Below are 144,179 nucleotides of genomic sequence, written 5' to 3' on the forward strand. Positions count from 1 at the left end.
TTCATTAGACGAGGAAATGGGTTGTATTAGTTATACTTGTATTGCACTTTTCTACCTTCAAGGTACTCAAAGCGCTTTGACACTATTTCCACATTATCACACACACACACACACACACACACACACACTGATGGGAGGAGCTGACATGCAAGGCCCTAACCCCGACCCATCAGGAAGTGTCTTGCTCAAGGACACAGCGGACGTGACTTGGATGGTGGTAGCCGGGGATAGAACCAGGAACCCCTAAAACATACACAGTTAAACATTCAGTGCTCTTTTTCAGCCCAGTGAATTTGCTGCCTAGACGGTTTGCTGTAAAAACAAAAGAAAATGTCACCAGTGAGCATATAGTCACTTTTTTCAACAAGAATCATTGTTGGGTTACTTTTATTTTGTAGTAGTTAAAAGGGTTTGAACTCTGAGCTTCATGTTCTCCTCTTTAGTTTAAACTGAGCTTTTGTTTGAACTTATATTTATTGGGCTCTAACTTATTAAATCTAAGACCGAATACACAAAAACACTTCTTCTTTTGTGCCATTGAAACGCTGTCGTTGTGGTCTTTAGGTGTTCCCTTGGTTACAGCTTTAAAGGCCTACTGAAATGCGATTTTCTTATTTAAACGGGGATAGCAGGTCCATTCTATGTGTCATACTTGATCATTTCGCGATATTACCATATTTTTGCTGAAAGGATTTAGTAGAGAACATCGACGATAAAGTTCGCAACTTTTGGTCGCTGATAAAAAAGCCTTGCCTGTACCGGAAGTAGCAGACGAGTAGCGTGACGTCACAAGTTGTGGAGCTCCTCACATCCGCACATTGTTTACAATCATGGCCACCAGCAGCGAGAGCGATTCGGACCGAGAAAGCGACGATTTCCCCATTAATTTGAGCGAGGATGAAAGATTCGGGGATGAGGAAAGTGAGACTGAAGGACTAGAGGGCAGTGGGAGCAATTCAGATAGGGAAGATGCTGTAAGAGGCGGGTGGGACCTGATATTCAGCTGGGAATGACTAAAACAGTAAATAAACACAAGACATATATATACTCTATTAGCCACAACACAACCAGGCTTATATTTAATATGCCACAAATGAATCCCGCATAACAAAAACCTCCCCCCTCCCGTCCATTTAACCCGCCAATACAACTCAAACACCTGCACAACACACAGCCCAAAGTACCGTTCACCTCCCCAAAGTTCATCCAGCACATATATTTCCCCAAAGTCCCCAAAGTTACGTACGTGACATGCACATAGCGGCACGCACGTACGGGCAAGCGATCAAATGTTTGGAAGCCGCAGCTGCATGCGTACTCACGGTACCGCGTCTGTGCATCCAACTCAAAGTCCTCCTGGTAAGAGTCTCTGTTGTCCCAGTTCTCCACAGGCCAATGGTAAAGCTTGACTGTCATCTTCCGGGAATGTAAACAATGAAACACCGGCTGTGTTTGTGTTGCTACAGCCGCCCGCAATACACCGCTTCCCACCTACAGCTTTGCTGTCTCCATTGTTCATTGAACAAATTGCAAAAGATTCACCAACACAGATGTCCAGAATACTGTGGAATTTTGCGATGAAAACAGATGACTTAATAGCTGGCCACCATGCTGTACCAAAATGTCCTCTACAATCCGTGACGTCACGCGCCGGCGGCGTCATACAGAGACGTTTTCAGCAGGATATTTCGCGCAAAATTTAAAATTGCACTTTAGTAAGCTAACCCGTATTGGCATGTGTTGCAATGTTAATATTTCATCATTGATATATAAACTATCAGACTGCGTGGTCGGTAGTAGTGGGTTTCAGTAGGCCTTTAAACCCAAAACCAAGAAGGGATGTTGGATAAAATCCAGCTAAAACCCCATTTACTTACTCTCAGGTGCAGGCAGTGAACGCAACACAAGGAACAAGTAGTCTGTACTTTGAATGTTACTTGATTACATGCTTGAAACTAGCAAGCTGTTCATTTCACAGTCCACTCTCTTAAAGGGCAACACACCAATGATGTATACTTCACATAAATGACTTTGTATCAAACTAAATGCCCATCGCTAATGGCGACACAACATAATACTTGAGTTATTTGTGTGTGTGTGCGATCCATCATGTTGTGTATGCATGCATGTAGTGTGACTCTGACTGTGCGTTCGCTATCATACAATGTGTAGTACGCCCCGGACGATTACAGCAGCGTGGTTCAGATGAGCGAACAGGCCAGGAGTCTGATTCAGCCCAAAGAATGGCTCTGTTTGTAGGGACTCTCCCACAAGGTAAGAGGCCACCATCTTCTTCCTCAGTGGACTTACCTGATTGGTTGGGCCGTGGTGGTTCTGAGCTCTTTGATTGGGCGCGTCAGCCTGCATGTTTCCCAACTAAACCCTAACTTCCTGTTAGTGGAGTGCTGACTCCTAATTAGAAAATGGATTGATGGATGGATGGATGAGCTGCCGCAGTCTCTCTGCGCCCCCTGCTGGACATTTAAGAATGCAGATGTCTTTGCACCAATGCTTTGCTCTGATCATGCGGGAAGTAAATGTTCTAAAACTATGTGGATGACAAGCATGCTTTCTGTTGTGATCATTTTGACATCTTTTATTCATGTGTGCCCATGTTTTTATAACCGCTTCATACACAGATAATGACCATCTTTCTCAATAGTCTCATCTTCTCTAATAGGCGCCAGGCCTCACACAATCGGTGGGCCCTTGTAGACAAAAAGGCCAGTTTTTTGCATGTTAGGGAGAAAAAATATGTGTGTATATATATATATATATATATGTATATATATATAACATACACTTGATGTATTAATAAATACTGCATAGTATTTATATATATATATAATGGAGTCTTTAATACAAGTGTATGCATATAATATATACATTTGATGTATTAATATATACTGCATTATTATTACTAATAGATTATTATAATTATTACTGATACATGTCATAATACAATCAAACTAGAATAAATCCCTTAAAATATTATACTACTACTAATAATAATAATTATAATAATTTCATGATCAACATTATTCTATTCTTATGTAATGTTATTAACAATACCACCCATTTTATAATGTATTTATATTGTATTTTGGGATATAGATATACGTTAGGTCAGGAAAAAACACAGGCTATATCATCCCTACAAGCCTGTCTCGCAGGTTTCCCTGCTCGTCAGGGGATTTTATCATTTTTATTTTAATAAAGTATAACTGATAAACCACAGAAAGAAAAAAAATACAATATAAATATTAACAATTATATTGTACCTTTGTACAATACAATGTGCCGGCATAATAAATACATCTGAGGGTGATGTTATGGTAAATAAGACATCATTTAATGAAATATGATTGCTGTATAACTTACAGTAAGGCCTCCTCCAATACACAAAGCTGACAACAAGTGCGCCTGTGACTCTCTGCTGTTGAGTCCTGACTCAGCATTCCTACCTAACTGGAGTTATCCTGCATCAGCGTGCATCTTCAGGCTTCCATCTCTGCTTTGACAGATGCGTGTTTATTTCTCTGATGTTGCATGCAAACTAACTATTCTCACTTGGCACCAAATGCTCCTCCGTGGCTCGCCTGTATTTCTCTCTCCAGCCAGCACGCACTTCCCTGCTCCCTCTGCTCTCTGCCGCCTTTTCAAGCGTCTTCTTCTTCTTTTCACGGCCGCGCAGCTCCAGCCAGACGCCGTCCTCATCTTGTACAACTTCAGCGGTCAGTGCAGCGGCGAGGCCTTGATCACCTTCCCCAGCGAGGAGACGGCACGGCGGGCGGTGGCTGAGCGCTCTAACCATGCCTTCTACGGCCAGCAGGTGCACCTGCTCTTCTGTCACTGACACACCTGCCGCCTTCTCTTTCACTTTATCAAGGAGGAAACGTCACCTGCAGACGGACTTGATCGAGGCGGCTTCCGCCAAACCAAAGCATTTGCCCGCACTTGAGCCTTTTTTGTTGCTGTCAGAATTGAATAACTAAGCATTGAGTTTATAGAAAGCATGGACGTGCACAGCGTCCACCACTTGAAGGCTGCAGCTTCACAGCAGACGTCACAAGAACACAATGCCATACAATTATTGAAAGCGTTCATTTTACAGTTTACAGATAAACAATTCTTCCATTTGGACTTAAGCAATCTTCAAAGAGTGGCGACTTTCTGGCCTCACACTGACGGGTATCTTTTTCTTTGTGCCATCATTGATGTGTGCACGCCACACTACCCAGAGTGCAACACTGGCCCTCGTATTATTATTATTATTATTAGTAGTAGTATTATTAATAATAACTCTCTGGTAGCAGAGATGTGTATTTAGTTACTTATTTGTCAACTGTGATATATATATGTGAATTTAGATTTGTGAATAAGAATGTCAACCATAAAAATAAAAAAATGCTAACCAGGATGTTGGAATCATGTGTTTTTGTGGCAATTTTTAATCTAATTTTACCATTTAGTTTTGTTTGACTTTTTATAATTATTGCTTGAATTTGTCCGCGGTAAAGATGTCATCGCTCTTAATTTGGGACACTTTTGTTCGTCGTGACAAAAAAAATATCCTGCTTAAAATGACATTCTTGATCAGAGTTCAGTTCCATTTTTTGTCCATCAGATGGCAGTCTTTTCCCCATGACTGCTTTAAACTGACATGATGGTGACGTCCAGCTGAGTGCATAACATTTTAATGAAATAAAAGTACTAGGTTTGTTAAAAAGTTTTGACTTTCATATGTATATATGAAGGTTTTAAAGACTAATTTGAAATGGGGGAAAAATATGAATATCCTGTGTAATATATTTTTATTGTTCCTTTTTTTGGGAAGCTATGACACTTAAATCTGACACTGGAAAAAAAAAACAATCAATGTTGCCGCCAAATAAATTGACCAATCACAGGGCCCAATATTTGTTTTGCAATATGTATATTTTTTATATTTATAATAAATACAATAAAAATACTGGCCTTTTTTTTTTAAAGGTTTAAATTTGTTTTATGTAATATTTAAATGTGTTAGGAATATTTTTGCAGTAGGAAGCTGCATAAAATGTGTTGTTTGTTGTCAAATGAGTTTAAAAAAATAAAAGAGAGGACGAGACCAGGTCGACTTTTGCATTTTATTAATAGTCACTACTTTGGAAATTACAGCATGATGCAAGTTTATTATTCCCTTTGAAGAAATGTCCAAAAGCACTGCAGTCTTTAAAAATTACAAAAAAAAGCAAATGTACAACAGATGTGAAAACAATACAAGGTTTGGTAAACGTCAACAACTAAACCTGCATTTCCCTTTGAGTTCTTTACAAAAGAGTTGATATACAGACGAGAAACACATGAAAGGAAAACAGAGAAAGGCCATCGACATTTCCTCTATGTGTCATTTGGGTTCTTGTCGTAACGTTTATTTCTATCATTTTCACTCTTGCACTTTACATTTTATTAGGAATGACATCCATTTGAAAAAGTATCAAAAATAGAATTGACTTTTTATTTCGTCATACATGACAATACGCTGGATTTATTGTTTGCTCTTTGGTTGATGTCAGAAGACGACGCTGGTGTTCTCTTTTTACAGTTGACCCTTAAGCTCAAGAAAAAGCAACGGCCAAAACTTTGTCCTGCCCAAAAACAGCACACAACTGTCGAGTTAAGGCATCTTAAATTTTGTTTTATTCAACTTCTTTTGTCATGTTGTGAGTTTGCATAGCCTGAATGAATGTGCTTCAAAGGAGTGTGTCTACATTTGGTGTACACACACACACACACACACACACTTAAGTGAGGGAGTGTACTAGAACCCGCTTAAGTGTGTGTTCCACTACAGCGTGTAAAGTGTGTCAAGGCGTTAGGCTGAAGGTGAATGCATAGAAGCTTCATCATCTTAAGGCAGGAAAAAGGAGGACGGTAAAATATGTATTGCAGTTTTGTTGGCGTTAAAAAGCCTCAATTGTCACATGAAATAAACTTAAATCATAGAAGACACTTTTATTAATACAGTCAGTCTATCATCTTTTTAATACTTATATATCACCACTCCAGTGACAAAAGTGGCGAAGTCAAGAAAAATCGTCAAAATTTAATGTTTAAAATTTTTTTGTTTTATAAAAAATTTAAAAATACCTTTTTTTTCTCTTCTAAAATGGTAATTTTCTTTTTTCAAATGTATTCACGCAATTAAAAATGTTTTCCTTGTTCAAATATCCCAACTTTGAACGTATGAGGACATCATTAAGTGAGAATAAGTGATTTTGCATGAATAAAATACTGTGGTCGTCAGTGAATGAAGTGGAAATATGACAACAGATTTAAGGGGGAATTCTTTTTAAATTATTACATAATTTAAATTATAATCATATAATTAAATTTATGAGGATAACATCCTTTTACAAGAATAAAATCTTAATGTTATGTACATTAGGATTTTTGGAATAAAACTTTATGAGAATAAAGAGATATAGAATAAAGAATAAAGATTTTTTGAAGAATATTTTTTTTAAATATATTTCATAAAATAGGTTAACATTTTTCGACAATAAAAACTTACAACTTGTGAAAAGTAAAGTATATATTTTTTGGTTTTCCCCAAAAAAATATTGTCATATTTCAACCAATCAACTATTTTCACGTAATACTTACATTTTATTTTTAGAAAATTAAAACATTTTCTCGTAAAAGACTGAATGATTTTTTTTTTCGTTTCTTTCAAACATGTTAACGTTATATTTAAACTTTATTTATGGAATATTAAGATTTTATTCTGTTAAAATATTTCATCCTCATAACTTTATAACTATTTTCTAAAAATAATATATCCAAATTTCAAATGTGTTATTTGAACTTTAATCACGAAATATAACTATAGAGTATTTTATTATTGGAAGATCACAACTTATTCTCAAAACTTTATGACTTATTTAAAATCAAAATTCCAAAGTTGTACAAATATTGCAACATTTTCACTCTCCTCACATAATTGTGCCTTTTCTCATAATTGGCCTTTTTGTCCACATGTACTTACCGTACATGTGGACAAAAAGGCCAATTATTCACAGATTATTATTCTTGTAAATTTTTTATTTTATGCTCATCATTTTGCAATTTTTCTTTCATGATCTCACTTTTGTCCCTTCAGAATATTAACCAATATTGCAAATTTGAGCTAAAATGATGACTTTGTTGTAATATTTCAACTCTATTCACGTTATATTCAAACGTTTCCCTCATGTTACACCACCATGATATTCCAAGTCAAAATGATCAAATATCTAATGCCAAATTATTAATTTATTCTAACTTTTTTCAATAATTTCTCATATTGACTTGGATGGATGACTTGGTCACACAAAATATTACACTTTTGCTAAATTATTTTATTTTCATTATACTTTAGTTGTTTTTATGTGTATGCAAAATGACAACTTTAAAACAATATTAACTCTTTATATTTTGTAATATTCTTACAAATATGAAGACTTTAATCTTTTAACATTTTGATTTTATTTTCATATTTTATTAAAATATATTTTGTTATATTCTTACTATATATTTATAAATTCCTCAAGTAACATTTAACTTATTTGACATGATATTCCTAATTGTTTGTAGAATGTTGATCATGTATATTCCCACTAAATATTTTATTCCTTATGATGTAATGTGTGTAGATATTTTATTTAATATACATATATTTTTCAAACATTTTATAATCCGAAACAAAACAAATAAAATGTATAACATTTTAAATTAATTCTGGCAAAATGTTTAATCTTGTAGTATTGGGACTGCATTTTATTCTTGCAAAATGAAAATTGTATTCTCATTTCATACTGTAACTTATATTCATATTTGTGAATAAGAAATGCATAAATATGAATCTGACATTTCTATAGAGGACAGTGTCTTCTACCAAATAAGTCAAAGTCGTGTCAACACTGAAGAATACTTTTTAAAAGGTTGTTTTATTTTTGATGAAGATTCTGTCACATCCTTCATGTTGTCTGTTTTATTATTATTAATATTTTTGGAGTAGCTTATGAAAAGGTATAAAAATACTTGGACAAAGTTAATATCGATAAGGCACAGCAGGCAGGGATGTTTGGGGATTCCTGCAATATTGCACGGAGAAGAGAAGCCATTTAGGAGAAAGGGGGGTGGGGGGGGGGCTGCTACATGCTCATAATAATAATAATAATAATAGTAATAAGGCAGTTATTATGGGGTGTAATGAAGGGACATGAAATCCAGAGACTTACGTTAGTTGTGGAATGTTGCAGGTTGGGCGTCGATAATTCCAGCAGTAAAAAAATTTCCAAAAGAGAGGATGTTGATTTCTTTTTTTTTTTTAAATGAGTGTAAATTTCACAGGAGTTTGTGATGAAAGCAGGACGGTTCAGATTTTGGTGAGAAGTCTTATCTTGCTGATGTTTGCCTTGCATTGTGGGAAATGAAGTCCGCCGATCTTGTTGGACTTCTCATCAGTCCGGCTGACTGGCGCACCTTGAAGCCGCTTCATGACCTCATGACCCTTCGCGTCCACCAGCGGGACCTGGCTGGTCCACGGCTAGGACTGGCTGTGTGCGGTCTGGGCGGGGCCGTGAGTGCTGGGGGTCTGCGACATGTCCCGGCCGATGATCTCGTTCACTGTCGGGAAGAAGACACACAAGCGTTACTAAGCATGGGAGTCAGGAGCACAGCTGCAGTACACGTGTGGGACCAGCAGAGGGTGGTCTGGAGTCACTTTGTTTCTTGTAGCTGTTCTGCACAAATAATTGATCTCTGTCATTATTTTTAATATTAGATTAGATATACCCAAGTTGAGCTTTTCTGCACAAATAATTAGACTTTATGTGATTTTATTCCACATAAAGAGATATAACAAAGCTGTAAATAAACATCATTTAGAATACAAGAATGTGATTAAATGTGGTTCAGAGGAAACTGGATATTAGTTTAAGTAACTATGTGAAAAAGGGGGGGATTCAAAAAGTGTATACCCTTTTGAGGTATGTTTTATGAAATTTTCTTAATTACATTTTTTTTTTCCCGTGAAATATATTGCCATTGAGCACAAGACTGCTCTCTGGAGATATGTATGTACTACATGTATGATGTGGAACTGACTGTGACATACTCAATAAACAACTCTAACTCACTTCATGGAAAAATTATATTTTTATGATCAATTATCACGTGTCTTATCCTAAAATTTCTTGTAAATTCATCGACCTCAACGACTGTTTGAGCAACATGAAGAAAGGAAAGGAGAAAAAAAAACTACAAGGAAAAAATATCCAAATGATGAGAATGAAGTGAGAATTGTTCAAGCAAAAAGTTATGTCAAGTTAATGTTCTCTCATAACTTGACAACTCTTTTAAATGTTAATATTGTGATGTATTCTCTGCAAGAGTACAATTATATTATCATGTTTTCTTGTTTAATTATTTTAAAAATATGATTTATTGTAATATTGTAGTATATAATTTTTTACATATAATTAGGAGCTCGATTTTTTTTTTTTTATCCCAGCTTTAATCACGTAATATTACACATGTATTGTGGCAAATTACTTTAATTATTCAAAGGAGATGTTTTCAACTTACTCAAAGTTACATTTTTAAACCAAAAATAAAACACCATTAGTGGTTTGAAAAAAAAAAAAAACACATTTATTTTCTAAAGTGTCTATATTTTTCACAAGTACCAAGTATTAGAAATGATATTTTAGTTTGGCGTTCATGCTTGTCTTGTCCACGCCAGCACACGCCCACAAAGTCAGTCCAAGAGAAGCAACTAACAATTAGAAGTCATGAAGTTATGACAGAATAAACATTCAATCATAACCAACATTAGCATCTGGTCATCATTAGCTAACAACACACCAAGCTAATGCATGTGTGTTATGTAAGACCGTGTTTACGTCATTACCTGCTAAAATCCATAACGCGGCAGGATATAATGTGTACAAAACTTTGTGAAAATTATTTTTCTTGTCAAGTAATGTTTTTTTCCCCTCGTTATGATTGATCCTACCTTGTAAAAGTCTGATATTTTTTTTTTTTTTCTTGGTTTTCCCAACGTTACTATTGATAATCCCAACTGTGATCAGCTTTGATTTGCTGTCGTTTTTTTTACATTCTTTTTGCACTACAAGATCACAATCTATTATATTCTATTTATAATCTATTCTTATAAAACTATGCTATTTCTAAAGATATTCTATTGAAATGATGACATTGTGTTACTCACTGGACTACATTTGGGAGATCAGGTATTAAATTTGGTTCCATGTCATGTGTGCTGCTATGACAACTTAGTGAATAACTTTTCTATCTATGACTTTATGTTGTAATATTCAAGAGGTTCTACTTGATTTTTATGACTTTATTCTAATATTTCAACTAAATTCTCACTTCTTCCTGTCGTTACATTTTTAAATGTGCTCTCACAAAACGACTTCATTCTTGATTTTTTTTTCTAGTCATATTTTTCCCCTCATTATGATTTATCCTTGTAATATTCTGATATTCCTCTCTCATAAAATGTAACTTTATATATGATTCTCAGAACTTAACTGCTTAAAGTCCCAAATATGCAAAAGTGAGCTTTTATTTGCAGTCATTGTTTTCACATCCTAGATCACAATCTTTTTTATTGTACACTTTTCAAATGTTCATTGTAAATTCACAGCAAATTACTGACTAATAACTGCATTGCTCTCACAGTAACATTTACTGTGAAATATCTGGACAGCAGTTTACTGTAACTGCAGAACTGTGATTTTACGGTTAATTACAATAAAGTAAATGCTTTAACTTCACAATTATAATTTGATAGTTCAATAAAATAAAATTACAACTATATATTGTAATTTTAGACTTGTATTACTCTCTTGGCTGCGAAGAGGTGGTGACTTGTCCAGAGTGTATCCCGCCTTCCGCTCGAGTGCACCCGCTGGTCAATCCAAGTCTAAGACTAAATCTGACTAATCTAAGTCTATAAGCATGAACTGAAGCCTACTGAGGTTTTGGCACCATGCGCTAGGCTAGATCGGGCCAATCTAAGTCTAAGACTAGATCTGGACAATCTATGTCGAAGACTTGATCTGGCCAATCTAAGTCTAAGACTAGATCTGACCAATCTAAGTCTAAGACTAGATCTGGACAATTTAAGTCTAAGACTTGATCTGGACAATCTAAGTCTAAGACTCGATCTGGACAATCTAAGGCTAAGACTAGATCTGGACAATTTAAGTCTAAGACTCGATCTGGACAATCTAAGTCTAAGACTCGATCTGGACAATCTAAGTCTGAGACTAGATCTGGACAATTTAAGTCTAAGACTCGATCTGGACAATCTAAGTCTAAGACTATATCTGGCCAATCTAAGTCTAAGACTGGGTATGACCAATCTAAGTCTAAGACTAGGTATGACCAATCTAAGTCTAAGACTAGATCTAGCCAATCTAAGTCTAAAACTAGATCTGGCTAATCTAAGTCTAAGACTAGATCTGACCAATCTAAGTCTATGAGTACCGGTAATAACTGATGAAGCCTACTGAGGTTTTGGCACCAGGCGCGAGACTAGATCTGGACAATCTAAGTCTAAGAATAGATCTGGCCAATCTAAGTCTAAGACTAGATCTGATCAATCTAAGTCTAAAACTAGATCTGGACAATCTAAGTCTAAGACTAGATCTGGCCAATCGAAGTCTAAGACCAGATCTGACCAATTTAAGTCTAAGACTAGATCTGGACAATCTAAGTCTAAAACTAGATCTGACCAATCTAAGTCTAAAACTAGATCTGGACAATTTAAGTCTAAGACTAGATCTGGACAATCTAAGTCTAAAACTAGATTTGACCAATCTAAGTCTAAAACTAGATCTGGACAATTTAAGTCTAAGACAAGATCTGGACAATCTAAGTCTAAGACTAGATCTGAAAAATGTAAGTCTAAGACTAGATCTGACCAATCTAAGTCTAAGACAAGATCTGGATGATCTAAGTCTAAGACTAGATCCGACCAATCTATCCTAAATGCTAACAGGAATACAATAATATAGTTTTATTTTAAAACTGAAAGGTACAGTGAGTTTCATGAAAATGTTTCATTTGGTGTAATGTTACAGTACATTTGGCTTACAGTATATTGTGTAAAAAATACTGTGAAATGCTAGTAAATATGTACTACTGTCTACTCATAATGTATTCCTATTAACCTATGCTATTATATATCTAGACTACTGTAGTTATATCTTATTCTATTGAAATCATCATGTACTGTACATAATATTGTTCTTGTGGTACTCTTTGAGCGAATTCTGGGACCTTGGCTACTAAATGTTGTACCATCTTGCGTGTATTGCTGTGACAAAGTTCCAGGAATCCTTCTTCAACTAATATTTCAACAATTTTAGTTGGGAAAAAAAAAAAAAAATGTTGTCCAAATGACAACAGTTGTCCACAGAACACTGTTAAAGTCCCTCATCAATATAGTTCATTCGAATGTTGAACTTCATTGACTGGCTGAGAGAAGTCACGTGGTTGCACTGCTCAGTAGTTGAAGTAAAACACGGGTGTCCAAACTGCGGCCCGCCAGCGTCTTCAATTTGGCCCGTGAGTTGCATGAGTTCAACAAAGCATCGCAGAGTGCTTTCAAATTCATCTTAAATACCAGATGGTCTCTGAATGCTACATATTTGCTGCCTGTGGACAATCTGAGTAAATCAGATCACTAACCCTTGAAAATTACTTTGAAATAAAAGCACAGCGTTTATTTAAATGACACAATCCAAACAACCTTCCCTAGTCATGGTGCAAAAAAACCCCAAACATGGTCACACATCAATCAATCAAACAATCAAAGTTTACTTATATAGCCCTAAATCACAAGTGTCTCGAAGGGCTGCACAAGCCACAATGACATCCTCGGCTCAGATCCCACATCAAGGCAAGAAAAAACACAACCCAATGGGTTGAATTTTTTTACAACTACCCCGGGCGACCGATGCAATGGACGTCGAGTGGATCTAGCATAATAGTGTGAGAGTCCAGTCCATAGTGGATCTAACATAATAGTGTGAGAGTCCAGTCCAGTGGATCTAACATAATAGTCTGAGAGTCCAGTCCATAGTGGATCTAACATAATATTGTGAGAGTCCAGTCCATAGTGGATCTAACATAATATTCTGAGAGTCCAGTCCATAGTGGATCTAACATAATATTGTGAGAGTCCAGTCCATAGTGGATCTAACATAATAGTGTGAGAGTCCAGTCCATAGTGGATTTAACATAATAGTATGAGAGTCCAGTCCATAGTGGATCTAACATAATATTGTGAGAGTCCAGTCCATAGTGGATCTAACATAATAGTGTGAGAGTCCAGTTCATAGTGCATCTAACATAATAGTGTGAGAGTCCAGTTCATAGTGGATCTAACATAATATTGTGAGAGTCCAGTCCATAGTGGATCTAACATAATAGTGTGAGAGTCCAGTCCAGTGGATCTAACATAATAGTCTGAGAGTCCAGTCCATAGTGGATCTAACATAATATTGTGAGAGTCCAGTCCATAGTGGATCTAACATAATATTCTGAGAGTCCAGTCCATAGTGGATCTAACATAATATTGTGAGAGTCCAGTCCATAGTGGATCTAACATAATAGTGTGAGAGTCCAGTCCATAGTGGATTTAACATAATAGTATGAGAGTCCAGTCCATAGTGGATCTAACATAATATTGTGAGAGTCCAGTCCATAGTGGATCTAACATAATAGTGTGAGAGTCCAGTTCATAGTGCATCTAACATAATAGTGTGAGAGTCCAGTTCATAGTGGATCTAACATAATATTGTGAGAGTCCAGTCCATAGTGGATCTAACATAATAGTGTGAGAGTCCAGTTCATAGTGGATCTAACATAATATTGTGAGAGTCCAGTCCATAGTGGATCTAACATAATAGTGTGAGAGTCCAGTCCATAGTGGATCTAACATAATAGTGTGAGAGTCCAGTTCATAGTGCATCTAACATAACAGTGTGAGAGTCCAGTCCATCGTGGATCTAACATAATAGTGTGAGAGTCCAGTCCATAGTGGATCTAACATAATAGTGTGAGAGTCCAGTCCATAGTGGATCTAACATAATAGTGTGAGAGTCCAGTCCATAGTGGATCTAACATAATAGTATGAGAGTCCAGTCCATAGTGGATCTAACATAATAGTGTGAGAGTCCAGTCCATAGTGGATCTAACATAATAGTGTGAGAGTCCAGTCCATAGTGGATCTAACATAATAGTGTGAGAGTCCAGTCCATAGTGGATCTAACATAATAGTGTGAGAGTCCAGTCCATAGTGGATCTAACATAATAGTGTGAGAGTCCAGTCCATAGTGGATCTAACATAATAGTGTGAGAGTCCAGTCCATAGTGGATCTAACATAATAGTGTGAGAGTCCAGTCCATAGTGGATCTAACATAATAGTGTGAGAGTCCAGTCCATAGTGGATCTAACATAATAGTGTGAGAGTCCAGTCCATAGTGGATCTAACATAATAGTGTGAGAGTCCAGTCCATAGTGGATCTAACATAATAGTGTGAGAGTCCAGTCCATAGTGGATCAAACATAATAGTGTGAGAGTCCAGTCCATAGTGGATCTAACATAATAGTGTGAGAGTCCAGTCCATAGTGGATCTAACATAATAGTGTGAGAGTCCAGTCCATAGTGGATCTAACATAATAGTGTGAGAGTCCAGTCCATAGTGGATCTAACATAATAGTATGAGAGTCCAGTCCATAGTGGATCTAACATAATAGTGTGAGAGTCCAGTCCATAGTGGATCTAACATAATAGTGTGAGAGTCCAGTCCATAGTGGATCTAACATAATAGTGTGAGAGTCCAGTCCATAGTGGATCTAACATAATAGTGTGAGAGTCCAGTCTACATAACACAACCTGCTCACTGAACATTGTGGATATAATGAAAGACGTCCAAACGCCATCAAAAATGTCTAAATTACACCCATTTAAATCCAATGGAGTGGATGATGTAAAACACTCCACACTTAACCATGTTTGGCGCATTTTAGCTGCTTGATATTTCTGATTGATTACAAAAAAACTTTAAGAAGGTCGTTGCGGATGTAAACAAGGTCAGAGTCAAACTTTCACATACTCTTAATATCCAATTATATATCCATTATATTGATTATATATCCATCATAGTAATAACATTTATTTATAATTTTTTTTTTTAGCCCAATGCGGCCCCCAAGAAAAAAATAAATTTGGACACCCCTGAAGTAAAACAAACATGATCCCTCACCTGCTCACAATCAAACTGTCATATTTGCGTTTCCTGCTGCATACGTTGAGTGTTTGTCTATTTCACACGTTGTGCGTTTCTCACGTCTGCTGTCACGCCAGACCGACTGGTTTGGTAAGCGGACACGTGCCGGGTCCACAGAGCAAACCTGACTCCTGTCGCCTGTCCACTTGTGCAACCCTGGGAGGAACGCACACGTTCTTCTGGCCTTCCTTCACTCTAACGTCACTCGAAAAAAATCCAAGTGTGTGTTTCTGCGGCGTGGAGAAAACAAGCCCACACACGCCTGCACATCACACGTGCATGTGACATATGTAACAGTACAATGGACTTCTTCCCTTTACCCTTTAGCACACAAGGAACCATATTTACTCATTTGGCTGGAATTCCAAACACTTCATTCCTCAAAGACAAGCTGCAGGCTGGAAGTAATGTTTAACCCTTTAGTGCAGACATCATTAGATAGCAGTTAAGTAGCCCAACAACCAGAAGGTCCTCAAGGATAAGAGGAGTGTTTACTCATTTTTGGATTCATATTTTTCCTACTTTTTTTTCTTTTTTCTCAAATCTCTCAATGAACTTCAGTTCTTTTTTAACCCTTTGAATGCCCATTTGACCTAATTATATCCGTTTTTTTAATTTAAAAAAAAATTGGCATCAAATTGGTTATCCATTTAATAAATGTAAAAAGGCTGGGGCATTAGATAAAACATAGTTAACATGTACAGTAATTTTCAGGGATGTTAGCACTTTATGAGAAAAAAAGAGGAACATTTCTATCAGCACAAAGTGCTGCCATGCAAACTCCAAAAGAAAATGTTGAAAATCAAGACTAAAGTAAATTCCGGACTATAAGCCGCTACTTTTTTCCTACACTTTGAACCCTGCGACTTGTAAAACAGTGCAGCTAGTTTATGGATTTATTTTTTTCTAATTGCCGTAATGTTTTGCATTCAATAGTTTTCATTAAACCCTAGCAGGGAACTGAAATGGTGTGTAATTGTTTGTGCAACAGCACCATCTCTTGGACGAGTTCGCTCATTCCAGGTGCTGCCAGTTGAAAATGTACTTCCTGTTTTGCCTTAAACCGAAAGTAAAATGGTCCATTGCATTTCTACTCGTAAGTATTCTTTATTCATCAATCCAAGCAACGTTTGTAAGTTTCACAATTTGACTAAAACAATGTATACTTCCTACAGTGATGTCTGTAAGAGTGTTTTCATGCATAATTGTGCATGCTATTGTAATGTAAGGAAGCTAGCGCCATTAGCATTAGCTAATATGCTAACATGTCTACGAGTGTCTGTGTTGGTATTATTAATTTACAATGGCATTCTTTTTGCATTGTTTCAGTTTCACAAAATTTACCAAAATGTAACCATGGAGTTATTGAGTCTGTTTAGCTGATTGGAGAGCGAGCGGGTCCATGAAGATGACTTATGTTTTATTTGATCAACCGTTTTACTGCTGTGTTACAGACACTGTTTGGAAATAATTAAGGTATGTAAATAAACATTTACAACATATCTCTATGTAAATAACTCATTTCACCACATATACATCCACAACTTATAGTCCAGTGCGGCTAATATATGGGGGAAAAATATTTATTCTAAAATTTAATGGGTGCGGCTTATATTCCAGTGCGGTCTATAGTCAAGAATGGTACATTTACTGCTATTGAGCGCATTTCTACATATTCTATATTTTTGACATTTGTACCACAACATTTTTAGGATTTTTTTAGTAGATAATTTACTAACATTATTATCATTGAAAATACAATGTAAAATTCTATAACATGCATGCAAAGAACATTTCCCATTTGGCAACTATCCTGTAGCCATTCCCCCTCAGATAATATGCTTCTGGTGTTGAGAACTCAGTTTACATCCGTCACGTCAAAAACATATCTTCTTGCTGGCTACTAATAAATACTCCAGAACTCCATCTGGTTCGTAACTAGCAGTTTTTGGATTGTAAATCATCCAAATATGATTAGCAGCAAAGTAGACAGCCGTCAACGTTGTGGCTCGCAGAGCAAATGGAGGCAACAACAAGTAAGCTAGCTTCCTTGTTTCGGTGCCCCTGATCTTCTCCCAATAATGCAACTCAGTATGGCGTTTAGGCACACTGAGTGGCTGAGGCGAGCGTTCAACACATTTTGTTTGGATCGTATTTGTATTGATATTTCATTTAAAAAAAAGCGAAAGTAATATTTTGACGCGAAAATTAATCTTTAAAAATGCGGATTTCACATGCCTTTGACTCTATTCTTAAAACAGTGACAACGCATATTGATGAACACACAAATATAAGTATGCAAGATTGTAACCAGTAGCTAATTTCCATCTTTTGTCCCTGCAGCAGTTAATGCCAAACACATAAGAACAGGACTGCAACAATTTAATTTTTTTTAATGTATTTTGTATGTAACCCTTTCGATGCCCATTTGATCAAATTAGATTTTTACTAATAAAACATATAAAAATATGAATCCTAAATATTGTATACACTCTTAACTCCCTGAGGACTTTTTTTGCCCATGCGCTCTGAACTGGGCTAAATAATTTCCCAGTGTATTATTATATATGAAAGAATCTGAAATAAAAATAATACAGTTTTCCATTTGAAAAAATGTTCAATTCAGAGTAACACAACTAACGTTATGGCAAAAAATAGAGCATATATATACCTGAAAAGATAAAAAAGTCCCTGATATACTCTCGGGTTAAAAAAATATGACGACAATAACGGTTGTTCGCCGTTGGTATTTCTTACAAAACACTTTTAATCGAAACATTTCATTTAATACATATTGAATAAATGAATACATTAACAATGTTAATGTCTACATAGAAACTAGTAATACAATTATTAATTATAATTGAACAATTATACTAGATATATACATGTATGAATAATTATACAAACGCAATTAAATTGATAAATTACAAATGCATTATTGCAAAGAAATACAATAATTATGCAATTGACTATAATTCATTAATTATATTGTAATTATAATATGTACTTATGTATCAATAAGTATATCAACTAATATTGTAACTAAAAATCTTATTTAAAAAGTAAAAATACAAAAAACAAAGGATTTCGTCCAATAATATATTAAAACTTCCAAGACATTTCCAGCAAGTGTCAAAAAGTCACAATTGAATTGTGCTGTAAAATGCTAAAACTATAAAATGTGATTAATCACACGATTAAATTAGAAATGTAAAGACTAACAGCACATTTGTATTGTTTAACCCAAAGTGTTCCAAAATTAATAAACACGTGACCTTATATTTAAACTTTTAGGGAATCCCACAAATAAAGCCTTGTTATTATTATTATGGTAAAAGAAATGAGGCGCCGATTAGGTTTTGCGATGCTGCAAATAACATCAATAATTTGCCTTGCGTCTTTTTCACCTCCTCATTTCCTTCTTGGCATGCATATGCTTGTTGTGCGTGGCCACCATCAGTCACGTCATCCTGTTGGCGTGGGAGGCTCTTCCTTCCCCGTGTCAACACAACCACACTCTCACACTTCTCCAGCTCGCGACCCTTTTCTTATATTAAACACGACTTCATTGCCTCAAGTGAATTAAACATGCAACGAAGCGCTCATCAACAGGGCACCAACTTTGCTACAAACAAACTGCATCGATCAACAGGCCGAGTATTTTCAGTGACCCTATCGTATATTAACATTAAAGCGTTACAGGCCTAAGAAACAAGTGGGCGTCTGCAATGCAGCATCACCAAAACAGTTTAACCAAGTGATCAAAAAGGTCATAAGGGTCAGACACCTAGAGGCGTGAGCCATTACAAAGATTTATGATTCACCTTGCGTGCTGGTAAAAACACTCTGTGACAGGTTTTCCCCTGAACTGATGACATTTACATGTTTAAATGAAGTCCAGTGCTTCTCATACATTCATGTACTTATGTAAAAAAAAAAAAAAAAAAATTTAGAAAGGTAACACTTTACACCCAGGTGATGTATGGGCTGCCATCTTTTGCGAGTTATGTTCCACAAAACATTGACTACGTTATTTGTTTTGAAATTAGAGTTTGAGGTTTGAAAAAGTCTTCCATAGCTTTTGTATCGCATGTACGATAATTTGCATAATTGGCTATGACACATGTCTTTTGTTTTCAAAAAATGCTAGTCAGACGAATGTGTTATTAGTATCAACATATACTTTTCTTTGCTGTGTTTTGTCAATTTTTGCTTCTTATTTTATTACTTTCTACAGCTCTGGTTTATTATTTATGTTATTCTGCCGTCCCGGAATTTTGGATTTAGTTTGTGCACAATCGTACAGTATGTGCGCTACATATATTAGTTACTGTTATTTTTGTTTTGTTTTTAGTTGTTTTACTTTTGCAGCTGTATGTAGAAATAGCGCCTCGGAAGTGGCAGCTTGTTGTATCAGCTCTGTGCTCTTTTAATGTATTTTATGTCCTTGTGTTTGCAGAAGGCCGCCACGGTACAGCGCCCTCTCGTCGTCGTTGCGTTTTTTACTTGTGTCTTGCATTGTACAAAGGCAGCACAGCACTAAGACAAATTCCTTTATGTGTTACATACTTGGCCAGTAAAGATGATTCTGATATAATTATGGCATTTTGACGTCGCCCCGTCCACACCCCCTCTAAACCCTAGACAAGCCCCCTCCGCCACAAATTGATTGCCGGTCTGTGGAAAACACTGAAGTCTATTCATTTTAAACTACCGTTGAACACGCTTAAGTCGCTCCTGCTTATGTCGACCAACCCATATTTTGATACTATAAAAAGTGCCCGACACATGTTCAGAGCTGCCAATATTTGATGTTTGCAATCCGGGAGATTACCCATTCTTATTTTATAACAGGACATGAAGTACTTGACTTAAAGGAGTTGGTTTTTGTGTAGTGGTTGTTGGGCGTTGCATTTTTACGCACGGGTGATGAAATCATGTTTCCTGGACTCTGTGCAAAATATTTTAATATATATAATATATTTTAATAATTTAATATCTGACTACAACCTCCTGAGAACCGGCACCTTCTATATACACTCTATATACACAGTCAGTATATATTATATATTATTTGGTATGTAAATAACAATAGTACCATTTCAGAATAGGTTGCAAAGGAACCTAATTTCCGGTTGTATTTATTCGTTGACATGCTAATATACTGTCATTATCTGGTTACTTTCTGTTGTAAGATTCTTCTGTCTACACTTCTGTTAAAATTGTCATAAGCACTTACTCTTCTGCTGTTTTGGTACTTAACATTAGTTTTGAGTAATACTACAAATTTGAGTATCAATCTAATACCAAGTAGTTACAGGGACAGTATTGGTCATACCGATGTTGATCTGAGACTTAAAATTTTCAACATCATTGAAAGATTACATTTAAATCCTTTGGTTTTTGCCCTTATAGCCCTCCTGTGCTCAGAGACACATTTCCTGTGTTTGTAAACAATAAATAAAACAATTTGGTGATGATAAAAAAATATTGATCTAATCACTGTAGTATCGACAATATGCTGAAACTATACTTGGTATCATCTGCTTACATGCTAACTTGGTGGTTAGCATGACTAATTGTATCCTCTTACGGTGTGTAGCGTAGAAAGTTGAGCTATTCTTTGACCTCCAGTGTAAAAAAAAAAAACAGTTTATTTTCCGCAATGGAGGCGAGGATTTCTGACTTGGAAGTGGCTTTGCACTGTGGAGAGACGTTAGCCAGCAAGGACGTTACATTGCGCTACATGTCACATGGACACAGCTAATGTGTCACCATCAAAATGTATTATCACTATATAACAGAATTAAAAGCTCTGTCACCAGCAAAATTGAAATAATGTATATTGTTTATGGTTTATATCGCGCAACCCTACTTCAAAATAATAGCAACATCAAGGGGCTATGGCGGCACATGAATTTGCTAGCTTAGTTATTTGCCGATGATGTTTAACACCACCAACAGAAATTTGAGATGAAAAACCACAAGTGTGAGCGAGAGCTGAGTTTCATTTTACTGTTGCTTTGCTGTCTCATATTTACTGGTACATTGCACACAAAGATGGTTCCCCGTGTCTCATTATGCCTCAGCCGAAGGGAGATCCTTTACAGATGACTGACAGAGGGGGCCTCCCTGCTTGTAAAAATACTCTCAGAAAATACAGACTTCCAATTGTCACTAAGGTCAGCTACACCCAGACTTAGATCAATCTCAGCAACAATCACGATTCCTGCATGACACATTCCAAAAAGTATGAGGCAGAAAAACAGTATGATGGCACAGGAAATCAAAGACCACAATGGAAAACCTTTGAACAACCGAGGCTTGATTTGTCTGCAAAAATAGAAGGAAATATCTCAGAAGACTTTCCACCTGCAAGACTCTGCATTGACGTACTTTGGTGACGGCCAACAAAGAGGGGAAAACGTGAAGCAAAATGCCAACAACGTTGGGAGAAAAAAAGATCTTAAAAGTCAGTTTGACGAGTTCTCAGCAGAAGTTGCTCATCTTTGTGAATCACCAGAAGTTAAGCTAGTTTCACGCTGATAAATTGGGCCTCCTGCCATTTTAAGCAAAGATCTTTTCATTCAGTGTTTACCAAGCTTTTACTTTGCAACAGATTAGCTACTGTACACTGCGACTAAAATACTGCTGTTTTTGGTTGGAGCTGCAGGTTTAGTTTTAACCAAAAAGTCTGTGGGGAAACTGGACCATATAATTGTACTATAATTTCATATTTTTTCAATGTTATTGTCGTATTTAAATGATTCTGTACAACTTGCGCGTCACAAAATTCTGTAAAAATATTTATTTATTTATTTTTTAAACCAACATTCAAACAAGAATGCTTATCTGAAATCTACCTCCTTTCGCTTATCCGAGGTCGGTTGTGGGGGCAGCAGCTTAAGCATTTCTTCCCGGCTACTCTGTCCAGCTCCTCCCGAGGGATCCTGAGGCGTTCCCAGGCTAGCTGAGAGACACTGACTACGTTTCCATGCACTAAATTAGCCTTTTTTCTCAAATAGTTTGGCTCTAAAGAAGTATCCGACAACCCATGGAAACACCATAACCTGATCATGTTTGGCTTTTGAGAATGCACTAACACACCTGGATTATGCAAACGGAAACCAGATCTCTCGAGTGGGTGTGTGCTGCTGGATGGGACCCTTCGTATGGCGCATGAGACAGTCTCAAGGCGCAGGATATCAACCAAGAGCAGATACCATTTAATCAAAACAGGCAACAACTGAAATTAAGATGATACTTTATTTGCTTCACAAATTAAAATAATGGAACATTTTGAACTGCACCAATGGGGGAAAAATAGAAACGAGATTGACTTAAAAAGGTAGCGAAGGCAAGGAAAATGCAGCTTTGTTCAGACTCCCGGACAAAAACGAGTGCAATGGAAGAGAAGCAGGTATATTAAAGGCAAAAAAGAAAGCGTACGCAAACCTCTTCATGGTGCATTTGTGCACTCGAAACTGATAAGCAACAACTCTGTATTACACAAATGGAGAGCTTGTCCAGAACAATAGCAACCCACCAACCCTCTGGAGCGGTATCGAGACTCAAACAGTCTTTTCCTTCGGATTTAAAACTCCTTTCGTGAATCCACAAAGCCTTTTTGAAAGTTTTGTTTCCATGATTCTCCGTCCGAAAATTCCTTCGGAACAACTCTCTCACGCCAGTCTTTCTTCACTTCGGACCTCTATCCCTTCCAAGACCTTCTTGGTAGTAGCGTCATGTTCGTGGCGCAATCTTTGACAATTTCTTGATTGATTCTTGCTATTTAACATAAGCGTAGCCATTAGAAGCGTACTATTTGTAATCTGTGCAAATATTACATCGGACATCAGGTACAACAGAGTTAAGCTGTTGACTTGTAAGGAGTCGCAAAAATGCCTTGTTTTGGTGTGACTTCATAGTCAACCAGAAAAGCAATACATTTATCTGTGCTAAAAGGAAATAAGCGCCCCCATTTGTATTATATGCGACTATTGGCGTATGACCAATAGTCGCATTAGAAAGTGTGCATGGACACTGGGATTTCACACGAAGGTGTGAAAACACACAAAAATTAACTATTTGAGATATCAGACTAATTTAATGCATGGAAACAGTCACTGTCTTTTTGTGTTCTGGGTCAACCCCGAGACCTCCTAATGACCGGACGTGTCCTGAACACCTCTCCAAGGAGGCGTCTGATGGGCAGTCATTTGGGCCACCTCATCTGGCTCCTCTCGATCTAAAAGAGCAGCGGATTTACTCCGAGTTCCTCTCCAATGATAGAGCCTCTTACCCTATCTCCTCGGGAAAGCCACGCCACCTTACTAAGAAAACTGTTTTAGGCCACTTCTACCCACGATCGTCTTTTTTCGGTCTCTACCTAAAGTTCATGACCACTGGTGAGAGTAGGAATGTAAAACTTTAGGTTACGTCTCAGCTCCATCTTTACCACGATGGACCGATGCAGAGTCTGCACCCATCCCACCTCTCGATTCACAATCCACTTTTCCCTCACATGTGAACAAGACTCCAAGGTACTTAAACTCCTTTACTTGAGGCAAGTTCTCATCTCCGACATGGAAATGACACTTAATCCTGGGAATCATGAACTTCAACTTAGAAGAACTGATTCTCATCTCAGTCGCTTCGCACGCGACTGCGAACCAATCCAGTGAGAGCAGATCACGGCTCATTGAAGCCAATCCTAAATCAATCAATTTTAACTTTCAAAATAAATTGGCAAGTAAAACGTTGTTCTGTCATACCGTGATTATTTAACTTTGCTTGGATGTCAGTTTTGGCAGTGTACCAACAAGTGTTTTTTTTAAATGTCTTTTAAGTATTTAATGAAAATCTGTTGTTGTTTTTGTATTCGTCATGACAGCTAATTATTGCATCTAATCACTGTTGGAGAAGAAACACTTATTCAAAAGACGAGCAACAAAGGTTGAAAATCATCAGTGCACATCTTCCCACATTGACCACATTGGCATGCAACCAGGTGACTCACTCCAAAACGTTTAACACATTCGCACATTGCGTTCATTCTATACATTTGTACTGCTTTAAAAGATGTCAAATGGTATGTCCTAATTGTTGGGTTAGTGGAACTATGACATTTTTTGTTTGACTGGAAACAGGAGCAGTTAATGTCTGGTCTTTGGAAAATTAAGACATGATAAATCCGAGTGTGGTTTGGATTTAGTGCATGCTTGTTCATCAAGCCCTTTCCATCTTCCTGTCTTGAGGAGGACTGGCAAGGGTTTCCTCGGTTTCCCAGTCTGTGCCAATAATTTCCCTCTGTGAGACCTTCATGGTATGGAAAGATGACACAATGTCCTATTTCCACTTTACTCAAGAGGAAAACAGCAGTGAATGTTTGTCGTTGTGCTTCAGTGAGCTGCGGCTGTATTTTATGGAAACATATTTATTTCATTTGCATGCTTTTCAAGGTAGCTAATCAGGAGTTTTGCCCTATGAATCTATTACCGAATGATTGATCTTAGAGCTTAAATTATGACCAGCAACCAGTAAAAGCGCTACTGTTGTTTCTGTAATTTTGATGTACACACAGACCTGCAAAAACAACTAAAAACACTTTTGTGTTCCAATATGTGACGTCAACAGCAATCGCTGAACAACGAACAGACTAATTATAGTGGACCAAATCCACGATCACACGTTTTAAAAATGCACACAAACTTTAACAGATACACAACTAGAAAACATGGCTTGACACAAATACATTGGAATTTATGTTTAAAAGGGTCCTATCCTACATTTCAGATTTAAGTAAATGTTTAAATTGTGCGGATCACAGGTTTGGCTACTCCGAAAAAGTGTGTAGTGCCGGTTACAATAACTTTTTTTTAAAGCTTTTATGGTGGTTGCTATATTCCTGTTGAACCAGTGAATTAAATCATAGGCTTTTCCAAACACTGCTTTTGCAACATACTGTAACTTTATCCTTATATTGCATGCGTGTGTGTAAGTGGGGCGTAGCTTACAAGATTAGACCAAAAAGAGGGCGGATTGCAGCTCATTCAAATGCAAGCGCCACCTAGGCAGCCACCTATTTCTGACATACCAGCTTCAAGTTTTCTTGTCATTCAATACAACTTTTTGATATTTTTTGTATTTGTGTATAGTGTAATAGTTTTCTGAAACAATATGAAGAAAAAGTATTTCCTGAAAGGTCGGGTATGGGGACTTCACAAGATTTCTATGTGAGCTTGTAAAATTTATTGCGTCACGGCTTTAGGAAGTTTGCTTCTTAGTACCGTTGGTCCCTTTGTCTTAAAAATCGGAGCCAGAAATTGTATTTTCGAATGTAAGAATTGTGTATCCAAACCGTAGTAAGCATGTCTGTGCAACTTGAGAGGGAGCCAGCTGGAGGTGACCGTCCAACCCTGACCAATCGGAACAGAGTCGGGGAGAATGGTTGGGACACGAGCTGTTGTTTTGGACAAGAGGAAAATAATGCAAATTTGCTCTTATACTCAACTTGAGGCTGAAGGAGTATTTTATTAAAAGAACATGTTCAACTGGGTCCAATTTTAAAGAAATAATCAGTATTTGGTTTATGATAACATTTCAGTCAGTGTATTGTTTCTTATTGCTTCCCCTAACTTTAAACTACCAGAAGGTGACACGTTTTAATTTTGTGCATGAAACTGTGGCTTTTAACGTGGTGGATTATTTTGTTTTCCTCACAATGAAAGGTGAAAGTTATTATATATTATGTATAACTGATGAGATGTTAGCCAAATCAAAGAAGTTAAATCCATATGTCTGCAATGAACAGTATGGCATTTACAAACCCCGTTTCTATATGAGTTGGGAAATTGTGTTAGATGTAAATATAAATGGAACACAATGATTTGCAAATCCTTTTCAACCCATATTCAATTGAATGCACTACAAAGACAAGATGTTTGATGTTCAAACTCATAAACTTTATTTTTTTTTGCAAATAATAATTAACTTAGAATTTCATGGCTGCAACACGTGCCAAAGTAGTTGGGAAAAGGCATGTTCACCACTGTGTTACATCACCTTTTCTTTTAACAACACTCAATAAACGATTGGGAACTGAGGAAACTAATTGTTGAAGCTTTGAAAGTGGAATTCTTTCCCATTCTTGTTTTATGTAGAGCTTCAGTCGTTCAACAGTACGGGGTCTCCGCTGTCGTATTTTACGCTTCATAATGCGGCACACATTTTCGATGGGAGACAGGTCTGGACTGCAGGCGGACCAGGAAAGTGCCCACACTCTTTTAAAAAAAAAAGCCACGCTGTTGTAACACGTGCTGAATGTGGCTTGGCATTGTCTTGCTGAAATAAGCAGGGGTGTACATGAAAAAGACGGCGCTTAGATGGCAGCACATGTTGTTCCAAAACCTGTATGTACCTTTCAGCATTAATGGTGCTTTCACAGATGTGTAAGATACCCATGCCTTGGGCACTACTGCACCCCCATACCATCACAGATGCTGGCTTTTGAACTTTGCGTCGATAACAGTCTGGATGGTTCGCTTCCCCTTTGGTCCGGATGACACGATGTCGAATATTTCCAAAAACAATTTGAAATGTGGACTCTTCAGACCACAGAGCACTTTTCCCACTTTGCATCAGTCCATCTTAGATGATCTCGGACCCAGAGAAGCCGGCGGCGTTTCTGGATGTTGTTGATAAATGGCTTTTGCTTTGCATAGTAGAGCTTTAACTTGCACTTACAGATGTCGCGACGAACTGTATTTAGTGACAGTGGTTTTCTGAAGTGTTTCTGAGCCCATGTGGTGATATCCTTTAGAGATTGATGTCGGTTTTTGATACAGTGCCGTCTGAGGGATCGAAGGTCACAGTCATTCAATGTTGGTTTCCGGCCATGCCGCTTACGTAGAGTGATTTCTCCAGATTCTCTGAACCTTTTGATGATATTATGGACCGTAGATGTTGAAATCCCTAAATTTCTTGCAATTGCACTTTGAGAAACGTTGTTCTTAAACTGTTTGACTATTTGCTCACGCAGTTGTGGACAAAGGGGTGTACCTCGCCCAATCCTTTCTTGTGAAAGACTGAACATTTTTTGGGAAGCTGTTTTTATACCCAATCATGGCACCCACCTGTTCCCAATTATCCTGCACACCTGTAGGATGTTCCAAATAAGTGTTTGATGAGCATTCCTCAACTTTATCAATATTTATTGCCACCTTTCCCAACTTTTTTGTCACGTGTTGCTGGCATCAAATTCTAAAGTTAATGATTATTTGCAAAAAAAAAAGTTTATCAGTTTGAACATCAAATATGTTGTCTTTGTAGCATATTCAACTGAATATGGGTTGAAAATGATTTGCAAATCATTGTATTCCGTTTATATTTACATCTAACACAATTTCCCAACTCATATGGAAACGGGGTTTGTAGTTTTGCTGAAATAAAACATGATAGAGCCAATTGAATGACAGCCATCAAGATATTTTTGCAGCTACAAAGAGGACCACGGTCAAAGTGTGAATTTTGATTAATAAAATATTAATATCCATTGTGATGTTGGTCGCAATAATCACTTAACAAAATGTTCATCTCTATTTGTCATAGGTATATAATCTCAGTACTTGATCTGTACTCGACAGTGGCCCGAAAAAAAGGCATTTTTTTTCTCAATAATGAAAAAAAAACCTGCTAGTTTCTTTTTTCTGCAAATAAAATGTCCAAACTTCTTTTTGAATCATCTGCCAGTCAACTGTAATGACATAGTAGTGAGGTTGCACACCTTCACATTAATGTTATATTTTGAGGACACAGTCACAGGTACACTCAGTACGGGTGACTTCCTAAGGGGATATTTCTGCCAATACTGTCTGTCTCCTAGTGTTATTATAAAGGTGTGTGTTTAGTTAGAGGCAGCAGTGCGAGTAGAATGGAGAAAAAAATGGAACAGCACAATGGGATAATACAATTGCTATTTTGATTTTATCAACAAAGACTGCATAACTCATCCTGACAGAAGGCCTAGTCTTCTACTAAGACTGCATCCATTTGATACTTGGAGTCACTCCAATGTCACTTTACTTCATTATTTGTGTGAGTAATGAAGAAGTGGAAATGTGGAAAAGAACAACCACATTTCTGATGCTCAGAACATTCCGGATCGAGTGTCGCGGCTGTGTTGACCCCGCTGTGGGTTTGGACACTGAATTCGCCCATCCATCTGTCTGTCAGTCTGTCCTCTTACCTCCTGTGTCTGTGGCTTTTTGTGACACACACAGATACATACACAGCACAACAACTAGAGATGGGAATCAGAGTGGATTGATTTTTTCGGAATATGTTGATTCATGCCGTGTTAACGCAAAATGGAGAGCACTATTTGGCTGCAACTGGCAGAAGTGCTGTTGATTCAATTTGAACTACGGTAGTTTGCGGTCTTAATAATTGTGGCAAATTTAACTACATCCACATCCACACAATACTACCCCAGGTTGCAGTCTTCAGTTCATTTTAATGTAATTAAAAGGCGTTCACAAAATGTGTCACTCTCCAAAAAAAACCTCCATTTCTATTTCTGAAATTTCTGAAAATCTGAAAAAAACAAAAAACATTAAAAAAAAAAAGTATTTTTACCTTTCAGATTTTTGTTTTAAAAGAAAGAAACATCATTGAGGTACATCATTTTGAACTGGAAAAAAAAATCTAACTATTGATCTAACAGGACTGAACAATATAAATGAGATAGACACAAAAACACACTCATCTCTCTGTCTCGCTCCCTCTACACATACACACAACCATGTGCGTCACAAGGGCCATCTGCTTGCTAACGAGGGCAATTGTTCTGTTTTTTTCTACACACACTCCATGTTTGTACTCATGCCACACTAAGGTTATTCTGTGATACTATTACTGCTGCTTTTAATGTGGATTTGTTTTAGCCATGATAATTCAAGTCATGAGGATTGACATCACTGGACTTAAATAAAAATTTTTAATGAATTGTTATGTGATACCCAATGCAATGGACATTTATATTTTTCACAACAGGGATATTTATCCCCTGACATTTGTGACTGCAACAAAACAAACCAAAAACAAACATCCATTGCAGAGGATGCTGGTTCTCGAAGCGATATTGGCAGATGTGCACATATAGTTGATTACAATGTTCTCAATCAGGTTTTAGTTTTTCAATTGAGAGGCAGTTTTCTCCTGCGAGGTGCCAGAAGATTTCAGATGAGGCGTAGCAGCTTAAAGGGCTCATATTCTGATTTTTTTCCCTATATTGAAACACTCCCTTGTGGTCTACACAACATCTAATGGTGGTGCTTTGGTCCAAATTGTTCATACATTTTGTTTTACGGACTACCGTATTTTTCGGACTATAAATCGCAGTTTTTTTCATAGTTTGGCCGGGGGTGCGACTTATACTCAGGAGCAACTTATGTGTGAAATTATTAACACACTACCGTAAAATATCAAATAATATTATTTAGCTCATTCACATAAGAGACTAGACGTATAGGATTTCATCGGATTTAGCAATTAAGAGAGACCGATTGTTTGGTAAACGTATAGCATGTTCTATATGTTATAGTTATTTGAATGACTCTTACCATAATATGTTACGTTAACATACCAGGCACGTTCTCAGTTGGTTATTTATGCGTCATATAACGTACACTTATTCAGCCTGTTGTTCACTATTCTTTATTTATTTTAAATTGCCTTTCAAATGTCTATTCTTGGTGTTGGGTTTTATCAAATAAATTTTCCAAAAAAATTCGACTTATACTCCAGTGCGACTTATATATGTTTTTTTTCTTCTTTATTATGCATTTTCGGCCGGTGCGACTTATACTCCGGAGCGACTTATACTCCGAAAATTACGGTACCTTTAAGCCACGTTCTGTCTTTTCCGGTCTTATTTATATGCTGAAGCGCTCCTCCAGGCCAAGCACCCTTCGACTGCGTCACCACCACATCAGCCATGTTGTAGTTTTTAGCGCTTCTAAAAACGCTTCAATCTGATCAGCCCTGTGTGTCTATAAAACCTAATACAAAGTCCTTACTTTCTCTGTCAATGAGTAGAGACATTGACAGATGAAACGGTATCACTGTAATCAAGCACTAAGGATTCAGCTAATAGAAAGTCAACCAGCTGCTGATCGGTATTGGATTACAGTACATCACAGGATATGGATTTGTGTTGCTTGTCACATTCCACTAGGGTGTCTTGTTTGAGAGGCTTGCTCACAATACTGACAGATATACTGTCAGTTAGAACTTGCCACGTTTGTCCATAAGAAGCTTAGATGGACCATTGTCGATCAATATTCAAGTGGATTGGCAATTGAATGGTTATGCATGGACATTGATGTCGTAAAAATGGTCAATGTCTAAAAGCGACCGACATCGCGACTAACACCAGCAGTGTTTCTACACCCCAGTATCTATGCTGGCGACTTCATTTACCAGCACACAAACTGGGGCTACAGTTTCACCAGTCCAGATGGGGAATGTTTGGTTGACTGGGGAACCAAGAGCATCCTTGTATTGTTACATAACTCCAAGGATGCCCCTAGCTTCTTCTCTGGTGACTGGAACAACGGAACTTATCCAGAATTGGCTTTCGCGAGCACTGGTCTAAATAGCTGACACTTTGACAGACGTGTCTTAGAGAAGTTTCCAAGGTCCCAACATTGACCCTTGTTTGTAACGGCCTCAAGAACTATGGTCCCAGTACCAAGCGAGCCACATAAGCTTTGGAACTTCTGCAAGGCCAACTGGGAACTTTATAGCCTCATCACAAACTAGCTTGCCCAGGACTTACCATCTCCTGATACTAGCTTTGTTGATGAGGCATACCAGGACTTTTGTCATGCCATCCTTGCAGCAGCTATAAGATCAATCCCACACAGTCGAAAAAATACCTACAGACCGTGCTGGGATGCGAAGTGTGAGAGCCTCTGCCATGCCTTTCTGAAGGCCCCGCCGGGCGAAGCATCAGGCACTGATGCTTTTGCACTGCATGCTCGACTTGATGAAAAGCGAAGAGAGCGTTGGTCCGAGGTTGTCAACACCATCGACTTCACGCACTCCAGCCGGCTGGCAGGTTGTTGACTGTATGGCATACAGTCAACAACCTGCAGATCCAGACGATTGCATCGCCCATGCCCCATCTCTGCAAACTCTTTGAGTTTGAGTTTGAGTTTATTTCGAACATGCAATCATACAACATGATACATCACAATCTCCAGTTTCTCTATTCAACATGTTCGAAAAGGAGTAGGAAGAAGCAGAGCTTATTTAATCCTACCCCTTTTCTTTTACATAACAGTTGCTAAAACTTTTGTTCACTTCCTGTTCTCAATTTATTCACAATATACTCCATAAGTAATCACAATAAAAATAAGTAAATAAATAATAATTGGTGAAGTAAGTTACATTTCATATGTTGAGATAAGTAAGATTAGTTTGTGAGTGAAAGAATGAAAGAATGGATGAGTTAAATAAATACAGAATGTTTATCATGGTTCTTCTTCTTTATACTTTGTAAACACTTTAAGTTTGAAGAGTTTCTTGAAGTTAATCATATTAGTACATTGTTTGATTGCTTTGCTTAATCCATTCCATAATTTAATTCCACATACTGATATTGAAGGTCTTAAGCGTTGTACGTGCATACAAATGTTTTAAATTACATTTCTCTCTAAGATTATATTTCTCCTCTTTTTTTGAGAAGAATTGTTGTATATTCTTGGGTAGCAGGTTAAAGTTTGCTTTGTGTATAATTTTAGCTGTTTGCAAATTCACTATGTCGTAGAATTTCAGTATCTTTGATTCAATAAATAAAGGATTTGTATGTTCTCTATATCCAACATTATGTATTATTCTAACTGATCTTTTTTGTAACACCGTTAATGAATGAAGTGTACTTTTGTAGTTATTTCCCCATATTTCTACACAGTAACTCAGATATGGTAACACTAGTGAGCAGTAGAGAATATGAAGTGATTTTTTGTCTAGGACATGTTTTGCTTTATTCATTATTGACGTGTTTCTTGCTACTTTATGTTGTATATTTTTTTACGTGAGATTTCCAGTTCAATTTATCATCAATCATTATACCAAGAAATTTGGTTTCATTTACTCTTTCAATTTCTATTCCGTCTATTTGTATTTGTGTTTGACTTTCTCTTCTACTGTTACCAAATAGCATTATTTTAGTTTTACTGAGATTCAACGATAGTCTGTTTTTGTCAAACCATCTTTTTAATATGTTAATTTCTTCTGTTATTATTTGTAGTATCTTCTGTGTGTTCTCTCCTGAACAAAACGCTGTTGTATCATCCGCAAATAATACTAACTTTAAATCTTTTGTAACTTTACAAATGTCATTTATATATAGATTGAATAATTTAGGTCCTAGTATTGATCCCTGAGGTACACCACAGGATATATTTAGCGTTGTAGAGGTGTGTTCGCCTAGTTTCACGTATTGTTTCCTGTTCATTAGATAACTTCTTATCCAGTTTAAGACTAACCCTCTGATGCCATATCGTTCTAGTTTTTTTATTAAAATATTGTGATTAATTGTGTCAAATGCTTTAGTTAGATCCATAAAAACTGCTGCCGCACATTTTTTATTATCTATAGCATTGGTAATTTCTTCTGTAATTTCAATTAAAGCCATCGAAGTTGAAACATTAGCTCTGTATCCATATTGATTTTCTTCGAGTATTCTATTTTTATTTATGAAACTCTCTAATCTGTTATTGAACAGTTTTTCAATGATTTTAGAAAATTGTGGAAGTAAGGAAACAGGTCTATCATTTGTAAATTGATGTTTGTCGCCAGTCTTGTAAATTGGTGCCACTTTAGCTATTTTCATTTTGTTTGGAAATTTACCTGTTTGAAATGATAGGTTACTAATATACATTAATGGTCCTGAGATCTCTTCAATAACCTTTTTTATCGTTTCCATATCAATTCCGTTACAATCAGTTGAAGTCTTAGATTTAAATTTTTTTACGATTGTAACTATTTCCTGCTGTGTCACATTACTGAGGAACATGGAATTGGGATTTCGCTCTATGGTATCATTATAGTCCTCAATTGAAACTGGGTCTGGAATCCTTTCTTCCAATTTTGGTCCAATATTTACAAAATAATTATTGAAGCTTTCAACTACTTCCTTTATGTTGTCATTTTTTTTAATTTCCGTCTAAGAAGTATTGAGGGTAGTCCCTCTTAGTGCCATTTTTAATAATGCTATTGAGGATGCCCCATGTTGCTCTCATATTAGTTTTGTTCCTGTCCAATAATTCACTGTAATATTCTTTTCTACATAATCGTAGTATGTATGTTAACTTGTTTTTATACTTTTTGTACTTAATTTCTGCCTCTGTAGTTCTTTGTGCTATAAATTTCCTATATAGTGTATTCTTCTTCTTACAAGCATTTTTTAATCCTTTTGTCATCCATGGTTGATTATTCTTTCTCTGCCTATTACTGAGTTGTATCCATGGACAATGTTTGTCATAAAGTATTATGAACTTGTTTAAGAAATGTTCATATGCTTCATCAACCTCATTTTCATTGTACACATTGTCCCAATCTTGCTTTTGTAGCCCAATTTTGAAAGCAATCATCCTCTTCTCTGTGCACAGTCTTCGAAATGTCCTTTTGTCTTCCATGTTCTTCTTGTAGTTTCCATCATATATTGTAAAAACTGGCAGATGATCACTAACATCGGTTATAAGTAGACCACTTGTAGTGTTATTATCAAAATCATTGGTAAAAATATTATCAATAAGCGTGGCACAGTGTCCTGTAATTCTGCTTGGCTTTGTGATTTTAGGATATAAACTGATGCTGTACATTGTGTCATCAATAGACTTTTGCTTGTTAGGGTTCAATAAGTCAATATTAAAGTCACCACATAAGAAAATTATTATTCGCCCATTGTCCATGTACGTAAGTAGCCTTGATCCATTCTTCAAATGTTTCTATACTTGACTTAGGTGATCTATATATACAACTGATGAATATGTTTTTGCTTTTTTCCTGACATATTTCAATTGTTATACATTCTAAGATATTATCTATAGCATTACAATTGGTAAAGAATGGGTTCTATGGAACAAAAGATTGTGAATCAGTCAAATTTGTGAACAAGGAGGTGGCTGAACTCTGGAGGATCCCTACACCCCCTGGTAAAACAATCTCTGAAGATTTTACTCCAGAGGAGTTTGCCAGTGCCCTCCAGTTGCTTAAGTCTGGAAAAGTTCCGGGGTCTGATTCAATCTGCCCAGAGCTGATAATCCATGCCAGAGCTGTTCTAAAGTCCTGGTTAAACAAGTTCCTATCTTTCTGCATGCGCACACTCAAGCTTTAAAAAATCTGCAGAAGAGCATTAGTGGTCGCCATCCCAAAGCCGATGAAGCCACCAGAGGATCCAAAGAGTTATAGACCTATCTCTCTTTTGTGTATCCCTTTCAAAATCCTGTAGAGGCTGATCTATGCTCGTGTCGAACCTATTATCTATCCACTGCTCCCTCAAGACCAAGCTGGATTTCGGCACGGAAGATCAACCGTGGATCAAGTTACTCTCCTGACTCAAGAAATTGAGGACAGCTTCTCGGCCAAGAATAAAGCAGGTGCTGTGTTTGTTGATCTTACAGCAGCCTACGATACTGTTTGGCACCGTGGCCTTACCTGCAAGCTTTTGCGCCTACTGCCGGACATGCACATGGTCTCTTTGATCATGGAACTCGTCCAAAACCGCAGTTTCACCCTTACCAATAGTGAAGGCACAAAAAGCAGGTTGCATATGCAGACGACTTGGCAATTATGCAGCGTGCAAAAAACTGGCAGGAGTTAGAGGGGTCTCTTACCCAGGACATGGCGACCATATCCACTTATCTCCAGAAATGGAAGTTGAAGCTCAGTGTAACCAAAACGGTGATGGCAGCCTATCACCTTTACAACAGGGAGGCACAACGTGAGCTTAACATCATTGTTGATGGACGTCCTCTACCCTCTGCCGAACCAACAAATCTCGGGATTAAGTTGGACAGGGCACTCACGTTTCGCCAACACCTGGAGTCACTGCGCAAAAAGCTAACAACACGCGTTGGGCTTTTGAGACGACTGGCTGGATCTCGCTAGGGTGCTGGCGGTGTTACACTTCGTACAGCCACCCTTGCCTTGGTCCACTCTGCCGCTGAGTACTGCACACCTGCTTGGTGTCGTAGTGCTCACACTAGTCTCATAGATAAGCCGATTAACGACGCTTTGCGTTTAGTGACTGGATGCCTGAGTCCCACACCAACGGACCATCTTTCCATCTTAGCAGGTATTCAACGAGCTGAGATTTGTCGCAAGAGAGCCACACTGTCTCTAGCACGCAGAGCACTGGAGCCTGGGCACCTTCTTAGAGGACACCGGCAGCTTAAATCGAGACACCCGTTTGTCCCTGCTGCATTGGAATTGCTTAATGACTTTAACAAGTCAAACGGCAGTGTAGCAAACTGGGCGGACTACAAATGGAACATTGAATGGCGGGAAAACTCTTCCAGACTCCATAATTACATCTCTGATGCCAGCACATCACCACCGGGAATATGCTTTCTCAGGCCTGCTTAGGTCAGGCTTAATCGCCTTTGTAGTGGCATCGGGCTCTTCCGCTCAACTATGTGCAAATGGGGTATGGCTTCATCTGCGGCATGTGAGTGTGAGGCCGAGGAGCAGACTGCAGACCACATCATAACATCCTGTTTCATATACCGCCATCCTGTCCCATATACCGCCATCCTAATGGGAATCGTGGTCTAGCAGCTGCGGACGAGAGCTTGGTCAGTTGGCTGTTAAACACTTGCCCAGCTGTATAGTGGTTACACCTCTAATCAACATCTTTATCCAAACGAAGAAGAAGTTACAACTACAAGCTACTTTAATCAAAAATGGCAACAGTGGAGGATTTTAGCAGAGGATTGAGAAAATGAAGGAACATGTTGACCACAACTTCGGACTATACAAACCCCGTTTCCATATGAGTTGGGAAATTGTGTCACATGTAAATATAAACGGAATACAATGATTTGCAAATCCTTTTCAACCCATATTCAATAGAATGCACTACAAGACAAGATATTTGATGTTCAAACTCATAAACTTTATTTTTTTTTTGCAAATAATAATTAACTTAGAATTTCATGGCTGCAACATGTGCCAAAGTAGTTGGTAAAGGGCATGTTCACCACTGTGTTACATGGCCTTTCCTTTTAACAACACTCAGTAAACGTTTGGGAACTGAGGAGACACATTTTTTAAGCTTCTCAGGTGCAATTCTTTCCCATTCTTGCTTGATGTACAGCTTAAGTTGTTCGACAATCCGGGGGTCTCCGTTGTGGTATTTTAGGCTTCATAATTTTCAACGGGATACAGGTCTGGCATACAGGCATGCCAGTCTAGTACCCGCACTCTTTTACTATGAAGCCACGTTGATGTAACACGTGGCTTGGCATTGTCTTGCTGAAATAAGCAGGGGCGTCCATGGTAACGTTGCTTGGGTGGCAACATATGTTGCTCCAAAACCTGTATGTACCTTTCAGCATTAATGGCGCCTTCACAGATGTGTAAGTTACCCATGTCTTGGGCACTAATACACCCCCATACCATCACAGATGCTGGCTTTTCAACTTTGCGCCTATAACAATCCGGATGGTTCTTTTCCTCTTTGGTCCGGAGGACACAGCGTCCACAGTTTCCAAAAACAATTTGAAATGTGGACTCGTCAGACCACAGAACACTTTTCCACTTTGTATCAGTCCATCTTAGATGAGCTCAGGCCCAGCAAAGCCGACGGCGTTTCTGGGTGTTGTTGATAAACGGTTTTCGCCTTGCATAGGAGAGTTTTAACTTGCACTTACAGATGTACTACAACTGTAGTTACTGACAGTGGGTTTCTGAAGTGTCCCTGAGCCCATGTGGTGATATCCTTTGCACACTGATGTCGCTTGTTGATGCAGTACAGCCTGAGGGATCGAAGGTCACAGGCTTAGCTGCTTACGTGCAGTGATTTCTCCAGATTCTCTGAACCCTTTGATGATATTACGGACTGTAGATGGTCAAATCCCTAAATTCCTTGCAATAGCTGGTTGACAAACGTTTTTCTTAAACTGTTCAATAATTTGCTCACACATTTGTTGACAAAGTGGTGACCCTCGCCCCATCCTTGTTTGAATGACTGAGCATTTCATGGAATCTACTTTTATACCCAATCATGGCACCCACCTGTTCCCAATTTGCCTGTTCACCTGTGGGATGTTCCAAATAAGTGTTTGATGAGCATTCCTCAACTTTATCAGTATGTATTGCCACCTTTCCCAACTTGTTTGTCACGTGTTGCTGGCATCAAATTCTAAAGTTAATGATTATTTGCAAAAAAAAAAAAAGTTTATCAGTTTGAACATCAAATATGTTGTCTTTGTAGCATATTCAACTGAATATGGGTTGAAAATGATTTGCAAATCATTGTATTCCGTTTATATTTATATCTAACACAATTTCCCAACTCATATGGAAACGGGGTTTGTAAATTAATTAAAAAGGCGGACTTTCACAAAGTTCTTCGGGTAAACCTTTACCATATCTCTACGGTAAAAGTAAAGTCTGGGGTGAGCAGAAGCAAAATATGCTCTAGAAAAATAAAGTTTTTCGAAGTACTGCAGGGTTGACCCCAACTGGATATGAACAATTTAGAAAATATAGAAATTAAATGAAAAATGAAAGTATGTTCAATCAATATTTCCAACATAACTTCTTACAGTGCTACTTTGATCATATTACGCCTATACTGGCTCACCTGCACTGGCTTCCTGTGCACTTAAGATGTGACTTTAAGGTTTTACTACTTACGTATAAAATACTTAACGGTCTAGCTCCATCCTATCTTGCTGATTGTATTGTACCATATGTCCCGGCAAGAAATCTGTGTTCAAAGAACTCTGGCTTATTAGTGATTCCCAGAGCCCAAAAAAAGTCTGCGGGCTATAGAACGTTTTCTATTCGGGCTCCAGTACTCTGGAATGCCCTCCCGGTAAGAGTTAGAGATGCTACCTCATTAGACGCATTTAAGTCCCATCTTAAAACTTATTTGTATATGCTAGCCTTTAAATAGACACCCCTTTTAGACCAGTTGATCTGTCGTCTCTTTTCTGCTCTGCCCTCCTCTCCTGCGTGGAGATGTTATTAGGTGACCACAGATGACCCGCTAGCTGTTCAAAGTCGAGACCCGGGGTGGACCACTCATCTGTGCATCAGTTGGGGACGTCTCTGCGCTGCTGACTTGTCTCCACTCAAGATGATCCCCTGCTGGCCCCACTATGGACTGGACTCTGACACTATTAACTAGATCCACTCGACGTCCATTGCACCGGTCGGCCAGGGGAGGGGTCCTCACATCTGCGGTCCCCTCCAAGGTTTTTCATTGTATCCCATTGGGTTGAGTTTTTTTCTTGCCCTGATGTGGGATCTGAGCCGAGGATGTCGTTGTGGCTTGTGCAGCCCTTTGAGACACTATGATGTAGGGCTATACAAATAAACTTTGATTGATTGATACTTTGTTTTGTAATTTCCAGCCAGAAGATACAATTGAAATAAAAAATTAAAAATAACTTTTACTCCAAGCTTGTGCTAAGGTAGGATGCGGACTCTATATAAATTTTAATTGATAACCAAAACTAATGTAATTTAATATTTTTGGTTTTATTTTAAAGAAGGACAGCCTTTAGAGCTCGGCAAGATACGTTTTTAAAATACAACTGTTATTTTCCATGTGCATTCACGTTTCCAGGAACAGAGATTGTTTTGAAAATGTTGTCGGCTGTTGATCAAACATTTTCCTTGGTTGTTGTCAAACAAACATAATCTATCAGTCATGAATAACAGCAAGAAAGCTTCAAATATAGCAAACAATTGTATGATACGATACAACCAATGCTTTAGTCTGCATTCATGCAGTTCTGTCAGTGAGTATTTGCTAGTTAGTGAGTGTGAGCAGTGACCTCTTAAAAACACAGAGCTGGGCCATGCTCCATGTTGATACTTCAAAACATGTAGCTGGGCTGGCACACAAACACTATTTTTAGCTACTCAAAGGAAGAGTTCGAATTCCCAGCTGAAATGTGTCACACCAAACTTTTTGTGAAGAGCGCACAACTAAAAAATGTACTTCGGTCAATGTTTTATGTCAGATAAAGCTGCAAGTTAAGACAGAAAGAAAGGAAGAATAATTGATGTAATGGCGTGTGCAACTGCATAAATCCAGCACCCTGATGAACCCCAGTGGATTTTCACACACGACTTATTGACAAGCGCCCCTGTGTTAATTAGGCTGACCCTTGCTAGCACACAATGTAACACCTCCCAACGCAGCCTCACCAGGCAATTATTAACCCTCAACCTGTCCGACCCTGCTTTGAATATGGCAGCGTGCTGGCAAACTCGCCCAGGCTTAGAGTGGTAGATAAGAGGCTTTTTGTAGACAAGGCTTTTTGTAGACGCATACTTCAAAGAAAAAAAAATTAAATCCGTACACTTCATTGCTAATTGTTAAGTCAACAAGTTCTCCCGAGCATCCCAATTAGAGCACACGCGCAGACTGGGTAGAATAACTGCTACAATACACACATTGCATAATAGAACAACACTTTGTTTAGTGCAGGTCTCCACCAAACTAAGTAGCGACGTACAATGGACACCTCTAAAGTTTCACAAAATTGTTATTGTACATGACATTACACAAGTCTTGTGAATATTTTTCAAGATTTTAGCCTCTTTGCACAGTCCCAGGCATTCATCCATCATGCCTATTATTTAAATGTATTGTTTTAAAGTTACAATATACAGTAGTAAACTTGTTTTTAGACATGTATGAAATTTTCGAGTGTATACCAACCAATAAACAACCAACCAATAAATAACCCCAACACCACCAATGACCCAACAGAACCCGACGCTTCAATCTGATCAGCCCTGTGTGTCTATAAAACCTCCAGGCCAAGCACCCTTCGACTGCGTCACCACCACATCAGCCATGTTGTAGTTTTTAGCGCTTCTAAAAACGCTTCAATCTGATCAGCCCTGTGTGTCTATAAAACTTAATACAAAGTCCTCACTTTCTCTGTCAATCAGTAGAGACATTGACAGATGAAATGGTATCACTGTAATCAAGCACTAAGGATTCAGCTAATAGAAAGTCAACCAGCTGCTGATCGGTATTGGATTACAGTACATCACAGGATATGGATTTGTGTTGCTTGTCACATTCCACTAGGGTGTCTTGTTTGAGAGGCTTGCTCACAATAATCGTCAGAGAAGAAAAGCAGACAGTATTGCAACAGCATTTATCGCTCAGCCAGCTTTTGGAGAGTTGTGAATTCAATTTGAGCACAAGGGTAAACTAACAATGGCATTGACTGTTCAGTCTCTCTCAAGGTAACCATCTACAAGTAGTTTAACTCTCATGAACATGGTGTTTTGTCAATGTCTTTTATGGCAGTGCATAAAAAAAGACAAACCATGCACAATCTACCATGTTACTGTACAGTAGAAACTCTGTGGTAGAACACAATGGGCCTGATCTCCTAAGATCCAAATACCACGCGCTAAATAGCATGTGCAATGTATGAAAATTGTGTGTACTATTAGTGGGCGTATTGCGTACAACAGTTGCAAAAGAAGCGCAGCCCGCCCTATTTAAATTAGATTTTTGCATGTAATATCCCACTTTCACGATGGAGACACTCATTTACTGCACATTCATGTTATCATGCCTGTGGTGTTTTTCCATGTTTTAAAATGTGCAGCAGATATGTACTACTTTTTCTGGACGTTTTAGTCTACAACAGGACAGACCTTTTTCACGCGTTGAAGATGCGACCTGGGAAATGCTGGCACAAACTGCGAGCATGTGCTGGAATGAATGTTCCAGAGGCAAGAACATGCATAATTGCAACAAGTTTTTTTCATATGATGATAAAATAAATTAGAAAATGATAGTGCTGAATAGACGATATGTCTAATATATTTATTTTTGACAGTCCATATATGCTGACACATACGTAGGGACAAAGCTGCAGCGCGAACGCCTCCTTTCTCACAAGTATTTCTGCGCAACTGCCAATTTGCATGCACATTTCAGACATGCTAAATTAGCTCTCACAGAACAGTTTTAGTCTTGATAAATCACACTGTGTGAGCTTAATAATTACATTTGCATTTTTTCCTCCTGGTATTATGGCCGTTCTGATGATCAGCATGTAGTCTGCATATTCATGAAAACAGACACGCTAAATGGATTGCGCTCCTTATTTTCCTCACTCTAGAGACGCAATTCTCAGCTTAGTGCGCGCAATCAACACTATCAATAATACACTTTTATTTAATTTTGCATATGAAAACTGAAATTATTTTATCTACACTGTTTGATTTTAATTTGATTACTTTTATGATGATTATATTTTATGATTTTAATTTGAAATATGATTATTTTGTTTTTATTTTTGCCTACTTGTAATTTTATGTAAAGCACTTTGAATTACCTTGAGTATATACTCTACAAATAAACGTACCTTGTTTTGCACATCAAGTTTGCACATGTTTTAATTCACGCAAACCTTTAGTAGATCAGGCCAAATGTTTACAATAGTGTAAATAAACAGGTTGGTTGCTATTATAAAGCCATTATTAAATGTACAGGCAATGCTTTAACATTAACTGTCATACGACTGTAAAAAGATATGTCTCTTACATCATGTTCGACTGTGGTTGAACTGGATTTCTGGAAGGTAATTTTCATTAACCAAAAATTTGAACTCCAAAATGTATAACCTTAGAGGGCATTTAAAATTCATAGAAGTTTAATTTTGATATCTTACCGTCATCAAGCGTGATGTCTTGCAAGCCAATAGAGCGGAAGGTGGGCTCTCTCTCTTCCGGCTCCTGTTTGATGTTCAACCTCTCCCCTTCTGAGTTGAAGGGCCCCTGGGGGCTCAGGGGGTGAACCAAGGGCCCAGCAGCCGTCGGGGACAAGCTGGTCATGACTGGGCTCGCAGCCTGAGGTGAAGGCTGTCCTGAATGTGGATGCTGCATTGGACCCAGGGGGCTGCTACCTGATGTTGGGGAAGAGGAGGTAGGAGACTGGTAGGGCATGGAGTGGAGCTGAGGGGACGACGGCCCAGATTGGGGGGATGGGATCATATGCGGAGGAGGGGCTGTGGACGGTGTGGGGCAGGAGGCCGAACGTTGACTTACTGGGTGGTAGCCCATTGCTCTCTGCAGATGTAGCGGGTGGCTACTAGGAGAGGGCACCTGTGTGGGAGAGCAGTGGTAGCCTCCGAGGTTGTGAAGATGTTGGGACGAGGGGGAAAGCAAGGGTTGCTGGCTCTGCGGAGAACCCACAATGGAGTTTGCGGCTGAAGACACAGGTGTGGATGGGGAGGAGCAAGGGGAGTTGGAGTACACCATCCCCATGCCCATGGGATGGGACGGGGAAATGGGGCACTGCTGAAAGGGCATCCTCTCATAGCTCTGAGGAGACAGGCTGGATTGGCCATTGAAGGACAGGCTGTGAGCGTGACTCTGGCCACGCTGCATGGGCTGGTACGAGGGTCGGGAGGCTGAGGCAGGGAGGGGGACAGGTGAGGAGCTCGGATGGAACGTCATGTGGCAGTCCGCGGGGGGGTGGTGCAAACTGCGACCCTGGAGGTGAGGCAGGTGCTGGAAGGACGGGGAGCCCAAGGAGGGGCAGGTAGCCTGTAGGGGGAGCAGGACAGGTCCGGAGCCTGAGCCCAGGCCATGTGGGGAGGTGGACAGAAGGTTATCTGATGGGTGGCCCTGATCAGGAGAAGGCAGCTGAGCGCGAACCAGACTGGCAGCATGTGCCAGGGGCATGGACATGGGGGGTACAGGGGGATGGTCCAACTCATCTCGGTGCTCCTGTTTCACCATCACTGAAGGCAGGGATGAATAAAGATGGAGGACAAGGTATTGACAGAAGGAGAGAGAAAATAAAAGTCAGCTGACTGCAATGAGAAAAATAAAAAACATACAAGTATTTAAATTTTGAATATTAGTGTTAAATGAATACAGTCCATGGACAAAAGTATTGGGACAAATGGCCATTACACCAATAAAAATTGAAAAGAAAGATAATAATAAATTGTTCCCCCCTTTGCGGCTATTCCAGCTTCCACTTTTCTTAGAATACATTTTACAAGATGTTGAAGAGTTTCTAGGAATTTCTGTCAATTTGTGAGGTCAGAGGTTACTGTCTTACCTGGTAGAGGGCCTGCTGACTCACAATCTCTGTTCTAGTCAATACCAAATGCTTGATGTTATAGTCCCATGTCCACCCATATTTAAGACCAAACCAGCCCTGCAACTCAGCTCAACCCGCACAAATAAGATCTATAGTATGATCTGACCCACACCTGCATGGAAATGCAACTGAATTAAATAAGCTATTTCACAAAAACAAGCTTTTGTCCTCCACCCAAATTAGTCCCCCTGTTCACTTCTTGGTTTTCCACAATCACCTGCCACTCTTTCATGCAGACATTACTGTCCTCCAGAGTTTAGGAACACACTGCAAGAATATGAACTGACTGAACATTCAACAGCCCATAACTACATCTGCAAATAAAAGCCTTGTTTGTAGATCAAACTTTAGCTATTGTGCATGACTCTAGGTTAGCCTTCTTAGCAACACTGTACAGGCATGGTCAATAGATTCAATTCAATTCAATTAAAATCTGTGTTTCTATAACTGGCGTCGCAGTCTTTTTTTTTTAAGAATGGGATCACAAAAATGTTAAATTAAGCAGCCAGCTGTAAGTCACTCTAAAAACTTAAGGCTATTACTGTACATCTGTCTCAGGATGACAAAATATAAACACAAGTACTGTAATTCCTTTCCTTACAGCTTCACTTTTCAGCTTTGTCAGTCAGTACTTCCCATTTGGGTGTCCTGTCTGGTTCAGCAAGCAGATGCTGTCAGTCTCTGGGTGCCATCATGTGAAATGCTGAATGTCCCCAAGCACACATCAGACACAACAAACAAATTCATTGATCACGCCCTGGACTCACCCCATCATGCTTCTAGGATAGAGAGGCAAGGAGCTCAATTGTAGCTTTCATATTATTAACCGTAAGTATATAAGTCTGTGAAAAAAAGGATAGAACGGCATTTTTCCACGTTTTTGTATTGATGTGGGGTACTGATACCACACATATATACTCATAATTTAATGATAGCAGCAGGGGTCTCTGCAGCTCAGCCCACAACAAGGTAGGAACTGTACAAGATTACAATCCCTGCAAGCCCTCAAACACACACAATACAGCAGGTGGTGCCTGCGGTGCCAGCAAACCAGCTTTTACAAACAAACAAGAGTTGTGTTACTCCACTCTGCTGTCATTAGCTGCCCCGACCTGTGAAAAAGAACAGGAACAGCCTGGACAAAGTGGGCAGGCTTAAAAACAGAAACGCAGGCTGGGTAGGGAGGAGGTTTAACGTCACATTTACAAACACACACACACGCACGCACGCACACACGCACACACACACACACACACACACACACACACACACACACCAGGAAACACTGAAGATTGTAGCAGTAAAAACTCAGAAATTAGAAATGATGCAATCATGAATGTAGACCCAACTTTTTTGTTATTAATAATTGCATAAATTCACATGTTATGCATATGGTGGTCAATTTAATTGAATTTTAGAATGAAACTAACGAATTAATTCAGCATGAAAAAGACAAAAAAAGGCGAGAAGTATAAGGAGGATTTTATGAAATAATAATTGTGTCATTGTTACTCTACACACTTTTTCCAGAGAAGACGATTGGTGAAATAGGACTAGTGATACAACAGCGCGCTGTCAACTACGAGTGTAGTTGTATGATTACAGTTTTTTACAGTTGCTAGGACACATTTCTCAATACTTAGGTCACTTTTTCAAAACTCTTCACACAGTTCTCCAAACCAACTTTCAGCTCGTCACATCAGTTCATTTCACTTTCAAAATGCACTAAAACTACCAAATCACTTCATACATGTCTCAAATCAACTCATTCTTCATCACACTTTGTCACCCACAAAACAATGACCAAAAACAACTAACAACAGGTAGCATTTTACAATCTTTTCTTGTGTAAAACAAGGACATCTCTGTTTATAATTAACAGCAAAATATATGTTACTGGAATTAATCAAGACATGATGCAGAATGCTTAAAAAAAAATGATGTATTTTATTATTTAAATTTTTTTTTGCACTGAGTAATTCCAAAATACAATAATTTGTATACACACCATCCACTGATACATTTACAATAGTAATGCTAATCTCCTCAGTCTTCTCCATTTGGCCACAGGTTTTCATCCACATCACATCTAATGTCATCTAGGGCAATACACCTAGGAAAGAATCTTCTGGCATGCCTGATCCATCCCTGGCAATCATATGCTGATATGTCCAGGCATCCAGCATTCATTGCGTCCAGGAGGACATTTGATCATGTGGATGGTGGAATTGTCCAATTGTTTTTATAGCATCTAATTTTATGATTTGAAATATATTTCATTAAAATATTACTGTAGAATTGTAGCAAATTGCTGTCTTATTCAAGTTTGTATTATGTTATTGTTTGGAACTTAAGTTTAACAGTTTTGAAAACAGTATGTAAGCATGTGCAAATTGGCCTGTAAATACACAGAGTTTTGGCGGTTGTTGTGGCGAAGTGAGAAAATAATTAATGTAATTTGAAAGATGTAGTCATTTAATGCATTTTGTGCCAAATCAATGATAATTGATCCTCAGTTTAGCCCATTTATACTTCTGTTGTGCTGACTGTGTGAAGAGTCTTGAAAAAGTGACCTAAGTATTGGGAAATGTGTCTTAGCGACTGTAAAAAACTGTAACGTGGGAGATATACAGTAACACACAAACACAAAGGAATGCCTCCCTAAAAACAGCAACATTGCCTAATATCCGCACATCCATTTTCTACCATTTGTCATAAAAGAGTCCAAATAAGAATAGTGATAATACACCCCACCAACAAGGAAACCACAAGATGTGTATACGTTAGTTTAGTCTATTCTGCGTAAATGTACTAGACTGGCACTCTGATACTGTTGTGGTGTTTTGTTTGTCTGGACTTTCGATTTTGTATAGGAGTAGATTCATTGAATGTATTTTTAAGCTGCAATATAGCTGTATTGCGCAATGTGCCTGTCAAATAAATTAATAAAACATTATTTACAGCTGAGTATGATGGAAGTCTAAGGCACTGAAAATTATAACTACAATAAGTACTCCTACAAATAACAGTATTAAAAATATATTTTTAAAAGCTCATCTTACCTGAAAGGTAAGTGAAGCGTTGTGATTGGCTCCTTTTCCGTTTACCATTGCAGACATAAAACTGCACCTGCACCGCTGAGCCGACTGTCTTACTGTGGTAAGGAGGAACTTCTACCACAATGCATGACTGTTGAAAGAAAAGAGTAACATTATTTAAATTCATTTAGTACTGATTGAAAAAATGTTTAGGTTTTCCAGTTCATGGCCCAAAAGTATATCTTGGACATAAGCACTACATAAACTAATGATGAAGAACACAGATGACATGGATCGACCATAAATACTCTAATTTAGGGGTTCTTAACCTTTTTGACCTCGGAGCCTAACTTTTCCACTACAGAGGGGCTTGGGACCCACTCAAATATTAACATTGAATTAGTAATCTTACTCTTGATTTCCATTGTACTCAATGATTATAACCTACTTACAGTTTAACACGCTAAACCTTGTCAAATTATACGAAACTATGTGTTAATCACAAATATCATCAAGGCTTATGTCAGGCTAAGTACTGCAAAAGAAGGGACTCATAAAAACTGATGAAAATACATTTACATACAATTATGCAGTGCTACAATTAATTTGTTCAAAATTAATAATAAATAATAATGTATGTTTTTTAAGTAAACTGTCAATAAAAATAAAGTGCAAATGAAAATATGGCTTCACCACTTAAGTCAACATTTTTGCGCTTAAGAAACCTCTCCATGGCTTTAGCGCCTGACTTCTTCTCTATGTTTCAAATTGACATTATTGCCACAAGTGGTTGAAAAGTGCAACAGAGTACCGCTGCGGCTCATACAGACCACAGCTGAGAAACAGATATTTTTGGGCAGCCCTCTAGGGGGCGATCACGACACAACACTGCTTAAGAAACACTGCTCTAATAAGTTCCTCTATTAAATTAACCACTCGGTCTCCTATAGTCGCCATAATTACATTCATTAAGTAGTAATTCAATTACTTTTTCAAGAAAGTTACTAGAAACTATAATTAAGTACTTTTCAAAACACTGATAAAAACTGACTCGCATTTTTAGGGTCTAAGTTTAGATAAGGCAGGATTACTCACTCCTTGAGTTTTCTCTCGTACAATTTTGGCCTCCACTTCCCACTGCGGCCGTCCGTCTATAAAAACACAAAAAGTTAATTTCACCATCTGCTCAATCAAATTGGGCGCAGGCAAGCCCTTATTGCAATCTTTGTTACTGAGACATGTGTCATTTTCGAGGCCCAGAAGCCACAAGGAGAACATCATAGTAGCTAGTATATAATCACAATCAATTGTCCAAATAATCATTTGTGTTTGTCTTGTCTGTCTGAAATTATAAAGAGCAGAATGGAATCACAGAATTGCCAGGTTATAGTTTTTTTAAGTTTGGCTAAAAACATTGTTTCGAGTTTGCCTATGATGGATCTAATTATTTGGCCAGACATCTTAAGAAGGTGACACTGACAGGCCCTTGTGGTTGGAAGACTGCAGTCATTGACGAGTTTCTGAGCTACGGCAAATTATTTGAAGTCTGGGGTTTATTAGTGTTAGCACAGGCTCTGCACCTGCGTAGTGTCTTCCTAGAAAACGAGACTGGTTCCCTGTATAATCTTCATAGACATCTCCTGCGACATGTCTGCAGGGAAGTTTCTAACAGAGTGCACAGTATAATATCACTAACTTTTATTGTTTTCACTAATTTGTAGCTATTAACCTGTTGAGATCATCCCGTTAACATTAAGGTAACCGATATTTTAGTTGTGGTAATCCGGTAGGTACTCTCATACACATCGAGACAGACGGATAAGAAACAAATGTAATAGACTGTCTTAGCAGCTGACGGCAGTGCATTATTGCAATGCGTCTTGTTGACATTCAACAGGCTGGAGCAAGGGCCCCACATGCTCCCTCAGACAACAAGCACCAACAAGACGCTCATACCATGCTGAAACAAAGACTCTATTGCCCAGACGTTTGAGTCAGACGGGGGAAATATTCACCCCCTTGATCAAAAAAACAAAACGTTGGACTTTTGATGAAGCAAAATCAGTGAGAAATAAAAGATTGCATGCACTGCCTAGGGCTCTGTCTGTGTTGAAGCACCGTTTGTGTAAACATTCAACCTTGTATAATGAAAACAAGCATACCAATTATGGATTTGATTCTAATGTCTGCTGAAGAATGGTTTACTTTCAAACAAATATATCACACTATACATGAATACCAAGGCTGTGTGCAGTATCTTACAAAAGTGAGTTTGCCATTCGGCAAAACTAATGATACTTGGGATGGGTGTCCTGATGCCACTTTTACCTCAGATGATACCGATATTGGAGCTTTTTGTATTGGCCAATTATGATACCGATCATACAATATCATCACGCATCATACATCATTTTATTATTTTGTGGTGTGGAATGTTAGAAAAAAGCTTGATAAAGTGAAATTACTCAGAAAACAATGGTAGGAGTGGAAAACAATAACTTATTTATTAATAACCATCTGGAATTGACTTATGTTGTCTTTAAGTTAAAGTGGAGTGCAGGGTTTTCCCAAGCTTGCCAATAGCTGGTATTCCGACACGTGACTTCTTCCCAGAGGTGAAAAGCAGTGGTGGTCAACCAAGCTAAAATGGCCATAAACATGTGGCTTTGGGGGTGCGGCTAGAAAACATATATTTAGCTTTTATTTTTTACAAATATTTAAAAACAAGGGGTGTAAAAAAAATAATCGCGATTCTTACTTGCAATGATTAAAAAAAACAGAAATGGATTTAAAATATATGTGTGTATATATATATATATATATATATATATATATATATATATATATATATATATATATATATATATATATATATATATACACACATATATTTTAAATAAATATATATATATATATATATATATATATATATATATATATATATATATATGTATATTTATATATATACACGTTAGGTCAGGAAAACAGAGGCTATATCATCTCTACAAGCCTGTTTCGCAGGTTTCCCTGCTGCATCCATCTATCCATCCATCTTCTTCCGCTTATCCGAGGTCGGGTCACGGGGGCAGCAGCCTAAGCAGGGCTTCCCGAGGCGTTCCCAGGCCAGCCGGGAGACATAGTCTTCCCAACGTGTCCTGGGTCTGCCCCGTGGCCTTCGTGCCCTAAACACCTCCCTAGGGAGGCGTTCGGGTGGCATCCTGACCAGATGCCTGAACCACCTCATCTGGCTCCTCTCGATGTGGAGGAGCAGCGGCTTTACTTTGAGCTCTTTCGGGTTAGGGTTAGGGTTAGGGTTAGTGTTAGGGTTGTTCAATTAAGGACATGTATTATGTATGTCTAGCTTGTGTGCTATTGTGTGCTTAGCTGTTGTGCAGCTGCTAGCTCCTAATAACCTATAGCCTAGCATTTTTACCTGTTGTAAGTTATTTCACTAAATACAAGAAAAGAGCGTTTTTATCAGCGACTTCAGCTACAAAAGTCAATATGCTGATTTCAGATCAGTATCGGATCGGTTCACCCCTAATATTCGAATATACTTTTGAGTAGTCACTTTACAGCTTGCATATCATTATAAATTTACACTTTTGAGTAGTCACTTTATAGCTTGCATATCATTATAAATTTAAACACATGCTTTATTGTCTAAATAGTTGGAAACACAAGTGTGCAACACGATTATGGTGTCTTGCCTACAGAAAAGCATTGTGATAGTAGCATCATGGTCTGGAGCTGCATGAGTGCTGCTGACACAGGTGAACTGTGATTCATTGGGGCAAATTAAACTGGTACTGTAACTATGTGAAGCAAAGTGTAAGTATTTTCCTTTGGAAACTGGGCCGCATGGCTGTTTTAAAACATAACGAGGCCAAACACACATTTTGTCAAAAGACAAAAGGACGGAAGAAGTACATTTTTGGAGTTCAAATTTAGACCCCTGTTCAGAGTTTACACGCTTCCCTTTCACATAGCATTCTTGCCTCTGTTACGCCTCTGACACTACTACCAAAACCAGAAATTCTCCATTCTGTGTTAGTCATATGTTGTCAGAGTCTTGGACTTGGTATATGTTACACTTACTAAAGTCAACTTGTGTTTGTTTTTTATTTGCTCACATGGTTAGTGATCAGTATATAACTGAAACCATTTCTGGTGTCATGCAATGATCACACTACTGTATTGTAGTTAGTGTTGCTAAAAAGGTTGGAAAAAAATATACCACTTCCTTTCTTTCCGTCTAATTTCTTCCATTGCTGCAATTATGCCAATCAGGGCCTTTCTGCACTAAGGCAGGCAGATTAAACAAGATGAGGGGGATGGTTTAAACAAACCTAATCATCATCTTCTTCCACTCCCTGATGGTTCATAGTCTTTCTGCCTTCTTCTACAGTCTACTGCCTTCATGCTTACCATGAGCCCCCGGCTTAGCTCCATACCCAGCAAGAGGTTTTCCCCTCGCTGCTGTGTTTCTAGTCTTGACTGTTCAACCACGCCAAGCTTCAGAGAGTAGCCCTTGAAGAGCCCAAGACATTCATTTCTCTGTGCCTTATTTCACCGTCACATCCAAGAAAGGGTCTCCCACTCACACAACTTGACTTTCAGTCATGCGTAAACTTGATTTTTTTTGAGCAGCAAGGGTGTTTTGGCAGGCAGGGATTCCAATCATTTCACACTTTAGTTGTTTTCTGTCTAAAGTGATCACTTTAGACCACCTGAAAATGCATGTAAGACAAGCAGTATTGGCAAAGCTGCTGTTCACACATACTGCGCAAGGCTTACCAGGGCCTTTCTCCAGGAAGATGACCTTGGACTCTGGGAAGAAGTTGCTCCCAGTTATAGCCATATCTTCTCCCCCGCTGACCAGACAGCTGGTCAGGCTGGACTTTTCAACCTGGGGAAGCTCTTGAGCTGAACGCTGGGCTGGGAGAGATGCAGCAGAGGTTGTAGACAAAAGAGCATGGTCATTTGCTTTGTTGTCTTTGTTAATAAACACATAGGGTATCCACCACACGTAAATGGAAGTAAACGGTAAACCTTGGATGGTAATGGTGTCATCTGCTTTGTATATGGTGTAGTGTGACATCATAGCGATACAAGAGCATCTAATTTATCAATCATTTGTACAAAAAAAAATGAAAAAATATGTAAATGATACAAAAGTCTTAAGAAACCTCTTTCTGTGGTCATCCACATTTACATATCCATACTTGTATCACAGAAGTAACACTACTATGTCACCTAATAAATGTATGATGTACAGTGTACTAAACTGTGCTCCTGTGACCAACAGGCAATTAAAATAATTGAAAAATGGCAAGTTCTAGCTATTTTTCTGCACTTTACAATGAAAACGCAAAAAACTTTGTGCAGTTATGAACTTAACCAAACAAAACTAAAGTGTAGTACTTGGCGCAAACAAGGCAATAAATAGTTTTCAATTAAGAAAAGGCATTTCTTAATATTATTTAAGGACTGAGCGAAATCACTGTTTCAATGTCAGACTTGTATTGAACAGCTGCGGCGTGTGTAGGTCAGGGCTTGGTAAAATGATTTAATTGATTACATATCGGTATATTTTCAATTTAGCAATATTGATTCACCGGCCATGATATCGATTCTTCCCACCCCTACCCATTGTAGTCTTGTGCGTGAAGCAGCAGTTTCATACTATGCTAATGTTAGCTTCCAACAACAACAAAGAAAACTGAGGGACATACTGTACTAGCATTACCACCCGATTCTCCCAAGGCCATGAGGATACACTAACAGAGGCCATTGCAACTTTTGTTGACAGAGGTTTACAGTGAGCCCACACTCACTGGCTTCAAGCGGCTTGTTCAGGTGCTGGAGCTGCAGCCATAAACCGGAAGGTACTTTTGTTGACATCTTCATCTCCCCACACACAGCAGTAAGGTTGCACGTTTTTGAGAAAAAACCTAACAGCAATTTTTCTGCCAAAAAATGTATTAGCGATTCGGTTTTCAATTTTTAGATTGTATTCATTTAAATGCATAAAACAGCTATAATGATAAATGTAAGAACTGTTGCTGAACAACTGCTTTCTGTTCAGGAGAGAGCACACAGAAGATAATACAAATAATAACAGAAGAAATGAACAAATTAAAAAGATGGTTTGACAAAAACAGACTATCTTTGAATCTCAGTACAACTAAAATAATGCTATTTGGTAATAGTAGAAAAGAGCATCATACACAAATACAAATAGACGAAGTAGACATAGAAAGGGTAAAAGAAACTAGATTTTTGGGAGTATTAATAGATGATCAAATGAACTGGAAATCTCATATACAAAACATACAACATAAGGTGGCAAAAAACATTTCAATAATGAATAAAGCAAAATATGTCCTGGGCCAAAAATCACTGCATATTCTCTACTGCTCGCTAGTGTTACCATATCTGAGTTATTGTGCAGAAATATGGGGAAATAACTACAAATGTGCGCTACATTCGCTAACCGTGTTACAAAAAAGATCAGTTAGAATAATACATAATGTTGGATATAGAGAACACACAAACCCTTTATTTATTAAGTCAGAAATATTAAAGTTTGGTGATTTGGTAAAATTGCAAACAGCTAAAATGATGTACAAAGCAAACTATAACCTGCTACCAAAGAATGTACAACAATTCTTCTCAACTAAAGAGGAGAAATATAACCTTAGAGGAAAAAATAATTTAAAACATTTATATGCACGTACAACACTTAGAACTTTTAGCATATCAGTATGTGGAATTAAATTATGGAATGGATTAAGTAAAGAAGTTAAAAATTGTACTGATATGATCCAGTTTAAGAGGTTGTTCAAAATAATAGTGCTTGCAGAGTACAAAAAAGAAGAATTATGAGAAATACTTTCAACCTTATTGAAAATAAGGTTGAAAGTATCTCAGTATGTTAATAATGACTGAATTAATTAATTAATTACATATTACAAAACTGTTGTATACAAATTCATAGATGTTATTTTATTATATAAAAGGTCAGTAAATGATTCTATATATTTGTAAACGCTTGAAGTGAGAAAGGGGTAGGATTAAATAAGCTTTGCTTCTTCCTACTCCTTTTCGGGCATGATGTAAAATGAAATGATATGAAATTGTGTGATGTATTATGATGTAAGTGTGTTCATGTTCGAAATAAACTAAAGAAAGAAAGAAAGAAGAAGTCATGTTGCTTTTAGACTGTCAATCAAAACACTTGTCTCGTGTTACTACACAGAACAAGTAATAATCTTTCAAAAATAGTTGGGTTTACATATTTCACACACATTTTATATTGTAAACTGTCACCATTAAAAGATACTGTACAGTACTACAACGCAAATGGTGTTTGTTATTAGCACATAGACTGCATTGGCTGTAGCGCACACAGTACTGTTTCCTGTAACCACTTTTGATTGGTCAGCAGGCCAAGGATGCAAGGCTCGATAATTCTGATTCAATGTTAAGATGGAGTAGAGAAAACATTTTAAAAAACCTCAGCATCTTGCGATAAATAATTGCAGAAATTAAAACCTCAATGTCGATTAATTGTGCAGTCCTACACAGCAGTATTGCCAAGTGCTACAAAAAAATCAATAGCACACTTCCGCCGTTCACAATAAAATCATTGTAAGTTATATCCTGTCTAATTGTGCTTAATAAATAAGGGTCTAAGAAAAATAGCTTAAATATTTACTATTATTATTTTGCACTAAAAGAAACAATACCAATTGCAATTTGCAGCGATTGAACGTTGCAGAACAAGTACACTTTCACTTGAAATTCCTTTCTTATTGTCTTGTTTACTGTCCAATTTACACATTTGCACTTAGAACCTTTTTATGGTGAAGAGAAAAACAAAGTAGAATTGTATTATGTAACAGAGTTGAGACATTTTTAGCAAATAAGTGCAATCGAATCGAATCGTGATTGACCGATTTGGAACCTAATAATCGGAATGCATGTAGCTTACAGTGTCCCCTTATAGCCGTTGTTCTTTAAAATAAAAAAATAGTTGAAACCGAATCAACACCAACCAAGTAGTGCATTACATTTTATAATGGAACAGTTTCAATGATAAATTATTGCTCATCCCTTTTTTCAGATGAGGGGTAAAAAAATGTGTGTGTATGTGTGAGACTCACAGCACTCCACAGGAATGGACTGAGCCTGCAGCGACAGCACCTTCCCGTTTGGTTGAGGGATGTGAACTCGAAACACCACGCGTACTCGTGTATTCTTTCTTCCTATGTCCGTCTCACCTTTCCGTAGTTCAATGTCTGAGTTGCGTAGCTTGAGGATGCCGGCACAGTCGATACTGTAGAATCAGGAAAAAAATGGTTGGTAATCATCTATAAAGCGCACAAACAGTGAAAACCAAGTATTAAACCGGGTAGGGTTTTGCCTGAAAGAAGCTTTATAAACGTTATATAGCACATGGAATATGGGAAAGTCCTAACCACATCCTTTCCAATTAAATACAGTGTAAACACACGAAGGACTTTAAGTAAATGTATTCATTCATTGATGCAGAATCATAAATAGTCCAATAAAGTTGTTTTTTACAACTCAACTTTTCCTTTGGTGTTCACTACGCTCAATGGTTCTGTATAAAAAATATATAAAAGTTTGGAAGCAGTCATAAATACAATCATAAACAGGATTCATTGGACTTCCCTCACGGTGGGAAGCCCATAAACGGAAAAAAGCACATGCAGCGTCTACCTGGCTGACATGTTGTTTTCAGGCAGGAGAGGAATTTCAAGAACTTTGGTGCTGGAGATGACGATCTCCTGGCTGGCCGTGGCCACCGTTTTCCCAGTGATGCGGTGTACTTGGTAAAAGGCATGTGGCCTCAAGTAACGATCGTCTGCCGTTCCAATGAACATCTGGAGGTTGACGGGCTTCTCGCTGTAGCCAAGCAGCTGAAATACGAGACAAAGAATGGAATTAATGTGTGAGTCCAGATGTAAGTTAAGGTGTGAACAAAGAAACATTCAGGAGTCTTGACTCTTGTTTGTTTGGAAGGGAATTGAAATGTCAGCTGAAGGTTGTTATTTTCTGGCAAAAGTGATGGAGCTTCATCTGGGACTTTGGAATTATAACTGATGATTCACTTTGTAGTCTTTAATTTTTTGGTGACCAGAAGCCAGTATTTTCCAGAAGTTAGTTTATAGCAAATATTGGGTAAGCGGAGTAATTTTTATTTGTGAGCTGTGAGCCCTAAATTAATTTAAGGCCCCAAATTTTCCTATCATATTTTGTGTTTGTGAATAAACATAAAACTAAAACATGAACAAACTGAACTTAGATGACACTATAACTCAGTGGTTCTTAACCTGGGTTCGATCGAACTCTTGAGGTTCGGTGAGTCAACCTCAGGGGTTCGGCGGAGCCTCCACCGCGGAGGTCAAGACACACCCGACTCATCGTGTAAATAAAACTTCTCCCTATCGGCATATTATGAATACCCCCAAACAATGTTCCCTCTAATTTTACATCTGCGTGAGCAAACGCAAAAACTCTTTGAGCTTTCAGTGGAGCACATGTGAGCGACGAGATGTGTCTGGAATCGGAGACATTTCTGTACCCATGGAACTGAAGCAAACAATTGCCATGCACTTAGATGAGCTTGCAAAGTCTCTCGACGGATATTTCCCTACAAGAGAGTCATATCCAGCATGGGTGAGACAGCCGTTCACGTTTGCTGTTGAGACAGCAAATGTCAATGATGAATACCTCGACGAAATCATTGAAATTCAGCAGAGCCAGGTTCAACAGCAACTCTTCAGAATAACAATGCTCTCAACATTTTGGTGTCAACAAATGGAAAAGTACAGTATCCAGTTATTAGTTAAGCCCTGGAATTTTTTATACCATTTGTTACAACATATCTTTGCGAACAATCCTTTTCGAGGATGCTGCACATGAAAACGAAGAAAAAGAACAGACTCTGCTGTGAAAATGACATGAGAGTGACACTTGCCAATGTGAAGCCATGCATATCTGAACTGGTCTCTCAAAGGCAACAGCAGAAGTCACACTGATTTACAGGTGTGTATTTTGTTGTGAGTTCATGCACTGTTGGTTTTGTTCTTTGAACAAGGTGATGTTCATGCACGGTACATTTTGTGCACCAGTAAAAAAAACATAACTTTGTGTTGAATTTGAAAAAATATATATATATATTTTTTCACTAAAGAAGGGTTCGGTGAATGCGCATATAAAACTGGTGGGGTTCGGTACCTCCAACAAGGTTAAGAACCACTGCTATAACTACTTACTTTTTTTAAAATAAAAGGTTAATATTAGCTGCTAAGACAGGTTGCCGACAAGCAAAGATGCTTTGCAAATGGCTCAAATGTGGCTCTCATCTAATGAGGTTAAATAAGATAAGATCAACTTTATATATCCCACGTGGGGTATATCAAGTTAATTAGCGATTATTAGCATACTAATCAACGGTAATTTAGTTTTTCGAAATAGGGCTGCAGCTATCGATTATTTTAGCAATCGAGTCATCTAATCGATTAGTTTGTTCGAATAATCGAGGAGTTGGATAAATCACATTTTATAGCCTCAATGCGTAATTTAGGGAACATTTTTTAAATAAACAATGATTTTTAATTAAACATGTGTACATTAGAATAAATAAAAAAAATTCCACTAGGCGCACCCCATGGTTTACAGAAGAAACTAGAGCCCATAAATTATCATGTAGAAAGCTGGAACGCAAATGGCGCGCTACTAAACTTGAGGTTTTCCATCAAGCATGGAGTGATAGTTTAACAACTTATAAACACATGCTTACCCTAGCTAAAGCTAAATATTACTCAAATCTCATCCACCTCAACAAAAATTATCCGAAATTTTTGTTTAGTACAGTAGCATCGCTAACCCAACAAGGGACTCCTCCCAGTAGCTCCACCCACTCAGCAGATGATTTTATGAATTTCTTTAATAAGAAAATTGAACTCATTAGAAAGGAGATTAAAGACAATGCATCGCAGCTACAACTGGGTTCTATTAACACAGATACGACTGTATCTACGAAGGATACCGCCCTCCAAAATAGTTTCTCTCTCTTTGATGAAATAACATTAGAGGAATTGTTAAGATGTGTCAATGGGACAAAACAAACAACATGTTTACTTGACCCATTTCCTGGGAAACTTATTAAGGAGCTTTTTGTATTATTAGGTCCATCAGTGCTAAATATTATAAACTTATCACTCTCCTCTGGCACTGTTCCACTAGCATTCAAAAAAGCGGTTATTCATCCTTTGCTCAAAAGACCTAACCTCGATCCTGACCTCATGGTAAACTACCGGCCGGTGTCCCACCTTCCGTTTATCTCGAAAATCCTCGAAAAAATTGTCGCACAGCAGCTAAATGAACACTTGGTGTCTAACAATCTCTGTGAACCTTTTCAATCCGGTTTCAGGGCAAATCACTCTACGGAGACAGCCCTCGCAAAAATGACTAATGATCTACTGCTAACGATGGATTCTGATGCGTCATCTATGTTGCTGCTTCTTGATCTTAGCGCTGCTTTCGATACCGTCGATCATAATATTTTATTAGAGCGTATCAAAACACGTATTGGTATGTCAGACTTAGCCTTGTCGTGGTTTAACTCCTATCTTACTGACAGGATGCAATGCGTCTCCCATAACAATGTGACCTCGGACTATGTTAAGGTAACGTGCGGAGTCCCCCAAGGTTCGGTTCTTGGCCCTGCACTCTTTAGTATTTACATGCTGCCGCTAGGCGACATCATACGCAAATACGGTGTTAGCTTTCATTGCTATGCTGATGACACCCAACTCTACATACCCCTAAAGCTGACCAACACGCCGGATTGTAGTCAGCTGGAGGCGTGTCTTAATGAAATTAAACAATGGATGTCCGCTAACTTCTTGCAACTCAACACAAAGAAAACGGAAATGCTGATTATCGGTCCTGCTAAACACCGACATTTATTTGATAATACCACCTTAACATTTGACAACCAAACAATTACACAAAGCGACTCAGTAAAGAATCTGGGTATTATCTTCGACCCAACTCTCTCCTTTGAGTCACACATTAAGAGTGTTACTAAAACGGCCTTCTTTCATCTCCGTAATATCGCTAAAATTCGTTCCATTTTGTCCACTAGCGACGCTGAGATCATTATTCATGCGTTCGTTACGTCTCGTCTCGATTACTGTAACGTATTATTTTCGGGTCTCCCTATGTCTAGCATTAAAAGATTACAGTTGGTACAAAATGCGGCTGCTAGACTTTTGACAAGAACAAGAAAGTTTGATCATATTACGCCTATACTGGCTCACCTGCACTGGCTTCCTGTGCACTTAAGATGCGACTTTAAGGTTTTACTACTTACGTATAAAATACTACACGGTCTAGCTCCAGCCTATCTTACCGATTGTATTGTACCATATGTCCCGGCAAGAAATCTGCGTTCAAAGAACTCCGGCTTATTAGTGATTCCCAGAGCCCAAAAAAAGTCTGCGGGCTGTAGAGCGTTTTCTATTCGGGCTCCAGCACTATGGAATGCCCTCCCGGTAACAATTAGAGATGCTACCTCAGTAGAAACATTTAAGTCCCATCTCAAAACTCATTTGTATACTCTAGCCTTTGAATAGCCCCCCTTTTTTTAGACCAGTTGATCTGCCGTTTCTTTTCTTTTCTCCTCTGCTCCCCCCTATCCCTTGTGGAGGGGAAGACACACAGATCCGGTGGCCATGGATGGGGTGCTGGCTGTCCGGGGTCGGGACCCGGGGTGGACCGCTCGCCTGTATATTGGTTGGGAACATCTCTGCGCTGCTGACCCGTCTCCGCTCGGGATGGTTTCCTGCTGACCCCACTGTGGACTGGACTCTTACTGTTATGCTGGATCCACTATGGACTGGACTCTCACAATATTATGTTAGACCCACTCGACATCCATTGCATTCGGTCTCCCTAGAGGGGGGGGGTTACCCACATATGCGGTCCTCTCCAAGGTTTCTCATAGTCATTCACATCGACGTCCCACTGGGGTGAGTTTTTCCTTGCCCTTATGTGGGCTATACCGAGGATGTCGTTGTGGCTTGTGCAGCCCTTTGAGACACTTGTGATTTAGGGCTATATAAATAAACATTGATTGATTGATTGATTGACTATTCGCCGCTACACAGATCACAGCAACCACACACCACCGCTCTCAGTTCCGGGCACTTTAATACATTTGTATTTGTTACACATATTAAACAATTAACTGAGGCAACAAAATATAAATTTAAGCTTTTTTCTATCAGAACTAATTGAAATAATCGATTTAATAAATGTATCGTTGCAGGACTAATTAAAACTATGACATACAATGAATGCACATATCATCTCAGCAGCATTCAGAAGAAATACCTAATTAACAGTTTTTTTAAGTGTAACGTAACTCACTGAGAAGATGAAGTGAAGTGAAGTGAATTGTATTTATATAGCGCTTTTCTCTAGTGACTCAAAGCGCTTTACATAGTGAAACCCATTATCTAAGTTATATTTTAACCAGTGTGGGTGGCACTGAGAGCAGGTTGGTAAAGTATCTTGCCCAAGGAAACAACAGCAGTGACGAGGATGACGGAAGCGGGGCTCAAACATGGAACCCTCAAGTTGCTGGCACAGCCGCTCTACCAACCAAGCAACGCCGCCCCAGATATTAACAATGCTAACAGTGGCCTTGTGGTTAAAGTGTCCGCCCTGAGATCAGTAGGTCGTGACTTCAAACCCCGGCCGAGTCATACCAAAGACTATAAAAATGGGACCCATTACCTCCCTGCTTGGCACTCAGCATCAAGGGTTAGAATTGGGGGTTAAATCACCAAAATGATTCCCGAGCATGGCCACCGCTGCTGCTCACTGCTCCGCTCACCTCCCAGGGTGTGGAACAAGGCGATGGGTCAAACACAGAGTAATTTCACCACACCTAGTGTGTATGTGTGTGACTATCAGTGATACTTTAACTTAACTTTAACTTTAACATGTATCGTTTGTTACTTCACAAAATCATCAAAATGATGAATACATTTTGAAAAGCAAGTCCACAATCGACATCAGTGAAATGCTAAAAACCTGTTTGGTTGAAGAGTTGGAGAAAATATGACGCTGAGCTTGTACACACTTTAACACCCTAGATTTGACCAATTGCTGATCTACTAAAGGTCTGCGTGTATTAAAACACGTGCAAACTGATCTACTAAACTTGTGTGCCAGAGGATTACGTCTCTTCAGTGAGTAAAATAAGAAGCACAATTCACTTAGCTATTTTCATGAATATGCATAATATATGCTGATCATCAAAATGCCCACAATACTGGAAGGAGAAAATGCAAATTCAATTATTTACCACAGGCTAATGTGACCTATCAAGAATGAAATTGTTCTGCAGCCGCTGTTTTGCATCTTTATTTAGTACGTCTAGAAAGGACATGCAAACTGTCAGTTGCGCAAAAAAAGCTGTGAGAAAGGAGGCGATTACATTGTTCCTCTGTCCAACGTACAGTATGCTTGTCAACATATAAGGACTGTCAAAGATCAAATATTAGACATAACATCTATTCAGCAATCTCATTGTTTTAATCTTAAATCTGATGGATGACTTAAGGGGCTGATCAAAACAAATTCAATTGATATGCTGCAATTTATCCAGAGGTGTTTTTTTAATGATGTTTGTTTTTCATATAGGAGATATTAACATATCTCCTATATTTAAAAAAATCTTACAATATGCATTTACCTTGTATCTAAAACGTTCCAACGCACAATTGCACTTTTTGCCAGCATCTTACATCAGTGCACCTTCAGCGTGGCTTCTGTTGTATATCTTACCGCAGGACAGCTTCCAAAATGCCCAGAGAAACGCCACAGTTAAAGGTGGGAGCATGATAACATGAAGGTGCAGTAAATGAGTGTCTCCATTTTGAAAGCTGCGTAATACACACAAAAGCCATGTCTAAATAAAGCGGTCTGCACCAGTTATAAATTGTACAAGCAGTCTTAAGAGACCATACGCAACACACCCACTAATAGTACAAGCAATTTTATAGTTTGTACACGCCGTTTAAAGCGTTATATTTAGATCTTGATAGATTAGGCCCATTGCGTGTATGATAGCGGGTGCGCCTCCTCCCACAGAGACAAAGATAGTTGAGTACAAGAAGGTTCACTACATTCATTTTACACTATGGAACAAACACGGCCATGGTGCTAAACGCAATGCCTAAGTGAACACTCTTGCTGCCTTTTTGGAGGCAAGAGACAAGGACTACAGACACCTTATCAAGTTAGTTCTCATTGATCGTTCAATTATCATCCCAGAGGATATAGAATATAGGCAATGGCCACCCCCAAAACAATACAACTCCTCGGATTTACACGATTCACAAGAATGACCATTTTGGCCTAAAAAAAACTCCTGGGGAAAAACTGTACAAATCACATTCCTGTTTAAGGCGTTGGATGATGGAGATAGTCTGATTCTGAGAAAACAACAATACAGTAGAACAGTATTTACTTCTAAGTAAACATAAGTAGACAAAGTATACCGACAAGGAGACTCAAGGCAGCAAGAAAACAAAGTGGACACTGTGGAGTATAATACTGCAGGACTGTCCAGAGCTAAGACACAGCTAATTATCCTGCGTGTGTGTAGAGTGTGCGTTTATTTTGATCATTTCTCCTATAAGCAAGATGACCACCAAAGTTCTTATGAAACTTTAGAGGCATATTTTTCCAGAAAATGTAATATGAAATCCAAATTTTACAAACTATGAGTCGTTCAACTATGGGAGTCATTTGGAATCTTAGACAAAAACTGTCAGAAATAGGAGGGTATAGTGGAAGTACTTTATATCTGGTATTCAAGTCGTGTATCAATAGTCCAAAGCAGCACCTTTATGACTGGACTGGTACTTACCAGTCCAGTCATAAGCCATTGTACCACGAAAGGTATAGTTTTTTTCTCCAACTGTATAAAAAGCCCATTCATAGTTAAAGGGAGAATTGCCAGTAATAATGTTGTCCTTTTAAAATCCACAGTCGCATGTTTGCCAAATGTGTTGGCCTAGAACACCCGGGCAAGCTGCTGCTTTCTCCATTTGTCCTGAGAGTTGGCACCATGCTTTCCGCTTAAGACAGGTGAGATATTTGATGGCGGAAAGCGTTGCATGTCAGGTAGAGTCGAGAGCAGGCTGTAAATGAGAGCAGGGCCTCTTTTTTTCTCTCTCTTTCCGACAGATTGCAGAAACCTACAGGCAGCACAAACCCACTACTGTTGTAATGTTGTGCTTGGCAAACTCAGCGAAGGCAGGATGGCACCCCCTTTCACATATGTATTCCCCTCAAAGCCCACCCGGCTGACTCACCCCTCCTCTCTCAGCCCAGCCAGGCCAGAAGAAGGGAACAAACCCTTTCAGTGCTGTTGGCACCCTGAACTGCCAAGCCTCAAGATCAAGTAAGCTACAGCTGGCTACTGATCTTATTGCGTCACATATGTCGATGTTAATGCTGACTGTGTGGTAATTGAAAGGAGAGAATTTAGGATCTGTCACATTTATGAAAAAACTCTATCCGCTAATGACGCTTTTCTTTTGGCAAAAACAGGTACTAAGAGGTACTATTTCTAGTACCTGGTCAGAAAACGGGCCAAGAAAGACATCATTTTGGTTTCCAGTGTGGAGAAAAAAAAACACATTCCCAAGTTAGTTCTTTGCTCTGAGCACTGCAGTTATACTCCCCAGTCTCCACTTTGATGCAGCTGCCCTAAGTCTCTTCTCAAATAAAATGCTGAGAGGTAAATAAAGGATCCTCGTGTTTGCCTCCTATGACTGATGCGTTCAGTGTGTCGTGGTTTTAGCGGTTTTATGCGGTAAAATCCACCTAGACCAGTGTTTTTCAACTAGTGTGCCGTGAAATACAGTCTGGTGTGCCCTGGGAGATTATGTAATTTTACCTAATTGGGTTAAAAATATTTTTTGCAAACCAGTAGTTATAATCCGTAAATGTGCCGTTGTTGAGTGTCTGTGCTGTGTAGAGCTTGGCAGAATAACCATGTTATTCTCTTCCATAACAGTAAGTGGCAGCAGGTAGCTAATTGCTTTGTAGATGTTCCGGGAACAAGTCGTGTGAGATGACGACGGTTTGTCATGATCACATTATGCAGGCGACAGCTTGCTTAAACCAAGGGGAATAGCGTTCAAGGAAGACATGAAACTGCTACAGGAAAATACCAACAAAAGAGGAAAAGCCACCAAAATAGGAGCGCAAGACAAGAACTAAAACACTACACACAGAAAACACCAAAAAACTCAAAATAAGTCACGGCGTGATGTCACAGGTCATGACAGTACACCTACTTTGAGACAAGAGTCATAGTGATGCATGGTTGGTTATGGTTTAAATTCATATCCAACACTTGCGAGAACAACTTTTTAATTGTCAATATCGGCTACTGAGTTTCATTTTTCAATGATTTATGCTGGTTGCGTGCCTTGAGATTTTTTCAATGGTTGAAAAACACTGACCTAGACGATCTGACAAAAGCAGAGACCAGTAAAGCTTACTTCCTGCAAAGCACAGAGCAAATAAATCAGCATTCAGTGTTGTAAAACCCAGTATCTGGCACTTACATAAATGTATTGGGGAAGGAAGTTACACCAAGGAGCAGCATGTGCACTCTGTAATGACCACTTATGGGCTCATCTTTAGAAAACCACATTAGATCTTAAGAACCACATTAAAGTATAAATTATGCTAACTGGTCATTACACAGCGGCAGTCTGAATGGTCTGAATGACACCTCTTTTATACTCGAAAAACCCCACACTTCTTTCTGTTTTTGTTTATGATCCCATCCGACCATCAGACGGTGTAATGCAGTAGTAGCATGTGCGTAACAGACAGTATAAAAAGAGCGCATATGGAAAGACAGGAAATGCCACCACGACAGCATGTGATGCTTTGCTTCAGGACATAAGCAAACATAAAACAAATACACTAAAAGTCATTTATCTCTGGCCCGTCTCTTTGGGATCCAGTATGGAGTGTTGGCACTTTTCTTCAACCAATAAACCCTAAATAAGAGTTCCAAAAAAAGAGTTATTTCACCCTAGAAAATGATTTCCCACAAACACATACTTGTTTAGTCGATTTCCACATTCACAAAAGCCCCATTTGTTGGTCTCTTTGATGCAATAATTATCAGTTCTGAAAAATTACAAGGCCGTTATAAATATCGGCCGTCAAAGGCCACAAAACTGTCTCTGTTAACATAAAATAAACACACTCTCGCCACAAACTGGGGGCAGTTTAAGAATAACATTTACTTTAACAAGAGCTGCAGCACGGGGTGCGTAGTAGCTCATTGAGTCGAGACAACCGAGCAGGGAAAAAGCAGGTCAATTCAGGCCAGGAGAAGCAAAGTGAAGTGACGCAGATTAACTTTTTGACGCAACAACCCAAGAGTAATTTGTTTTCTTATTCTTATTTTCTTAGTTGTGACAGTTGGGTTGTTTATATCACTAAGTATATGTCAACAACATACACACCTTCATGTGAAGGCTCCTCTTGTTTAATTTGTTCTTATTTCTCCACCAGCATCCAACTGTCCAACGGCACACCTGATCGCTAATTGGTCAGCTGCTGCATGCTGTTAAATCATTGTGGCATGGAGCGTTGTCACGTTAGCAAGAAACGCAGCACCATAGAGCCAATCAATGAGCTTTTGGACGGTCTAAAGCAGCGGTGTCCAAATTGTGGCCCGCAGCAAATATTTAAACAGCCCGTCGCACATTCTGAAAATACTACTACAAAAAACACATAAAAATTGCAAAATTTAATGGCAAATATTTGTAAATTAACAAGAAAAATTTATATTTTGAAGATAAAAACTAGGGATGCACTATGTATTTTTTTTCAAGCCAATACCGATAACTAACTTATTCATTTTTCTAATTGTATAAATGCACATTTGACTGTAGTTTATGCACACCTTTATTTGCGACTGGCTTTGAGGCAGCTTCGCTAGCAGCCGGCGTTCTTCGTAGGCTTTTCAAAACGCCGTCGCAGCAATACTGGCATGTCGATTCCCGGGCGCGGCCACCGCTGCTGCTCACTGCTCCCCTCACCTCCCAGGAGGTGATCAAGGGTGATGGGTCAAATGCAGAGAATAATTTCGCCACACCTAGTGTGTGTGTGACAATCATTGGTACTTTAACTTTAATGTCAGGTAGCTGATAAGGTTTGATGTGTTGAAGTGCAATGATCCCCCCCCCCCCAGAACTGGAATGTTTGCAGAACATTTGGTGCAAATAGCACACATAATGTATTCCTACAAAACGGCAGGTGAATAGGTCTCAAACCATCAACGCCATGTTTGTTTACAACAATCAATCAATCAATCAATCAATCAATCAAAGTATACTTACATAGCCCTTAATCACAAATGTCTCAAAGGGCTTAGGGGAAGTTTACAACAAGAGTAAGAGAAAGGGATTTGCTCAGCCGATGTGACATACAGCACAGCACGGGTAATCTCGCCTAATTTTTCTCATGTCAATCTCATGTATTATTTTTAATCGGTTATTAGAGCTGTTTTAATGTCATCAGATTTATCGGTGTGAACATGATAATTATCTGTCTGTTTATAATGCACCCCTACTAATGACACAAAACTGGTCTCCAGTGTTTCGCATTAGTGTTTGAAAACACTTTGTTGAGGTTGCTTCTTTTGTGCATGTTCCAAGGCCAAAGAAAAAACATCCACATATGCTATTTCATTATGCATATCATTAGGAGCTAGAGGAAAACTACAGACACTAACTAGGCTTAAAGTGCACAATCTTGACACACGTACTGCTGTGTTGGTCTGCGTATCAATTTATGAAATTGACAGCAGTAAACTTTCATGACATGAACTATTTCAGTACAAACATTTGCCCTGGCCTTCAGATATTCATGCGCTAAATGGAAAATCTAGACAAGTTTGGACTTGGCCCGTGTTAATTTTAGACCCCGAGCGTCGTGCGAGTCATCTGCTACTGGCTCTTCAACACCATGTGTTTACAGGGTCTATGAAACAACAAAAGACAGCACCTGTAAACACCAGGATGCGCAAAAAAGCACACAAGTCCCGAAGAAGGATGCTCCTGCACCTTTGACTTGTCTATCACATGCCGGTGTTGCTCTCCGCCAACCCCTAGATCTGTGTTTGAGTGTGAAATACCACAGGAGGGTAGTTTCTGCACTGTTAACTTTTCTTTTTAATTCTGGTTGTACAAGAAACTGGGTTTAGATAGAAATCACTTTTATACAAAACCCCACTAACAGTGGCATGTGCCCCCAAAAACTAAACTGTGCTCGATGGAGAGTGTCACCAAGAGTCCCCAATTTGACGAGACTGGATTGGGCCTGGGGATGAACAATCTTCCTTAAAATAAAACAGCTGGATACGGTTACATATCCAGGTCTCACTAAATAAAGTCCCCCATTTATTTTTGGCCTTCATCTGTTGCTCTAGTCCAGTAATAAAGGGCAACAAGATCAGGGCAAAAACATCTTCCATCACTGCATGTAAACATAACGTTGCGAGCCAAGCAAGGGTGGACGCTAAGTTGTGTTTCCATCTACATGTACTCTACTTGTGTTGCACTTCAACATTTAAAATCAGGGAATCATCAAAGAAAATGTGAGTTTGACTTAAGTATTTATGAGTCCAGTGGAACCCTGTCATGCAATTAGATTTTTTTAATGAATAATAAAACTCTTTAAAGGATGTTATGATTTTTTTCTACATTTAAAACACCTCCTTGTGGTCTACATAACATGTAGTGATGGTTCTTTGCTCAAAATGTTGCATAGATTATGTTTTACAGACCATATTCACGTCGCTTTCTGACCTTCTCTTCAGGACACGCTATTTTGTGGGCAGTCTTATTTCCTTACTCCACTTCGACTGTATTTTCTCTCCGTCAGCCATGTTGTCGTTTTCAGCAGTTCCATATGGAGTCTACTGACAGATATAAGTTCAAACTATACACTATTTGTATTAGAAATGGAAAAAGCAGAGAATGCATGTTAACGTACGAGCCAGTCTGCCCCACAACAAAAGGATAAATGATAAATGGGTTATACTTGTATACCTTCAAGGTACTCAAAGCGCTTTGACAGTATTACCACATTCACCCATTCACACACACACACTGATGGCGGGAACTGCCATGCAAGGCGCTAACCAGCAGCCATCAGGAGCAAGGGGTGAAGTGTCTTGCCCAAGGACACAACGGACGTGACTAGGATGGTAGAAGGTGGGGATTGAACCCCAGTAACCAGCAACACTCCGATTGCTGGCACGGCCACTCTACCAACTTCGCCACGCCGTCCCAAGGATAGAGAAAAAGAAAGAGCTTATTGACTACAGCGTCAGACCAAAATGGTGGACACACGTAAAGCTACCAAATATGGAGATGACCACTGATGTCACACTTGGGAAACACGTCACAATTTAGGCAAATTACAAATGGCAAGTTTGGAGGAAGTATGAAGAAAGGCAATATTGTTTTAAAGAATTCTCCGCCATGCCTTTATGGTTTGATTAAAAATTTTGGGGACGTATGCAGACCTCAAACACACAAAAAAATTGATCTAATATGTAGGAAAAGGTGCTTTTTTTCCCACATTGGGTTAAAAGAATTTGTGGCTAGGGGGGCTGGGCTATATATATATATATATATATATATATACGGTATATATATATATATATATATTGTCTTGTCCTCCTCTTGTCCCTGCATTTTCCCCATCTGTCACTAAACATTAAATATATGCAAACATTTAAAGTCAAATACAAATAAGGCAACAAGAGTTTGTATCCTACTCTTCTCATTTGTAAAGGTTTCTCATTGTATCCCATTGGGTTGAGTTTTTTTCTTGCCCTGATGTGGGATCTGAGCCAAGGATGTCGTTGTGGCTTGTGCAGGCCTTTGAGACACTGTTTAAGGGCTATATAAATACACTTTGATTGATTGACTTTGATTGATGAAAGTAAATCTGTACAGCAAATATGGCATCTACGTCCAAAGTATGATTTTTTATTTTTTTTTTCACTTGGGACATCCCGCAGGTCGGATCCAGTCCCTGGTCCCCTGCACTTTTTATTTGGAATTGTGCATATTATTTACAATCCTTGTGTGAGACAAACACACATATATTTTTCTTTTTTGATGCATTCTAACTCGTAAATAAACGTTAGCAAAAGTGAGCTAACAATGGAGCTGATGGGAGTCGCACTATTACGCCTATTACGCGCTCTAAAAACCTCCAAAAGCCTCAAACGTTTTATATACGTTCTTTAAATGTATATGTAATGTATTCACAGCCACATTCATAGTAACATGTCATATTTACGTATTTTGGTCATTTTAAGCATACAGCGATGTAATAATTTCACAGACCCATCACAACATTTGCTTTTCCCTTCAACAACAACTACGGTACTACTACTAATCATGGCAGATTCATGAGAGACAACAAAGACTACTTTGGGACAAATGATAATCCAGAACCCTATATTTTAAGGAGGATTAGCTACAACTTTTAGAAGCTGTGTACTAAACGAATCCAGCTTTCATGACACAAAAGTATCATGCAGCAGTATAGTCAAGTGCTAAACAAGAAATACACACTACCAACATTATAAAACAATCACTTCCAAATACCTTGCGCTAAATAGCCTGTGCAACCTATAAAATAGCGTGTACTATTAGTGGCCGTGTGATTTACTAACACTGTGTGTGCAATTGTAAAGTGGTGCAGACCATCTTATTTAAATTTGCATTTTGCATTTACTATATGGGGCAACACCACAGAGATACTCTCATTTACTGCACATACATGCTATCATGCTCCTACCTGTGGCGTATTGCTGTTTTCAAACATGCAGGAGACATGTACTACGTGTAATGGGCATTTTAGACACAGTCTACAACATCTACATCAGAACCCACTTTTTTTTTTTTTTTTCTTCTTTTTACCGCCCAAGATGTGCTGATTGATAAGTTATCTTCTTCCCACTCCCTTTCAGGCAAACTGGACAATCATGCATTACATACTATACATTACCTTTTGCACTATATTAATGTATATTCAGTGTTTCCCACAGGACAGGCATCTATTTGTGGTGGTGTGGTCGGGGGGTGGGGGGTGGCGGCGGCAGCGGCAGCGGCGATGACCAAGAAGAACGCGGAGTTGGAATATAATTACAACATTTTATGTACATATTTATATACAGATTTGAACAATTAGTGATTCACTGAAATATATTTATTAATTGTGGTTCTTACAAAAAATATATCTTATAAAATATAAAAGCTAAAATGTCTCTTAAAGCTCTGCCCCTTTAATTAGTGAATACTAAATAATTTAACTTTAGCCTACTACTACAACCATATTATTTACCAGCAACATGAAGTGAAACAGAGGCAGAGGTGTCCTGCCACAGTCAGTCAACCTCCTCCTCCTCCTCCTCCTGCTGCTGCTGAACTGGTCGCACCTGTGGTCCGGACTGTAGGCCTACCTCCTCTCCAAGTCGAGCCCTTTTCGGCCGTTGAAAATATTTTTCTATACTCATCTGTGTGAAGGAGTGAACATCCAACATTAGAATTTATTACTAACGAGCAGAAGCGCTCTATGTACAGTGCCGTCTAACCTTAAGCGGCAGCAGCTCAACACATGCAGGGTTCAACGTTAAGGTTTTTTTCTACTTGCCTGACTTCTCAAATCTACTTGCCCCAATATTTTTACTTGTCCTGCTTAGGTTTTTTTCTGGCTGTGTAGTAGTGCTCATGGCTTATATCTTACTAAAATCCTTCCCGTTGACTATTTACAACACTACGCAGTATTTATTATTATTATTATTATCTATAATTACATTTAAATGGCATTGCATGCATGTAAAATTAAATGCTATTTCACATTATTTGACCAGTAGCAGTTACACCCATCTGAACAGGTCAGCCACCTGTTTAAAGCCCGATCACAGTTGAAATCTTGAAATGAAGGGCCTTTAATGGCCAAAACATTAACCTGGACAACATTTTAACAGCTGGTTGGCTCAGATGTTATTCTTTTCATTGCATTCACATGCTGCAGTGGACAATTTAGCTTCAGTCCATGTGTGTTTATTGACAACAGGGTTATAACCTGGACACGTTAGCTCGTCGGTATGAAAACACGTGACTGTTACTACGTGCGTCTGCCCGGCCCCCGAGTCAAAGAGCGGCGGTGTTAATGAAGCAGCGTCAGGCTGCTCACCGTCAGTGAAACGCTCGGTGAAATCGCGGATTAACGTTAAATATATGACGAGCCGCGAGCGATGCAGCTATAACCTATCTACCTATAACACCTGTAAAAATGAAGCAATGCTACCACGCTAGCAAGCGTTAGCTAGCCGGCTATGAGCCACCAAGCTGCTAACTATCGCCAAAAGGCACCATTTAAGTTTTTTCCCCATGGCATCCTGGATCAAGGCTTTCAGCAGCTTTTGGACGTTTGAGGTAGAAACGTAGGAAGCGCCATCATTATGAAAAGTGGCCGGCGAATATTTTGATCCCATCCGTCCCTCTTCTTCTTCTTCTTCTTCTTCTTCTGGCCCACCAGGTTAAGTGCTATTGGCGGAGTTACAATGCATAGTAGGCTACCGCCACCTACTGCACCGGAGGTGTAACTACAAGCAACATTCACAGACAGTCCCATTGCTTTTATGAGCGGTCGAGCGAGTCAAAAGCCGAAAAATCCATTTGTGGCGGACGTAATTCTTTCGTGGCGGGCCGCCACAAATAAATGAATGTGTGGGAAACACTGATATTATTATGTGTTGTCAACTTTGTACTTTTTTATGTCATTGCCTGAAATAAATAAATAAATGAAATGAAAAAAAATGAAAATGAATGAATTGGAGAGGGGCTGAACTCACTGCACTCAAGACACGAGAAAATGCACACTTAAAGTATTTTTTTTCATATAAGAAATATTTTATGATTCGTATTCTATGTGAAAGAAACAAACGTCTTTAAAAAAAAAATACTAAAGGAAACCAAAATGCATCAATTGAATTTGTTTAAGCCAGCCCCGTAAGTCCTCTAGCAGTTATACATTTATAAAATTATATTGCTGACTAGACGATATGTCCAATATTTTTTATTGCTGACCGTCCAAAATGTTGACACACACACGTAGGACAGAGGATTTTCGTCCATGCATCGTCTGTGCAGCCATGTGTGGAACTGTCAGTTTGCACGTCCTTCTGACACGTGCTAAATAAAATGCAAAACAATGCTCGTAAAACGGTGATGAGTGTTGATGAATCACATTGCGTGTGCTGTTTAATTTATTTGCATCTTGTCCTTCCTGTATAGTGGCCGTACTGATAATCAGCATACATTTTGCATATTCATGAAGACACAACATGGATTGCACACCCTATTCTGCTCACTTAACAGACACAATCCACTTTGCAACCATTTAGTAGATCAGCTTTGCGTGTCCTATTAGGGTTGCACGTGTTGTAGTACACACAAACCTTTAGTAAATCAGGCGATTACTGTACAATGTCTGCACTCACTGGGATGCCAACTGATGGGATGCTCATATCTTCCAGTTTGATGAAGAATTAATCATAGTCTACCCGGAGGTTAAAAAAAAGAAAAAGAAAGTGGCCGCACACAAGTGTTTTTTTTGTGTCTTTCTCGCCATCTTCGGGTCTAAGTTGGATGGCAAAGTTTACCAACTTATTGGTTCATGGCTACATCCTTCTACTATCCAGGTGAAAGGCGTGATTTATAATCTAAAATAAACTTTCACCAACTCACAGGCGATGCAGCAGCTCACCGGCTCAATATATCAATATAGCTGCATAAACTAGTTTGCACTCTGTGATCACGGCACCACTAAACATAGATATATAATAACAATATCACTAATAATTAATATTTAGGTCACGAGATGAAAAAAAAAAATTGTTGCTGTTTTTAAGCCTTTAAAGCAAGTATCAAAAGCTCCTGCTATATCTTCAAATATTAAAGAAAATTGAGCTGAATAAAGAATATTAAAAGAGAAAAACGTGACACCTTTTGTGTCATCACTTGCCATCAGAATAAAGGTAGAGCGCTTCAACGTTTTTACAGTTCACAGTGCTTAACCTATTTTTACACTTGTTTGACAGTTAAGCATGTTCAAAATGCATCACCGATGTATATAACCTCTGCATTATGCCTTTGTCATTCCTCGTTAAACTTAAGACTGACGGTTCTATTGTTTATGATGCAATAATAACCCTGGCTCACTCTTTTTTTTTTTAGATCTTACACAGGTTTTCAATGGCAACTGTTTACATGGTGTTTTAGTAGTTTGCAAATTGAAACAAATGACTGTGTGTTTAAATGTAGATATCACAGTAATCAGGTTGCCCAAGCATAAACCATGTCTGCATGCATTTATATTTTGTAATCTGCATATCCAACAAACAGGTGACAAAAAGGGTATGGAAAGAAGTAATTCATTCTTTGCTGCTAAATATCTCCTCTCTCCTATTCCTCCTGACTTTGCTTCCTGACTGTTGTCGCCGTCCTCTCATCCACCTCAGCCCAGGCGGTAATTCGACACTTTCTTACAGCCAGCGCCTGACTCGGCTAAGTTGTTTCCCTGTGTTGCTCCGCCGTTGCCATAGTGAGACTTTTTGTGTATGCAAGAGAGAGCGGGAGAGAGAGAGTGTGTGTGTGTGTGTGTGTGCGTGTGTGTGTGTGTGTGTGTGTGTGTTAAAGAGCAAGGGCCTTCATATACACATGAACTCTGAAACGTATGTTGAAGTAAGGAGTATTAAGCACATTGGACTATAGTTTATAGACTGTAGTCAAAGAGAGTGATCACCTGGCTTTTATTTTATCAGGCTGTTGTACGGCCACTCTGACAGCAAAGGACACTGGAATCTATCTGCTATCTGACTCCATTATATCAGACAAATAAGACAACAAAGTGTGACTGCAATTGAAATAGTTTGTGCGTTTTACTTTTCATGCATACACACTGTGTCGCTTTCACAGGCTCGCTGTTCGCATGCTAGTGAGGGCAGAGTGAGCCAGGGGGCCAGTTGACTGTTTGTTTAAACAAGGTCAATACATGCGCATGCACGCACGCACGAGCGTTTACTGTATACCGCATCAGAGCTGTATATGGCCTTGGTGGAAAGGGTCCCCTCGCTCAGTCCTTCTTCCTGTTTCCCCGCTCTATCCTCCCCCCGACCGCTCTATGAAACACTCTCTACCGTCACTTTCCCTCCACCGTGCGTTAAGACTGATTACAACAAATAGAAACTGCTTCCCCCATGGTCACATCAAATAGGAGCCCAGTGGCAAAGCGACACTAGTTTCGAGTGAAAAGCCATCTAAGCCACGCGCCTCCGAATTGTTGTCCACTGGCCAATTATAGCATCCAGTCTGTTCAGATAGTTGCCAGGAAGAAACTAACGGAAAGGAGTGAGCAGAGCAATCAAATTCATCAATTGTATTCAGTGCCAAACCACAAAAGAAGATACAGTACGTTTCCTCTGTCAATGCTATGCTTGAATATTTTTATTCCCGACTGAATAGTGTGGAAAGCCCCAAAGACAAAGTAAACCCTCTGTGTCACACATCTTTTATTAAGTTTTGTTATTTTTACACTTGTATGACAGCAAAGAATGATTAAAAAGCACGATGCATGAAGTCAGCTGCATTCTGAAAGCCTCCCTTTTCACTTCCTTAAATATTACGCCCGAGTTATTTTCATTGATCCTGATTCAATTTATTATCAATGGTAATGGTGTAGTTTATTTGGAACATGTATAACAAGTTACATGCGCCCAAGTTATTTTCACTGATTCTAATTCTATTTATTATTCATGGTAATGATTTAATTTATTTGGAACATGTGTAACAATTTACATTGCACCACACTTGCACTTTTCAAAGTTCGAAAATAAGTATGAAGAAGTAGCGCTTATTTCAGTGGTTCTCAAACTTTTTCCACCAAGTACCACCTCAGAAAACACTTGGCTATCCAAGTACCACCTTAATGACCGCCATTAAAATACAGTAACGTAGTAGGCCTAAGTATTCATTAAAAATAAGGAAAAAATTTTATTTAACAAGTATATTTATTATTTTCGTCACTGTAACATTACACACCGTTTTAACAGTACATTGTGCTAGAATATAAAAAAATAAAATACTGCACTTTAATTATCTCGATGGAGCACATACCACAGTTTGGGAATCCCTGGCTTATTTTATATTTTTCAGCAACTACTAATATTTGTTCACTTCCTGTGTTTAACATGTACCAATGTATTCGTTAAAATTAAGCATTAGTTGTTTGCATTATCATTTATTTCACAGTTAGCTTTTTTACACATGTATGACAATTAATAATCTTACTTGAAACTTTGCCTGCGCAGTACATTAAAAATCTAAGATGGCAACAGTTAAAAATGTCACTTAATAAAATTGAATCAATACACATTTCTTGTGTAAGTCGCACGCTGTGTCGCCATAATTACGATTCCTTTTTCTAGTGGGAATGCTCACCCATCACGTATTAGCAAAGAGCTGCTTGTATTTGTGTGGGTGCAGCAGCACTCAATTAAGCTGGTTAAATACGCACAAGGATACCTCAGCCAGCCAGAGTGGCTTTGGACTTGCATGTCTCCTAGCAACAGGTGTACCGATTATGATCTGCAGCTAGCCCCTGAGGAATGGCTAACACAGTCAGCCAGTCGGTCAGGCAGGTCATTCTGTGCTTGTAATATTCTATTAAAAAGGATCAGATAATCAAGAATATTGGATCAGTATAGTGACATTTTAGCATTTAATAGCAGCACAAACAATAGTTCCAGCACTGTAGTTGGATCTATTAATATTAGGTCAGTCGTTCAATCAGAATTGATACAGTACCATTGCTCACAGAGTTGAATCAGAATTGATACAGTACCATTGCTCACAGAGCTGATCTCAAATCTAGTGTAAAAACACTATCATTGCTTATGTTTGTCTTGCTACTCTATGTACATAAAGACAGGAAAGGCTTTAAGTGTAATTGGTCGTCCTTCAGATAGCCTTTATGGTTATAGCTGACATAATCATTGAGTACAGTGTGACACGTGGCTTTTGCAGAAGGGTGCATCTCAGGGCATGTTGATGTGTAATTGCATTTACAGTGTATTCACGCATACTCAGCATTCGCGTATTATTATTTTGCAGAAAACATGTCTCACTAACTTAAGACGTGATGATAATGCATAAAATGCACAGCATAACATAACATAACATTAGTGCAATAGTTAGAGGACGTGCTAAAAAAAATTCACATGCAAATCGCGATTTGTATTTATTCCGATTCTAAATTTGTTTACAATTTTTGAGAATCGGTTTAAAAAATACGGTACATATAATTTTTTAAGAATCAAACAAGCGGTAGAAAATGGATGGATGGAATTTATGGCTTAAAATCAATGTGATATCCTAGGACTGTGTGTACAATTGATTACAAGTGCAAAAGTGGCGCAGATCGCCTTATTTAAATGAGGTTTTTTAGTTTATTACCGGCATGATGTACCCATGAAAACACTCATTTCCCACCACATTCATGTTATTATGCTCTCCAACCTGTGTGCAATGTTGAACAAGCAGCTCACATCTATAACCTGTACCCATTTTTCTGCAATATAAAATCACAATCGAGTCAACAGAAACTTTTTTAAGCACGTTGTGACGGCGCGCTCTGCAGGTAGGCGGTGGACCATCACAGCACCCAGCGCATTCATGCGTCTGGAATAATCCATGTGCAAGAAAATGTACATTGCAAGACGTTTTTTCATAAACGAGATACAGTATAATAATATATTTCCTATATGAAAAAACAAACAAACGTCATTACAATAAAGCACCAGCAGACACCAAAACGATTCAATTCGTTTTAATCACTCCCTTTAAGGGAAACTGCACTTTTTTGGAATTTTGCCTATCGTTCACAATCATTATAAAAGACATGACGACAAATGGAGTTTTTTCCCTCCCTTTAAGTCATTCAGCAGCTATACAATTATTAAATAATAAATAGATAGATAGATAGTACTTTATTGATTCCTTCAGGAGAGTTATATTGCTGAATAGACAATATGCATTATTTTCTATTTATGACAGTCCATATATGTTAACACACACACATAGGACGAAGGATTCTCTGTCCAGCGGACCCTGCAGCACGAGCTAGCTCCTTTCCTACAGCCGTTTGTGTATAACTCTTGTCAGTTTGCACGTAACTTTCAAACGTGCAAAATAAAGACGCTAAATAGTTTCGTTTAGCTGCGTTTAAGCAGTGATAAATCACATTGCATCTCCTCCTCCCAGTATTGTGGGTGTTGTGCTGATCAGCACACATTCTGCATATTCATGAAGACAGACACGCTAAATTGATTGCACTTTGTATTCTGCTCATTTAAGAGACGCAATCCTGTGCGCAGGAGCTTAATAGATCAACTTAGGGTGTGAAGTCAAATTTGCTTGTGTTTTAATTAAAACTGTCAAACAACTAAAATATTTATCACAGATTAATCGCATCGTTCATAGTTAACTCAAAATTAATTGTGATTAATTGCAGATAAATATAATTTTTCATCATTAATAAGTGTACCCTAAAAAGATAATTTTCATGTTTTAACACCATGACTGGACACATCAATTGCTTTAATGAAATGTGTTTTAAACATTGTGCTATTATAAACAGCTCAAAACAAAAAGGACAAACACGCTTTTAATGAAAAAAAAATTAAAATACCTGCAGTGCGTTGGTGTCTTGCCAGATTTTGTATTTTCTTGGAATATAAAATTTGTAATCCTGCTTTAGGAGCACTTGCATTCAGAGGAGGAGCTACACTTCCATGTTTAGATACTGTGGATTGTTACAATCACACTTTGATTGCCAAATATGTTTGCTAATGTAATCTGTGGTATTTCTACCTGAATAAAAGCTTCTGATACTCTGTACATTACATGTTGTACAAGTTAAAGGTATTCATATCTCTGCATGGCAATGTCTTAACCTTCTCTATTTATGAACCAAATGCCACATTCAGCCTGCTAAACATTCTGTAATTGAGGACTCGACCAGAACATGTTATAAAACAATTTACGCAATATTTCCCCCAGCCAGAAAAATAAATAACATAAAATAGTCCTTTCTTGTCGAGATAACTACTTGTCATGGCTTTGAACCTGATATTTCCATAAAGTAGCAGCCAAGTTTCCCCCACTACGGCACTGCCGAAGGGTCAAAATGAAAGTGTGTGCGTTAATCGCTTGTTAAAAAAATTAGTGCCGTTTTTTTTATTTATAGTTAACGCGTTATTATTGTGTTAACTTTGACAGCCCTAGTTTTGATACACGCAAACCCTTAGTACGATAGATCAGGCCTCAAGTTTATGAACAACAAAAGCACTTCGTAGCCTGCAGAACACCGCAAAGTTGAACTATTATGGTGTGCATGTCAACACAATTACTAGCACGCACCTCTATGTGGGTTGACGCTTCTACTAAGAAGGTTGTACAGTATGTCCATTGTCCGGCTCTGAATTGTGATATAACATTATAGGGTTTTTGCTATGCAAATGCATGACCCAAAGGGTCCACCAAATTTTATAGCGCATGGTGCTGTAATATGTACCCGGAAATATGTATGTAATCTGCTACTTAAACAGCAAACAAACAGCTGTGTACCATATGTAGGAGATAAACAAACATTACCCCGCAGTCCCTTTCCTCAGTCCTCCTTGTTTTTCTGTTGATACAGCAACTCAGCGGCACACAGCATAGCCACAAAAGGAAGTCACGGCCATGCCCATATGGCATCCGTGGCGTCATCGAGTGACATCACACCACTAGAGTCAAGGCCCATGGGGAATATAGTGAAGAGGGCTCTGAGGAATGAATATCTGTAACAGAAGGCTGCTGCTGGAGTACTACAGTTTTGTGTAAAATATGATGACTTGACATGATGCAAAGCAGAAAAATCCACAAAACAGCTGCTACATACTCGCCATGAAACAACATCGTACTCTCACTACTAATTGGTAGGAAAATCTTCTCTATTGTGGCATCCTCCTGCCACTATTCAAACCTCCATAGAGTATTATTTGTACCATCAATTATTTCCTATTATTAAATTTTATGCGGCTGAATAATTGTAATCAGATTTTGCTGGCACAAGTGTTATTGCCTCCAGGGGAATAGCTCTCTCCGCACCTACAGTGCACCTGGGAAACGTGATATGCAAAAGCTTGTTTACGGTTGCAAGTGTTTTGACCCCATAACGGACAGTGTATTATGGGTCAAGAGAAAAAAAGTTGCTTACACCTTTAAAGCAATGATTTTACCATTGGTCTTTCCTTATACTGTATCAAACACAATATGTAGTGTGTGCAAACATTAATGTAAACGCACAGTGCACAGGTGTATTTTGTTTTTGGAATAACAAGAACGATGTCACAAGGTAAATACTTCTACAGTGAATTAAGGAGACGACTGAGGTGTTTAGTAAACAATGTTAAATTTGCAGGACAAGAGCTGATACTAAAAACATAGCATAGTTTAAGCCCAATATATATTTTAGGCCCATCCATCCATCCATCCATTTTCTACCGCTTATTCCCTTTGGGGTCGCGGGAGGCGCTGGAGCCTATCTCAGCTACAGTCGGGCGGAAGGCGGTGTACACCCTGGACAAGTCGCCACCTCATCGCAGGGCCAGCACAGATAGACAGACAACATTCACACTCACATATATTTTAGGCCCTGATCTACAAAACGTTTGCGTGTATCAAAGAGGCCATATTATGATTTCCTTGTGGTTTACATAACATAAAATGGTGGTTCTTTGGGCAAAACTTGCAAAGCTTATGTTTTACAAACAGTCTTCAAGCCGCTTTCTGACCATCTCTTCAGGATACGTCATTTTGTGGGCGGTCTTATTTATGTGTCTCCACCTATGGGATGCATGTCCATATACGAGCCAGTCTGCCCCACAACAAAACGATAGAGAAGAAGAAGGACTTACGGACTACAATGCCGGACTACAATTGTGGATTCACACAAAGCTCTTCGGGTAAATCCCTACCACATATGGAGATAATGTCACAAATTAGTCAAATTCTAAATGGCTCGTTTGGAGAAAATATAAAGGAAGGCAACATTGTTTTATAAATATCTTAGTAATGCCAACAAAAACATCTACCGTACCCATAGAAAAGAAAGGTTGGTTTTGCATAAGAGGACCCCTTTAAAACACATGCAAACGTACAGGCACAGCTGATCTACCAAAATTGTGTGCAGAGGATTGCGTCTCTTAAGTGAGCCAAATATGGAGGGCAATCCATTTAGCGTGTCTGTGTTCATGAATATACAGACTATATAATGATCATCAGAACGCTCACAATACTGGGAGTAAAAATGCAAATGAAATTATGTAGCACACCCAGTGTGATTTATTAACACTAAAACTCAACTGGGGGTGCTGTTTTGCGTCTATCTTCATTTTAATTTATAACATTTAGAAAGGACGTGCAAACTGTCAGTTCTGCAAAAATAGCTGTGAGAAAGGAGTGAATCATGCTGCAGCTCCCTCCCACGTATGCTTGTCAATAAATATATATATATTAGACATATCGTCTATTCGGCAATATCATTTTAAAATTGTATAGCTGCTGGTTGACTTAAGGGGCTGATTAAAACAAATTAAATTAATGCGTTTTTGTGTTTGCAAACTATATTTTTAAATGACATTTGTTTTTATAAGCTTAAACTGTATATGAAAAAAACTTATTTTAATATGTATTTTCTTGCGTCTGGAGCGTACACTCTCCGTTAGTGCCAGCATCTCCCAGGGAACACCATCAGCGTGTAAAAAAGTGGGTTCCTTTGATGATCGCACTGAAGGACTGCTTCTAAAATGTCTACAAAAAGAAGTATATGTCTGCTGCATATTTCGAAACAGAAAAACACCACAGGTAAAGAGCATGATAAGGTGAATATGCAGGAAATGAGTGTCTACTTGGTGAAAGCCGCATAGTACACGCAAAAACTTCATTTTAATAGAGCGGTCTGCACCAGTTATCAATTGCACACTCAGTCTTAGTAGATCACACGCAACACACCCACTAATAGTACACACAATTGTATAGTTTGTATTTGTAGATCAGGCCCTAAGTGTTAGTTGGATGCAACAAAGATATGCAGAATAAATATTGTTTTGCTGCTAGCCTCCTGCTAGTTATTAATGATAACAGCCATCCTGAATTATATACAATAACAGTCAAACGTTGTCATTCAATAGCATAAGGAAGTATCTCTTAACATTTGACTGATATTGTTAAAAAAGAAAGACTAAATAATCTATAAAGTTAAAAGTTAAAACCTACATTATGTACACTCAACATCCATGTAAATACAATGAACATCCTTGCATCAGTTAAACGATAGCCACCACCTTGAAAAATAAAGTAACACAATTAAAACATTTCCAAAGTGTATACCTACTTTAATAAAGTGATGGCATATGTGTATATGTGTACTGGTCAGTGGGGGACAAGGAAGAAAGTGTAATAGCTCCAGTGTGAGTGCACCTCAGCCCAGTGAGTAGCAAACATTTTAAGGGAGGCAGTCTTCAATCAATTTTGCGAGGAAACCCCTAAAATACCCAAACTAAGTCCTCTCAGGATAAAGAATGAGGACAAGTGTAGCGAAGCTTGCTTGGCCGCTAAATTATGCAGTCACATATGTCAGGATAGAATCTTGGTCACGCTGAGGTTGAAATGGTTAATTATTGGCCTAGAGGGGGGCCTGCTTGACTAAATGTGTGAGAACTGAAGGCTTCATTATGCCACAGCGTCACTTATAGCTACAGCGGCTATCTCCAAACCCTCCGGCGTAGCTTAACATGCACCTCTGAAAATCGAAATTAACTTTTTTTTTTTTATGCAATATGTAGCTTTTACCCCGCCTACTTCTCGAATGCAGCTGAGATAGGCTCCAGCGACCCCCCGCAACCCTGAAAGGGATAAGCGGTAGAATATGGATGGATGGATGGAATATGTAGCCTTTTCTGTCCCTCCTACGAAAGCATTGTGTTTAAACAACTCCTCCGGTTTCGAAGAAACATGTAGACGAAAAGTGAGTTACTTCCAGCTGCAACAACAATCTAAATTTCGCTTTAAACGCCATTGATGACTACTACTTCACAGCAAGCTAAATAGATAGCCAGCAAGAGTTGTGGTTCAGGAAAACACTGCTCCTAGTATTTTGGCAGAGAATCGCAAGTCATGTGCGCAGCCCTCACACCCCCACCCGACAACAGTCTGGTCTTTTCTTAAATTGATTCTATGCCAACAGCTTTGAAAGCATTTCCTCCATTACTTTGAAATCTTGTATCTTTATGTGTGTGTGTGTTTGTTTTTGGAATTTCAGTATCGGCAATTTTCTTAAAAAACTGTGTGATCGACATGGCCGATTAATGCCTTTCAATGCGAATTCCAAACGTTGTTCCCCTCTGGCTGATATTGTATTTATTATTTTAGCTAATTGTGTGTTTCCATACACAGTGTGGAGTCGCTCCCCTAAGTTGATAACAATCACCTCTATTACGGCAAATAAATTTCATTTCTTAGTGTCTCAGGTATCATTATCTATAATCATTATCAAACATTATGACAAGGCTGAACATGTTACACATCGACAGCGAGCAGGAGCAGGCATGCTAATAGCTTAGCTCATCACTAAACTGGACAGAAACAACAGATGAAATAAGAGCTTAGTAAACTTTAAATAGTGTAGATGGAACTGCGTTACAGAAGAATGTAAGCAGATAGTAACAGGAAATTAACAAGTAGATTACTAAGAGTCCAGAGCAAACATGGGCAAATTACAGCCCAGTTAAGTTTTTCTACCTGGCCCACCGGACGTCTCCAAATTATTTTTTATACCTTTACCATCGAAACTGGATCCACCGATACGATGTGCAGTGCATTTTTCAAATTACCTTTAGTCTTGAACTATATAGAGTATTCTAATGGTTGGAATGTGCGCTTTTGAATGATATACGAGTTATTACAATAATCTACGTCACAGTAGCCCCAAGCAGACGAGGCACAACGCAGAGTGGGTAGGGTTTGTTTACAGAAGCCTGAGAAGCCTGAGACGTGAATTTCATGGAGGGAATCGACAGTAGATTTCTACAACAAAGTTATGTTTTGCAAAAAAAGTTATATGATGAGGACTGTTATTATATGGATATGTTTTTCTCTCTTTTTCCTTTGTGTTCATGTTTCGCTGTGTTTTTTGCATATTTGTTGCATTTTTGTTTATTGCAAAAAAGTGATATTACATGGATTATTATTATATGGATCTGATTTTCTCTTTTTATCCTTTGTGTCCATTTTTCGCTGTGTTTGTTGCATATTCGTTGCATTTCGCTTTATTGTAAAATATCTCGAGACGGTCGCCTGGGAAGTCAAGAGGAGATATGTTCATATGTTCTTAATATTCACTGTTTTATCATTCATAGTTAATATTACAAATCCCACATTATTAATTTCCATGTACATTATTTTATTCAGCAAAAAAGCTGTAAAATTCCATTATGTTGTTTGGTCTGTCATAATATTTTTAGCAATCTATCAGTCCCATTGTGAGTGTTTGTATTGTGTTTAGATTTTCCCTTTTCTACGACATCTTAGGAATTTCTTTAACTAATGCTGGACAACCTACACATTTTTAAAACGTTCCTTAAACAAGGGAACCAAGCACACATACAGCAGAAATAAAAGAATACGACCGGTGAATATTTTCACACTATCATCAGTCAGTCACTTCTTTGTTACACAGACATATCTTGTTGTTATCATGCCATATATATATACAGTATGTGTGTGTGTGTGTACATATACATATACACACACACACACACACACACACACACACACACACACACACACACACACACACACACACACCAGCCCCCTGACGCATTTTTACTGACCAATGTGGCCCGCGAGTCAAAATAATTGCCCATGTCTATACATAACAACAACTGTTAGTGTACCAGCATTAAAATGTAATACGGTAGATTAATCCATATCTTGGTAATGTCAACACCAAGGGTAATATGAGTATATGATCGATACTAGAGTGATCAGAAAAATATTTGTAATTGCTCAAAATAATTTTTTTGTTTTTAAATGTTGTCTGTCTATCTGTGTTGGCCCTGCGATGAGGTGGCGACTTGTCCAGGGTGTACCCCGCCTTCAGCCCGATTGTAGCTGAGATTGGCTACAGCGCCCCCCGCGACCCCAAAGGGAATAAGCGGTAGAAAATGGATGGATGGATGGATGTTACAAGTTTATGTCTCTGGACACAGGTGGACTTTGAGGGCAAAAAGGTTAGATAGTAGTTTTTTGATGTTGTTAAGTTATTGTGTACTATTGACTGTGTACAGCACTCACAATAAATAAATGTAAAATTTTACAGTTGATATTGGTTAATCTCACTTAAAAAATGATCGGTGTAAGAATCGGAAGCATTAATCTCTCAGATCTAGTTTGTGTACGTGGGTTATCATGGCCTTGTTTTATAAAAGAGTAATATAAATAAAATTAAGATGGATAATCCAATAATCAATAGCTGCAGCTCTCGGGCCAACAGCGACTACTTTGGGATAAATGATGACCCAGAACTTTATCACTTGAATGGAGAGGATCTTTTTGATCCTGAATATACAACAGATGAGCTTCAAGTTTTAGAAGCTGAGTGCTTAGCAGTTCCAGCTCTAGTGAAACATCAAAATCGGAAGCATAAATCCCAGACTGATGTGTCTGATGGTAGGTGGGGGTGGGTCATCATGGTTTTGTTTTTAAGTCTATATAGCACTTTATCTTGTATTTATTTTATGTATGAAAAGTGTGTTATAAATAAAGTTTGATTTGACTTGATTTCAGATCTACATAATACACAAGCACCCAAATTCTAAATTTTGAAGGATTTTGCCGTACAGATCATTAAGATACCATTGCCATTTTCATTACGGTGGCACCTCTGAGCCCGACACAATGAAACCACACCATGTTTCAAATGTGGAAGGAAATCCCTCAAAAGTGAAGAAACTGTCTCATTCTCAGTAAGCGGTTGCTAAATTCAGCAACTAATTTTGGCTCAGTCTATTTCACTTATTTGGTGTACACCTCGAGTACAGAAGGGTGAGATAGTTCAAGCTTACACGGGTGTCAAAGTCAGTTCAGGAGGTAACTGAACAAAATGTACTTGATGCAACTGTATAATTAAGACATATTGCTCGTACTGTATTTGGTTAATGACACATACAAAAGTACCTTGACAATGGGGTGGCCACTCGAAGCTGCTTTGATGGCTCCTCTGCTGCCCTCGGTCTCGTAGTGCGCTCGGTGGTGGGCTTTGGGTTGCACCTCTATCTTCAGCTCATACTGGCCAAACTGACTTGTCAGGGGCCAGTCTAGGGGGGGAAGTGAGGATGTCCTAAGGAGAAAAACACAATCCTTATTATTACCTAAACTACAAGAGCACTGATTAGAACGCAGACTCCTTCCAAGACCGAACTTCTAATGAAAGCAAAAAAGAGACAATCACAGAGGGTTTGTCTGGATCATGAAAGACAGTGTAGGATGAGCAGTGGACTGGGTTGGACAAAAACTTAGTTATTCAAACAGTAACATTTTTTTTTTTTAAATGACCTATTTCTTGATCGGCATTCGGCACCATTCACAGGATTTCATAGAGACTAATTTAGTTTTTTTAAATGCCCTTTACTGCGATGATGCACACAGAAGCACATCACTGTCCTGGCTGCACAGAACAATATGGCTTTATTTGACAATTGTGTTTTATCAAACTATTTGGTTTATTAAACAGCTGTTTGCATATTGTTAAAACATTTCCTGTACAGCTTTTATGATGGCAACAGTTGATTGGAATTGATTAAAATTACTTTCCGTTATTGACATACCTTTAAATGTATTGATTTGATTACCATTTTGAATAACTATCAAACACCTGCATCCCGCAATGGATTGTATTAGGGTTGCCAAATAAATAATATACAAACCCCGTTTCCATATGACTTGGGAAATTGTGTTAGATGTAAATATAAACGGAATACAATGATTTGCAAATCCTTTTCAACCCATATTCAATTGAATGCACTACAAAGACAAGACACTTGATGTTCAAACTCATAAACTTTTTTTTTTTTGCAAATAATAATTAACTTAGAATTTCATGGCTTCAACACGTGCCAAAGTAGTTGGGAAAGGGCATGTTCACCACTGTGTTACATCACCTTTTCTTTTAACAACACTCAATAAACGATTGGGAACTAATGAAACTAATTGTTAAAGCTTTGAAAGTGGAATTCTTTCCCATTCTTGTTTTATGTAGAGCTTCAGTCGTTCAACAGTCCGGGGTCTCCGCTGTCGTATTTTACGCTTCATAATGCGCCACACATTTTCGATGGGAGACAGGTCTGGACTGCAGGTGGGCCAGGAAAGTACCCGCACTCTTTTTTTACGAAGCCACGCTGTTGTAACACGTGCTGAATGTGGCTCGGCATTGTCTCGCTGAAATAAGCAGGGGCGTCCATGAAAAAGACGGCGCTTAGATGGCAGCATATGTTGTTCCAAAACCTGTATGTACCTTTCAGCATTAATGGTGCCTTCACAGATGTGTAAGTTACCCATGCCTTGGGCACTAATGCACCCCCATACCATCACAGATGCTGGCTTTTGAACTTTGCGTCGATAACAGTCTGGATGGTTCGCTTCCCCTTTGGTCCGGATGACACGATGTCGAATATTTCCAAAAACAATTTGAAATGTGGACTCGTCAGACCACAGAACACTTTTCCACTTTGCATCAGTCCATCTTAGATGATCTCGGGCCCAGAGAAGCCGGCGGCGTTTCTGGATGTTGTTGATAAATGGCTTTCGCTTTGCATAGTAGAGCTTTAACTTGCACTTACAGATGTAGCAACGAACTGTATTTAGTGACAGTGGTTTTCTGAAGTGTTCCTGAGCCCATGTGGTGATATCCTTTAGAGATTGATGTCGGTTTTTGACACAGTGCCGTCTGAGGGATCCAAGGTCACGGTCATTCAATGTTGGTTTCCGGCCATGCTGCTTACGTGGAGTGATTTCTCCAGATTCTCTGAACCTTTTGATGATATTATGGACCGTAGATGTTGAAATCCCTAAATTTCTTGCAATTGCACTTTGAGAAACGTTGTTCTTAAACTGTTTGACTATTTGCTCACGCAGTTGTGGACAAAGGGGTGTACCTCGCCCCATCCTTTCTTGTGAAAGACAGAGCATTTTTTGGGAAGCTGTTTTTATACCCAATCATGGCACACACCTGTTCCCAATTAGCCTGCACACCTGTGGGATGTTCCAAATAAGTGTTTGATGAGCATTCCTCAACTTTATCAGTATTTATTGCCACCTTTTCCAACTTCTTTGTCACGTGTTGCTGGCATCAAATTCTAAAGTTAATGATTATTTGCAAAAAAAAAAAATGTTTATCAGTTTGAACATCAAATATGTTGTCTTTGTAGCGTATTCAACTGAATATGGGTTGAAAACGATTCGCAAATCATTGTATTCCGTTTATATTTGCATGTAACACAATTTCCCAACTCATATGGAAATGGGGTTTGTACATTTGGGCAACAATATAGCTTTTAATACTATAGTTATATCATTACAATGCATGTTGATGATATATTCTAGTCATATCCTGCAAATTTGGCAGCGCAATGTGGCAATCTTGCAAACGGCTATGTCCCGCCAAAGTGCAAGTGTTTCTTAGTTGTATCATCCCTGGAGGACAAGGAATAGCTACACTACACACCGAAGGAAGATATGCTAACCGCAAGCCAGAGCTCTTGAATGTAAAAAAAGTGGGTGGATCGATACAAATATCGACACTGCGATACCAAGTATTATAGTATCAGGTCAATACCACAGGGATTAGATTGATATTTTTTACCATGAACATTTAAAAAAAAATTTTTTTTATTGTTTACAAAGTCAGAAAAAAGGTCCCTTGACCCAAGAGTGTTTAAGGACAAAAACCAAAGGATTTAAATCAGAGCCAATAGTTGGAAATAATTGAAACATTTTATATATATTGTTACACCACCATGTTTTTGTCAGATCATAATTGTGATCAAAAATGTAATCATTCAATGGTTTTGAATATTTTAGGAACAGTATCAGCATTAGTATGACTAATACAGTCCGAGTACCTTCTTGGTAATAGATAAATACACAAATTTGTAGTATCGCCCAAAACAAATGTAACATATCCCAGCAACATAATAATAAATGCTTATTACAGAAGTGCAGACAGAACCATGTTACAACAGAAAACAACCTGATATTAACAGTAAATAAATGAACAAGTAGAATGATAGTTTTGAGAAAATAATACAATACAGCAGCCAAATTGGGAGCCTTTGTTTTGTTTTGAAATTTGAACAGGTTCTATTATAATTTACATACCAAATAATATATTGTGATATGTATTGTGTTGCAATATATATTGCAATATACATTTTAGGCCATGTCACCCATCCCTAGAATGTGTTGCTTTGTCTTTTTAAACAACCGGTATTTGCTGCTCCCAGACAATAAGCAGTAACAGCAGCATAGTGTCTGACTGCTTGTTGTGCAACATGTGTCGTGTGCCACACTAACTGGCATTGTGTGTTTTTCCCTCTCCCCTCCCCCCACTTCTTTTTTTAATCTGTGTCACCACAATCATATTTGAACAGCTGCACTTGAAAAGAAAATGTCCTCCTCAACCGGAGAACTGAGCCTCTCCATTCAAGTGCATGAAATCATTTAATCGGCAAAACATCTTGTAATTATAGTCACGAATCACGTATATCAAATAAGCCAAAAACTATTATTGATTGTTAGAATTTTGAGGGTGAACTCATGTGCAACGTCGATTATAGAAGGTTTTGTCACTATACATGCAGACAGTAGCACAAAGCAAGGTAAAGACGGGAATGTGATGATATCTAAATATAGTAAGGCTGTCCATGCGGCGTTCAGGGTGGTGGATGGGTCAGATAAACACCCGACTTAGCCAAGGAAGACCACCAGTTTCTTCTTCTGTGTCCATTTTTTAAGAGTCTATTTTGTCTTTTTGTACTGCTTTTCAAGACAGTGTCGTCAGTGAGCACGCACATCACAGAGGTAGTGCTTTCTTAACCTTTCCTGACAGGATCCGTGACATAACCACCTCGGGAAGTGTCGCTACTAGGATAACACCAGCGGGGAAGGACAGATGAAACGTGAGTCGAGACAAGTGCGGTGGCCTATGGCTTGTCTTAGCATAACCTTTCTCAAATGTCCAAGTCTGGCAGTAGAGACTGATGGTTCACCAAACACTGATATTCATTCAGCCACTCTAGCTATGGCACGTTAGCTCAATGTTGTCAAATTTCTAGTTCAAGGTTGCTTACTAAGAAGATTTGAAAGGACTAAATTTGTCACAATAGGCCCTTTTCCACCACAGGACATTTTTCAGGAACTTTCCCACCTACCCAGATAAATAAAGTTCCTCCTATGTTTCTACCAAAAATTACCCGGATATATTTAGTTCTTTAGGAACCATTCGGAGTTCCATGCGACCAGGAATGTTTTCGGGGGCGGGCTGTACTGTCGAATTGGTTGAGCACGGTTGGGGGCGATCCTAAAACGTATTTTTCAAACACGCGACCGCCAGTGGAGTATATATTTCTATTACAACAAACTCGACAGCGGAGGGAAAGAAAACAAAAGGAGCTTTCGAAATGGAGGAACTTTTGTGGGTTATCTTTGTGCTGAAGAACGTTTATCAGTGGAACTATTTTTGAGTTGTTTTAGTCTTTAGACTATATGCAGTTTATTGTTGTTTATTAGTTTTTACAAACTTCATTTCAATACGCGAAGCGACGAGAAGTGGACGGACTCTTTTAAACAAATTTACATTAAGGACCCTGTAGCGACACTATTTATTTTATGATTGATATGAATATTACATGCATTAAACGCCCTTGACACACAGCTTTCACACACACACACACTTGTGACCACTTCCTAAGCTCTTATAACACTTCATACATGGTAAAACAGACATATTTTTAATATACAACTTCAATGAACTCTGATGAATACATTTGATTCTGATTAGGGCTGCAACGATCAATTGATTACATTGAATAATTTGATTAGGAAAAAAAAGATTTCTATTTTGTTCAATCATCAATTCCTCATTTAATAAAAATGTACAAAATTCTGACCACAGGGCATGCCCTGAATTTAAACTACACCGACATAGTTTCCACACTAAAATAAAGCGCACATGAGAGTATATAGAAAAATAAACGTTTATTTTATGTTTGGTTTTTTTGTATCAATGCACAGATGTTTAAAGTGCACTTTCAATGTTGATGATATGCATTTATGAAGATGAAGAATTACAACTGAATAAAAATGGCAGACTGCGCAAAGCTCTTTGGGTAAACCTTCAACCATGCATGAATGGTGATATCGGCTGACGTAACTATGGCAAAGTACGCCACAGTTGTCTGAAATTCCTAACTATTTGTTTGAAAAGAGGCAAAATTGTTTTTTTTATCAATATCTCCAACACACGTCAGTGGTTTGGATTAAAATCTGGGGGATTTACAGAGATCCCAAATACATAAAAACAGGTGCCAACAGGTAATAAATGTTGGTTTTACATGACATGACCCCTTTACAGATTTTCACACCTCATTACAAATACTGTTTTAGAAAAATATATCAATAAAATGTTCTTAATAGTCAATCAGGGAGGTTTAGTAAAATTGACCGACCAGGAAATGTTCTGAAGACTAAACCAACCCATTTAACGTCTGACCCAGCTTTTTTTTATTCGTGTCACAATATTGTGAATCTTGTCTATTGCAATTATGTATACAGGCAATAGAAGGATGAGAAGACCAACAAATTGAGTCAACTTCTGGCTTTTTTATATACAGCAAATAGTAAAATGGATATGTTTTAGTTCTATACATGTGTTAACATTAGCAAAACTATGAGGGGTATGGTTGAGGCTTTGGCCCTATGTACTCCTTATCTGGTGCACACATTAAAGAACAAACTTCAGCAGACTTCTCCACTTACAATTTATTTTATGTCTTTTTGGTAAATATAAGCCTTTGCACACAGATAAATCAGCATCTCAGAGATTTACAGTTCATACGGAAAGTATTCACAGCGCTTCACTTTTTCTACATTTTGTTATGTTACAGCCTTATTCCAAACAAGGGGCTATTTTCTGTAAAATGTTTGTCCTCAAAATTCTACAGAAAATACCCCATAATAACAATATGAAAACTTTTTTATTTTTATTTTGCAAATGTAAAAAAACAAATAACCACAAAGACATAAGTATTCACAGCCTGTGCTCAATACTTTGTTTATGCACCTTTGGCTGCAACTATAGCCTCAAGTCTTTTTGCATACGATGCCACAAGCTTGGGCAGTTTTGCCCATTTCTATTTGCAGCTCCTCTCAAGCTCCATCAAATTGGATGGGAAGCCTTGGTTTTCATCTAGGATGTCTGTACATTGCTGTATACATCTTACTCTAGTCAGGGAGGTGACCAAAAACCTGCTGGTCACTTCGCCAGAGCTACAACATGCCTCTGTGGAGAGGAGAATCTTACAGAAAGACAACCATCTCTGCAGCAATCCACCAATCAGGCCTGTATGGTAGAGCGGCCAGACGGAAGCCATTCCTTCGTAAAAGTTTTCCAAAATGCACCTGAAAGACTCTCAGACCATGAGAAACAAAATTATTTGGTCTGATGAGACAAAGATTGAACTCTATGTTGTGAAAGACAGAAATCCTGGCTGGACGAAACCAGGCACCACTCATTACCACGCCAATACCATCACAACAGTAATGCATGGTGGTGGCAGCACCATGCTTTGGGGATGTTTTTCAGCGTGTGGAACTGGAGACTAGTCAGGATAGAGGTAAAGATGAATGCAGCAATGTACAAAAATATCCTGGATGAAAACCAATTGTTCCCACCCAACCAAAGCTTGAGAGGTGCTGCAAAGAGGAATGGGCGAAACTGCCCAAAGACAGGTGTGCCAAGCTTGTGGGATCATATTCAAAAACACTTGAGGCTGTGCATCCACAAAGTTTTGAGCAAATACTTACGTAAATGTAATTTTTGTTTTTTTATTTCGAATAAATTTGCTGCATTTCAGAGAAACAACCCTTTCATATTGTCATTATTACCCTGCTTTGCGCCCGAGTGCAGCTGGGATAGGCTCAAGCACCCCCCGCGACCCCGAGAGGGACAAGCGGTAGAAAATGGATGGATGGGGTATTGTCTGTAGAATTGTGAGGACAAAAATTAAGATATTCCATTTTGGAATAAACATAGAGAGTAGAAAAAGTGAAGCGTTGTAAATACTTTCCGGATGCACTGTATACCGACCGCTGACACATGGCTCAAAGTTCCATTATTGTTGAACATTGGATCAAGTGTTGCATTCAAAGCCCATCTATTCAAACAATGTACGTTTTGATAGTATTTTACTGCACTGTTATTTATCTTCAAGATCAGAACTTTCAATCTTTACAGCAGCTAGCAAACAACATAAAATAATTTGTCCAAGTCCTTATTTTACCTTTGAACTAGTACACTATTACTGTAATTCCCTTTCAAATATTGCCAAGTAGTGATAGCATTCATAATGACAAAAGATAAGTTACCTGTTTATGCTCCAACCAGCATATCAGTAATATTCCATTAATTACTATTTTCTCTAAGTTTCATCTCTTATTGGAAATAATGTACTGTACCATTCCAGGCACAAACTCTCACTATCATGTCCCACTGTATCTGCTTTCTTGGGGGTGGGAATCGTATCGAAACACAAGATACAATATTATTTTAATTATTATAATATTTTGTCAACAGTCAAAATGTTACAATAATCAATACAGTGGTACCTCTACTAATGAGTGCACAGCTAACACGTTTTGTTTTGATACAAGCTGTCTCTCTGCTCATTGTTATGTTTTAGGTGGTGAGTATTAATCCAGGTTACAGGTCTTCCCACCACTAGTTGGCGTAGCGAATGTAACAGTGAACCCCGTGAGATCTGCCCAAAACATCTGGTGACAAACTCAATAGCTCGTTAGCTAGACTATAAGAAGAAGACATTTTGTTTTTCTCACCATGAGGACAAATAAAGGGAGTGTGAAGGACAGTGCAGGAAAGAAGAAGTCGATGATTAATCATTTAAGTAAAGAAGGTAATAAAAAAAAAGGTTTCTGGTCTGAACTCGGGCCGAAAGCAGGGTACATTAAAGGCTGGACAAGTCGTCACCTCATAAACTGTCACCCAGAAAATATACGGTAATTCAAGCCAGCGAAGCTAAACATCAGTTTTACAATATTAAAAAGTTAAATTGTTAGTTAACTCTTCTGAGAAACAGCATTTTCCAGACTGACATTAAAAAAAAAATGTCCACAGTAGAGAACACAGCTTCTCATAAAGTAAACGTTTAAAGACACAAAAGTGAACATTATTGTTTTACACTTGTTACACACAATGTTTACATTTTCACTTTAAGACACTCAACTGTATTTAAAAATGATATATTTTCTTAAAACAGTGGATGTCCCTGTATTATTATTTGTACCTAAAATACATATTTGTAGTAATACATATGATTAGAACATTTGAGCATTATATTTGTGTTCAATTACAGCAAGTGTGTTCATCCTAAACATTCCTGCCACTTCATTTTCCACACTATAACATTTTAACCAAGTCTTTTGGTCATAACGTACCGTGGCCTTAATACAGTGATATCGTACCGTGAGAGTTTGATACAGATACATCCCTACTGTATGTTGAAAGATAACATTATACAGTACATCCTAACATTACTGATCATTGAAAATGGAATATGTACAGTAGATCATGTTGAAAAGTCAACATCGGCATGAAGTGCCTTTCTTTATACTTGGTATCGATAATATTGTTATTTGATGCTGTATTCTAAGAGACTGCAATATCTTCTTTTTTTTGTCCACCCCTACTGTTTATAACATCTGCATGAATACCCTGCTTTACTTGACTTCCTTGATTTTAACTGCAGCTTTATTGTACTTGACATTATGTTACCTGAATATAGGCGTATGTCCAGGCTTGGGTTTATTCCATGAAAAATGTGAGGGAACCGAGAGAAACTGCTCCCCAGGCCCGTCCTTTTTCAGGCTGTGCAGGGCCTCTTCTGAGGGGGAGTCTAGATTTGGAGACATATTTCCTTGGTCATCTATCCCCAGTTCTCCTTTTGCTGTGTGCATGGCTGTTCTGTCCTGTGAGGTCTTTCTTGTCTTTAGTGGGATGTCGGCCTCAGATTGACAGCACTGGAAAGGCGACATGCCTACAGATGGACTGCCCGCCCAGGTGTCCTCTGTCACGCTGCCCCTAGGGGAAGGTCCTGGCGTGGGTGAAGGTGAGTGATGTGGAGACACCGAGCCAGGGAAACAGATGTCCGCGCTGGAGTGGCGCCTCTTCCCGCAGGGTGAGGTGGGACGCGAGGATGGCCTAGATGGCGGCCGTGGACTAAGCCAGTTCTCGTCAGTGACACTAGTGCGTGGTGAGTGGCAGGGGGACTGTCGAGGTGACAGATTGATGGACTGGGAGTGGTGAACAAAAGAGGGGTGATGGTGCTGCCACTGGGACGACTCCTCCAGATTCCCAACGGCAGCCTGAGGTGAGGTGCAGCCTGGGGACGTTAGCGGGGAGCCCAGGGTGAAGCGAGCTGCTGCTTCGTTGAGCTCTGACTCAACATCGTCATACACGTGCGAAAAAGACTCACATGAGGAGGCATCAGAAAACCAGCTCCTTGACGAGAGGCTGCTGCATGGGCTAGGGCTTAGAGAGGAGTCCCGGTATGAATGATCAAGGGGCAAATAAAGGTGGTCTCTGGACAGGGGCCTGTCACTGTGGTAGTCCCCATCAGGGCCATTTGCTCTCAGATCTTGTTCATTGGCGTCCATCTCCTGCTGGCAGCTAGGGGAGATGGAGGTGATCTGAATACTGGGGCACTCAAAGGCTTTAGGTGCCTCCACCGGAGCTGAAGGGAGCAAGGGGGAGGTGCCATACTTTGAGTCTTGAGGCTCATAACTCCGTGGCACTGATCCGTGTTTGTGTGACTGAAGGCGAGGGGAAGTGCTGATGATTGGGGAGTGCGACTGCATGCCATGGCGGGGAAGGTCAATGGACTGGTGGTTTGAGACCACTGACTGGGGCTGACCTACGTTTAGGATGTAGAAAGATGTGTTGTCGTCAGGCTCCAGATCTGAAAACGGAGGAAATGAAAGATTAACAGATTTCTTTTTGGAAGTTGGTTTGTATAACATACTGTAGTTACATTTTTTTTTTTTTTTTAATCAAACAACAATCTATCCATTTTTGTATGCCACTTGTCACAAGTAAGCTGGAGCCTATCCCAGTTGGCTTCAGGCAAGAGGTAGAGTAGAAGCTTGACTAGTTAACAGTCATTCACAGGGCACATACAGTATAAACAAACAATGCTTACATTTTCACACATTTGGACAATTTAGCTTTCACTTAGCTTAACATACATGTTTTGGGGATGTGGGAGGAAGGAAACACATGAAAGCAAGGGGAGACCATAAAAACTCCATGCAGAGATGTTATCACAGAGAGTTTAACCCCGGTAAGATAAATACTAAGACTTGTAAATGTACAAGAAAAAGAAGAAACCGAGAAAGAGCGGAACCTCTAAAGTCCTTTGCAATAATTTGTTGTTGGGTTATACTTGTATAGCACGTTTCTACCTTTTTTTTTTTTTTTTTAAGGAACTCAAAGCGCTTTGACACTATTTCCACATTCACCCATTCACACACACATCAGGAACAAGGGTGAAGTGTCTTGCTCAAGGACACAACGGACGTGATTAGGATGGTAGAAAGTGGGGATTGAACCAGTAACCCTCAGATTGCTGGCACAGCCGCTCTCCCAACTTCGCCACGCCGTCCAACAATTTGGGGAAATATGAATCAGAATCAGAATCAGAATAGTTTTTATTGCCATTGTTTGAGAACGGGTTCACAAACTAGGAATTTTATATTTATAGGAATAACTGTTTGAAAATCTGAACAAATCAACAGTCTACCAGCACCCCAGAACAGACTGTGCTTGACATTAAAGCTTCCGCTGTACTATGCGACAATACTTTTGTTCCTGATACTATACTTACTCTAACAGTAACTCACAGCAAAAAGGAACATCACCAAATTCCAGTCACCTGTGTGAGATGGTTGGGCATGAAATGTTGTTGAGTCATAGAGCTCAATTTCTGGAAATTAATGTAAAAACTGTTGCCGGGTAGCAGTCTGCCATGCGGGCATTGTTCCAAGAGGGATAACCGAAGAACAGCGCTACTCAAAACAAATTCACACAACGGTGCGTGCTGTCAGCTGTCATCGCGACGAGCACTGGCAGGCTATTTATACCCAAAGTCATTCAGCACAGGCAGCATGTACTGTGCACACATACACACATGTGGTCAAAAACAAATAGACAAGAGCCCATTGTCCGTATTGGCTCCACTCTGTTAGTGGTTATTGATAAACTTCCACTGGATGCACTCTGCAGTACCTATTAGGAGTCATTCTATCTACAGCATCCGCAAAATATAGCACATGTCAAATAGTGATTTCTGATGCAAACAGACATTCACCAAAACTGACCAATCATGCTACATTGTACATACGTTCCAACCCTGCTAGCTTAGCGGCTTGTTGACAGTTGCAAAAAAAAAAAAAAGGAACAAAACAGAGTATGCACAAGATGACTGAGCTGTTTGTTAACTTGTGTTGTCGTGCCTTAAGCTACACTCCAGTCCTGTAGGGGGCGGTAATCAGCATTACAAATTGGCTGACAACTGCCAAACAACTGAAATTGCTGCATTATATGGCCGCCAGAACAATTTAGTTGAATATCCAGGGTCAGTATTTTAGCATTATGCTTCCTGGTACGCTGATGATAAAGTAAGGTGAATGGACTGTGCAATTTTTTTATTGTGGAGTCAGAAAATGTTTCATATGTGACTTAAAAAGCAAAAGATGACGTCTGTGTGGTTGTTGGTTAGCTAGCATGCTCCTTTATGTTTCACCCTCCTAACACACATTTTGATTGTTTTGTAACATCGAGAGTGGCAAATAAAGTTGTGGTTAATTGCGCAACATGTTTTTCTTACTGCCAATGTCCGTCAAATCAGATATTGAGGCTGAAGTATAAATAGGGCAAATGTCTTCTGCCTCCTCTCCATCTGTACCGTAGCTTGCTAACAACATCAACAGGAACAGCAGCAAGTGTATACAGTATATTAATAGCTGTTCAGCTTCACACTGGGGCAGCCTGCCTGTCACAAGACCCAGTATTGGATGCTCTGACGACAGCATCTGACTGACAGACGTGGTGCAACACACAAAACACACACACCAAACAGTGGAAGGTGGAAGAGGCCACGTGGAAAAGAGAAGCTGCAAATTTCACAATGGGAGCACGAGAAGAAGAAGGAAACGTTGAGTGAAAGAAAGTACAGTGCAGTACAAAAAACAACATAAGAAGGAATTGTGAGTAACAACTGCTTCATGAGGATTAAATATAGGTCATTTAGGCCAAGGCAGTCATAAATGTCATACTTAATAAGGAGTAAAATAAGTATTTACATTTAAAAGTGATATGAGTCAATTGAACATAAGGTATAAACTAGTATAAGTAGAACACCTCGGATGTGGGAATAACACAATTACATTTTGGGATGTTCTGATTAGTAGCAGTCACAATTCCCTTCAACTAGATCAAAAGAGAAAATAAATACAAATTAAAACAATGGGAAGGTCCATAAGCCTGGAATATGAGTACATGAACCCTCTAAGGGCTGTCTTATTGTTGTGTTGTTCGTGTCTGTGAGGCTGAAGCACAAACGGTCAAACTTAAAATGTCAACCAAAGTCCCATCTGCTTTTCTACTTCGTCACATTTTTAGCCATCATTTTTTTCTGTTTTGTTTAGTTTTTTGCTCTATGCTTTTTAACCTGTAAAGCACTTTGGTTCAATTTAAAAGTTGTTGAAAACGTGCTATATAAATAAAGTTGACTTGACTTGATCAAAGGGGCAGTGTTACAAAGTCGAGGGTCAGATGGGGGACGGCCATTCTACCTGGCCCCGCATATTATTAGCATGTGACCTAAAAACCTTCATGGTGGAGAAAGGAACTGGAGATGGGAGAGGGGAACCACCCCCAGGTCAAAGCCAATTCACCTTAAGACACTAGGTCACAGAGGAAAAATGAGTAGAGAGACTGGAGGGATTGTTTTTATCAATGGGCTTGGATGTAAACCCTTGTGCGTCACACACTCCTCAAGTGTCTATACATCAGAAAGCCAATCCGGTTAAATACAGATCTCTAAGAGGCTTTGCTGTACCTGGGTTATTAATAGCTTAGCCACGCTGGGAGAGTGAAGTGCGAATGTTTGCGACATACCACAAAGTCACAGTAACAACGGGGGGAGCCTTGTTGGTGATACTGGCATCCACGTCGGTTTATTGTTACAAAGTTCACCAGGCCTAAGACTGACTGTAACAGTCTAACTTGGGGATAGGTGGGGGTAAGGAATCCGGCATGGGGACTGTTGTTCCTTACTGCACGCAAAGTGTGTCAAGGTCCTGTGACCGGCCGTGACATACAAGCCCACATTCTCAAAAAGTCCAGTTGACAACTCAGATGTAGGGTTCATCCATATTAATGGTGTTACCCACATTATGAATTTGACGACGGGTTCACGCGTTTATATGCTGTGTATCAGGTGTAGAAGTGTTAGCTTACACAAACAAATACACAAGTCACTCCACGGGTGGTATATTTGTAGCGACCCTTGTTGTGCCCGTTTTGGAAAAAATGCTATCATACATGTAATACGCAGATCCCCAAAGTTTCACATACATTGGATAAATGGTCAGTGACTCTGAGGTAATTAGTATTAAGTCCTACCAGTGCCCCTGCAAAGCAAGTGTGTTTTTTGTTGTTTTTCAGTCTCCTTAAAGGGGTCATATTATGATTTATTTCTATATTTACAAAACTTAATTGTGGTCTACATAACATGTAATGGTGGTGCTTTGGTCAAACTTGTGCATAGAATTGTTGTACAGATGTTTTCTGTGTTGATGGACTAACTTTTTTAACATTTACATGTAAATGAGACTAATAAATACTTGTCATGTACAGTTATTAAACAGCCAAAAAAACACTATTTCTACGGTTGACAAACATTTCTGTGTAAAGTAACGCAAAAATTTGATTGCGCTGCCATAAATTCAACCTGTTGTGTGTGCACGTCCATGCACCACCGCATATCACCGTCTTTGGTTACACACTAGCCACAGAACCATGTGGCACAGGAGCTCGAGGGTAACCTAACCCCAGGTTCCCTTTGTGGTGGGCACGCAGCTTGATTAGAACCAGCTCTGCTTACACCCCATTGCACAAAAGGCTTTGTATTCTGTCCAGTAGCTCTTGTAATCTCCTCTTTCAACCACCACCAAGAGCTGCTGAGCAACAGTGTACAGCAGAATGATGCCAGTGCTGGGATTCTGCTGATTAATATGCTGGGTTAGTGATATAGCTGACATTTGTGATCTTTCAATTATATTCCCATTGTCAAAATTGGAGATACAATTCTGTTGACCACTCATGACAGTGGATGGGTTCTTATTTGCAAAATGTTGTGTTTCCATCAAAGACAAAAACATTGATTACATAAGCAATGGGAGCAACTGGCAATTGAGTATCCTACAAGTATGACAGCAGGAGACGTTTATTGTTCCAGTTGAGAAACTACTGTTGCATGTATACTCCATCTTTAATTTACCACTCCACCGTGTTTTTTTAACCCAATGGAACAGTAACCTACATACAACTTGCTCGATAATCCAAAAACAAATGAGCTACTATAGAGTTTTGTTTTCCAGGATCTCTAGGGATGGCAGGCGGCCTACTTTTCTAAAACGGGAGTGTGTGACGCACAGACATACGTATTACAAAGGTTTGACATCACCTGTGGCTTTAAAACCTTCCTGACTGGGCTGGTGCCAAGCCTACTGGGGTTCTCTGTATCTAAAATCTGTAATAAGAGCATAACTTATGTTAACAGATAGCGGTAAAACCACCTGTGTGAATTAGATACATAGCGCAAGTTGTAGATGGTTGGTGTTGGTTTAGTGAACATTTTGTCTGTATGTTTGTGTGTTATGTAGTTTTAAGCGCAGGTTATTTTATAAAGCCTTCCTGTGCTGTCACAGAAACCTCACCAGCCAGCAGAGGCTCAACCTAAGCCAATGTTAACATATGCTGGCAGCTAAATTAGGCTACCAATTAACAAACTCATGCCGAGATAACATTATGGGATAACGATATAGAGCCAAACAACCACCTGAACTAAATACCGATGGATGGACAAAGATCCTATTGACACAAATTAATCTTACTTTGTCTGTCTGAAAAAGACTAAGAAAGCTTCAGGACAGAATTGTCAAGATTTATGACTTGATTTCAAAACCAGCTGGCAAGATTCACCTGTGTCAGTGGCATACGTGACATACTTTGCTCCAAAGAGGAAAGGCGCCGTCATTAAACAGGAACCTTCAAAGGATGGAGTTTAGAAGGTGGTGGGTGTTAACGACGATCAGCATAGTAATCAGTGGTGCATATTGTTAGAACTGTATTCACAGTTGGTGTTCAATGCCCTTTTTGCTCAGCTGTCAGAGTCCACATGGTCTACATTCCGGTTACGACGCATGTAGTAGGGTCCACCAGGTCCACACAACCACATGGCACCCAGGTAGAATGTGGAACATCAGTTTGAGATAATCTTACTGGTGCAACACACATTTTTAGTAAGGGACGAATGAAATGTACCCTAGTTGTGGACACTTAATTATTTTAGGGCAAGAATGCCAAGGGGAATTTCAGCACAGATGTCAATACTGAGTGTTTGCCCCACTGAAATATAGCTTAAACGTGTTCCCTAAAATAAAGCTGGATTCAAACTACTGTAATCCCTGTGCCCCACAGTACAAAGGGAGCAGTGGGGGAGAAAGACACAAATGAAAGGAGATACAGAAGTTAAACAGCTTTCTCTCTGGTGTAATGCAGCCTGTGATATGTTGATGCAGCACAGCCAGCAGTAGCTTCAGTTACACTAAATTTAAACTAGACAGATGCTTCACATAGTTAGTCATGCCTCGCCCCCCAGGAAACAAATGTCTCATTCATCACACAGGGTGCTTGGGACCCCTCGAGTTCATTCGGGTTAGGGGGCACCCACGTGGTGGTCTGGTTCCACATGTGGACTTCATGCATGGCTGTCTTAACAATGACCTTTTTGCCTTTTTTTTTACAAAGATTAGAAAGTGGTGATGCTTAAATACCCCTTGTCGTTAAATTATAAGGTCACTTTAAACTACATTTCTGTGCAGATGGTCTGTCATCCAGGTGAGAGTAAAGGTTGAACACCAGACAACAGGTCATGTTGGTTGTTGAAGAAGAAAACATTCTGGTTGGGTTGCCTTTTGTGCCTTCTATTTCGGAGAAATAGCACCTTTCCAAAAAGTGGACTTCAGAGAGAATTCATGAAATTATCCTATGCCAGGGACATTAAACAGTATTTCTACATATGAACAAGTGACTTAAAGTCCTGTCACTTAAGTGGTCCGCTACAGTTTTGTGTCTACTCATCCAACAAACCTCATGATAGACGTCTCTCTGAGTCACTGATACCATCCCTCAATCTTAGCATAGGACACCAAGCAAGAGTGTGAGAGTGCCGGGTAACACTCACTCACCTGGCGACGTGGCGCACAGCATTCTTTGACTCCCCTCCTGGTTAAGATCGTTAAGTGTCTAACCAATACCAAAAACCACACGGAAAATCCTCAAAAGTAGCAGCAAATGTGTAAGGACAAGAGAGATTCTTCCGCACCGAGTACGATCGAGTCACTACAACCTGCCGTCTGCGACTGTGCCACTCTCTTTTGGGAGCTCAAAATAGTCCACCATGAGAGCGATGTAATTTCAGTCTTAGTCTTTCCCACGACTGGAAGGACAGTGAGTGTATCGTGGCTTTGAGTCAGGCTGGTGACAATAACACAGAAATGGGCAAAATATCTCTAAATTAGAATTCCTAAAGTTACAGTTACCGTTACAGATACAGTTATGCATAAGTACTCTATAATTGCAACTCCACAAGTGTTTTCTTATTTTTTTGTGCACGTTTTTTACTTAAAAATGTATTGCAACTAAGGATGTAACGATAAACGGTAATAATGATAACTCAGATTAAACTACTGACTGTTAGTATTACCGTCCTAAATCAAATATATCGAAAACTGTGACTGATAACTGCACTGTGATAAACTCATGGACTGACTAGTGCCACCTCACTGGCTTAAATGCTAACATGAAAACAACAGACGTCTTTCCCCAATAAGACAAAACATACCCTAATCCAAACCTATAGAAACTAGAGATCGACCAAAATGTTTTTTTTCAGGCCGATACTGATACCGATTATTAGTAGTCAGAGTGGCAGATAACCGATATTTGAGACGATATTCATTTGAAGTAAAAGTTAGCTAACCAATACTTGTATACGCCAGTAAACAGCTGGACAAGGCTTTGAATAGTTTAAAACAAATCATTTTTAGGGAATGTCGGCCCAGTAGCGAACTAATGTTTAATGCAGCACTAATCCATCCATCCATTTTCTACCGCTTATTCCCTTTGGGGTCGCGGGGGGCGCTGGAGCCTATCTAATATTGTGGTTAATTTAACACCAAACAATGTTGGCGGATTTCACAAACACCTTTATTACGTGTGTCTAATGCTGCGGGTCAGACGAGCATTAACATTTACATTTCAAAATACAGTAAATATCCTATTTAATTGGTAAAAACATGTGATTTTTTAAATCTATTTTATTTATTTTTTTATAACTATTTCAATGTCCTGGACTCAAACAAAAGTTCTCTACATCACAAGAACTCGCCATGCACTCAATCACAACTTTATAGCAGTTTATGGATTTAATAACGTGTTAAGGTTTCCTCGTGAGGAACCCTGAAATATTTCAAAGGTTTAAATAAAAATGATTCTGGGCTTCACATCGCTTATAGTTGAGACATTTTTCAAGCTGGCTGACATCTTTTCTTCCTGGGTGTTACAGAAAGTATGAGGATGTGTAAGCTGCTGCCTGCTCTTCTTTATTTATATAATAAGTCGCCTATTTGTCAAGATTTTTACACAAAGTTTACATTTTTAGAGGTGATATCTTTTCTGTCGTCTTCATGTCAATCCTTTGTCGCGTTATTTGATTGGATCACGGAACATGAAACCTACTGTGCTCCTTTAAAGAGCCATCTGAGTGTTAGGTCGTACATCTCTTTTAGGACGATTCAATACAAATCTAGATACTTGGGTTACGATATGACTAAAAAACGATGTTTCAAAAACCGAATAGTACGATAAGCTTGGATACGGTGTATGAACGATTCGATTCTATGGTTAACATTTGTTGATGGACACATTCATTTTTACACCACAAAAGAACAAAACTATTCCTTCCTGCATGAACTGATGAAAATTATTTGGATGAGAGGCTAAACGTCTTCTAAAACAAACTGAACAGTCAACTGATCAGTTAAATACCCCGAGAATAACAATAACCTGGATAAATGAATGATACAAGTTGTGCTGTTTTAGGACACAGTGATTGTTCTAATATATACTCAAAGGAATACGAGACAGGGGTGTTTTTTAACGATGCATTCAAGTACCGCTGAACAGAGTAGAACGACGCAACACCTGCCAGAAATAATAGATGATAATAAAACATTTGTATTTGCTACACACTTTATTTAAATAAATCTGAAAGTGCTACAGTACAAAGCAAATATTTAAAACCATAAAAGCTTAGCCATTAAAGCAGATAAAATACTAAGACGAAAACACTATCAGTGAAGAATAACAAACACAAAACATGCAAAATAGTGAGGTTTCCAACAGTGTGTCTATTTATTTTATTTATTTAAAAATACCTTGGTTAAAAGATTTCAGTGTGTGTATAAATACTTTTTAAGCACATTCAACAATACTGCGATAATGATAACGTGATCATTTTGGTCACACTAACCATGATATATAATTTTCATATTGTTTCATCACTAATTGCAACATAGCAGTAGCCTAGCGAGTAAAGCGTTAGACGGGTCTCTGTCCTCGCTAATTGTTACAAGGTTATACTAAATCAACAATAAGCTCACGAAAGAAGCCGCAAATTTTTTATGTAGCCAGAGCACTCCAATGCACCCAACGCACTGGACTTTTGCTCGCCATCTGGCCCCTAATGCAGCACTTGGTCTATTACATAAATTAGTTGTGTGGTAGGTCGATTAGTATACACTATTTTGTTGGGATTTTCTGATCAAGGTGGACAAAATGTAAATATCGATCTGATCACTATAGTACCAATCACATACTGATACTACCCTTAATATCGACACCACCAATTTATGAATCGATCCGCCCTTGCGTACAGACTGTGACAATGCTGACAAAGCAATTGTCATTGTTATATTATCCTTTCACAAGACTCTTCTTAGTCTACTAGTTCATTTCCTGTTAATACCTGCTTACTTTCTGCTGGAATGTGGTTCCATCTACATGTCTTAAATTTTACTAAGCACCTATTTATTGGTGTTGCATCAAGCTAGGTTAGCTTAGCTATTAGCATGCCTGGTCGTGGCTTTCTCTCGGCATGGAACAGGTTTAGCCTGGTCCTCTTTGTGATAACAATACTTGATAATGATACTTAAGACAGTAAGAAATCCAGTTTATTTGCCGTATTGGAGGTGATTGTTATTAGTTTAGTAGAGCGGCTCCACACTGTGTATGGACACACATACTTGTCAGCACAAAAGGCATTAATCGACAATGCCTGATCACATACTTGTTCACGATCGTTCGATATCAATCGGTGGCTGATCGATTGGCACATCCCTACTATTTTGTACAGGCTGCTCAGTATAACATGACTATATTATGTAATAATGCAATGATAAGGGATGTAGACTCCCAAGTTTTTACATCTATTTATTAGCAGTGGTTAATTTAGTTCCACACAAGAAATTGCTTTATTACGGCATACTTGCCAACCCTCCCGGATTTTACGGGAGACTCCTGAAATTCAGCGCCTCTCCCGAAAACCTCCCGGGACAAATTTTCTCCCGAAAATCTCCCGAAATCCAGGTGGACCTGAGTGACGTGTCGACAGCCTGTTTTCACGTCCGCTTTCCCACAATATAAACAGAGTGCCTGCCCAATCACGTTATAACTGTAGAATGATCGAGGGCGAGTTCTTGGTTTCTTATGTGGGTTTATTGTTAGGCAGTTTCATTAACGTCCTCCCAGCGCGGTAACAACACACAACAACAGCAGTCACGTTTTCGTCTACCGTAAAGCAGTTCGTCTGCCGTAAACAGAAATGTTGTGACACTCTTAAACAGGACAATACTGCCATCTACGATACATGCATGAGTGACAATAACGTCTATGGCTTTTAGAGAGTGCAGTGCAGAACTGCGCACACAACAAGGAGACAAAGCAGAATGCATCATCAGAGAGGGTGTTCAGCATGGTTAGAAAAATAGTGACAGAGAATAGAACAAGGATGGACAATTCAACCCTTAACTCAACAATGAGTAGATGAGCATTATGTGTGTGTATATGTGTAAATAAATGAACACTGAAATTCAAGTATTTCTCTTTTATATATATATATATATATATATATATATATATATATATATATATATATATATATATAGCTAGAATTCAGTGAAAGTCAAGTATTTATTTTATATATATATATATATATATATATATATATATATATATATATATATATATGAAATACTTGACTCCTCCCCTCTTAACCACGCCTCCAACCACGCCCCCCCGACCACACCCCCCCCCTCCCGAAATCGGAGGTCTCAAGGTTGGCAAGTATGTATTACGGTATACTAAGCAAAGAACCATCTTCCTGAAATAATGGTGGATAACCTCAGTGGTTCCATAGTATCAGTTCTTCAATAGATATACAAAACCAGACCATACTAAGTGTAATAATCGTATTAAATGCTCTCTTCTGTATGTCTTTTTCATTACCATAGAAAAGCAATATGAGGACTAAGAAAGCCTTGGTCAATGAGGTCAATGATAGTCTATAACGGGGCTATTCACCTAAGCTGTTTTAGGTGCCACGTTTCCAGAGAGCGAAGGACCAGGGGCCAGCCTTCCCTCTTTGCAATTGTTCTTATTTTTTTATATTCCTGAGAATCTGCTGTTTTTAGGACTTACTGCAAAAAAGCTAGTCAAGTATCATCTATGTGACAGTACTCTAGTGTTTTAGGAATCTCCTGCAAAATCTTTTGTCTTTTTCAAGTTTTTTGTAACTGAACTCGAGGCCAGTCTGGAGTCATTCCCGGGCTTGATTTGGCCCCCCAGGCCACCAGTTGAATACTAATTGGTTTACAATGTTCCATATTGTATTGTAACCAGTTGGAGTGAATGCATCAAGAAAAAGAACAATGCAGTCAAGTAGGAGAGCAAAAATGTTGTTCATATCTAATCTATCCATCTTATCAATATAGGGACGGCGTGGCGCAGTGTAAGAGTGGCTGTGCGCAACCCGAGGGTCCCTGGTTCAATCCCCACCTAGTACCAACCTCGTCATGTCCGTTGTGTCCTGAGCAAGACACTTCACCCTTGCTCCTGATGGGTGCTGGTTAGCGCCTTGCATGGCAGCTCCCTCCATCAGTGTGTGAATGTGTGTGTGAATGGGTAAATGTGGAAGTAGTGTCAAAGCGCTTTGAGTACCTTGAAGGTAGAAAAGCGCTATACAAGTACAACCCATTTATCATTTATAATATATCTGTTTGACATAAGAGTAAACTATTGTCTTTTCAATGCAACCAAAAGAAAACAAAACACGATTCTGCCACCCATAAAGGGCACTTCTGTCCTGGGCTAATGATTACTCAAACATAGATACTGTATACAGTGTACATACTTCAGTGTAATATGGAACTGCTATCAATCACTTTGAAAAGCACCCAACAACTTAAAACACGTGCAATACTGCTACAAATATTAACTACAATGTAAAAAATCAAATAGAGAGGGGTTTTTTTAGATATAATGTCAGGCTTGTCCCTGACAGTTTGGTTAAGTTTTAGTTTTTCCTCTGTGTTTGTTTTATTTTCTGTCAGCACTCTTATTTTGGTTCAGTTTCCTGTTGTTCTCTCTGAGTGCTGTCCCCTCAACTGTGGCTGATTGGCACCTGGCCACACCTGGTGTCAATCAGCCAGCTGCTATTTAAACCTGCCCTGCCCTCCAGTCACTGCTGGATTATTGTCGTCCCTACCTGTCGTGTCGATGTCAGTGTAGCTGTATGCGGTAGCGGTAAACTATATTCTGTAGCTGTTTGTAGCTTACCATCTTTTTGTTCATAGTCCCTGTTTGCTGGATCCCTGTTCCCTGTTTCCAGTTTGTTCTCCTAGTTCCTGGTTTGTGTCTTTTCTTTATTTTTACTTTTGGGATTTAAATCATGTTTTCCCGCACAATGCCTTCCGCCTTCTCTGCATCATGGGGTTCGTCACCAACACATTGTGACATATAACTGATTAAATTGATCTCATGACTAATGGAATAGTTAAAGGGCAACTGCACATGTTTTAGAATTTTGCCTATCATTCAACATCATTATGAAAACCATGACGAAGGATGCATTTTTTTTTAATGCATTCTAACTCTCAATTATTGAAGCGATTTGGTGCATTTACAAACAGCTACAATTATGTATAGAGCAAACTATAACCTGCTACCCAAGAATGTACAACAATTATTCTCAACTTATATAAGTTTAGATTGGGGTATGTTGTTTCCCAATGGGAAAATACATTAATGTCACTTGTTTTCATTTTAGCATTTAAGCTAGCGAGCTGGCGCCAGTCAGTCCGCGAGTTTATCAAAGTAGTTATCAATCACGTTTTTTTTAATCATTTTAATTTAAAACGGTAATACTAACCATTGAAAGTTTTCATTATGTTTATCGATACATCCTTAAAAATGTAACCGCTGTTCACCTTTTATTTTATTTTCTCTCATCGCATTCGTCTTTTTTTCGTGGAGATCGGTCCTTCTGTTGGAATTAGTTTTGCAAAGGACAATCAAAAAGCCAAAGAAAAAGCAAGGCGCAAGTCCTTTGATGTCTAAGTACTACAGTTCTGGTGAGTTTTGTGCAAATTTAGTGTACTTTGTTTGCTTAGTATGTGAGGTTGAATTGTACGACCTCAAATTTAAAGGTGCCACTGCGCTGTAATTAAATTAAACTATATTTAACGACATCATGTCAACAGAATAACATTGTTGTATATTTCCCTTAGATGTTGCAACCTACAGTAATGTTTCATGAAGGTGCTTGTTAGCTCCATTCAACTCGGTCCTATGCAATTTGCAGGGAAAATCCCTACCAGTAAATTTTGCTCAATCATCTTAAATAATAGCGTGACACATTTATTCATCTTTAAATGTTGGGCAACAAAGAACACAAACATGATAACGAAATAGTGCAAAGCCATATAATTAGACAAGGAGGATCAGAAAGGCATAAACAGAGTCACAGTACTGCACACATTACTTTGATTTGGATTAATTTTAATGTGCCATGTTTACTTAAGCAACTAGCAAGGCAGCTGAGAGTTAGGTTTCAAGTAAAAGAGACTCCTTTTGCAAATAAAAATACTAGGCAAAGATACAGGGAGGATATTTAACACAAAAACGCTACTACAAAGTTAGTGAAATGACATCAGCGCCCATCCAACAGGCAAATGAAACAAACCAACGCTTTGTAGAAACCTGTCAGAAACACTGCAGAAGTTGTTACAAAAACAAGCCTTGACTTGAAGTCTTGAAGCTGACAGACAGAGAGAGAGCGTAAGACTCTGACTGTGATCATTCTTTACGCTCCCCTGATTTGGACAGGGGCATTACCACCCACTTTATTTGGGGGGGGGACAAGGCAAGACCATCCAAACGTGATTAAAATCACGTTTGGAAGTTTTTTTTCTTCCTCCCCTCCAACCATCCACATTACAATTTTAAACCAAGGAAAAACTGATTTGAGGATTGCAGCAGCAGTTCCATGAAGCTCATCCAAAGTTTTAATAAATAGACACAGTGGGAGCATTCATTGGTTCCACTGGGTTTTTAACTCAATGACAGAACCAATCAGCATCTAAACATAGCAGAGATGAACAGACCATAGTAAAAAGGATGTTAGCCTTTGATATTTCACGCTGGCTTTGTTTTTCAAAAAGACCATTTTAAACATGCTAAACACGCAACTACCAAAAAGCGACATACTGTGGCAATATTGGTGGGAAAAGAACACGTAATACCTTACAACTGACCTAATACATAACAACCAACGTTTAGTTAGTTTGTTTGACTCTGTCCGTCCCTTTTTGTATAGCTTCAATCTTGCATAATTTGGGTTTATCCCTAAACTTAGTCACATCCTCTTTGAAACCACCGGGGCTTCATTATCAAAAAACTAAAAGAATTATGCTGCAAATAAAGACAATATTATCGTGAAACTAGTCATTAAATGGTCACTGTTATATAGCATGGTTCACTCTTAGAGCATGTTCTGCTGGAATAAAAAAAAGAACAATACTATTGCCATGTCATTTCAATTTGGGAAACAATCAAAATGTGCCTCTAAAAATGTATACTGGGCAAGACTTTAGCGCAATGATTATCTACTGTAAAGCAAGGTTGTCCAAACTGAGAAATGAAATAATACAAGGGGGTACTTTGATACATTTTGGTATATTAAAAATGCAAATACACATCAGTATATGCTAAACTATTTTGGGGGGAAAAAAAGCTTTTGTGTAACTTATCAGTGACAAAGCAAATAGTTTTTAGTGCTACATCTAATACAACTCATTGATAATTAATTAAATTTCCAGAAAATGTCAAGAGCAATAAAAATGAGAATAGAAAATAGAATAGAATAAAATAGGATAGAATAGAAAAATAGAAAATGTCCCCCAGGCTACACTTTGGACAACCCTGATCTAAACGATTAAGTTTAATTAATTACTATTAGCTATATATTAAGATGAATATTATATATGACCCAAAATATATCCATCCATCCATCCATTTTCTACCGCTTGCAGCCTCCTGCATATCAAAAAGCTTCTAATTTGGCTGCTGACATACGGAGTAACATATTGCGTCTTTTCTGATGTAATTTTTTCTCAAAACAATTATTCATCTACTTGTTAATGTACTGTTAATGTGTGGTTATTTTGTGTTGTCACATGTTGCTATCTACACTTCTGTTAAATAGTAATAAGCCCCTATTATTCTGTTGTTTGGATATTTTACATTAGTTTTGGGCAATACTACAAATTTGGGTATCGATTCATTACCAAGTAGTTATTAGGGCAGTATTGGTCATGCTGATACTGATACTTCAAATTTTAGTCCAAATTTCAAAATGATTGATCACAAATACAGTATAATCAGACAAAAACACAGAATGGTGGTTTCACAATATCATTTAAATATTTACAATGTTTTCTACTCTTGGCTCTGACTTAAATCCTTTGTTTTTTTGCCCTCAAAGTCCTCTTGTGTCCAGGAACTTTTTCCTAAGTTGGTGAACAAGAACAAAAACGACAAAAGATTTTGTAATAATAAAAATATTGATGTAATCAATGTAGCATCAACCATACACTGATACAATACTTGGTATCTGACCACATTTGTATCGATTCGCCCACCTCTGTTTACATTAAAGTACTCTAGCTTAGTCGTTGCCATGGCTTATTGTATATTCCTACGGTGTGTATTGTAGAATGTTTAACTATTCCTCGTCCTCCAGTGATAATGATACATGTTCTAAATGTAGTTTATTTGTTGTCATAGAGGTGAGCATTACTGATTTAGATGTGGCTTTGCACTGTGGAGGGACATTTGCCGCTAGCTTAGAATGTGGTGAGGACGCAATAGTTCTCTTGTCAAATTTGCAAGGATACAGCTAGAATTCATCATTAACATACATTATCACGACACAACGATAGTATTAAAAGCTCTTTGGTCGAACAAATTTATATCATTTATATTATACATTGTCTACATCGCGCAACCCTACTATTATAAAGGATCTTTCACTTCTTTTCGGACATGTTGAATTGTTCAAGCGTAAACATATTTGAAATCCACTAAACAATGACAATAACCAGGGCCGGCCCGTGGCATAGGCCGTATAGGCAAATGCTAAGGGCGCCGTCCATCAGGGGGCGCCACGCCAGTGCCACAAATGTTGGAGAAAAAAAAAAAAAAGAAGAAGTTGGTACTATTATTTCTAAATACAAAAAATAATCCCACGTTAATTAAAATGCAAAGTAAAGCCTATTTAATAGAAATATTATTTGTTACAACACTACGCCCCCCCCCCCCCCCCCCCCTCCTCCTCCCTCCGCACGGTGCGCCCCCTCCCTTCCCGTATCATGACTCTTTTTGGACGTCACCACATCAAAAAATCAACACAAGATGCCAAAACTGTCAGGTGCCCAGGGAAGAAAAAAGAGAAAAGAAGAGGAGGAGAAACGAGAAAAGACAGAGGTAGCAGGTAGGTAACGTTAGCATACATGAAATTATTTGTCTGTTACAGAATGTGATAGTAACCTCGCTTTTTAGCATTAAGCTAATGTTACATGATTCGGCAATTGATAATCAATAAATAGCTAGTTCTGTTTTAACGTCGGGTTAATATTGTGGAGGGGGCTAAATTGTTATGGAAAATAATAATGTAACGTTAGGTAATTACAGTACTCCCACCTTACATTCCTCAGGGACATTTCTTTCTTTCTTTAGTTTATTTCGAACATGAACACACTTACATCATAATACATCACACAATTTCATATCATTTCATTTTACATCATGCCCGAAAAGGAGTAGGAAGAAGCAAAGCTTATTTAATCCTACCCCTTTCCCATTTCAAAGCGTTTACAAATATATAGAATCATTTACTGACCTTTTTATATAATAAAATAACATCTATGAATTAGTATACAACAGTTTTGTAATATGTAATTAATTAATTAATTCAGTCATTATTAACATACTGAGATGAAGAATATCTTATTTTCAATAAGGTTGAAAGTATTTCTCATAATTCTTCTTCTTTGTACTCTGTAAGCACTATTATTTTGAACAACCTCTTAAACTGGATCATATCAGTACAATTTTTAACTTCTTTACTTAATCCATTCCATAATTTAATTCCACATACTGATATGCTAAAAGTTCTAAGTGTTGTACGTGCATATAAATGTTTGTATTAGATCTTTTAAGCAGGTGTTTTTTGTTTACATTGTTATTGCCTTCTGGTTAGCTAATGTTTGCCCTGCAGGTAATCGTCACTTTTCCACCCCTTTATATATTAGGTATAGTTGTAAGTAAAAAAAAAGGTCAAAGACAAAGCTATTCGGGTTCTTGTGAGTATATACACTTCACTGCCGATGTGGGGGGGGCGCCACCTAAAATCTTGCCTAGGGCGCCAGATTGGTTAGGGCCGGGCCTGACAATAACCATAACTTCACAAGTGGCACCAGTCATGGCATAGAGCAGGGCTGTCAAACTTGTATTCATTCAAGGATACATCTTATCAGTAGACTGATCTGCCAGTTTTTGTTCCTGTAAAATGTATTGTCATTTTTACAGTTTACAATTTGATGGATAACTTGCTTGAAATGTAATGTAATATAATATAATTATTTTTGCATTATTAGATCGTTTAAAAGATATGCGTTTGCATGCAGTACATGCATTTTTTTCATAAAAATTAAAAGGTCAAATACAATTAGCATGAAAAGATAAAAGTACATTATTGACAAATATTATTTCAAGGCTTTTGCAGGGCCATCTAAAAGGAGGTGTGGACCTTAAGTTTGACACCTGTGGCATAGAGAAGGGGCTGATGATAACCATAAAACAGGGAACTGACATGGTGACCAAATGGGTAACCTGTGTCTTGGCAGGATAACTAATTGTACACCACAAAGTAAGCTGTGATTAGTCTCAAAATGAAGAGACTCACATCTCAGGCTCAAGCAAGAAGCTCTACTACACAGTTGATTGGTTTAAACTAAACAGTGGTCTTTGAAGGGTGACATTTACTAAGAAGTATTTGAATTTATAATACAAAGTGTAGTATAGTATACTCTTTATAATTGCTTTATTATACAGCGATCAACTTATTTTTACAGATGTTTAGGTTTAGGTTGAAGTTGACTTTGAACATGTATACAATTTGAAAATGTCACAACATTTCCAAAAAGGAGCAGGAAGACGCCAAACTAATCTATATCTACACATTTCCACTTAATTTCACATTCTAATACATGTATTCACTCCCTTAATTTTTAATAGTAACACTCCAGCAGGCACAAGACATTGATTCATTGTTGATTATACATACATGTCCTTTAAAACTGACTTTGAAACAACGTAGCAAAATAGATGTATTTGTAAATTGAGGAGGGTGGGAAATGACGGGTGGGAAATGACCAAATTTCAAAGGTCAACTCAATGTACAACATTGAATAAGCGCCGCCATCAAAACGCATGTTGTTTCAACATTGTATTTAGTTGTAGAATATTGGTGGTGAAAAGACCAAAATTCAATGGTCAAATCAACGTCAGAACCCAACATTGATTAAATGTCATCCAAAACCATGTTGTTTCAACGTTATGTTTGAATTGCTCAACGTCAGGACCTAATTCAACAGGTTCTCAACGTTGTTTTAATGTCGTGTGCCTGCTGGGAAACAGTTCATAGAATTCTAAATTCGATTTACACATTAGATAAATAATATCTCATTTTCAATAATAAAGTGTGAGATTTTTATCAAAATTCTTCTTCATTGCACTTTGTAAACACTTTCTGTCTTCTTCGCTTAATCCATTCCATAATTTAATTCCACATACTGATATGCTAAAGATTTTAAGTGTTATACGTGCAAACAAATGTTTTAAATTAATTTGTTCTCTAAGGTTAGATTTCTGTTCTTTTGTTAAGAAGAATTCTGGTACATTCTTTGGAAGCAGGTTATAGTTTGCTTCGTGCATACTTGTACTACCAAATCATTGAATTTCAATATTTTTCAACATTTTTCAGTATTTGCTGGACGACAGTTATGAATCTTAATCCAACACTGCCTATGCCTATACAGTTAATAAAGCATTTGAGTAGGTTTAGATATGGAACAAATTACTCAATGGCGAAATTGTCTTGAAATCCAAACAAAAAACTAATGCAAGACATTTTTATTCATTGTTATGAACTTATTTGTGAAGGCCCAAGTTTATTTGTTGTCATAGAGGTGACCCTTACTGATTTAGAAGTGGCTTTGCACTGTGGAGGGACATTAACCGCTATCTTAGAATGTGGTGAGGACGCATTAGTTCTCTTGTCAAGTTTGCGGGGATACAGCTAGAATGCATCATTAACATACATTATCACGACATAACGATAGTATTTTAATGTCTTGTGCCTGCTGGGAAACAGTTCAATGAATTCTAAATACGATTCACACATGAAATGAATAATATCTCATTTCCAATAATAAAGTGTGACATTTTTATCCAAATTCTTTTTATTGCACTTTGTAAACACTTTTAGTTTGAACAGTTTATTAAACTGGATCATATTAGTACATTGTCTGACTTCTAATCCCTTCCGTAATTTAATTCCACATACTGATATGCTCATTTTAAGTTGTATACATGCACACACATTTTTTAAATTACAAATTTCTCTAAGGTTATATTTCTGCTCTTCTGTTAAGAAGAATGGTTGTACATTCTTTAGTAGCATGTTATAGTTTGCTTTTTGCATACTTGTAGCTGTTTGCAAATGCACCAAATCATTGAATTTCAATATTTTTCAGTATTTGCTGAAAAATATTTCTTAGATAATATGCAGTGTAGGTTTAGATATGGAACAAATTACTCAATGGCGAAATTGTCTTGAAATCCAAACAAAGAACTAATACAATACATTTTTATTCATTGTAATGAACTTATTTGTGAAGGTGTAGAGAAGAGTAACTAGTACGGCGTGTGAATAACTGACAATTAGCATTATATAATGTAAATATATAAGAAACAGTAAATAACACATATATTATATTTATACCTGACTACACTTGTTTCAAAATATATAAGAGGGATATTAAAGAAGGATAGTAACTATAGCAACCAAGCCAATTAATACGAGCTGATGAGCAGTTAGCATGTCAGGCTAATGTCAGCTGCTGTTGTTCTCTGGCAGGCAGCCATAGAAAAGTCAAATGTAAACACCACCGCTCTCTTAACAAGTAAGAAGTTACAGAGCTCAGGGCTTCAAATTGGGTGAGGTAGAAGTGGAAGAGTATGGAAAGCGGTCAAGCACACTGACCTATGGGGCCTAACGGCTGCTGCTGGCCGTCCTCCCCGAAGATGAGTCGGAAGTCCAGCTCCTCATTACCGGGGCAGTTAGCCGTCGTCATCTGCTTTGACAGCTCGGCTCTTTTTCCCTCTTCAAACCTCCTCCTCCTCCTCCTCCTCCTACTACTACTACTGACGCTGCTGCGCCGCCGCTCGACCGCCGAAGCAGGCGGGCTACTCTCTGGGAAAATGTCGCAACATTTACCGAGCGTCACGCCGCCAATTCCGAACTTTGCTTCATTCGGGGACCCAAGTGACCCGCTTGAGTTTGTGACCAAATCCAAAATATTCTTCCAAAAGTTAAATGGACATGTAGACAAAGTCACCCTCGCCGCGTAAACCAGGCAAAAAAAGAACCGCCTTATTTCGGGAGCGAGTTTAAATGTTCTTCGGAAAGCAAGCGAATGGTCCGGAAATGTCTATCCCAGTTTGGGTGCCTCTTCTTCGGCCCCGCTTGTCTGTCTCTCTCGCTCTGTGTGTGGAGCTCCGATCCCAACTTTTACTAACCCCGCGTGACAAGGCACTTCCAGCTGTGATGTCAGCACACACACACACACACACACGCACACACACGCTCACGCACACGCACTCACGCACACGCACACGCTCATTCAAGTACACACAATTTTGAAAAGTTTTTTTTGGAGGGGCGGCGTTATATTGAAAATGTATTTTAGGTAATAATCCTAATAATATCATAATAATAATGATCTCTTACAACATTTTGATTTCATTACAATCCCCCAGAAATGTACATTTTAAATTTAGATTTAAATTTTTGTATAGATAGATAGATAGATAGATAGATAGATAGTACTTTATTGATTCCTTCAGGAGAGTTCCCTCAGTAAAATTAAAATTCCAGCAGCAGTGTACAGATTTGAGATATAATTTAAAAAGTAAGAAAAGAAAAAAAAGGAACAATAACTATAAAAATACAACAGTAAAAATAAGAATATAACAAGAGAAACTAGGCAGTAGTGACCATGTTATGAAGAAAAACGGTAATGCTGTCGATTATATGAAAGATGTGATGTGTATATTGCACCTTTAAAAGTTTGTTTGTACAGATTATAATTTATTGTGACTTATTTAAGTTAAAGTTAAGTTAAAGTACCAATGATTGTCTCACACACACTAGGTGTGGTGAGATTATCCTCTGCATTTGACCCATCACCCTCACCCCCCTGGGAGGTGAGGGGAGCAGTGAGCAGCAGCGGTGGCCGTGCCCGGGAATCATTTTTTGGTGATTTAACCCCCAATTCCAACCCTTGATGCTGAGTGCCAAGCAGGGAGGTAATGGGTCCCATTTGTATAGTCTTTGGTATGACTCAGTTGCCTCATTATCTAGATCAGTGGTTCCCCAAACGTTTTTCACCAAGTACCACCTTGGCTCTCTGAGTACCACAATATGACAAACATTGAAATACAGTAGCGTAGATGGCCTAAGTATTCATTAAAAACAAGGCAGAGGTTTTATTTAACAGTTGTATTTAATATTGTTTGGCCACTGTAACATTACACACAGTTTGAATAGCAACACTGTGTTTGAATATAAAAAAAATAAAACAAAAAATGTAGTTAGGTGTTTCTTTGGTCTACCACCATATAGATCTGTTTGAGAATCACTGAGATTATATGGTTCGCAAAATCGTTTTACACCAACAACTGCTGTTTTTGCTTGGCAGGTACCACCTTTTTTGGTTGACCTAACGGTTTAGCTCTGAATATGTGGTGACAATTTTTTTTAAATTTGAATTCAATTTCAGACAGCTACAGATTCATTTATTTCTCATGTAATTTCATTTTATTATTTGAAAAAAAACATGTCTATGAACATGTCTTAAATAGTGAGGAGGGGCCACCTAACGGGCCACGGTGCGATGCCAGGGGGGCTGCATTCGACCCCCAGTTAACATGCTTCAGAACCTGCCCCGAAAAGCTGTGCACTACAAAACAAGCTCAGTGTAGTCATCAATCTTGACTTCCTCATTTTGATGTATTAAAAAAATTAGCACACATTGTTTTATTAATTTTTGTTTTGTAGGTTAAAGTGTGAGCCTATCGTGCTCCTGAGTTAATGTTGCCGATCAATTTGAATCCATTATTGTTCATTGAGTTTATTTAATTGTAGCTTTCAGTATTGAATGGCTCAAGTCGGTCTAAAATGTTTTATAGTTTAAAGAAGAATTTCATTTTTTTTGTTTCTGTTACATACTAAAACAATATTAATATTATTATTTTTTGTAAGTTGCACTATATTTCTTTCATCTTTTTTCGTTTTCGTTAATGTTAATAAGGATACAATGTTATGTAGAGTTGTACTTGCAACAATTTTATAGACAAATGATACAAGGCGGTAGTGGGGGGGAATGTTTTCTTCTTCTTAAGGGGAGGGCGTAACAGAAAATAATTGAGAAATACTGACTTAGGGAAGGTACCGAATTTGGTCCTTGTATAGTTACTTTTAATAATACCATCAGGTATCATCCATACATCCATCCATTTTCTACTGCTTGTCCCTTTTGAGGTCGCGGTGGGTCGCTGGAGCCTATGTCAGCTACAATCGTGCGGAAGGCGGTGTACACCCTGGACAAGTCGCCACCTCATCGCAGTACCAGGTACCAGTTCACGTGAAATCAAACAGTGCCATATTTCAATACCTTTGTTGCCCCTGATGTTTTGTCTGGTTGCAAATTCAGCACCCACTTAAGCACTTGGCCGGGAAACAAGCAGTCAAGCACTCAGAGCGGATTCAGCCTGCCTGTAGGTAATGCTACAATTTTCCATGTCAACAATGCAAGAAGGAGGCGCTCAAAAGTACAGTAAGTCTCCACCTTTCAAAATGCGCTAGCTCAACGCTAATTTACATAGGATTTCCCGTAGACGTGCTACCAATTAGCATCATTGATTTTACATGGCGATTTCAACCCCTCCAAATTTGGCAATGAAAACTACAACTAAGAAGCATGTCACAGTCAAACAGTTGGTGTGTACTAAGTACAATATTTACAGTTTAAACACTTTGTAGGGCGCAGCAAAAGAAAAAACAGGCACATTCAACATAATGGCAAAGACTACTTCTTGGTTACAGCAGTACATCATACACGACTGCCATCAGCTTGGCATTGCATCTACATGCAAAGTCTACTATGTAATATTTTTAAGTGACACACTGAAGTGTAAGAAAACAAAATATAACAACTGGACAGCACATCTAAATGTTAATTTGAAAAGAAAAAAAAATAACAGTTAACATTATTAACACACTTTAACACATACAAAAGAAAATTGATATCGCTGAGTATCAATTCTCCAGTACCAGGAATTGGTAGCGTATCGATTCCAATGAGAAAGCGACCCATCCCCCATAGTTTGAGAATCAATGCTTATGTTTACACATTAATGCTTGATGCACATTTTTCTAACCTTTTAGACTTACACTTAGACTTAGACAAACTTTAATGATCCACAAGGGAAATTGTTCAACACAGTAGCTCAGTTGCAATGATGGAAAGTGTAAGGATGGAAAGGACAATGCAGGTATAAATAGACTAATATAGCGATAAAAAATCTAACAGATATACGAATATATACATAATATGTGTACAGAATAATATACATACAGATATATTATATTATGTCTATAACATATATACAATATATACAATATATACAATATATACAACACATGTACAATATTACAGTATATACAGTATATGTGACAGCAGCAGCATAAAATAGAGAGTAGATCCAGCAGGAAATAGAAAATAGACATTATAAACATTATAAACAAAGAGAAGTAGCTAACATGTCAGGCGTCAGGTAATAGGCAGATGTCATCTATTGCTGTATGGCGAGTGATTATACAGCTGGATGGAGTGTGTTTTCATCATGAAGCCTTATGGACTTAAATATGAAAGCACAATGGATGCACAAGTTTTGGATTATGACATATAACAGCATACTTGCCAACCTTGAGACCTCCGATTTCGGGAAGTGGGGGGGGGGGTCGTGGTTGGTGTGGGGTCGTGGTTGGGGGCGTGGTTATAAGAAATACTTGACTTTCAGTGAATTCTAGCTATATATATATATATATATATATATATATATATATATATATATATATATATATGTATGTGTGGGGAAAAAAATCACAAGACTATTTCATCTCTACAGGCCTGTTTCATGAGGGGGGGTACCCTCAATCGTCAGGAGATTTTAATGGGAGCATTCGCATACCATGGTTTATATAGGGCACAGAGTGGGTGGGTACAGGCTGGCCTAGGGGCGTGGTGATTGGCTCATGTGTTACCTAGGAGGTGTTTCCGTCTATGGCGGCATGTTGTTACAATTTCGCTGCGCTTGTTGAGGGATGACAGGTCTGGACGGTAAATGATAAACAGTTTCTCTTTCAAGCATAGGTTGCATCTTTTATTACCACTATTGTAAGGTGTGCTGGATGCAAGAATTTGCCATGTTATTGAATATTCAACATTATTGTCTTTGAGGTCCCAAATGTGTTTGCTGAGTTCTGTGGTATTTCGCAGGTTTTCGTTCCTGAAAGAAGCCTTGTGATTGTTCCATCTGGTTTTGAATTCTCCCTCGGTTAATCCTACATATGTGTCGGATGTGTTAATGTCCTTGCGTATTACCGTATATATATATATATATATATATATATATATATATATATATATATATATATATATATATATATATATATATAAGAGAAATACTGGAATTTCAGTGTTCATTTATTTACACATATACACACACAACACTCACCTACTCATTGTTGAGTTAAGGGTTGAATTGTCCATCGTTGTTCTATTCTCTGTCACTATTTTTCTAACCATGCTGAACACCCTCTGTGATGATGCATTCTGCTTCGTCTCCTTGTTGTGTGCGCAGTTGTGCACTGCACTCTCTAAAAGCCATATATGTTATTGTCACATATGCATGTACAGTAGATGGCAGTATTGTCCTGTTTAAGAGTGTCACAACATTGCTGTTTACGGCAGACAAACTGCTTTACGGTAGATGAAAACGTGACTGCTGTTGTTGTGTGTTGTTTTGCCGCGCTGGGAGGACGTTAATGAAACTGCCTAACAATAAACCCACATAAGAAACCAAGAACTCGCCCTCGATCATTCTACAGTTATAACGTGATTGGGCAGGCATGCTGTCAGGTAATAGGCAGACGTGAAAACAGGCTGTCGACACGTCACTCAGGTGCGCATGGAGCTGGAGGGGGCGTGGCCTCCAGCTCCGCCTGAATTTCGGGAGATTTTCAGGAGAAAGTTTGTCCCGGGAGGTTTTCGGGAGAGGCGCTGAATTTCGGGAGTCTCCCGGAAAATCCGGGAGGGTTGGCAAGTATGTATAACAGAACAACTACAATAGAGAAGAAGCACGATGATAACCATAGAACAGGATCCTTTAACTGCAACTTAGCTCAGCGACGAAAGCGACACCTTCACTTGTGCCTTGCAGGCTGCTCATTTGCCTTGATAATAATATATCATGAATGTATAGGGATGGATACCGAATTCAGTACTTTGATTACCGAATGCTGATTCAAGTAAAATCAAATGGTACCATAGTTCGATACTTTGGCTGCATATGACATCGCGTCTGGTTGAAGACTTGGCCCCGGCTCAAACATTTGACGGGCAAACAGGCATATTCATAGGTAAAGTTGCAATTGTCCATGCCAACAAAGCAAACATGCCTGATAGAAAATGCACGAAAGTAGAGATCCACTTTTCAAAATATGCCCCCTCGATGCTAAGTTACATTGGATATGCCATACACATGCTACTGGTTAGCAGTAGCAATTTTACATGGCGATTTTAACACCTCCAAATTTGGTAATGAAAAATACAACTAAGATGCATGTAACAATCAACCAACTGGTGTGTACTAGGTGTGCACTGTAAAAAAAAAAGCAAGCAGTTGTTAAATAGCAACAGTAAAACACTGTAAAATCAAAAATAGTTTATCACAGTATTAAATGCAGTGGATTACTGCAAACCAAGAAACTCTAGATAATCTAACTGACTATGGTTATAATATGTAGAAAACACATGACTTTACTGTGAAAATAATGAAAAATTGTACAATGCATTTGCAAATACTGTAATGTCACAAGCATGCAAATACTGTAAAATGTACAGTATTATTATTATTTCTAAATTAAAGATTTTGCAGATTGCACGTTTAAATTTACAGCATACCTTAATTGTTTTGAGTTTGTGTTGAAGCATTAGCCTAGTTAACTTTTGGCTAACAACATGTTTTCTTGTATTTTTGTGGCAAGTGCTTTCATCAGACATTGAGGGATTATGTCTCTGTGCTTCATTGCAAACTGCATCAAAATTAACCATGCTGTGTGTTTAAGTGTGTTGGAACTGGTTGCAAGCAGCTATTCTACAGATACGGAGCATATAAAGCTCATTTTTAATAGATCACTTGAAGGAACATGTTGTGAGTTGTCCAGTGAAAGGTTGTACAAATACTTTCAAGTTAAAACCCTCATGTACCGCTCACGTCTCGGAAACACAGGCATTTTGCAGATACTGGTATTGGTGAAAGGGCAGCACACTGGTTAACGCTTGTGACTTACAGTGAGGAGGTCCTGGGTTGGATTCCCGGGCTAGGGGTCTTTCTGTGTGGAGTTTGCATGTTCTCCCTTTGACTGTGTGGGTTCTCTCCAGGTACTCTGGCGTCCTCCCACCTTCGAAGACATGCACCTGGAGATAGGCTGATTTGCAACACTAAACTTGCCGATAATTTATTTTATTGCAAATTCCTGGCAACCACAGCTACCTGTATTTTACATTAAAATGTATAGCTTTTTTTGGAAACAGGTTAACAATATGTCCGTTTTTTTCATAGTAATTTACCTTAAGAAAAACAGTTATCAACTGCAAAATTAACAGATTCAACATCAACATACCGTAATATCCTTTACATTGTGACTGTATTTCTTTATGGTGAATTCCTGGCAAACACATCTGCCGTTATTTTACCGTAATTTTTTTTTTTACAGTGTGGTGCATTCAACGTAAAGGCAAAGACTACTTCCTGACTATGGCACCTGAAATTAATGCATACTTGCAATTGTACGAAAATTGCCACAGGTACCAATTCCCGGTACCTGGGAATTGGTACCTCTGGCAATTTGAAAGTTACCTATCCCTACTGCAATGAAAGCTGTGTTTCATGTTAATGTGAAGAGACTATTAAGAGGGATTATTAATATTAAGAGATTATTATTATTATTATAAGAGATACATTATGTCAAGACTTGGTCCTGGGGTTTAGTTTTTCTCGAAGGCAACGGAAAGTTGGCTCGGGCAAGACGGGAATGTAGGTACATTTTTATTTAAACACTATAAATACAAAACAAGGAAGTAAACAAAAGGCGCGTACAATGGCAGAGAACAAACTATGAAACCAAACACTTGCACAAAGGCAAAAACTATGAACAACAAAAAACACTAACTGTGGCAATAATAAACAAAACTTACTTGGCATGGACAAAAAGGAGCAGCGTGACCGATGGACATGAAAAAAGAGTCAGAAATGTGCAGAGCATAAATGTGGGGATGTCACCAGAAAGACAAACTGAAAAACAATGAACTTAAATACTACAGACATGATTAACGAAAACAGGTGCGTGACTCAAAACGTGAAACAGATGCGTGACGTGACAGGTGAAAACTAATGGGTTGCTATGGTGACAAACAAGAGTGCACAATGAGTCCAAACGTGGAACAGGTGAAACTAATGGGTAATCATGGAAACAAGACAAGGGAGTGAAAAGCCAGAAACTAAAGAGTCCAATAACTAAACAAAACATGATTACACAGACATGACACATTAGAGCAGTCAGTGTACAGTTTGTACAGTGATTAAATTGTGTACATGTGTTATACTAAAATAAATTCAATATTAAATTTTTTTGTGCAAAATAACAAATGAAAGACAACATTTATTTATAAATGTCCCTGACACCTGCTGGTCGAAATTCAAACCCAGTTTTTTTTCTTACAAGTTCAGCATTAAAACAGCGCGGCACGAGGGACTTCATAAATATTTGGGGAAATTTGCCGTTGTATGTTTTATCAGTCACAGAGCAGGAAGGAGCTAGAAATCTGTCTGTGGTTAAAAAATGTTTTATATTAATCACACTGTCATTCATTAATTGACATTTTGCTGACTTGAAGTGACTTGTTTATTAATTTAAATATATTTGTATCCTTTTTTAATCAAATTAGATTTAATTTGATGCATGTTTTGTACTAAAAGAAAGATTATATTTATTGTTTTTGTACAAAACAGCAAATTTCACAAAACAAAACGTAAATGTACAATTTATCCCGACACCCGACTGGCCTAAATTCAAACCCAGTTTTTCTTTGTACAAGCCCACCATGAGGGTCCTTGTAAATATTTGTGTATTTTTGCTATTATGTTTGATCAGTGATGGAGCATCAAGGGGCTGGGAATAAGTTTGTGGTAAAATTTCATATAAATCGCGCTGTTATCAAAAAACTGACATTTTACATAAGCTTACTCACGTGAAACGGGATAAGGCTAATATGGGGCCCTAAGGAGATTTTTTTTTTTTTTAAATCAAATTTTTTAATTCACATTAATTGATTTTTGTAAATACATTTTTAATCAAACTTGAATTTAATTTGATGCATTTTTTTGTACTAAAACAAATTCATGGGAAATAAATTGTTCAATATAATTTCAGTGCAAAAAAAATGTTTTAACATCATTAAAACATGCATTTTTAAACCTTCCCAAATCAATTCTAATCAGGATTCAAACCTAGTACATTGCCTTACAAGACAAGACTGATGCTGCATGTGCGCCACAGGTGAATTTTGCTTATCCCTATCAGGGACGGAACAGGAAGGGTCTGGGAATACATTTTTCAAATTTCATATGAAGCACCCTGTCATTCATTAATTGATATTTTCCATGCACTTCTTCACGTAAAACGCTGTGTGTTCTGCGGCTCTGCTACTATATCTATACTGCTGTACAAGTCGCACACTGACTACTCTAAACCATATCCAGGTTTCATTTCTTCAGTGCTGTCCCTTGAGAAGATCTGGTAAAAAAACAAAACAAAACAGGCCTAGAATACCTAACTAATTCATACGTTCTACATTAATCTAGTCAGTGCTGTTGCAAGCAAGTCTTCCAGTAATTAACGCTGCATGAATAAAAGGTTCCGGTTGTTTTTAATCATCTGTTCCTGGTACTGTAGTCCCTGTGATGAGCTCAAATCTAATAGTAAATCCGTCTGCACAGGCTTTCTCCCACTTCTTTTTAAACCCTCTGTTTGTATTCAACCCATCAGTCTCCTCCAGTTAATCTTCACGAGGAAAGTAGCTGCGCACACACACACACACACACACACACACACACACACACACACACACACACACACACACACACACACACACACACACACACACACACGCACACACACGCACATACACGGGTTAATGCACTCCAAAGCTATAATGAAATGATGTGATGTCTTTAACAGTCATGCTATGTTATATATCAGTGCAAGATTTCCAATGTGAATTTTTTTAAAGATGAAGATGACAAGTTTTTAGGTTCTGCAACCTCAATAACCAGCTGTAAACTTGTTTTAACTCAGTAACAAATTTGTCATTTTTAAATGATCGTACTCGACTCTTCTACATTCATGCTTTGCACAATAAGACATTGCATTAACTTAACGCTCCAAAAGCACATTTGTCACAACAAACTGTACATGCAGCAAACAGCTTTTGCTTTTATTTTTGAAAAGTACACACGCATACATATACACACACACATACACACGCACACACACACACACACACACATTTATACCAATGCCAGAAGCACGTGGGCGTAATAGACAGGCGCTCAGCACACAAAGACATCTGAAAGCATCAATATCACGTTTCCTGTGGTCTTTTTTTCCATGTAAAAAAGGAAAAAGATCCTTCAAGCTTATTCTGTATAAATCATAACTTGTCCCGTCTACAAATTACAGTGAAAATACCCAAAATTAAACATTTTAATTGTTAAAAGTGAATATACTACCTGGGATTGACACACAACAATACCAAACATTGATTTACGTGAAGTGATTTGACATTTGACATTTACATATCATCACAGTCACAAGTATTCATAATTTTTCTCAATACATGTATCCATTATCGTAGAGAATACTGTATATCAGGTTTTCTTCAACTTTTTAAAGCAAGTACCACCTCAGAAATACAAGTAACCTTGTTTATACCTCCGCCTACTATCACGGCTTGTGGCTTGTACTCGCTGCAGGCAATTGGCTTGTGGTCTATGAAGTGAGTTAAACAGTAATATTTATATTTGAATTATATAAAAAACACCAATACAGTAAATTATATTATTAACACATTTTTTATATTTGATATAAGTAATTTATACAAATAAATACGAAATAATTGTGAATAATTTATAATACAAATTACAATATAAAATAGTATATTATATTTTATTATGATATAATAAGTACACATAGTTGGTTAGTAAATTGGTGTTGATACATTTGTACAGTATATGTCTTAAATGTAATTTTAGAATATTTTTTTAAATGATCAGTTTTTGCGTACCGCTAGATGCAGCATGCAGACTTCAATCAATACTTAAAGGAACCTGTGATGATTCTTGTGGTCTAGATCAGTGGTTCTAAAACTTTTTTTCAGCAAGCACCACCTCAGAAAAAAACTGTCTCTACAAGTACCACCATAATAACCAACATAAAATACAATTGCGTAGTAGGCCTATTTTTTTGTTTCAAAATCATGAAATAAAAACATCTTTTGAAAGAGTGGTAACTAGATTGGGACATGAGTACAACAGGAAGACATTTATATGCAATACAGAACACAGTAGGGGCGGGAAGAACTGTAAGGGGGAGCACAAAAACGAAAGGAATCATATCAGGCATTAGTTTAGGACACACCAAACAGAACAAGACGTTGCACTTTATAAACAAACACACAACAGGATTATGAGACAGCTTCAATGAGGTAGAGTCAGTGGAACATGCTATCATTCAGTGTGGGAAATACAATAGAGCAGTGGTTCTCAAACTTTTTTCACCGAGGACCACCTCAGAAAAAAGTTGGCTCTCCAAGTACAACCATAATGATCTACATTACAATACAGTAGCATAGTAGGTCTAAGTATACATTAAAACAAGATAGAGGTTTTATTTAACAAGTATATTTAATATTTGTGGCCACTGTAATATTACACACAGTTTAAACAGTAACACTGTGTTTGAATATAGGAAACTAAAACACTGTACTTTAATTAAATTATTATTTGACGTACCACTTAGTGCATCACGCGTATCACACGGGGTACACGTACCACAGTTTGAGAATGACTAGTCTAGATAATATGTATTGGATATGCTTTGGTGTAAATACGTTTAAAAATAAACTTCATAAACATTATGTAGGTTCACCGGCCAGAGGATTAGGTACACCTGCACACTCTGATAGCATGACAAAACGCCAACATTTATGTGACTGCATGTCATACGTCAGTTTTATTGTGCACATGCCACGATTAAACGAGAATAATACTTTATCCTACCGTATCTTACCTTACCCCCTTATATTTTGTTTCCTCAAACCACGTAGTAATGTCGCAATGGCACGCCTTTTTCATCAGAGTTCAGCGGCTAATCCAGGGGTGTTGAACTTATTTTTATTAAGGGCCACATCGTAATTATGGCTGCCCTCAGGAGGCCACATTGAATGGCGTGGCGGGTCACAGTAAATAATGTGGCGGGCCACTTAAATGATATGGTGGAGCACGTCAAATGACGTGGAAGACCACAATGAATGATGTGGCAGGCCATTTCAATAACGTGTCGGGTCACATTGAATGATGTGGAAGACCACATTGAATGTCGTCACAGGCCACGTTAAATAATGTGCCAGGCCATATTTTTAAAATGTAGCAGGCCATATTGAATAATGTGGCGGATCACATTAAATGATGTGGAAAACCACATTGAATAATGTGGCAGGCCACATGAATGACATTGCAGATCACATTAAAGAATGTGGCAAGCCATTTTGAATGACTTGGAAGATCACATTAAACAATGTGGCAGGCCAATTTGAATGACTTGGAAGATCACATTAAAAATTGTGGCTGGCCACGTTGAATGATGTGGTGGACAACACTGAATAATATGGAAGATCACATTGAATAATGTGGCAGGCCAACTTAAATATTGTGGCGGGCTGAGTTGAATGACGTGGCGGACCATATTGGGTGATATGGCAGACCACATTGAATAATGTGACAGGCCACTTTAAATTATGTTGTGGACCATGCTAAATTACATTGCAGACCAGTAAAAATCATGTGGCAGGCCATTATGTGGAAGGCCACTTTAAAAAATTGTCTGGCCACATTAAATGACGTTACAGACCACTAAAATTATGTGGCAGGCCACATTAAAAAAGTTGGCGGGCTACATAAAATGATGTGGCGGGCTACATAAAATGATGTGGCGGCCCAGATCTGCCCCCCAGGCCTTGAATTTGACACATGTGGGCCAATCTAACTTTGTACTTTCTGGTCCATGGTGACAAAAATGTTGTGGTTAATTAAACAAGGAATAAGAGCGAAAAGAATGGCCACATAAGTACATCCGCCAATCAGTGACATCACAAATGGCCCACTGTTAAAAATCATAATTTTTGCACAACTCCTTACAGTCTTTCGTGCAAGGAAAGTGTGTTATTTGCAGCTAAAAAGAAACCTGTTTGACAAATTAAAGTGCAGTTTAACTCCAAATGTGGTCACAGAATGACTTGCTGTGTAATAAACACCACAATCAAAAAGTTCAAATGAAAAAAAAAAGTACATCCTTGTTTAAATGTTCTATCTTTTCTATGTCATTTTTTTGAGACAGTCACCTGACACCTCCATACATGCACCCAGGTCACATTTCAATTACCTGCATTATCTTCAGAGATGACCTTTGAAGGGAGAAGATAACACGAGCAAATTGTGTGGGCGGCTGTAGATGCGGTTTGTGATATACTATGATCTACTTTTGAGGTGTTGCTCTTCTTTCAAGGATTTGCTCTCTTCAGAAATGCTAAGGTAAGCACCATCGTAACAGGTGCTCGCTAAATGTCAACAAATATCAAGTTGCCGTGCTAGAATGTCAGCAAATAAGGACTAAGTGAGGCAATAAAGCTGGACACAATGATTTATTAGATGCAAATGTATATTTAAGTATTTTTAAATGGCGATAGATTATACTGCAAAGGGCTATATGGTGTTGTAAAATCATGTTTTGTGTGTTTTGGTACTATTTGAAGCCTTATAATGAATACCGTACATTGCCATTGCAGCTGTCGTTGAAGAAGTAAGGCCTGATCAGGTGCCGCCCCCTAGTGGTTAGTTGGTAACACTGAGCATTGACAAGAAGGTTGAAGGCCCAGCAGCAGGCAGAAAAATGCATTTCTTCAGCACCAAAGATGAATAAAGTATTTGCTAGCTAGAGTCCAGAGGTATCAAAGCAACCCCAGCATGCATGTGTAAATCAATCACTAGCGCTGGTTCATTTAGCACCATGGTGTTCATCACAAGCTGCTGCACAATCAATTCTACAGCCAAGCAGAGCAGAAAATACAAGAGGGGAAACTGTTGAACAAAATATGTGGCTAAAAAAACTGCAAAAGACTGAAAAGCCACCCTGCTTTTGACCCCGTTTCTTTGGATACAAAAAGGAGATTAGTCACCTGTTATTATTTTAAATGCCTGGTGGCACACAGCATGGAGCAGCACTGGATTATCCTCCAAGGAATCTTAGGACAGGCACATAATGACTAGCTTTGAACCTTTAATTAGTCACATACGGACGTCACATTTAGCACACATGAATTAAAGATTAATTAGAGGACCAACGTACCTAAGAAAGTAGACTTGATAGCTGTACACTGACTACTCTGATGTACATCATTGTCTATTGAGGGGTTGTACGGTAATACAAATGCTTGTTACTGTGATCCCAAAATAAAAATGAATTGATTATAACACTGCACATGTATCCTTTAATAATGAACATAATATAAAATAAACTTGCAATGTGCTCTAAAAATAATATAAATGTTGAATAATGGGTATTGTATTGACGCTTGTTTTAAAGTTGAATGGCTAATATCAATAAGTTATTCCTTTTTTTTTATATCTAGAGATCAATTATGACGTGTTCAATTTTTTTCAATCAATACGTAATTATAATCACATTTTCAGACAAGTATGTATATTTGATCTAACTGTGCATGTTTTTTTTGTGTTTTGTTAGTGAGATTTTTTTTCTTTTTTTCCCCAACACCTTCCTTACTTTCGCACAGGAAGTAAACTTAATTTAAACATGTCAAAGTTATGGTGTGACTAAATGATCAGTAAAAGACACGGAGAAGGGGTAGGGTTATCAATCAATCAACCAATCAATGTTTATTTATATAGCCCTAAATCACAAGTGTCTCAAAGGGCTGCACAAGCCACAACGACATCCTCGGTACAGAGCCCACATAAGGGCAAGGAAAAACTCACCCTAGTGGGACGTCGATGTGAATGACTATGAGAAACCTTGGAGAGGACCGCATATGTGGGTAACCCCCCCCCCCCCCCCCCCCCCCCCCCCTCTAGGGGAGACCGAAAGCAATGGATGTCGAGTGGGTCTGACATAATATTGTGAGAGTCCAGTCCATAGTGGATCCAACATAATAGTAAGAGTAAGATTAAATGTAAGACCAAATGATGTCTGAAACACATAAATCATAACTATAAACATACTTATATTTTAGAGCAAGGGTGTCCAGAGTGCGGCCCGGGAGCTATTTTTAGGCCTGCAGACCGAGTTTTGTTCGCCCGCAGCATGTTGTTGGAAAAAAAACAACAGTAAAAATCCATACCAATCCAATCCACTTTATTTATATAGCACATTTAAACAACAAAAATGTTTCCAAAGTGCTGCACAACAATATTAAAAACAATATTAAAAACAATATCAAAAACAATATTCAAATATTATCCTTAGCTCCACCAATGACTGAATAAAAACAAAAATAAATAAATATAAAACCAATATAAAAACAATATAAAAATAAATATGATTAAAAATGATTTTAAAGGGTAAAACCAATTAAAACAGCGAGGTGACGTTCCACGTCCCAAGAGCTAGCTTATGTAGCCGAGGATCGGACCGCCAAGTGCCCTGCCTTCGGCTGCCGCCCAGCTCACACTGCACCTGACCTCTATGGCCCCTCCCATGAGTGGTGAGCCCATTGGAGGGGGGACCCACGTTGCCTCTTCGGGTTGGGGAGGAGTTCAAGTACCTAGGAGTCTTGTTCACGAGTGAGGGAAAAGTGGATCGTGAGATCGACAGGCGGATCGGTGCGGCATCTTCAGTAATGCGGACGCTGTATCGATCCGTTGTGGTGAAGAAGGAGCTGAGCCGGAAGGCAAAGCTCTCAATTTACCGGTCGATCTACGTTCCCATCCTCACCTATGGTCGTGAGCTTTGGGTTATGGCCGAAAGGACAAGATCACGGATACAGGCGGCCGAAATGAGTTTCCTCCGCCGGGTGGCGGGGCTCTCCCTTAGCGATAGGGTGAGAAGCTCTGCCATCCGGGGGGAGCTCAAAGTAAAGCCACTGCTCCTCCACATCGAGAGGAGCCAGATGAGGTGGTTCGGGCATCTGGTCAGGATGCCACCCGAACGCCTCCCTCGGGAGGTGTTTAGGGTACGTCCAACCGGTAGGAGGCCACGGGGAAGACCCAGGACACGTTGGGAAGACTATGTCTCCCGGCTGGCCTGGGAACGCCTCGGAATCCCCCGGGAGGAGCTGGACGAAGTGGCTGGGGAGAGGAAAGTCTGGGCTTCCCTGCTTAGGCTGCTGCCCCCGCGACCCGACCTCGGATAAGCGGAAGAAGATGGATGGATGGATGGAACCAATTAAAACAGTAAATAGAAATCAAAATGTATAAAAAACTCAGAGGACAACAGAGGACACAGGACCACACAACTCATGTAGTGTTAAAAGCCAAAGAATAAAAGTGGGTCTTAAGACGAGACTTAAAACACTCCACTGTGGGAGAAGTTTGAACATGGAGGGGCAGAGTGTTCCAGAGCTTAGGGCCGACCACAGAGAAGGCCCTGTCTCCCCTGGTTTTAAGTCTGGTCTTGGGCACCACGAGCTGGAGCTGGCTCTCGGACCTCAGAGTGCGCGCAGGATTGTAAATTTGGATGAGGTCCGAGATATAATGAGGTGCCAGTCCATGTAAAGCTTTAAAAACAAACAGCAAGGTTTTCAAATCAATTCTAAAATGAACAGGTGCAAACTCTGAAGAATTGGGGTTATATGCTGGCGTTTCCTGGCCCCTGCTAAAAGTCGTGCTACCGCGTTCTGGACTAACTGCAACCGGGAGAGAGCTTTTTGGCTCATGCCAGCATAAAGTGCATTGCAGTAGTCCAGGCGACTCGAAATAAAAGCATGCACGACTTGTTCAAAAAGGTTACTTTTACTTTTGCTAAAAGATGAAGATGATAAAAACACGATTTTAAAACGCCATTGACTTGTTTGTCAAGTTTAAAATCGCTGTCTATAGTGATGCCAAGGCTGGTGACTTTGGGACGCACATCATTTTGCAATGGTCCCAAGTCAGTGAGGGCCGGACCAAAAACTGAAATTTCCGTTTTTCCCTCATTCATTATTAAAAAATTCTGGGCTAACCAAGCCTTGACATCGCATAGACAGTTGAGAAGGGGTGCCAGGGGGCCGTGGCCTTTTGAAATCGGCATATAAATTTGGCAGTCATCTACAAAAATGTAGTACAAAAGAGCAAAAAATTGGAATGGAATGAAAAAAAGATTACATTTTCAAACTAATAACTGATAATAATATATTTACCTCACATATAACACAAAGTTTTGTCATTAAACAGATATAATAACTGTTTTTAGCATTTTTTTAAAATAAAGAATATCAAAATTGCCTCCTCATACTTTGACTTTTCAGTATGCGGCCCATGGTGGAAAAAGTTTCGACACCCTGATCTAAAATATTAGAAATTCTCAAAATAAAAATAAAATTAAAACATAAGCAAAGTATAGTTAGTTAGTTTATTTAAAAAACAACTTATGAATTAATTAGTTTGAGAAATGACAACAACTATAACACACAGTGTTAAATGCATAACTGCACAATAATATTTTCGTACAGGCAGAAATTTGGACACGGTAGTTTATGTAGTTACACAATCGTAATATTGTTGTTACTGTTATATTTTCAAAGGGGGAAAAACAACAGTAAAATAAAAAATAAAAATAAAAATAATATATATATACAGTATATATAGATATATATATACTGTATATACGTATATATACATATATATATATATATATATATATATATATATATATATATATGTACAAATCTGAATGTAATGACAAAAATCTGAGAAGTTCTAATCAATAATAATATACTTAGTCACCTGTAACACATAACTGACACACAGTTTTGTCTTTAAATATATATAATATACGTTTTTAGCTTTTATTTTAAATAACAAATATCTGTGTGGAGTTTGCATGTTCTCCCCGTGACTGCGTGGGTTCCCTCCGGGTACTCCGGCTTCCTCCCACCTCCAAAGACATGCACCTGTGGATAGGTTGATTGGCAACACTAAAATTGGCCCTAGTATGTGAATGTGAGTGTGAATGTTGTCTGTCTGTCTGTGTTGGCCCTGTGATGAGGTGGCGACTTGTCCAGGGTGTACCCCGCCTTCCGCCCGATTGTAGCTGAGATAAGCTCCAGCGCCCCCCGCGACCCCGAAGGGAATAAGCAGTAGAAAATGGATGGATAAAAAATATCAAACTGGCCCAGCATACTTTGACCTTTCGAGATGTGACCCTTGATGGAAAAAAGTTTGGACACCCCTGTTTTAGGGTAACTTTTTCAAACACAATACCGGTTTTATTGGCCTATAATTGGCCTATAATATTGGCCTATAATATATAATTGGCCTATAATATATCCCTCCATCCCATCCATTTTCTACCGCTTATTCCCTTTTGGGGTCGCGGGGGGCGCTGGAGCCTATCTCAGCTACAATCGGGCGGAAGGCGGGGTACACCCTGGACAAGTCGCCACCTCATCGCAGGGCCAACACAGATAGACAGACAACATTCACACACTAGGGCCAATTTAGTGTTGCCAATCAACCTATATATTATTGGCCTATAAATTACTTTTAATTGCTCTTGCGGTCAAAAAGACAATCATTTTACCAATTAAACAATTTGCATATTTGATTATTATCGGCAAGTCAGGCCAAAGCACTTTATTAATTACTACCTATAATGTACGAGGTTGTATCAGTACTATAAGTGGTTAAAACAATACCCATTTGTATAATCGATGCAGATTAGACCAGTTGATCTGCCATTTCTTTTCTTTTCTCCTCTGCTCCCCTCTTCCTTGTGGAGGGGGAGACACACAGGTCCGGTGGCCATGGACACAGGTCCGGTGGCCATGGATGAAGTGCTGGCTGTCCAGAGTCGGGACCCGGGGTGGACCGCTCGCCTGTGCATCGGCTGGGAACATCTCTGCGCTGCTGACCCGTCTCCGCTCGGGATGGTTTCCTGCTGGCCCCACTATGGACTGGACTCTTACTATTATGTTGGATCCACTATGGACTGGACTCTCAAAATATTATGTCAGACCCACTCGACATCCATTGCATTCAGTCTCCCCCTAGAGTCAATCATTGATTGAGATGATAAATTATTTACAATGACTATCCCCACATGTTATGTGTGTTAATTGTATATATGTTCTTATGTACAATTTAAAAATACCGTGTTTGTCTTGTTCACGGTTTTTTTTTGTCGTTTTTTTTTAAAAATAAACCTTTATTTATAAACTGCAACATTTACAAACAATCGAGAAATAATAATAATCAAAATAAGTACAAAACAGTACAAAAACAGTAAACTCAATAAAGTAACTAAAGTAGAATGCAATATATGTATATACATATATGTCTTGTTCACGTTTGAGGTCATGTAAATATAAACATGACATCATCAGTGCGTGTACGTCGTCATCAACACTCGCCAAGTTCCGCATGGAGTTCGGGTCTGCTATTCTGATGACTTTTTGATACGCTTATTTTTTCGATTAACTTTTGAATACTCATTAGTTGATTAGTCGACTTGTTTGGGTTGCAGTTTAATGTTTTACCTGCCGTTTTGTCGCTAACTTGTAGCCGCTGACTGGCTAACTAACCACAATGTGGTCGACGAAGGTCGGCTGTTCGGCGTTACCTTGGTCCGGAGCTAGCAGAGCTTTAGCCGGACATGTTTATTTCTCCGTCTCCTCCGCTCGTCTCGGTCCGACTTCAGCCTCCGCAGAAGAGCTTCCTATCATCCGTGTTCCACGTTCAATGCAGAAGCGCGTTGAGAACCCGAAGCAGGCGCGGGTCAAGACCGATGTGAACACCGTCAAAGCTGGCAAGCTCCTCATTCAGGCCAAGAACGCCAGCTTGAATCAGTCTGTTGGATACACCCACGGCAAGTTTGAGCTCCCTCCACTGTGCTCCAAAGGATGGAAGCACAACAAGTCTTACGGGGATTATTTTGCCATAAACAACATCAAATCTGTTGCACCTTTTGTTTCTGAAAGCCACAAAGAGGACGCTGAAAAGCCTGCCAAGACTTTCCATAAACTGCACGTCTCCAAGGAGTTGGTGGAGACTTTGGAGCGCCTGAACATCATTCACCCCACCAGCGTGCAGCTGCAGACCATCCCCAAGGTGATGAGAGGTCACAACATCCTGTGCGCGGCCGAGACGGGAAGTGGGAAAACGTTGACTTATTTGCTGCCGATTGTCCACAAGTTACAGCATGGAGGAGAGGGATCTTCAAAAATCCGCGCTTTGGTTCTGGTGCCCTCCAGGGAGCTTACTGAGCAGGTGGCGGCCGTGTCCAGAAGCCTGTGCAACCCCTTGGGCTTCGTGACAAGGACTGTGGGTGGCGGGCGAGGTGTAGGGCACATCAAGAGCGTCCTCAAGCAAAGGGTTCCGCATATTTTAGTGGCGACGCCGGGGGCTCTGGTCAAGGCCTTGAGGAGACGCTACCTGGACTTGAGTGAGCTGAACTTCTTGGTGGTGGATGAAGCCGACACCATGTTCGACCCGAGCTTTGCCGAGATGCTGGAGGACATTTTGCTCAGCGCCGATATTGCGAGACATCCGAGGGACGTTCAAGGCCCCGCCCACAAGGCGCAGCTGCTGGTTGTGGGCGCCACCTTCCCCGGTGGGGTCGGGGACGTCCTCAGCAGGGTGACCGACCTGGGCAACATGGCGGTCATCAAGAGCAGCATGCTTCACTTCCTGATGCCGCACGTGAAGCAGACTTTCATCAAGGTGAAAAGTGTCGATAAGATCCTGGAGCTCAACCATTACCTGAAACTCCTCCAGCAGGAACACGAAGGTGGCGCTGTTCTGGTGTTCTGCAACAAGTCGTCCACTGTCAACTGGTTAGGGTACTCCCTGGAGGAGATGGGAGTGAATCACGCCCGCCTCCAGGGGGAGATGCCGGCCTCTTTCCGCGCGGGCATCTTCCGTAACTTCCAGAAGGGGACCGTGGACGTTCTCCTGTGCACCGACATCGCCTCGCGAGGCCTGGACACGTCTCGGGTGCGCTTGGTGGTGAATTACGACTTCCCCGAGTCGCACACGGACTACATCCACAGGGCCGGGCGGGTCGGGAGGGCCGGGGGGTTGGAAGGCGGCAAGGTGCTCAGCTTCGTCACGCATCCCTGGGAGGTGGAGCTGGTGCAGAAGATCGAGATGGCAGCGCGTAAGAAGACTAGTTTGCCTGGTATGGAGTCTCAAATACGGGAGCCAAAACCGGAAAATGCAGAGGTGGAACAACAAATATGAAAGGTGGTGGGAGAAGCCATTAAAATACTGATGATAATCTGGATAAAGATGTTTTATGATCACCATTAAGAATAACTTCAACCCTTTTATATTGAATTCGTTTGTGTCTGTCAGAATCCTCCACCCTCAAAGTTAATGTTTATTTTTTATCTGTCCGTGTCAAAATAGTTCTTCACTAACTAAACACTATGCTATGACCCCATTGCCTCTCACGCGTCCTTTCCCCAGACACTTATATTTCATCTTTTGGCCAATCTGCGTCATTTTCGTCAATGGAATTTGATGAAAACATTGTCTAATCAAAACTTGTTTGTTTCTTGTGCAGACAAAAGCAAAAACAGCGACGTCCTGCCGCATACTGTAGCTCAGACCTACTTCCTGTCCCTGTCTACGGCGCTAAGCTTTCTGGGTAATGTAATGTATAAACAAACACTCATGCATTTTAGGGCTGTGAATCTTTGGGCACCACAAGATTTGTTTCGATTCATGGGGGTAATGACTCGATTCAAAATCAATACTTATAGTTAATAACATTGCGTGCCCAGTTCTATGATTAACTACATTCCTCCATTAAATAGATTAACAGCGCTGATACATTTCTATATTACTTAAAATAAAACTTGATTTGTTTGATCAAATTATACCAATTTACTTAAGTGACTTGACAGGACCGATTTTGAGGGACTTTTAATTTTTTAATCGATTTTAGATTTTTTTGGAACCGATTAGGAATCGCGATTCATTCAAAAATAGATTTTTATTGACACCCATAATGTATTTATATATATTTAACAATTATTTATCCATCGTACAACAATTAAGAACATTTTCATTTGCAATGCTAACCTAGCAGAGGCAGCGTTTACATTTCGGAGGTGCTGGTGTGTGATGTTAATCTCTCACTGACTTTTATTTACCAACAAAAGTTTCCGCTATATCTCGCTCTCAATAGTTCACAAATGCTCCTAAAATGTGGGGGTAATTGTGTTGGAACTTAAATGAATGTTTATGATGGACAAACACTTTTCAAGCGTAAAACATACATGGAGAATGTCTGTAGCTTGTGGACGACAAGAGCAGATGGCTGACAATAAGAAAGATGGTTGGTGGTGTTTCTTTCTATAATTATAAATATTTATTACTATTATTAGTTATCATGAATTAAACAAGTACAGTATTTAATATGCTCTGAATATGTGCTTTTACTGTCATCTAGTGCAGTGGTTCTTAACCTTGTTGGAGGTACCGAACCCCACCGGTTTCATACGCGCATTCACCGAACTCTTCTTTAGTGAAAAATAAAATGTTTTGTTTTTTTTTCAAATTCAAGACAAAGTTATATGTTTTTGGTAACACTTTAGTATGGGGGACATATTCTAAATAACAAAGACTTAATTTAGAGTTATTTGGTTAGGGTTCGGGTCAGTGTTAGAGGGCTAGGGTTATAATAAGGCCATGCCGAATAAGGCATTAATAAGTACTTAATAATGACTAGTTAAGAGCCAATATGTTACTAATTTGTATGTTAATAAACAACTAATTAATGGTAAATATATTCCCCATACTAAAGTGTTACCATGTTTTTTTTTTTACTGGTGCACAAAATGAACCGTGCATGAACATCACCTTGTTCAAAGAACAAAACCAACACAGTGCATAAATTCACAACAAATTACACACCTGCAAATCAGTCAAATGTTGCCGTATCCGTAATACGCCGATAGGGAGAAGTTTGTATTTACACGATGAGTCGGGTGTGTCTTGACCTCCGCCGAACCCCTGAGGCCGACTCACCGAACCCCTAGGGTCCGATCGAACCCAGGTTAAGAACCACTGCTCTAGTGTCTACTTTTGAGTCTGTGAGGTATGAAACAAGTAAAACATCAGTACAGTATTTGTTTTCCAATTTTTAATGCAATCCTTTGCTTTTTGAAGTTGCAGGGAACATTTAAAACATCGATACCACATTCTTAAAATCACAAGTTGAGTCATAGTTATTGAAACAATATAAGCCTCAAAACAAAATTTTTGCCGCGACTTTCTGAAAAAGCTGTCGCAAATTCAGGCATTTTAGGCCACAACAATCGCAAAAAAAAGGCTGAAATCCTGGAGGGACTGACTGGAGCTGTGACGTAGACGGGACAGTTAGTGGGATTGTGTATGAAAGGTACATGTGGCAGTTTTCGCAGGATGTCTGAAAGAGGCATGAGTGAATGAAATGTGCAGTACGTGTGTTCGCTTCCTGGACACAACTTACTTTTAGTACACAGTAATGCATTGGCGGGCCGTGCATTTTCCACCTCGGCCTTCAGTGATGTCTTACTTAGTCCGACTTCAATAAATACCTCTGAAATTACAATAATTTATGTCGCCACATGACCACAGCTTGAAAAATACTATACAGAAACACACTTGCGCACTGCTGTGCATTGAACCCCCTCAATGTGTCACCAGTGTACAAAACGGGCTAATTTTTGGCACATTTAAAAATCAATAAACCCGCATCGGACGTGGTACTGTCAAAACAAAAATAATTGTAAAAAACATATTTAATGTGGAAAAATATATTTGAACTCACAATTTGTAATGGCTATTTGATGCCCTATAAGCCTTTGGTACCGGCGCTCATAGTTGGTTGATTCGAGTGGAAGTGGCAGGGAAACCATTTCACTGCCAGGACAGCTTAACTCGTTTCACAAGAGCTAGTTTCTCTTTAAATATCCTTCTTGAAAATGGCCTTGCAAATATATACCTGCCACCGAATCAACATTTTGCTCTGCTTCTTTGTTGGTTAAAAAAAGTGAGTACCGCTGATTTCTCCGCTGGCCGGGTATAGCCACTTTCTGCTTTTGTAAATCTCAACTTGTGATTGGATACTTTGGAGTGACAAGTGAGTATCTAATCCCAGTCACGTTCAACGTAAGGCTACTGTCAACAACTCGTGATCTGATCGGCTATCGCAACTGTCTGTTAACTGAATGTCCTCCGTTCGTTAAACTGTACAGCCGCTGCTAATGTTGGTTCAGAACTCATACAGCGCTGGCAACTAGTTAGCTGAATTTTGATTGGATAAAAGCTCTAACTTAAAAACAGCAACAATGAAACCTAATATGACATGAAAAGAATGTGATGAATAATTTTCTATATTTATGAATAGTAAATTAAAAAAATAAAATTTACTTTTATTAATTTGTGATCATGATTTATGTTAGGCCAGCAGAAAAGGCCTTGCTGGCCCTGACGGCCCACCACTGCAGTAATGGTTGATTGATTGATTGATTGAGACTTTTATTAGTAGATTGCACAGTACAGTACATATTCCGTACAATTGACCACTAAAAGGTAACACCCGAATAAGTTTTTCAACTTGTTTAAGTCGGGGTCCACGTTAATCAATTCATGGTACAAATATATACTATCAGCATAATACAGTCATCACACAAGTTAATCATCAGAGTATATACATTGAATTATTTACAATCCGGGGGCTGGGATGTGGAGGGAGTTGGGGCGGGAGGGTTAGGTCTGGTTGATATCAACACTTCAGTCATCAACAATAATATCATCTGAGAAATGGACATTGAAACAGTATAGGTCTGACTTCGTAGGATATGTACAGCGAGCAGTGAACATAGTGAGCTCAGAAAGCATAAAAACAAGTATATACATTTGATTAATTACAATCCGGGGAGGTGGGATGTGGTGGGGGCAGGGTGTTAGTCAAGGGTTGTAGTTGCCTGGAGGTGGTCTTTTAGTGCGGTTTTGAAGGAGAGTAGAGATGCACTTTCTTTTACGCCTGTATCCACTTCACGCGTTGTGTCACAGAATTACATCTATGTGTTTGGTTGGCGTCACAATTACGAATACAGTAACATCAAATACCATCAAAACCGTAAAATATCTTGTTTTTTATGCAGCTCTTGCTTCGTGTAAGTGTACCTCATTTTTTTGTCAACTCTCATGAATGCATCTTATGTCAAATGTTTATTTTTAGTCCACCTTTAATCAGCCATTAACTGAATCTGAAGTTGAATTAGATTACTTTTTTCTAACATTTTGGAAGAACCCTAACTGCACTGCATGGGTTTAGCCACTTGGTGGCGACATGTATCTAAGTACTGTTCTGACTACAAGGGGCCACATCATTGATTAAAAAACGATGCACAATTATGACGTGGCCCTGCTTAAATTTGGATCCTAACTCAGCATAATTTTATTGTTTGGCACCCCCACCTCATTACGTAATATATTTCCTCACTTTTATTTATGTGAAACCATTTTTATAATTTTCAATCTTTGTACATAAAAATAAATACAACTGCAAACAATAACGAATGAAGGAAGACATATTACTTTTAGACTGTCAATCAACGTATTCTTCATTAGAAAAATATGCAATAATTTACTTAAAAAATATTTGGCTTAATGCAGACACACTCAGAGCTTTTGCCTACATCATGCTATTAAACTAAAGAAATATTCGATACAATATATATATAATGAATCATAATGTCTAATAATAATGTAAGTAAGCATTTAAAATTATATACACTTTTTTTCTCATTACTGCAGAAATGTTTACTATTGCATTGTAATTGGAAAGCAAATACTTATCCTGAATAAATAAACAAACAAAAAACAAAATGGACTTAAATAAATATTGAACATCTTAAAGTGCCCTGCTCTTGTCTCCGTCCAGACAAAGATTGTTAACAACTGAAAAGAGGGGTCATTGTGTTCAGTTAATCCCACTGTTAAATGACCATCCTCTGGTGCTGAGAACGATGCACCAAGTAAGACGTCTTTCTCCTTGTTTGAAGCCAGAGACGAACAAACACAAGGCTCAAAAATTCTGAATGGCCAACATGTCTGTCACTCAAATGCCGGAGACAGCCGAAAAAAAAACCCAACCTTCATCCTCTTGCAGTTATTTACCAATTAATCGTGCAGCCTGAAATTGATGCAGCAAATTCATGGGGATTAAACTTTTTGCTTTTTTGTGCAAAATAAAACATTTTCCATAATTAAAACATTAATTTTGACCAAACAGAATTGACACATCTCTGACCGGGATTCAAACCCTTTTGGACTGCTTACATGACCAGCACTAAAGCTCATATCTGGAGAGATTTGCAATTATATCCTTATCGGTGACAGAGCAGGAAGGGGCGAGGTATGAAGTGCCTTATCATTCATCGTTTGACATTTGAATCGCCTTCTTCTCGCGAAATTGATCGCGTAAATTGCGTTGACTGTTGCTGCATTGTCAATTATTGGAGGAAGTACAACATTGGTATGCGCATACAAAACATAAAACTTTTACCATATCGGTATGTGGAATTCAATTGTGGAATGGATTAACCAAAGAAATCAAACAAAGCACCAATATAATTCAGTTTAAGAGACTGTTCAAACTACAAGTGTTCACAAAGTACAAATAACTATAATTATGATGAACATCTTGAAGGGACAAGCGGTATGTGGATGGGTTTAAGATCAATCCATCCATTTTCTACCGCTTGTCCCTTTCGGGGGTGCTGGAGCCTATCTCAGCTGCACAAACCTTTAAAAAAAAAAAAAAAATGTTATTTAATATTGATTTACTTACTATGGTATATTATTTATTTATCCACTGTTCTGTTACAGAGAACAAGGAAATGGGATAAAATTGCTATGATACGAAAAGGGGTAGGATTAAATAAGCTCTGCTTCTTCCTACTCCTTTTCGGACGTGCTGTAATGAAACAACTGGAAATGTGTGATGCATTACATTGCATCGTAATGCATGTTCGAAATAAACTGGAACTGAACTGAACTGAATTGTTGTACAAAACAGTGTCATCCGGAAGCTTCTATGCATGCACTGCACAATCACTCCACACCACACTAATTATACACATCTGTCTGGTTGAGATGCACACATGTTCAAACGTGACACATTGCCTGCTGATGTGGTAAATCCGCAGGTATCTTTTCCTTCCTCTTGCCCTGAGGGTGCTTGTTGAAAGGAAAGCGTGTTAATGTGCCAGCATGGAAAGAAACCCTTCCTGTGCCACTTATGTTGTATGGAATGTTGTAATGCAGATTATTATTATTTTTTTTAATATTTAGGGATTACAGACAGCTGACGAGAATAAATCTAAATCTCGTCCTAGAGACATCCTGCTGCCACAGTATGCACTTCATAGTTTTGGGGAAAGACTGTTTGGAGTAAGTGTGGAGATTATTTCAGCAGACAAATGTGTCAACATGGAGTTTCCATCGGAATGTTTTGAATTTTGCTGGGATTCTCAGGCTGGTCTCGAGTCTCAGAATTGACCCTAAATGAAGTATAAAAAACTAAACATATAGGGACTTCATGTTTAAACTATCAGAGACTAACAAAGGGCGTCTCGCTATTAACCAGGATGCAGTGCATTGTGGGTAAGTGTTAATCCAAATTGGTTGGAGCTTTACGCAAGTAAGCCAGAAATAAAAACACAAAAGAACATTCATTATGTTTTATTATGTGTCATTTTAAAATATTACATTTTCCATGTATTTAAAGTATTTACAATCAGCATATATGGTATGTATAACCTAATAAAGTAAATATTGTACATAATTAGTAGGCAAGTAGATAAAGGAAATACTTGATTTCACGAAATAAAGTAGTTTTTTTTTTGTAAAAGATCCTAACCCTATTATTTTGTGGGATAATCACACATTTATAACTGTAATCAGACAGCTTAGATCAGTGGTTCATGAACTTTTTTCTCCAAGTACCACCTCAGAAAAAGACTTGGCTCTCCAAGTGTCACCATAATGACCAACATTGAAATACAGTATTGTAGTAGGCATAAGTATTCATTAAAAAACAAGGCATTTTTAAAAATTTAACAAGTATATTTAATACTTTTGCCCACTGTAACATTACACACAATTTGAACGGTAACACTGTGTTTCATACTGGAAATTAAACCACTCTACTTAAATAATGAATCAAATCAAATCTGCGTGTGTCGTCATTGTTTATTTTGGCGTCGACTATGGCCTGTAGTCGTCGAATTGTAACGACTTGAAGGCTAATAAATCTTTGACAACGTTTCGAGTCACGTAGTTACGATATTTAATTAAATGATTCTTTGGTGTACCACTAGATAGAGCCCGCGTACCACGGCTCTTCCAAGTGGTACATGTGCCACAGTTTGAGAATCACTGTTTTTGATAAACGTATTTAAGAAGATTTAACTTAAGATATTAGGTGGCGACTTGTCCAGGATGTACCCCGCCTTCCGCCCGAGTGCGGCTGGGATAGGCTCCAGCACCCTCTGCGACCCCGAACGGGACACACGGTAGAAAATGTATATATATATATATATATATATATATATATATAT

At 38.6% G+C, this 144,179-nt stretch overlaps 3 protein-coding genes across 5 annotated transcripts in view; 2 read left to right on the forward strand and 1 right to left on the reverse strand.

The window, feature by feature from the left end:
* esrp2 (epithelial splicing regulatory protein 2) overlaps positions 1–4,420 on the forward strand; it is a 36,116-nt gene extending 31,696 nt beyond the window's left edge. The window contains exons 16-17 of one of the 2 annotated variants that reach the window (XM_061964387.2): positions 2,173–2,274; positions 3,695–3,841. In XM_061964387.2, coding sequence (XP_061820371.2) covers positions 2,173–2,259 — 87 coding nt within the window. In that variant the 3' untranslated portion in view covers positions 2,260–2,274; positions 3,695–3,841. Of the gene's footprint in view, positions 1–2,172; positions 2,275–3,694 lie in introns of both variants that reach the window. The other variant, XM_061964386.2, reaches the window with a different exon arrangement.
* A 2,640-nt stretch (positions 4,421–7,060) lies between these two features.
* nfatc3a (nuclear factor of activated T cells 3a) lies at positions 7,061–116,234 on the reverse strand. 2 transcript variants are annotated; one of them, XM_061964383.2, is made up of 10 exons: positions 115,709–116,234; positions 94,198–95,380; positions 85,311–85,473; positions 55,540–55,739; positions 54,960–55,132; positions 51,589–51,729; positions 47,887–47,942; positions 46,816–46,942; positions 42,312–43,385; positions 7,061–8,652 (listed from the first exon to the last, which is right to left on the reverse strand). In XM_061964383.2, exons 1-10 carry the CDS (start codon positions 115,797–115,799, stop codon positions 8,573–8,575), a joined length of 3,288 nt encoding a protein of 1,095 aa, XP_061820367.1. In that variant the 5' UTR covers positions 115,800–116,234; the 3' UTR covers positions 7,061–8,572. The 2 variants fall into 2 exon arrangements, with proteins under 2 accessions (XP_061820367.1, XP_061820368.1); XM_061964384.2 differs by lacking the exons at positions 46,816–46,942; positions 47,887–47,942.
* An 18,734-nt stretch (positions 116,235–134,968) lies between these two features.
* Positions 134,969–137,002, forward strand: ddx28 (DEAD (Asp-Glu-Ala-Asp) box polypeptide 28). The gene has a single exon (XM_061964391.2). The coding sequence runs from the start codon at positions 135,148–135,150 to the stop codon at positions 136,798–136,800; it is 1,653 nt and encodes a 550-aa protein (XP_061820375.1). The 5' UTR covers positions 134,969–135,147; the 3' UTR covers positions 136,801–137,002.
* Positions 137,003–144,179: the final 7,177 nt, after the last annotated feature.

Source organism: Nerophis lumbriciformis, linkage group LG06, assembly GCF_033978685.3.
Source record: "Nerophis lumbriciformis linkage group LG06, RoL_Nlum_v2.1, whole genome shotgun sequence".
In the NCBI taxonomy this organism is placed as follows: domain Eukaryota; kingdom Metazoa; phylum Chordata; class Actinopteri; order Syngnathiformes; family Syngnathidae; genus Nerophis; species Nerophis lumbriciformis.

What these genes read in the sequence shown, in the direction of transcription:
- nfatc3a (XM_061964383.2), bottom strand. Translation starts at nt 115,799, where the DNA reads ATGACGACGGCTAACTGCCCCGGTAATGAGGAGCTGGACTTCCGACTC. An exon ending in GAAAACAACATGTCAGCCAG is followed by an intron (nt 55,133 to 55,539) that starts GTAGACGCTGCA and finishes CTGATTCTACAG; the next exon opens with TATCGACTGTGCCGGCATCC. An exon ending in CTTCCTGGAGAAAGGCCCTG is followed by an intron (nt 47,943 to 51,588) that starts GTAAGCCTTGCG and finishes GTGTTTTTATAG; the next exon opens with ACGGACGGCCGCAGTGGGAA.
- ddx28 (XM_061964391.2), top strand. Translation starts at nt 135,148, where the DNA reads ATGTGGTCGACGAAGGTCGGCTGTTCGGCGTTACCTTGGTCCGGAGCT.